Below are 144,179 nucleotides of genomic sequence, written 5' to 3'. Positions count from 1 at the left end.
AAGTGCTCGGACCAAGGAACAGGGACAGAATTAAGAAGTGGACACTGCATGGCATGGTCCCTGATCCAATCAGACTGAGCCCTGGCATCCCCCCTTGTCATGACCGAATCAGATCATGCCTCCTAGCATCACCTCATTACAAGAGCCAATCAGATCATGCCTCATTACCCTCTGCATATAAAAACCTGCTCCACCTCCCAGCTCAGTAACACAGATTTGGGTCAGACTCCTGTCTCCTCGTTCAGCTGCCTTGCAGTAAACTTTTCTCTCTACGAAAACCTGGTGCTTTGGTGTTTGGCTTTCCCTTGCATGCAGATAAACTGACCCACTTTGGTTCAGGTGGGAAGTTGAACTGAAAAAATGCCACCGTCTCTTTCCAATTCTAAGGTACTGTCAAGGTCAAATAAAATATAGAGACAAATTTATTTGGGAGGAAAGAATTCCAATTCAGAGCATACATGCAGACTGGGTGGTCTTCAGTATGTCCAAAGAACAAAGAGAAGGCTAGAGGTTTTATTTTGTAAAAAGCAAATGTTATATATTTTTCTTTGAGATAATTAATTGGCACTAGGAAGGTCTGGGGTAGCTTGCAGAGTTTGACTGGTGAGTGACAGCAATGGGTAAAACAAGGCAGGTTGTTTCAGCAGCCATTGAGTAAAACTGGTTTCGGGGTACAGCATACAATTTCAGCAGCTAGGCTTGCAGAGAATTACATTCTTGAAGCAATCCTATGTGTCCTGAGTGCTTCCCCATCCCAACCCCCCCCCCCAGCTTCTCAACTCTGTTTTAGTAGGGCACGAGAAGAATGCCCCAGTTCGTATGATCAACTTTCACAATACCATTGTCCTTCCTGCCAGATTACAAGATGTTCATGTAGAAGGCTCTGGCATTAGCTCACGTATGACCTAGAAAAACCTTAGCACCTTTGTCACTAGAGGGAAAACAAGTGCTGAATCAGGGACATAAGGTAAAAGGCGTGTATGTCACCTTTTCTCTGAAACCTTCAGATAGCCCAGGGCTAGTGACTCCCAATTGTTGATCCAAAGAAAAATCTTGTACACATAGTCTTATCAGAAAGAAAACAAGAGCAGAAGTGAGAGAGCAAGAGAAAAGAGAATAAATGCACTTATAGAAGACACAAGCAACACAAAGCTGAATTTCTTATTCCTGAAACCTCTATCATCACAGTCAGACAACCCGTTCATAATTGGGTAATCCACAGAATTACACTATAATACCATCTAGTTATCACTACCTAAGCTGAGCATTCTACTTCCAGCTAGGCTGAGAGGTTTAGGGTTAGTCACTGACCAGCAAAACTCAACTGGTTGCCATTATTTGATCATGAAATCAAGCAAAATCCCCAAAGGAGAATTATGTTTAGTAATCATTTATATTTAAATTATGCTATCTACATTCCAAACCAGTTTGCTGATTAAAATATCAAGACTAAGATCTTCCTTGTTGAACACAGGTTAAATGTGGCTCTGGGTTACTTTTTTTATTCTTTTTTATTTTTTTTTTTTTTATTTTAGCCTCAGTTTCTACATCTGTAATCTGGGTTACTTTTGTTAACCAAACTTCCACAGTGTCTGCTTAGATTACTTCCCAGCTTCTTAGGAAAGCTGTCAGCTGACAATGTTACAAACTATAGATCTGATGTCAACAGATCACTGGTTTTACAAATTTCCAGGGCATTTACAAAAATCTCAAACAAGATAAAGTCATAAAATTTCATGTTAATTCACTTACACTGAATAACTGAGTTGTTCAGATAGTATTGGTAGGGACAGGGAGTGCAGGGGCCATTCAAAATAAAATAATAAATGTGTGTCATGCCTGCAGAAGACCAAAGATTCTTGCTGTAGGTACGATTTTGAAGAAAGTCTAAGAACTACATTTTGTGATGCTTCCAGATGATAAATTTGTCACTACAGTACCCAATCATAGGGTGTCGTGCCTGCTTCCCACTGCTAGTGCTGGCTGAGGTGGAAACACTAAATGTCAAAGAGGAAAGTACACAATTGGTTGTACTCTTTCAGAACTTGACCTTTGGCCTTACAGACTTGAATTTGAATACTCAAACAAGGCACCTTCCAGGTGTTTGGGAAAATTAACCTCCCTGAGCCTTCCAGCATTATTACAAAAACTAGTGGAGATAATGTCTGTAAAATATAATACTGTGTCTGTTTTGGATAAATAATCTTTATTATTTTATGTCAAGACTATTAAAACATCAAAGAGGAATATAACTGTATGCTGTCATCTTTACAGATGTCGTTAGACAGTACATATTTGGATCCCTGGTAATCTGGTTACGATTGGAGCCAGTGATTTATAAGGGGCAAAAGGTTCCTATCACATTACCTGTTCTCTGCGTCATTGGGCTTCCGAAAATAGGAACGGTGGATCTCTGAGCAGAAATAGATGTCTGAAATAGCTGTTAAACTGTGTGAGAGTCAGAGCTGTCAGTACGAGGTGAATTAACCTGCAACAGAGCTGTAGCAGGAAAGAGCCAGAAAGCGTGACTGTATTTAGCAATGGAGCTGATGTCACGTGTGATATTTCTTCCCACTTCAGGGGAGACAACTTGGTAGGGAAATAAGCAACAGAGCTACTGTACCAAGAAGACTAAATTTCCCCACACGGCCCTCCCTTTACTAGGTGCACAGAAACACATCTACTTTCTCAGAGGCTAATTCCCTAATTGGTAACATAGGGATTATATCTTTACTACCTCACAAGGATTATTGTAAAACCAAAAGTATTTTGCAAATCCTAAAGTTATAGGCGAATATCCTACCTCTGTTCGCTTGTTTGCATTGCTACCAGTACTACACCCATACGCAGGCACCAATATCACTCATCCAGCCTCCAACACACCTCCTACCCTAACTCCCTGTTTACATTGTGACCTCCCTAGAAACTGTTCTCCAAACGACAGCCAGAATGTCCTTTTTAAAACATAAATCAAGAGATAGCAAACGCCATGTACCTCTTTCCAGGAGTATTCAATGACCTTATGAAATATTCTTGACAAATAAGTTAGACCTGAATGGGACCAGCCCTGGCCACACCTCCGTCACATCCAGTTCCTCTCTGGCCCTCAGTGACCAGGCTCAGCTTCCTGGGTCTAACTCAAGGTCGTGGAGATTTGATTATAGCTTTTCTTTTAGAAGAAAGTTTGGCTCCTAGATTTAGGTCTGTGATGATCCTTATCGAGTTAATTTTTATATATGGTATGTGGTAAGATTTGAGATCCTTTTTTTATATGAATATCAATTGTTTTCACATCATTTATTATGAAGATTATCCTTTCTCCATGGAATGGCTTTGGCGCTTTTATCCAAAATTGATCCACCAACCATCAATTGTCAACTTTTCTTTACAGCATTATTATTGTTCTGAATTTAATTTACTTTATGTCTCATGTTTAAAATAAATATTTTAGTTTTAGCTCCTCCTAATATTGAAGGAAATATTTAGGAATATTTTAATGCAATTATAGCAAGCTGCGATGGCATCACTATATTCTAGCCTGGGCAACAGAGACAGGCCCCATCTATAAAAAAAAAGAAGAAATATTATAATTCCACCATTTTTATATACTTACCTAACAATACTCATATTTACTCTTTTCCTTTCCCACACAAAGCTATTTTAAAAGTGCAAATCCTTCCAACCATTGTAAGAAGAACGAAAGTGTAGTGACATTATTGGTGTCATTGAACCAATCATAGCATAATTAATGAAAGTACATTGTCCAACTTGGGAAGTAATGGCTGAGTATGTTATGAATGAACTAGAGGAGGTACCCAAAAAATTAATTGGCCATAATTATATATATGGGGTCTATTCTTGGACTCTGTCCTATTGATATATGTATATATATGTGTATGTGTGTGTATATATATATATATATATATATGTATATGTATGCTGATACCATACTGTCTTGATTACTGAAGCTTTATAGTAAATCTTGAAATCTGATAATGTTAAGTCTTTAAATTTTTTTTTTTAAAAAAAGGATTATTTTCAAAAAGAGGACTATTATAGGTCCTCTTTATTTCCATTTAAATCAACTTGTCAATCTCTATTTAAAAATTTACTCTCACCTCATCACTTTCCATCCCATTGGTGATTTGAATTCTCTGCATAGCACTTAATAATTATTTTTTTATCACCTATCTCCTTTCACTAGAATATAAGCTTCCCAAGGGCAGAGGAATTATCCATTGTTTCTTTTTTTCCTTTATCATATTCTAGCTCCTTGAATAATACCATTCACATAATAGGTTTTCAATAAAGATTTGTCAAATGAATGAATTCATTAGTCTAAGGTGTTTTGTTTTTTTTTTCCTGTCATGACAATCTCTGTTGTATATGAAATCTCTCCTTTGCCATTGAAGAATTCTGAGTTTGACCAACCTTCCATAATGTCTTCCTGAATTAGAGGAATTTTCATTACCACCACCATTTCCCTCTGTGCCTACAGAGATTGAAAACAGCCAAAAAGTAGTGGAAGGAGCATTGGCCTGAATTTAAAATGCCAAAATGTCTGACTCTACTCTGCCACTAACTAGGAATGTGACCTTGGAAAAGTCACGGAACTTCTCCAAACCTCCCTCAATTTTCATCTGTAATTTGAGGGTGATAATTGTATCTACTCCATCTGTACATTATGAGATTTCAATGAGATAATAGATGTACGTGATATTAAACATATTGCCTTGGCCGGGCGCGGTGGCTCACGCCTGTAATCCTAGCACTCTGGGAGGCCGAGGCAGGCAGATTGCTCTAGGTCAGGAGTTCGAAACCAGCCTGAGCAAGAGCAAGACCCCCGTCTCTACTATAAATAGAAAGAGATTAATTGGCCAACTAATATATATAGAAAAAATTAGCCAGGCATGGCGGCACATGCCTGTAGTCCCAGCTACTCGGGAGGCTGATGCAGAAGGATTGCTTGAGCCCAGGAGTTTGAGGTTGCTGTGAGCTAGGTTGATGCAGCACTCACTCTAGCCTGGGCAACAAAGTGAGACTCTGTCTCAAAAAAAAAACAAAAACAAAAACAAAAACACATTGCCTGTTATACAATAAGTGGCCACTAAATGTTATTGTTATCATTATCATTATTTAGATGATTAAATCTTTTAGAAGCTTCTTTAGGGTTGTTTCAGGGCAGACTGAAAGCTAGGGAAAAAATGAGGATAGTAAACAAAAAAAATAATGTCAGTTGAAACTTTTCTAGAAGTAGGAATTAGGAAATCAGCAGTAACTCTTGGGCTTGGCTGCCCTTGGTATAACTTCATACCACTTCCTGGTCACCAGTGAAACTGCTCAGCTGACCTTTCCCTGTTACAAGCATCACTCTTCACCAGCAAGCCTCTTTCCGGAACATAGGCTTCTGATCTTTGCCAGCAAATGCTTTCCATTCCCCCAAACCTTCAGCATCTCACCCAAGCTGGCCTCATGCAGTTACCACCGGACCTGGCTCCCTAAACGTCAAAGAGAAGTATCGAGCCAACTGTTCATTGCAGTATTTCGGCCATAGTTCTTTAAAATCTGCTATGTGTGAAGTTGGTGGCTTTCTGCATTGATGCTGTTAGACATAAGAGAAGATCGGGCAAGGAGGAAAGCAAGGCTGGGGCAGCTGAGTGAGGGAACAGCCTGCCCTAGGTGTGAGTGCATCTGCTTGTGCCTGTGAGTGTGAGAGAGAAAGAGGGGGGGAGAGAAATCACAAGGGAAAGCACTTGCATTGGCAGTGGCTAGAACTGCAGAGGACACTTGGACCATCTCTTTCTTGAGGGCCACATCAGGGACTCAAGTCTTCCTGTGTCCACTTAGGGTAGGGTTGGAACCCAAAGCAGCAGGGTGGGGTAGACATGCTGACTAGATAAATTTGTCCATTCTTGGCTGAAGCCTTGGCCTCAGCTAGGGGCCAGGCGCACAGAGCACAGGGTAGGCTGGCCAGCTGGAAAGCATTCAAGGTACATGAGAACCAGGACCGTCTCTCCCAGGTTCAGTGACCTATGTTGACCCTCACTATTTGAAAGGCCCAAATAGGAAATGAGTCTCTTCCCCTCTTATAGGGGGAAACTTCAGAACTGTTCGAAGGAACCACAACTCTCGCAACTGAGCACCAAGTAGGGCAAGCTCAGGGCAGGCGAGTGGACGAGAGGGGGCAAGGTCCCTGGCACGCAGTGGCTGCAGCAATCCCAGCCCATGCTCAGCCTTCTAGGAAGAACACCGTGCACTGCAGGGCGGGGGCCACGGTCCCCTCCACACCAGCACACGGGGCCTGCGGGACGCAGGGAGACAGAACTGTCTTAGATTATTTCAAATAGGCAATTGGCACAAGATTTAATACTCAACCTTTCACATATAGAAGTAGACTTGTCCCTCTTAGGCCTGGCTGTAGGGGGGAAATATCCCACCCACCCACCTACTGTGTACAAGTGCACACACACTTACACACGCACACACATACTATACTAATATTCTGAAGAAGAGTTCGTAGACACACTCTGTATCTAAGAATACCAGAATCTGCCCCAGGAAACATTTAGAAAAAGCCAGTTTCCCTAGAAGATACCTGACACCGGAGAGAACATTGATCTGAGAGCTTCTCATTGCTTCCAACAAAACCAAGTGGGACTTCCCTAAGAGAGGACAGTTTCCACCTTGACCCAGTTTTCTGAGTCCAGCTAAGAAGAAAGTACAGCTAATTTAGCTAAGAAGCTAAACACAGTTATATGACCTTTCTAGAGGTTGTTTTGTGCAAGAAGTTCTCAAAACCACAAAACAGTTGATTCTTCATTTTTTTTTTATTTTTTGAGTTTTCTTTTTTTTTTCCAGAATACTATGGGGGTACAAACGTTTTGGTTGCATGAATTATCTTTGTACAGTTTGAGTCAAAGTTATAAGTGTGGCCATCACCCAGATAGTGTGCATTGTACCTATTAGGCATGAATTTACCCATCCCCTTCTCCCTGCTTTCTAAACAACAAAAAAAATGTTCATGTCTTCACCCACATTTATCACCATCCTTTTTTATCTACTTCTCCCACAGTCACTTTGACCACCTCTGTTGTTTTTCTACAGATGGGTTTAGAGAGCAGAGGGATCTATTTTCAGCACATACTTAGTCCTGTACTCCCCTCCTTCCGTGCATTGCCCCCTCCGTGGCGGGTCTGCTCGGGCTTCTTTTGGGGCAACTGAGCATTAGGTCTGTGCTTTTTGTCATGGCGTCCTCTACATTTTACCCATGACCTATTACTTTATGTAGATGATGGAATAGAGTTTCCAAATCAAAGAATGGGAGTTAAAGTCAAAATAAAACAGCACAAACAGTACCAGCCATAGGCAGACTACTAATTAAGAAAACCTTCCGTAACAAAGGGGTCTAAGTGGGTTGCTCGGAACTCTTAAGTACATTTTCTCATGGTAACCCTGCTATGCACAGCATGTAATGCAGCTGAAACAATATAATTAGTGTCTTATTTTGCATAAAGGAGACTTTGTGCATGGGAAGATACCCACTGGCTCTTGTTCATCATGACCCTTTCTCCCGATTCCCGCAACGGCAGGCGCAGCTGGGTGTTAATTGTTTTGTGGGACAAAGGAATGAATAAGTAGGTGATTTTACTCATTTATAAAATATTAATTAAACACCTACCATAGCTAGGAGCTTTGCTAGGTGCTGGAGATATAGATATAGTCCTTGTCCTTAAGGAGCTCACAGTTGAGTGGAGAAGAGAGACAAGTAAACGAATGATTAGAGTATCATGGGATGTTGCATTAAATGACGGTAAAAAAGAAAACGTGAAGATGGGTGAGATCCCAAGTGAGAGTGAGTAGAGTGAGATAAACACAAAAGAAAAGGCATGGAATACCAATGTTCAGAGGGCTGATGGAGGAAGAGGAGTCAGTCTGCCAGAGAAACTGGGAAGAAGGTTTCAGGGAGGTCATAAGATAAAATAGTTTCGCAGGCTTCATATAAGGAGAATACTTCCAGAAGTGAGCTGTAATAGTGCCTCATCTATGTAGTCCTCCAATTCTGCTCCCAGACCTCCCCCCGAACCCAGTGTATCCACCTGCACATCCCATAAGTATTTTATAAAACAGTCAACAGTGAGGACATTTGGACAAATATAAGAGAATAGATTTTAAAACCCTTATTCATAAGATCTAGATTCTAGAACAGAAACCTAAGGCATAAAGGCTATCAGAGAGGCTTCTTGGGGAAGATGAGATATAATATTTGCTTGAGGGAAGTTGTAAAAGATAAAATGAGAGAAGAGGTCCCAGCTTTGGAGAGAAAAGTGATAGGATTGAAGTCTTGCACGTGTCTGTCCGCTAGCCAAAGCTTGACTGGTCAGATGACATATAAATTAATTGTGGCTAAGAACCTAAGTGGGCAAACATTTGAGCACTAATCATCCAAAAAGCTTCCATTAAATTAGATAGAATGATAATTAAAAGACAATTTTATGAAGCACGAATAAGCCAGCTCTCAGGGCAAGATGCTTAGGACAATAGGAACAATTTTATCTCTCTTCAAACCATTTATTTTGATTTAGAAGGATAAAATCTAAAGAATGCATAAGAATCCCCCACTTCCCATGCATTGGTGCATGAGATAACCTGGAAACCAGCAAGAACATCACTGAACCAGATGGTTTCTCCTCCAGTGGGTGAGAGTCTAAATTTTTTAATTGAGAAAATTAAAGTACAGCAGGTGCTGCTGACATTTCAAGCAATAAGCATCTTTGTAAAAGGCATTTAGTAGGTAGGGAATTAAAAGACATGAATCGCAACTCTGCAGATGTTCAGCAAATCTCTTCCAATGCGAGGGACTTCAATGTTAACTTTTTTTATTTGCTTTGGTAAAAAATATGATTGCTTCTCAGGGGTTCATATTAACAACATTTTATGTGATGCCAAATGATGGAACACTGTGTCATAGAGAAAATTGTATTTTGGCCCATGGTTTGATAATGTAGTCTGTTTTCTTTGGGAAGAAAAGGTCTGTAGCATCTACCCACCTGAATCCTTGCTCCTGGCTCTGTGAAGTGGTAAACCTCTGAGGTTGCCTTAGAAACTTGGCTAAAATTTCTTGATTTCCTTTGGAACATCTGCGAAAATGGTATCTAGAGTATCCGAACTTTCTTTCCTGGGTATAATTCAGGAGGCAATGAATGATTTGTATGTCAAAGAGTTAGGTTTTCTATGGTGTTAAGACAGGTTCTGGCTATTGACACTAGATTGGCATTACCACCAAAGGTCACGTTCTCTACCCACCACCATGTGTCATTTCTCCATGGGGGTCAGAGGCACCCGAATAAATGTAGTTTTCCTCCAATCATTGAATATGCTCAGAGCACACAGAGAACTTATCTAATGCTCTTGCCAGAGTGGGCAATCTTTCATCTCACAACTAGTACCTAAGATGCTGATACTGTATATAAACCAGAACGAATTCATTAGCTAGAATGCCAGAGTAGACTCTTTGCTAAAAACATTGGAGAATGGGCTGCCGTTCTGTGGTCCACTTGGTCCTGTGGCCCCGTGCGCTCGCCCACTGCAATCTTGCACACACAGACATAGCCTCGAGTGCTGCCATCACCCCCGTGAAGACTGGAATAACAGGTGGAACAGGCCTGGATGATCCAGAAATTCTAGAAGGAAGAACTGAGAAATATGTGGATACTCCATTTGGCAAGCCATCTGATGCCTTAATTTGGGGGAAGATAAAAAATGTCAATCGTATCCCCCTTGCAAAGCACAGGTGGCAGCCCACCATTGTGCCTTCCAAAATCAACCACCAGGTGAACATCTGGGCTTAGAAGGAAGAGGGTTGTACACATGTCATAGTGACCATGGCCTGCAGCTTCCTGAGGGAGGAGATTCAGCCTGGTGATGTGGTTATTACCCATCAATTCATTGACAGGGCCACCATGAGGCCTCAGACCTTCTCTGATGGAAGTCATTCCTGTGCTAGAGGAGTGTGCCATGTTCCCAGGGCTGAGCCATTTAGCCCCAAAATGAGAGAGGTTCTCATCGAGACTGCTAAGAAGCCAGGACTCCGGTGCCACTCAAAGAGGACAATAGTCACAATTGAAAGACCTTGTTTTAGCTTCTGGGCAGGAAGCTTCACGTTTTGCATCTGGGGGGCAGATGTCATCAACATGACCACAGTTCCAGAGGTGGTTCTTGCCGAGGAGACAGGAATCTGCTATACAAGTATTGCCGTTGCAACAGATTACGATTGCTGGAAGGAGCACGAGGAAGAAGTTTCAGTAGACTGGGTCTTCAAGACCCTTAAAGAAAATGCCGAGAAACCCAAAAGTTTACTTTTGACTACCAAACCTCAGATAGGGTCCATGGAATGGTCAGAAACCTTCCATAAAACATGAAGAATATGGCCTGGTTTTTTGTTTTATTACCGAGACTTTAAAATAGCATGGCTGTGCAGAAGAAAAGAAGACTTTCTAACTCCAGTTGCTTTAAGAATTCCACATGAAAAAAACATGCAACTGATCTGCCCTTGGTTGGGGACAAACAGGTGGTAAGATAAGACATTGTAGGTATAAGATTCTTCTATAAGACTTGAACTGCTTCAGAACACAGAAGAAAAGCACATGACCAGCAAACATGTGGGGAAAAAATTTACATTTTAGAAATAAAAACCAAGAAGATACCATTCTTCTCTCCCTTTATTAAATTTGCAACAATAAAGGGTTAGGGGTAACATCCAGTTTCCTGTGTTGCCAAGGAAAATGAGGAAGAAATGGAACTTTGGTTATTTATTGATATGACTGTAAATTGGTACAGTATTTCTGGAGGGCAGTGTGGTAAAATGCATCAAATGGCTTAAAAATACTTATGTCCTTTGTGCTGGGTACTCCTAGGAATTTCTCTTTAAAAAATTGTCAGATACAAAGAAGTTTACATAAAAAAGAATGGATAATGGTATTATAATGGCAAATATTTAAAATAATCTGAATACTCAACAATTGGAGGTGATTTTGGTTATGACTAGATTGTGAATCAGCCAACTAGAAATCCTTTTCATATAATATTTCAATGTCCTAGAGAAATGGTTGCTCTATAATATGAAATTAAAAAAGGAATACGTAAGCATTTTACAGTAATGATTTTTTTAAATGCTGTGTAAAAAGACTAGAAAGAAATATGTATAATCTTGCTATTGTATTTGGGGGAGGGATACTGGATAATTTTTTATTTTCTTTGAATCTGTGTATCTTCACATTTTCTACAATGAATATAATCAAATAGTAAAGTTGTTATAAAAATATAAATTTTACAAAAAGAACATTGAAAATGGGATTGGGGTTGGGAAATCATCCATTAGTTGAGATCCTACTCAAAGTAAGGCATTGTAGGAGACATAAAAAATTAAAGCTTAAGCTGCTTTTAGTTTTGGTTAAGGGGTTTATGTTCAGAATTTCTATTTTTTTATTTCAGAATATTATGGGGGTACAAACATTTTGGTTACATATAATGCCTTAGCTTTGCCCAAGCCAGGGCTACAAGCATGCCCTTCCCCCATACAGGGCACTCTGCATCCACTAGTTTTGAGTTTACACACCCTCCCACCACCCTCTTACCTGACCAGCACCCAGTGAATATTACTACCGTGGAGCACCTTAGTGTTGATCCGTTAGTACCAATCTGATGGCGAGTACATGTGGTGCTTGCTTTTCCATTCTTCTGATACCTCACTTCAAAGGATGGTCTCTAGCTCTATCCAGGATAATATAAGAGGTGCTAGTTCACCAGTATTTTTTGTAGTTGAGTAATATCCCATGTTATACATATACCACATTTTATTAATCCACCCATGTATTGATGAGCACTTGGGTTGTTTCCACATCTTTGCAATTATGAATTGTGCCGCCATAAACATAAGCCCATAGGCAGAATTTGATGTTCTAAAAACAAACATCACTTGCTTACCAAATGCCAAGGACAACATGGCAAAAGCTCCTATGCTATGTACCAGATCTCTTCTTCAGCCCCAGAGACTTGGAGTCAAGCTCAGTTCTGTAGTCCCCCAGCTCAGACTAACAACAAGATACTGAGAGTTGTGGGTAGCTAAATTTAACTTACTCTATGCCAGACACTGTGCTAAGAATTATGGCAGGAGATAGACACATAGTCTCTGCACTCAAGGGATTTGCAAGCTAATGAAGTAAATCACATTATTCTACTTTGTGAAAATAAACCAAGACTTATCCAAATTATTAATACAATGCTTCTCTTTCATGATCCAAAGATAATTTCCATAAATGCATCCTGAGATGCTTGATTGAAATGCATATCTTCCGAGCCCCATCTCAAACTTCTGATTCACAATATCTGACTGATGAGACTTGGACTCTACAATTTAACGAACTCTTTGAGTGACTCTTATACCTATTAAACTTTGAGAATCACTAAAACATCAGCCCATGAGAGTAAACAGCATACAGAAATCTCCTGCTGCCCCTTTTTTGATGGGAAGAGAAGTCAACATAGCATTTTTCACTATCAGTGCCTGAGTCAGCCAGAGGCATTATGCTGATGAGGCCACAGATGAAAAGAAAGAAGAATTTAGGAAAAGGAACATGTAGCATTCAAGATGCCCAAATGGCCTTGAGGTAGTCAAGAGCTCTCACTAACTACCAGGCCAGGGCAGGAGTGACTCACAGCGTATTCCTAAAAGGCACAGGAGAGAAGGAAAGCCTCACAGCTCAGAGGACCCCTTCTAGGTCCTTCTGAACACTTCTGCTGAGTCCATTAACCTTTTCCTCTGATGTCACTCACCTCTAGCGTCAAGTTCAGGTGAAAGAGCGTGTGCCCTCGCACCTCTGTCCTGTACTTGGAGGAATTGTGCACCTGCCTCCCTGTCTGCCTGGCAACCCCAGGGCTGGCCCCAACCACAATTATGACACACATGCACACACAGGCACACACACCAATGTTTGCACTCTCTGAAATAGTCACTTCATTTCCACACCAGTTCTACACCCCGCCTGCCTTCCCCCAGCTTCTCTTCTCTAGACTTGTGTCCAAAAGACTTTGGGGTCAGAAGAATTGTGCTCTACCATTTGCTAGCTAAGTGACCTGGAGTTTTTCCCTCAACTTCCTTGCTCCATTTCCTTGTGTGCAAAATGCACATGATCATAATAATACTCATAAGAGCATTTCGAGGGCCACACGATGCAATGGATGTGGGAGTAGAGCCCTGCAGACCTATGAAATGCAACTGACACTGCACTGGAGAAGAAACTCTTATGTTCTGAAGGATGCTGATTGCGTGAGAGTGACACCCAGGTCGAGGGAGGACACAGGCCTGAGAAGCCACCACTGTGGAATGACCACAAAAGCCTCCACCAGAAGCGATGTTGAATAAGGATCCACCAGTGGCTCTTGTGGGTAGTTTGGGGTACATTCAAAGAGGTAGGTACTTAAAAATGGAAGGAAGATAGCAAAAAACATAGATAGAGGAAACAGCAATGCAAAAGGCTGAGCAGGCAAAATCTGCTAAGGGGAAAGGAGGAGGCAGCAGGGGGAGTGACAGGCAGTATCAGAACAGCCACCGCAGGGAAACCCTGGAGTGGAAATCTACAGATGCCTGCTGCTGAGGCAGGGCAAGAAAACCCAGTTATTCAAGCTACACTGAACCCTAAAAGGCCCCTAAACAGCAGCTGTTGTGATGTTTCCTTTCCTTCATGACAGCTGCGCAATGAAGCTTCTATTTTCCTCAATTCACTGTCACCTGAGGAGACCCCAATAGACCTCTGCCTTCTAGCCTAACCCTCAAATGGTAAATTCTGTGATTTGAAATCATGGTCATTTTGTTTGGCCCAGAACCCTTGAGACATTTACTAATGGTAATTCCAAAAACATAAAAATAAATAAAACAGACACACTTCCTTGAAATCAAAACAAGCAATATTCCTGTATTGCTTGATTTGAAAAGTGACATTCATGCAGTTAAGAAGACACACAAAAAAATAATATTAGTAAATTCTTTGTCTTTCAGATCTCCCTGCAGAAACTCTATACCTGTCACTGACTCAAAATAATGTATGTGAATAAGCAGGATCTCCTAAGAGGGGAGCCATGGATTGGGATTGGAGAATCTTTGAACTTCATGAAATTGTAGAGAAACCGTTGAAATTTACATCTAGTTTTTTCTTCATGGAGTTCATCAAATTCTCAGAAACATCTTAGGAGTTGGACATTCCTAAACACTTTCTTTCTAGGACACTTTGACCTCTGGATATATTTTACAAATTTAATCTTCTTTCATTGGTCATTCCCATAGCCTGACTTTCAATCCTAAATAATGCCACTCCTTTCTTACCCCCTCCCCCAGCTACTCTTTCCATTCTCTTTTAATGCACCTCTCCATCTTTATTGATTTATTTTCTTCTCCTTTTTCTTCTTAAATTTCTAACTCCCTCTCCAATTTCCCTCTCTCTCCTACCTTTAACAGCACCCCAGTGACCTCCATATTTAGTATCTCTCAAAGCTAATGAAGGCACAACTGTTCCATTTAAAATATTTCATCTAAGTCTTAGTCTTCTCCACTTCACACCATATTCTTTTACATCTATCCCTACACTTCCCCTCTAGCAAATGCCTGGAGAGTCACACAGTGTTGGAATCACTGTGATATTAACATTGTCCTTAGCGTAGGAAGATGACATCACCAATCCACTGTCAGTGAGACACATGACTTTGAGCAATTTCTCTGCAATAGGAGCAAGTGGGCACTGATTTCTTTCCACCCTCCAGCTCAGCACCCCTGAGAATGATTTCAAGAACTGTCTAAGCTGACATCTGGGTTACATCAAGTAGACCCAGAATAGGAAGAAATCAACTTTACTATCTCATGAGATTTTGATCCAGGGCAACAAGAGTCTCAGGCGGCCTGTGCCCCAAACTAGGAGTAATCAGAATATTTTAACTGAAGTTTATTCTGTTTGTGGTTAGATTTGATTATACTTCTCTATTTTGAAAGAATCGGGTACAAGGTAGCACAGTCCTTAATGATAAAGTCACCAGTTAGCAAGTTTGGGATGGGTACGTTACATCATCTCTTAAGCCTCTCCACCATCCTTAGGAAACTAATATTCGACAGAGATTAAGTAACTTGAAAAAGCCACATACCTAGTAAGTAATAAACCCAGTATTTGAATCTGCTTTTCTTTCCATTACACTACTCTGACACATGTATTACAGCTTCAATCCCTCTCTTCTTGGATGCTGATAAAATGAGCTTCAGCTGGTAGCAGGGAAGAGCCCCACAGCGGCTTAAGTGACTCAGAGGTCCTCCTCTGGCCGACCTTCCCATTTGTCACTTTCCCACACCAAGTCTGAGACACTTTCAGCAACTGGAGATCCTATGACTAATGCCTGTCCTCAGAGTTTTAAGTGCACATCTTCATAACATGCTACCTTATCCCTGGCAAGGAAGTAGGATCTATTTTTGCCTGCCTTTCCTGAGCACTTATCTGCTCTAACTACTTTGATCAGCTGGTACAAGAAGTAGCTGAAACTAACGAGGAACCTTTTGTTTCCTTTCTGTCTTGCCTGGATAGTGATCTTTTCTTGATTGGAGCCAGGTGTGCCATCCTTGTGCTCCAAGATCAAGCGAGGGCTGGTAAATGTTGGTCTTGTACTATGTTCTGGTTGCAGTTTCTATGTGCCCCCCTTCCTTACCTAGATAACACACAAGATGGACATTGTCTCTGTGTTAATGATAAGGATGGGATGATACCCACAATGACAATAATAGTAGATAACTTAATATTAGCTGCTTATGACATACCAGCTGCTATGCTATGCCAATTGCTGAAATGGGATTTCAGAAGAGGTCTTCTGACTTCAGAAACCACACATTGAGTCACTACTCTATATTGTTCCCAAAATTCCGAGTGGGGAAATTTGAAAAAGGAGCTCCTTCTAAATGTAGGTCAGTTTCCCTGATTTGAAGATTAAAGAGAACTCTAAATTAATTCTATAAATATTTGTTGGATGTCCGCTACATCCTAGCTATTCTGCTAAGTTGTGAGGAGATTCGTAGGTATACTTTAAAAAAAAAAACCTTAAATCTACTTCAAGAGACAGACATACAAGGAAAAAAGTTTCCAAAATTAATTGAAAGGGGAAATGATGCAATAAAAGCATGAACAAAGTGTAATAAAAGCCCAGAAGAAGAAACTAGGAGACTCTGGACTGGATTCTTTCAGAGGCTGGTATCAAGCTGGTCTTGAAAAGGTGAAGTATATTTCTATATATGGACAAGAACAGAAAAGATTTTTCCCACTCAGAGGATTCACTCAAATTATTAATAATCATAGCCACTATTTTTGGATACCTACCATGTACCCAACACTATTCAAGGTACATTATTTATTGATTTATCTAACCCTGATAGCAATCTCAAAGGTGTATATTAGTTTCTCTATTTCACACATCAAAAAGTAAATTTCTTAAAGGTTAAGTAGCTTGGCTATGTGCCTGAGCTGGCTGAGGGGTCTTGTCTCAAAACACATCTTACCTGACATTGCCTCCATGTCATATTTGTGATGTGCTTCACAGATGTAGATGCCACCCTTGTCTGATACGAGAACCACATTAGTCATCTGTTGTTTATTTAAATAAGATTTTCTCCACAGTCTATTAAAAAAGGCATAGAAACAAGAAGCAGCTCAGCCCTAATTAAGGCATAATGAGAAAATAATAATAATTTATCAGTACTAATATAATACATTCTAGTGTGTACTGAGCTTTACTATCTGCCAGATAATGTTCCAAGTGCTTTCCAAGTATTAATACAAAACTACTCTATAGAGTGATTACTAGTAATATTATTATTCCCAGTTCACAGAGATGAGAACATCAATATATATCTAGTGTATAAGTTATAGGCTGATCTCCTATCTCATCTACTTTATGAGATTTTTCTTTTTCTTTTTTTGGTGAAGGGGAAACATTTTATCTGAAGCCTATTTTATTTGTCATATCTAACCTTTGCTTCTGTCCCAGATGCTTCCTTCATGAACACCCCTCTTCCCTTTAATGGAAGCTGCAAATCTGTCCACCTCTGAACCATGTCTATTAGTATCCTCAGGCAAATGAATCCCACTGAAGTTCAGACCAGGCTCTTATGACTGAGAATTCTGAGGGTCCCTAAGTTCCTTTTGGTGTAAAGGGCAATGGCTTGACTTGCACAGAATGGCTGCCAGGCTGGCTCAGAACACATTTGAATGCTTAAAATACCAGTGCAGTCAAAGGCCAGCCAGCCAGATGAAGGCTGACTGGCAGGAAGAGCAGACATTCCACAGAAAGTGCTGTCTGTCTTCAACCCTCAGCTCTCATCCAGGGTTGACCTCAGAGCCTGGAGCGAACAGCCAAGAACTTCAAAAGCTTTGTGTGCTGCAAGAAAAAATGAGAAAAGGAAGAGAGCTGATGGGGCACTCTTTCCTCCCTGAACCTCCAGCCCGGCTAGAGCAAATACACAGCAGGCTAACCGATGTCACTTTCAATGGATAGCCACGAACCTCCCTGAGCCCCTTTGTGGTGCCCTCACATCCTACTACATATCTCTGGGTTTAGTCAATCTTTCTCTCCCAGGCAAGAATTTCATACATTCTCCTCCCACCTCCAACAACTCCTCATCTCATTTTCAGCTAACAACCCTGCTTCTTATTTCACATAGAAATTGCAAACAATCAAAAAAGAATTTCCACGTGCTCCCATCTCCTGGTCTTCCAGCAGATCTACCTATCACTGCTGTCTTATCTCCTGCTGCAATGCATGAACTGAAGTCAACCCCTATATCTGTGCTCTAGGTTCCATCCCCTTGCACCTTGTCAAGGATTTTCTGCCTCCAGTGCTTCATATCTTTCCTACATAATGAATTTTCCTGTCTGCATACAAACATACTGTCATTTATTCCATTTGAAAACTCATCTCTCAGCCCCACTTCTGCCTCCAGCTACTGTCCTATTTCTCAACAATCATCAGGAGTTATCTATACTTGTCGTTTTCCATTCATTCTTTCCATTCTCTCTTGAACCCACTCCAATCAGACTTTCCCTCCCAGCACACCTTAAGAACTGCTCTTGCCAAAGTCTTGGAGCCCTTTTCTCTCCCCATACCCCACACACACATACAGCCATATCCAGGGGTTAATTCTCATACTCAATCTTACTTGATCTAACAGCAGCTTTGACCCTGAGGATCATAGTTCCCTTCCTGAAGTACTTTTTCTTTTCCTGGAATATAATTCTTTCTTGATCGTCTACCTACTTTCTTGGCTGCTTCTTCTCAATATTCTTCACTGGTTCCTATTTATATGCCTGCCATCTAAGTGTTTCCAGGACCAGGGCTTAGTCTTCAGATCTTAGCATCTACACTCACTCCCTTAGTGATCTTCCTCCAGGCTCACACATTTAAATACCACATCTATGCTGAAGATTCCCTACTTTATATCTCTAATCTAATCTCTCCTCTGAACAACAGCCTTATAAATACAACTGCCAATCAGTATCTTCCCTGGGATTTTTAGTAGGCATTTCAAATAAGTGTTTCATGCCAAAAAAGACCTCTTAACTTCCCATCCTATTCCCAAGCCTGCTTGTCCTAGAGTCTTTTCCATTTCTGTCAATGATAACTACATTCTTCTGGTTGGTTAAGCCAAAAACTTGGAGTAACCCTTCTCCTCTCTCATTTGATTGGCAACAAATCATCTCAGTTCCTCTCTCAAATTATAGCCAGAACATAACCACATCTCACTGCTTCCACTGCTACCAGCTTGGTTCTGGCCACCATCATCTCTTCACTGCATTGTTACAGAGCCTTCTTCTCTTCCATCCTTGTTTACTTATAGTCTATTCTCTAATCAGCCACCAGATCTTCTAAAACGTAAGTCAGATCACATCACTCCATGTTCTTCATGTCACTCAGAGTAAAAGCCGAAGTCTTCACCATTTGCAGTGGGACATGGAGACAGTCTGAGTTTTTTCTGTAGGATGGCCCAACATGGAAGAATAGCACTCGTAGGTCATCTCCCAGTCATTCAGGTCAAAACCTTGGACTCACCCTTGACTCACTCCTCCCTTTCTTCCACACTCAATCTCTACTGCATCTGCATATTCTGTCAAGTCTACCTTCAAAACACTCTATATCTGACCCCTTCTCATCATCCTCATAGCTACCATCTTAGTCCTTGGACTAAGGACTAAGTCCTTGGACTATGTCCTTGGACTAAGCACCATCATAGCTTAGAAATACTATTGGAATAGCATTATAGTTGGTCTCCCTGCTATCACACTTGCACCTTTCAGAGTAACCTTGATAAAAAATAAGGCACATCACAACACTCCTCTCTTCATAATCCCCCAGTGGTCTCCCATTTCAGAGAAATATCCAAGTTCTTTACTCTAGATCAAGTGGCCTCTAAATTTGGGAATACAGAAATAACCATAATACGAGTGATTTCAGGGGAGCAGTGAGAATGAAAATCTTATGGGTTGAAGAGTTAATTAGAGGTGATAAAGTGGAGATAGGATAAACTATTTCAAGAAATGTAGCTGTGAACAGAAGGAAAAAACAAGATAGTAGATGAAGGTGGCTCAGGCCTGACAGGGAATTTTTTCATAAGATGGAATAGGTGTGAACATACTTTTATGTCTAGGATAGTTAGAAAAGGAGAGGTTGAATATAGGAGAGAGAGAGATATTGAATGGTCCCAGAGGAAGCAGAAGGGGTTGAGAACTTGGAGGCTTAGTTGAAAAACACAGCTTCACACAGCAGGAGGGTGTGCACTCTAATGAGACAGAAAAGGAGGAAGGGATTGATGCAGATGCAGACAAGAATCCAAAGGTAATAAAGAGATTGATAGGATTGGAAAGTCTCACTAATATTGATCATACTCATGAGTAAGCTAATGCATTTTAAAATCAATACTAAATTCTTAACAAACAAATACTATTACATTAAAACAGAACTCAATTTTGGATGGATTTTCTTTTTTTTTTTTAGGAAAAAAAACAGTTTTCAATATTGTAGCCATGGAACACATAACTCTATTTTGGTATCAGGCCTTCATTACAATAAGGAATATCAATGTTTCCAAAATGGTGGTTTACAAAACCCCAAGGGCTCGAAAATGAGCTCCAGTGGATTTGTTTTATTGAAAACAGCAATGTCATTTGTTCGCATTGCTATTTTAAAAGATTAATCAATAAAATAATCGTTTAAAGTTTTTCATCACAACATACAACATTAAGAATGCCTGAGTGACATTAAAAGAGATTATATTGCAGTGATTGGAATTCAGAGGAGCATGCTGATCACTCAGTCAGTTCAGCACTCAGCTGAACAAGGCAGCTTTCACTATTATATAGATTTATACTTATCCATTCATAGTCATGTATTATTTGCCATAATTAATGTCTACTCATAATTAACCATCACAAACACAGGCAGCTTAAGTCATGTTACTATTAAAATATAACAAGTTAATAAACAGTTTAAGGAATTATAAGAATTTGCAAGTTTGCCCCAAGATGCTATTCACCATGTACAACATGTACATATGTATATGTACATGTATATGTATATGGTGTAGATGGTGAATATGTTATATATATCTGTTCAAAATCCTCTTGTACTCCCTATCTTGGCAAATGGTACACTACCCATTCAGTCTTATGATGCAGAAACCTTTGAATCTTTGTATTCTTTATTCTCTCTCAATCTTCCAGTCAATCCATCAGTCACATCACTAAGACCCATAGATGCTTCCTCCTTAGGATCTCTTGAGTATAATCCCCAAGCCCCTGCCAGCTCAGCACAGCTCTCAGCACTTCTTGATGGTGTCACTACTATCTCTGCCCAGTTGCAGCTTCCTGTGTAACCTTCTACCAACCTGTAGCCATATGGCTGCTACTACACTGATTCCAATCCTTCCAGAGCTCCCTAGAGCTTTCAAGGTGAAGTTCAAACTACAAGTAAGATTAACCCACAAGGCTCTGAAGGGTATGACTACCACCCGGCTCTGATCTTATTCCTCCTTACTTTATCCCACCTCTGTCTAATCACAAACCTATTCATGTTTCAATTAAGACAACAATGAATGCCTTATATAGTTCAACGGCATGACTGAGTGCTATTTCCTTTACTGGAATTCCTTCCTTCTCCCTTGTCTAACTAATTCCTCCTATTATTCAAAGCAGAATTCTGATTTTGATATATACTTTTAGGGGTTTGTTTTTGGTTTTGTGTCAGCAGAAATAGGTTTGCCCTAATATAATTCTACTCGTCTCTCTGATCACCCTTCATTTAACAGTTCATAACAAAAAATTGGGAAACAATTAAATCCTTCTCAGAAGAGAGAACTGTGAGCCAAAGAATTGGCCAGGATAAAAGGACCTAAGGCCAGATAGAGATTGGACCATATAGCCACCTTCAAAAGGGAAATGTACTAGAAGCATTGAATATCCTACTCTGATATAACATGGATTTTTCTTTATGCCTATACGAAGGTTGGCTATATTTGAATAATGCAGCATATGAATTAATCAAAATTTATTCCTGAAGAGGAAGTAAATGTAAATTTTATACACTTTTTAAAAATAATTATAACACCACAAAATATGCAAGAGTCAAACAATAACAGACACAAATTAATCTTGATTTGGCAATGCAGAAGTCACTAGAAAACTCATAACCACCAGATTGTAGATGCTCAAAACATATGTTGAACAGAATTCCCTGGATGATAGAATGGCATATAGGTACTTTATCTGTCACCAACTTTCTGAGACACTTCTGTCCCATTGCAAAATGGAAATAAAAATCCTTGTTTAGACTGTATGTTCTTATAGCAACTTTTAATTTATTTCTATTTTAATTCAGGCTACTTAGTTTTGGAGGTTAAGGACTGCATGGCTTAACCCTCTATTTTTTGGCACTGACTTGTGAAGGAGAAATACAAGACACTTCTTTTCCCAACTTTCAAGGTCTTTTTTCAAATTCTGCCTCCTCCACAGGGCTTTCTGGGCAGTGGTACCCTGACAAACGTGTGACAAGCTCTCCGGGTGCGTGCACAAAGGAGGAACTCTGATGTATAGTGGTTGCCAATTTTCATGGTATGAGTACTCTTACCATGCAATTCCAAACTACCAATGGTTTAACAAACAGCTCCCATGGTAAAGCAAATATTATTCAATGATAACTTGTTACAGCATGGTAAGGAACATTTCACTCAAGACCATCATAGTAGGTACAGGGACCACTACAAGGGGTTCTTGCAGTGGGGGGAGACACGAGGCTCAACTCCGAACACAGCACGGGCAAGTGAGCATTTGTAGCCAAGGAGCAGAGTGAGGCTCAGTGGATGGAAAATTACTAAGAGGAAACATCAGGGGTAAGGAGGATTCTGGCTAAACCGACCTAACAGGATTCTTGCTAAAGACAGGCCAGGCTGATCAAACATCAGCTGGGGGATGGTGGAGAATGAGAAACTTGATCAGATACGTAGGGGGGGGGGTTTCAACTAAACTGACTTAGCAGAGCTCTTTGCTAAAATTGGATTTTACAAGGGATATACAGAAATGGGCCTAGGGGAAGTTTCAGAAGCCTGACTAAGTTTGGCCAAGCAAAGAATCTTTGTTATGATATTGCTGTCTATTTAACAATTAGCTCATGCCAGCTCCACCGTACCCCTGCTCTCAGGTAACACTGGTCCATGGAGGCCTCTCAATTTTCTAAGCTCCTGATACACTCCTGGCCTGCACCTGTTTCACAGCAACCCCCATGCCACACTTACCAGTCACCACCTGATACTCTGACAGTGCTGAGACTTGCCTGAGCCCTGCTCCTGGAAAACAGCAAAGGTTAAGAAATTCCCCTATTCTTTCTTTTTTTCTGTCATGAGAGGTTTAATAATTTTTTCTAAATTTTAAAATATTAATTAATGGGGTACAAGTGTTTTTGTTACAAGGATATCATGTATAATACTTAAGTCAGGGCTTTTGGTGTGCCCATCATCAGAATAGTGTTCATTGCACCCAAGAGGTAAGTGATTATCCCACAACCACCCTCCCACCCTCTCCCCTTCTTGGTTTCTCATGTCCTCGATATCACTTTGTGCCCGTGTGTGCCCATCCATTAGCTCCCGCTGATTAGTAGGAGCATATGGTGCTTGGTTTTCCATTTCTGAGATACTTCACTTAGGATAGCAGTGTTCAGTTCACTCCATGTTGCTGCAAATGACATTTTTGGTTCCTTTTTATGTCTGAGTACTACTCCATAGTATATATACATATACCGCATTTTCTTTATCTACTTCACTCACGAATTGAAGGGCACTCAGGTTGATGCTACGTCTTTACAACTGTGAATTATGCTGCAATAAACATTCAAGTACAGGTGTCTTTTCAGTAAAATGAATTCAGTTCCTTTGTGTAGATATCAACCAGTGGGATTACTGGATTGAATGGTAGGTCTACATTTATTTATTTCATTTTTATTTATTTTATTTATTTATTACATTTATTTCTTTAAGGAATCTCCATACTGTTTTCATAGAGTTGTACTAATTTGCAGTCACACCAATAGCATATAAATGTTCCTTTCTCTCTGCATCCATGCCAGCATCTATTGTTTTGAACTTTTTAATAATGGCCATTCTGATAGGATAAGGTGTTATTTCATTGTAGTTTTAATTTGCATTTCCCTGATGATTAGTGATGTTGAGCATTTTTTCATATATTTGATAGTCATTTCTCTATTTTCTTTCAAAAAGCTTCTATTTATGTCTTTCACCCACTTTTTGATGGGGTTGTTTTTTTCTTGCTAATTTATTTGAGTTCTTTGTAAGTTTTGTATATCAGTCTTTTGACAGATGTATAGTTTGTGAATATTTTCTCCCATTCTGTAGATTGTCTATTCAGTCTGTTGATTATTTCCTTTGCCACACATAAGTTTTCTAATTTAATTAAGTCCCATTTATTTGTTTTTGTTGTTGCTATATTTGCCTTTGGGCTCTTAGTCATAAATTCTTTGCCTAGGCTGTTATCTAAAAGTGTTTTTCCTACATTTTCTTCTAGAATGCTTATGGTTTCATGCCTTCCATGTAAGTCTAATCCATCTTGAATTAATTTTTGTATATGGCAAGACATGGGTATCCTTTTTCATTCTTCTGTGTGTGTTTATTCAATTTTCCCAGCACCACTAGTTGAATAGGGTTTCTTTTTCCCAGCATATGTTGTTGTCTGCTTTGTCAAAGATCAGTTGGTTGTAGATAGATGGTTTTATATCTGTGTTCTCTATTCTGTTCCATTGGTCTATGTCTCTATTTTTATACCAGTGTAATGCTGTTTTGGTTACTATAGCCTTGTAATATAATTTGAAGTCAGGTAATGTGATACTTCCAGATTCATTCTTTTCACTTAAGATTGCTTTGGCTATTTGGGCTTTTTATTGGTTCCAAATGAAGTTTAGGATTATTTTTTCTAGATCTGTGAAATATGACATTAGTATTTTAATGGGGATTCTATTGAATCTGTAAGTCATTTGGGGCAGTATGGACATTGATTCTACCAATCCATGAGCAGCAGAGGTTTTTCCATTTGTTTGTGTCATCTGCAATTTCTTTCAGCAGGGTTTCATAATTCTCCTTGTAGAGATCTTTATCCTCCTTGCTTAAGTATTAAATATATTCCTAAGTATTTTATATTCTTGGTAGCTATTATGAATGGTATTGAGGTCCTTGATTTGACTCTCCATTTGTTTCTTATTAGTATATAGAAATGATACTGATTGTGTACATTGATTTTGTAACCTAAGACTTTGCTGAATTTACTTATCAATTCCAGGATTCTTTGGATGGAGTATTTAGGGTTTCCTACATACAAGATCATATCATCAGCAAACAGGAATAGTTTGATATCTTTGTTCCTGATTTGGATGCCCTTTATTTGCTTCTCTTGTCTGATTGCTCTAGCTAGGATTTCCAGTACTATGTTAACTGGAAGTGGTGACAGTGGGCACCCTTGTCTTGTTCTAGTTCTTAGGGGGAATGTTTCAACTTTTCCCCTTTCAGTATGATGTTGGCTGTGTGTTTTTCAAATACGGCTTTTACAATCTTGATGTATGTTTTTTCTATGCATAGTTTGTTGAGGCTTTTTATCATGAAAGAGTGCTGGATTTTGTCAAATGCTTTTTCTGAATCTATTGGGATGGTCGTATAGCCTTTGTTTTTGTTTCTGTGGTGAATCATGCTTCTTGGTTTGTGTATGTTAAACTATGCTTGCATCCCTGGGATGAAACCCACTTAATCATGTGAATTATCTTTTTGATGTGCTGTTGAATTAAGTTCAAAGTATTTCTTGAAGATTTTTGCATCTATGTTCATAAAGGATATTGGTCTGTACTTTTCTATTTTTGTTGTGTCTTTTCCAGGCTTTGGTATCAGGATGATACTGGCTTCATAGAATGAGTTAGGGAAGATTCCCTCCTTCTCAGTTCTATAACATAGTTTTTGTAGGATAGGTACCAGTTCTTCTTTGCAGGTTGGGTAGAATTTGGCTGTGGATTTATCTGGTCCAGAATTTTTTTGCTGGGAGATTTTTTTGTTACTGCTTCAATCTCAGTGCTCATTATTCATCTGTTCAGGGTTTCTATTTCTTCCTGATTCAGGCTCAGGAGGTTGTGTGTTTCCAGGAATTTGTCCATCTCCTCTAGGTTTTCTAGTTTATTTGCATAGAGGTTTTCATAGTATTCATGGATAGTATTTTGTATTGCTGCAATATTGGGTATAATGTCTCCTTTTTCATTTCTGATTGAGTTTATTTGAGTCCTTTCTCTTCTATTTCTGATTAATCCATCTACTGGTCTATTGATTTATTTATCTTTTCAAAGAACCAACTTTTTATTTCGTCAATTCTTTGTATTATTTTTGGGGGGATTCTATTTCATTTAGTTCTGCTCTGAGCTTTGTTATTTATTTTCTCCTACTGGTTTTGGGTTGGTTTGTTCTCCTTTTTCTAGATCCTTGAGATCTGACATTAGGTTTTTAATTTGTGATAATTCTGTCTTTTCAATTGTAGGCATTTATGGCCAGGAACTTTTCTCCTTTGGGCTGCTTTTACTGTATCCCATAGAATTTAAAATCTTGTGTCCCCTATGTCATTCAATTCCAGGAATCTTATTATTTCCATCTTAATTTCATAATTGACCCAAAGATTATTCAGCAGCAGGTTGTTTAATTTCCATGACTTTGTGTAGATTTGAATGTTTCTCTTGAAATTGATTTCTAGTTTTATGCCACTGTAATCTGAGAAGACACATGGTATGATCTTGATTTTTTTTCTTTTTTAATTTGCTAAAACTTGATTTGTGGCCTAAGAGATGATAAGTCTTAGAGAATGTCCCATGTGCTGATGATAAAAAAATGTATATTCAGTGGTTTTGGGGTAGAATGTTCTATAAATGTCTATTAGGTCCATTTATTCTAGAGTCCTGTTTAAGTTCAGTGTTTCTTTATTCATTTTCTACTTTGATGATCTGTCCAGTTCTGTCAGTAGAGTGTTGAAGTGCCTGGTTTATTTCTTTGCTTAGATCTAGAAGAGTTTGCTTAATGAAACTGGGAGCTCCTGTGTTGGGTGCATATATATTTAGGATTGTTGTGTCTTCTTGTTCAATTTTCCCTTAACCATTACTTAACAAGCAACTTTGTCTTTTTAAAATTATTGTTAATGTAAAGCCTATTTTATCTGATATTAGAGTGGCTACACCTGTTCATTTTTGGTTTCCATTTGCATGGAATATTTTTTCCATCCCATTACATTGAGTCTGTGTGAGTTCTCATGGCTTTAGATGTGTTTTTTAGAAACAGCAAATACTTTGGTTGTATTTTGTCATCCATTCAGCCAGTCTATGTCTTTTTCAGACCATTCACGTTGAGTGTTAGTATTGATATATTGGATGCTATTCTGTTCAACACGTTGGATGATACCTTATTGTTTTGTTTCTACTCTTAGGCTATTGTTTTATAGGAGCCATGAGCTATAACTTTTGGATATTTTTACACTGGTTGCTTTCTATTGTGTTGTTGCACATATAATGTACTTTTGAGCATTTCCTGTAGGGTGGGTTTAATAATGACAAATTCCCTTAGTGTTTCCACGTCTAGAAAACACTTTATTTCTCACTCATATGTAAAACTTAGTTTAACAGAATACAAAATTTTCGGCTGGCAGTTATTCTGTTTAAGGAGACTAAAGATAGGACTCATTCTTTTTAGGCTTGTGAAGTTTCTCTTGAGAAGTCTCCTGTTAGTCTAGATGGGTTTTCCTTTGTAAGTTACTTGATGTTTTCACCTCATGGCTCATAGGAGTTCCTCCTCATGTTGACTCTGACCAGTTTGATAACTATATGCCTTGGTGATTCCCTTTTTGCAATGAATTTCTCAGGTGTTCATTGAGCTTCTTATATCTGGATGTCTAAATCTCTAGCAAGAACAGGGAAGTGTTCCTTAATTGTTCCCTCAAATAGGTTTCCAGTCCTCGTGCTTTTTTTCTTCTTCACCCCCAGGGATGCCTGTGGTTCTTATATTTGACCATTTTACATAATCCCATATTTCTCATAGACTTTGTTCCTCCTGATTCTTTGTTTTTTATTTGTGAATGACTGGATTAATTCAAAAGAGTTGTCTTCAAGCACTGAAATTCTCTGTTCTGTTTGGTATAATCTATTCTTAAAACTTTCCACAGTGTTTTGTATTTGCCTAAATGCAATTTTCATTCCCAGAAGTTCTATTTGTCTTTTAAATATATATCTATCTCTTTAGCAAATTCATTTCTTGAATTGTTTTTCTGTTTTCTTTGAGTTGGCTTTCCATTTTTTCTTGGAGTTCACTGAGCTTCCTTCCAATTCATATTTGGAATTCTTTATCTGTTATTTCAGTATTTCAATTTTTGTTAGGATCCATTGCTGGAGAGCTGGTGTGCTCCTTTGGGGCTGTCCTTTCACTCTTATTTTTCATACTTTAAGAGTTCCTATGGTGATTCCTTTTCATCTGGAGCAAGAATTTCTTCTTGTTTGGGGATTTTCTTTTGATTAGATGGCACTTTTTCCCCCCCTTCACTCTTATGGATGAATCTGTAGCATATGTTGGGTATGGACCTTTGACTTTGCTTGTGGGTACTTTGAGGGAGGTCTAAGTTCTGGATGGATATTTTCATTATAGATATCCTTAGTGTGGTGGTTTTCTCAATTGCTAGTTATCTGTAGGCAGTAGCGGTGGTGCACCATGTTTCTGGGCAGATTCCCCATCTCTTGTTGATAAGGGAAGATGGTGGTCTTTGAAATCCCCAGTGTGAATTATGGTGTGATCCCCAGTTTAATCTCTGAGACAGTATATGGTGCTTGTGGGTAAGAATCAGCCATGCCCTGTGTGATTGAGTCAGTAAATGCTATAAAGAGCTGTGCAAGCTTTCCTCCCTGCCAGTAGGGTTGCTGGAAAGAGCCAGCTGTAGTGTTGTTTCTTGGGACCTGCAGTCAGCTCTAGCCCCTCAGGAGAAGCATGCAAATGCCCTAGGTGATGGGCAGGGCCCTGGAGCTCCCAGCAGATTCCTTATTACCCACCACAGTGGAGATGGGTGGAGGAGTCAGGCTGGGTGGTGCTGGGTTGCATGAGCCAGTGTTCAGGCTTCACAAAGGCACGCACAAGTGCTGTCTCAACAGGGGTCAAGGGTCAGCTCCCAGGCCACTGGGGAAAGCCACTAAGGAAGGACTGAAGCATCCCCACCAAGCTGGAAAGTCTGCTCATGGGGGAGTGGCCATCTAGGATTCACAAACTGGCTGTTGGGAGTTAGTTTTGCTCTTCTCCCTCCTCCCCTATCCTGAGGTCTCCTTTCAGCATCTGGCTGCAAACAGCAGCCCAAACTAGCTGAGCTCACCAGCAATGGTCCCTAGGGCTAGGAGTTTCCCTGCCCGGGACTCCTCCTTGAGCCAAGAGCACAGCTTTCCTGTGGGGAAGGGAGGCTCCATGAGTGCACTCTGGTGCAGACCCACACTGCACTCCCCTTTCAGTACTGCCTGAGTGGGCTTTCTCGCCTCTCAAGATCAGTGAGCTATAAATCTCCCCTCTGTGCCCCTGAGCAATACAATTGAGTCCTGAGAGTATAAGATCCAGCCTCCAGGCTTGTGCCTTGGTTCCCCAAGTTCAATCCTTGACCATGCCAGGGAGAAGTGTGCTGGTCCCAACTTGCCTGAGGAGTGCTCAAGTAGGCTTACTGTCCCTCCACTGAGGGTGTGCTCTGCTCTGCTGGAGCAGCCAGGCGAGCAACATCAGGGAGCTGACAGTCTAAGTACCCCTTAGTCCACTGCAGGTCTTTCGGAGGAAAGTTGTGAGCCCCACTGTCTGTGGAAGCCTTGGTGTAGTGGATGGGGGGAAGCAGCAGAGGGGAAGCAGCCACTCCTGAGAGCCCCACCTCAATCGTCCCTTGGGGCACCTGCACTGATTCACGTGGGAACTGCCATTCAACATCAGCGGGCAAGGAAAGGGGGGAAGAGAAAAAGGGCCTGAATGGAGGAGAGCTGGCACTCTGGTCCTCTTTGTCCCTCTCCCTGGAAGGCAGCCCACCCTGAATGTCCAAGCTCCGGGCTCATACAGCTCCTCTGGGACCCACCGGCCCCTGTAGCCACCGCAGTCTGGGCAGGAGTTGGGAAACATTTGTGTGGGGACCAGTGACACAAAAACTGAGGGGCTAAAGCTCCCTGGGGAAGACAGAGGCACACAATGGGTGGAGAAGCAATAGGGCACCTGTCGTCTCAGCTCAAGTCTATGGTGACAGGGAGCAACCCTGAGGGGTTGTTCTCAAGAACCTCCCAGTTCACTGGCAGCCACAGCTTTGGGCTCAGGAGGGCAGCAAAGCTTTCCAGCAGCTCAGGAGCCTGCTGACCACCAGAGGTGCAGAGGTGCGAGGGGAGGGGAAACGATCCCCTCAACTACCCTTTCCACAGGACTCCAGGTTTCTCAGGGGTTGGTCTCTGCCCAAATTTTGCTCCTTGTTCTGTTCCACAACCTCTTCCTATGGAAATCTGCAGTAGGTTCTGGCACTTTCCCCTCTGAATTACACCTGAGCAATGTTTTTTGCTTTTTGGGTTGTTTTTCATCTAAAACTTTTCCTCCTTTCTGAGATGATCTGGTGACCAATGTCTCCAGTCAGCAATCTTGCCCCAACGCCCCATCCTTCTATCCACAGGAACCTCCAACCCCTACTCTTTCGTGTTCCCAAAAATGGCTAACTGTGAAGGACTACTCTGCCCTCCATTGTTCTGAATATTCCAAAATAAGACCCTTCCTCCTGACTCTTTCATGAGTCATGAGGACTCTTTCATGAGTTTTATATGCCGCTATAAAACTCCAGATTTCCTTTCTTTTCTTTGTGACATTACTCATTAATGAACATTCTCCCTATTTCCATAGCCTGAATTAAATCACCTCCTTTATTGTATGGTGCATTTTCTTTGTTGCCAGTCTACTATTATCCCGAATCTGCATGGACTCAGTTAACTCTCTATCACTTAGGCTGCTCGTCAGGGGCAGGAAACCCAGATGGCTCCACAATAGCCCCAGTTGTGATTTGAGGCCCCACCCCCAATTGGGGGTACCTCTAGAGCACTGTTTATCCTGACAAAAGGGAAGTCTCGCAGGTGGGAGAGTGTGAGCCACTCCAGACCTGAACTGAAATCCATGTGCACAAGTCTGCTTGCCCACGTTCTAAGATCTGTCCCCACTTAGGTACATTCCACTGGCCTCCCAACACCTCTGCTAGATGCCATTACCATGAACTCACACGCTCACCTCCTGAGGCATTATCTGGGCTAGCTGCCAGCCAGTCAGCCCCTCTGCTGCCCTGCCCCAGTCTTGCCCTCCTGCCGACCAACAATGGCCCTGCCCTGTGGACATTGCTTGGGGCAGGCTCTTTGGGGGCCCCCAGAGAAGAGCCAAGGCCGCCTCACTCCCAGGCCATGCTCTGGAGGTGTCACATTTTCCCATCCCTGACCAGGGACATGCCATCAGCTCCTTAACTGGGCTTTTGAAACAGACTAAACCTTACTTCTTGACCCTGTGCTTTGGAGCTATGTGATTTTGGATGAATCCTTTAAGTTCTCTCAGGTTTTTTTCTATTAAAAATTACTTTAAAAAACAATAATAATAACAAACACTTTGTGCGGTGGTTGTAAGGACAAAGGTCAACAAGTTTAAAACGCTTTGTAAATGATAAAAGTCCTATACGTGTTAGTTGCTGTTGTTGATAGTGAACCAAAATAGATGGGTCTAGAAGACCTGCCCGAGGAGTCGGGTCATTTTATTCACACGCTGTACTCAGAGAGCCCACGGCCGGCCAGGTGACTGCAGCAGAGCCTCCCGCTCAGCTGAGGACCGTGGCCTGCAGCATGCACGGGACTCTCCCGAGGTCCCACCCCGGACACACCAAAGGGCACCTGCATTTGGACACATCCCAGGTGATTTGCCTGCACATTTAAGTTTGAGGGGCAGCTGCTATAGACAGTAGCAGAGGCCATCTTGTGTGCAGAGGAGGGGCTCCTAAATTGTTTGAGGGGTCACAACACAAGCTGCCTTCAAAAAGGGACATGGAAGCAGGGGCCTTAAGACGCACACCCAGTCGCCCGCAATGTCAGCAGGGACAGAATCAGTGCTGCAGCCCCTGCCCTCCACTCTGGGAGTCCTCCCTCCTGCTTCCCTCCTCCTCCTCTGCCTCTGGAGCCACACCCCAAGCCCTGGCTCCGGGCCTGGCACTCTCAGGCACTCCTGGCACACAAGGGTGAGGAGAAAACCCCTCTGGCCCAGTGAATTCCTCCTTCTCAGAGTGGCTCCCACCCCTGGTGGGGAGCCAGCGAGTCTTTTGCAAAGATGATTCTATATATGTGTCACTTGGATGGAGGGATGACTGATGGCCTGACGAATCGTATGCTAAACTCTGGCTTTCAGGCACTAAATATAGACTGTGCACACGCTGGAAGAGCTAAATTTAGCGGCGCTGGCTGGAGGGCAGGGCGGGGGCTGCGGGGGCGCTCCCAGGTCAGGCGGGAAGCAGCCGGCCCTGCTGCAGCCGCTGCAGCTCGGATCCACTTATGATTCCTGTAGGGGAAGGGATTTCATCCTAGGCCGATTTGATTGTTAGAGGGGTTTGTAGGGAGTCATTTTTCTGCTTAAAAATGTCAAATGCAGATCGGAGAGATGTCTGTTCGGTCTGATCCGTTTCCTCCCATTCGGGTTCTAGCCCGGTACTGTCTTCCTCGGGCTGAGTTCAGGTCTCCTGGCGGGTCACTTCTAATTCTGTCCCACGGCTGCCCCAGATCCTCTTCGTTTAGTTAGATGAGAAGGTTCTAATTATTTAGACTGAAGGTCAGAATGAGGGTGGGTCACTAACGCCGCCAAACTGCAATGCCCCCAAAGTTCCCTTTCCGGTTAACAATCCCCACAGCCCGGTGTCCTTTGGGGAAAGACACTGGCCGCTCACCTTTGTTCAGGTGGGGCCAAAGGAAGGAGAAACAAGAGCCTTTGGCTGCCTGCGCCTCCCCCCAGCAGTGTGAGCAGGCAGCACGAGCGCAGCACTTGGCCAGCTTTTCCTGGGGGACAGGGGACAGTCAAGACAGGGCGGCACAGTGTCAGAACATCCGCCACTAGCACCCCCACTGCCACTGTGGACAGAGAAGCCACAGTAAGCATCCATTTGCCATTTTCCCCCTCATTGTCAGGTGTGCTCCTCTCCTGGGGTAAGACAGAGATAGCTCATCTGCATTTTGATTGCTGTCTTCCGGTAATGACAACTGAAAATAGGCTCTGAGCTCCCTCTGCAATCACTTTCCATTAATTAGACTTAATTATGTGGCCCAAGCACAGAAATGACAGCTCCTTGCTTGGCCATGAATAAATCATGTTTGATTTATTCCACTGTGTTTTCCTGTTTTCCCTTGTTTCTCCCCGCTTCCCCCAAACTCAAGAGGAATTAGAGGAGCACCGTGGTGGATTTACCATGTCACCTAGGATGTCAAACCGAGAGCCACGTGGCTGCCGTCTCTCCCTCACCTTCCTTCCCCCCAGTGCTGAGGGAGATATGGGCTGGTCTCACCTTCAAAAAAGGGAGTAAAGAGAGCGTTGGGCCCACTGATTGTTTAAATGTTCTCACCCCCATCAGTTTGGGGGTAACACTCCAAGTGATTGTGATTTAGGGGACTCCCAGACCACGCTTTGAAAAGCACAGCTGGCTCCCTGCTGGGAAGTAAGGGCAGACGCAGCCTTGAGTTCCTGGAGAGAACTTTCCAAGGAGTCTTGACCATGCTAACACTTAGCATTTCTACTAACTCATGATTATAACCAAAGTCGTTTAAAAAGTCAGACATTTTTGTCTACTTCACGATGGACACTGAATATGTTAATATCAAATGGCTCAGGGACACATGACGGGCAGTTCCTGAGGACCAGGAAGAAGGCAGAGGAGAGAGCTACCCTGTTTCATGGCCCCGTGGGTGAGCATTGATCAACCTACCTGAGGCCTACCTCTCCCCACCTGTTTGGGATTCCTGTTCCACATCCCTGGAGACTCGAGGCACTAAAGGTTGCAGTATCTGTGTAAGTTATCAGAGTTATCAGGCCACAGAATCCCTCTGAGAAGCCAGTCAGCCAAAATCAGGCTGGGGTACCGGCTGACACTTCAGTGACCTCTGCAAATGTCTCACATCTTAGGATGAGGGTCCCGATCCTGGGAATCCCAGGTATTTAATAAGATAACAGCAGATTTTCTTCTTTTTGTACCATCAACTGATAAATATAAATAACTCTCCACAAACAAAACTCACCTATTTCCAACTCCAAAGGCATTTTCTCTTTTGATTTATCCTTAATTAAGAGGGATTTTACTAAGGGTCCTTTCAGTGGGGGTTGGGCAGTGGCTAGCAGACTCTGGGGATCACCTGAGTCTACAGGCTGTGCCCCTTTGACTGTTTCCATTCATTGCTTAATTTTACAGCTGTGAAGGAACAGCAGTTAAGTCTTAGGAAACTGATAAACTGTCTGTAGAAATACAAATATATTGTCTGGTATAAATTTGATTGATTTCCATCCTGCAAAAAAAGAGTTAACTCCAGACATTTGATTTTATTGCATTATAGGCTATTAACTAGTTTTGTATCTTTTAGCAAATTGGTTTCAGCATTCCTGATTATGTGTGTGTGTGTGTCTGTGTGTATATTCTTCAAATTCTCCTTGAATTCATCTTAGCATCTTACTCATTCCCTAATTAATTAATGGGTTAAAGAAAATTTTTGACATTTATTCATGTACATTTGTATGTGAGTCATGATTTTATCTTTTTGAAAATTGTACTTTAGCATAACTTTTTGACTTAATGTTGACAGCTATTATATCATGTTAATCATTCCCTATATCAACTTTGGCTTCTATTTTTTTAAAGAAAAGTAGGAAAGGAAGAAAAAATTATCTACCCATATTAGACTTAATTATGTGCTCCAGAATGTTGGTACAGAACTCTTCTGTTGTTTCCTAACTCAGTATAAGTAAAGAAAGAAGATACTCAGATGTTTTCATATTTATTTCTCAGTTATTCTTATTTATGTTGTTTAATTTATATCTCACAGTGTTGTTGTGATATGACTGTTATTGCTATCATCATTATTATAGATACTTATTCTATGCCTGCCACTACTTTATGCTCTTATAAACATATTTCTTCATTACAGCAAACTTATGAGATAGGTACTATTATCACCCCCATTTCCCAGATGAAGAAACTGAGGCATTGGGAGGTTAAGTATCTTACCCAAGATCACACAGTAAAAGTGGTAGATTCTGGACTCAGGCCCAGGCAGTTCAACTCCAGAGCCCTGTGCTCATAAGCCCTATTTCACAGCCAAGAAAACTGATGGTGAGTGAAGTTGCTTGCCCAATAACACAAGGCATGTAAGTGGCAGTGCCAAGATCTATATACTCAGGTCTGTCTGATCTTAAAGGCAAGACTTCTTTACCAGATCAAAAACAGAGTAAATATCTTGAAGTTGGATAGGCACTGAAATGTACTCACAGCCTTTGCCCTATTGAAAACCCATCTGGATTTACAGAAATCAGACAAAATAATCTTGCTCCTCCAAAGCACAAAATCAGCTGAAAGGAAGGAGGTGTTAGGTATTCGAACCTATAGAAAAAACATATAACACTTTGCCTCTTCCTCAAGGTGTTCAGGTACCATGTTCGGCTGGATTCTTTATCTGAGCTCTTGTCCTATTTCTTGCTATCAGCCTGAAAGCCCCAGAGGGAAGCACATGCCCTGAAGGACCTAGCCCAGTTCCTTATGCAGAGTTAGCCGAAATAAATATTGTGGGATGGCAGCTACTCGTTTAGGTGGGCAGACTGGTGCCATATGCAGGTGCCCACTCAGCTGAGATCCTGAGTACCCCCAAACACGTTGACTCCAGCAGAGATGTCTGCCCATCACCCCACTGGTGTCAAGGAGACCTGAAATATACGAGGTGCTGGGGTGAGTGGCTGGAGGTCATGGTTTAGGAGAGCCCAGGATGGGGAGGAGTCTGGCTGAGATTATAAAGGAGGAAGAATTGGGGAGAGGGGAGGAAGGAGTGGATTGAGCAGACAGAAAAGGAGACGCCCATATAGAAAAATTGCCCAGCTAATCAGTTACAGGGGCCCGCTGCTTTAATTCCTCCCCTCCCCTAACACACACACACACAGCAGTTCCCTCTCCCCTCTGTCTCCCCAGCAACCTCCCACACTTCATACCTCACCCATTGTCACAAACAGGCCCCAATAAGGCAGCTTTCCCCACCGTGCCCAGCCCTGCCCCCTGAGCATTGCCAAATAGGGCTCTGTGCCCCAGCACCACCCCTAGAAACTGGGAAGCTCCTTCCCCCGCCCTGCGGCTGGCTCTCCGACTGCCTCTGCATTGCAGTTTGCAGTCGCTGCGCCTCTGTGTGCTGGGGCTCCGCGGCTCTCCAAGCTCTCATCTGCACTGCACTGCGGGCCGCCCCCGCACGTCTTCCCACTCCCTGCTCCTCTGCGCTGCTTCCCGCAGCTTACATAAGCTGCGTGCACACACGCAGCGAATTCATCTTCTCCATCACTGAAACTCCCGGGGAGACAGTGAAAGCTGAAAGGCTACTAGGTTGTCTTCCCCTCCAGAGATGTTAAACAGTCATGTCTTGAAACAACAAATCCAGCGCAGCAAACACCCTGTGACAGGTCAGAAGGACAGCCCGATCTAACCAGGGCCAGCCAACTCCTCTTCCTAAGGAAATAGGGACACTGGGCAGGAGGCTCTGAGTCAGTGCTTTGACCTCTGTGCAGGGCAGAGCCTCACCAACTCACAACCTGCTGTGACAACCACCGGCCAGGTGAAGCCAGCCAAAACCCTCAAACCTAGTTTGCCAAGCAAAGCAAAGGACAAACTGGTTTGTGCTGAATCTTCTCAATGACTTCACTTCATAAACCGACTGACCTTGGAGGTGATTGCTTCCCACCTGGCTTTACTAGAATGTTCTACCCTGAAAACATTAAGTGCTTTCCCTGGAACAATAGGCTGGTCCCAATTTCCTGGTGCCATTGGAGAATGCATGGCACCGACTTTCCTCTCGCCTCTGACCAGCTGGAGCAGCCACCCTCTTCCTCTCCTAGGAGCCTCTCAGGTCTCACTCCAGGAAGCCCAGGCCCTACAAAGGCTGCCCTTCCCCTTCACGGGGGCTCTCCTTGCCCTACAGAGCAAAGGCCATCAACCCAGTTCACCATCCGTCTGCCTTTGTTAGATGCAATCGAGCCACAGAATGTCTTTCTAGCGAGGGTGAAGCATTTTATCGGTCTGAGGCATCACCCCCTGAGATGGGACGAAGGAACTCCTTCTGATCAACACAGCCAGGCCTGGGCTGGGAAAGCCGGCGTCATCACTCTCTGCCCAGGGCTAACTTATAAGATTCCTATCTGCTGTGATCAAGCCCCCAGCCCAGCAGGATCAAATTTTCAAAAATTTGTTTTCAGTATAGGAATAGAAGAGATGTGAATTCAGAGACAGGAGCTGATATAGAAAATCAGGACCAGGGTGGGGTGACCTACCACCCAGTTTGCCCTGGATTAAAGGGGGGGGGGACAGGGAACTTTTAGCTGGGAAGGGCCTGGGCAGATAGGGACAAGTTGGTCACCCTGGGTAGGGGTAGGGGGGCTGTTGGCAAAGCAATTTTTTTTTTTGGTGACTTGGGTTCTGGACTAAGAAGTTTACTTCCCAAAGTATACAAGAGAGTATTTACTCCCTGAGAAGTGGCAAGGAAGAGGACAACTCTTTGTGAACATTTTAGAAACCTGATAAGCAGAACTTGTTGGGGAATGTAAGCAGGATAGCATTCCGGGAAAAGATGTCAAGAAATCTAATGGGCTAATAATGTCCAGGACATTTAATCTTCAGCTATGTCTTGTTTATGCCAGTTGGAGTGGCATGAGCCGTGAAAAAGGACTCCACATCCAGGATGGCAACCCCACGCTCCACCCCAGCGATGCCCATGTCCCACCTGAACCTCAGAATAGTAACCACCGTCTTCTGCAAGGCACTCACTGGGCACTGGGCCTGGGTCTCTTGGAGCAGTCAGCTGCAACATAACGGAAAGAGCCCTGGCCTGGAAGTCAGGACACCTGTGTTCTATTTTCATCTTGGTTCCCCTCTGACTGGATGACCTTAGACAAGCACTAACCTTCCCTGAGCTATAAAATGTGGAGAGCAGTTCCCACCCCTCTTCCTCCCTCTATCGTTAAAATAGGCAGAGTGGGCTTCCAGTGCCTCTTTAAGTTCTTAGATCCTAAACAATTCCCAGGAAGTCTTAAGTCCTAGTTTCCCAGGAAAACTCACTTTTTGCCTCAGCTTTGGGGTCATTAGCTCCACTCTAGATAAATGCTTGATATTTTGAGCATCTTCTTCTTGTGCGTCTTCATCTTTTCTAATTGAGCATCTCGAACTCTGAGATTAAATCTCTTTCAAGCCTAAATTCACACACCCTTAGCAATCAGTCAGTGAGATGCTCAGATGTCCAAAGCAGAGGTGAGGTGGAGGCCAATCTTCACCACAGGCTAAAAGCCTATGGCAAGGTGAGAACACCTGTAGATCAAGGTGAGGACACCTATAAATCAACTCACCTTAGAAGGTGTGAATTTCTAAGAGGATCGGCACTTGAACTTGGGCAGGGAGTCTAATGACTTGGGTGCCAGTGCTATCTCTGCAAATCAGTAGGTGAGTTCTCTAAACTTCACCTCTATTGTCATTAAAGCTGGGTGGGGCAGGAGAGCATGGGTGGATGCAGGGAATAGAAAATATTCGGCCCACTTTAAGGGGTTATGAGGATTGAATGAGATATGCCAATCCTTTGTAAACTATAAAATGTAATGGCATTTGTCTTAGTCTGCTTAGCGTTGCTATACCAGAATACGTGAGGCTGGGGAATTTATGAAGGAAAGAGGTTTATTTAGCTCCCAGTTCTGCACGCTGGGAAGTACAAGCAGCCTGGCGCCAACCTCTGCTCAGCTTTGGAGAGAGCTTTTGTGCTATGTCACAACATGACAAAAGAGGTCAAAGGGGAGGCAGACACCTTGAAGATGCAAAACCCAAGGGGCCTCCTAGCTTTATAACAACCCACTCTCTCTGGAACATTCCAGTGAGAGCAAACCCAGTCTCCGGAGAGTGAGAACTCACTCACTACCATGAGAACAGCAGACAGCCTTTCCCAGGGATCCTCCCCCATGGCCCTGACACCTCCCACTGGGCCCCTCCTCCAACACTGGCTTCAAACTGCAACCTGAGTGTCGGTGGGGACAGACTCAACCCAGAGCAATGTTTAAATGTGAAAGATCAAAGTGAAGGATTTTTTTTTATTGTGGTCTGATATATATAAAAAAATTTGTAATTTTAACCATTTTTAGGTATACAATTCAGTGGCATTAATTACATTCATCATATTATGCCACCATTACCCTATCCTTTTCCGTAACTTTTTCATCACCTCCAGCAGAAACTCTGTACCTTTTAAGCAATAATTCCCCATTCTTCCTCCCGTCAGGCCCTGGTAACCTCTAATCTACTTTCTCTCTCTCTGAATTTGCCTCTTCTTGATATTTCATATAAGTGGAATTATATAATATTTGTCTTATTGTATCTGGCTTATTTCACTTAGTATAACATTTTCAAGGTTCATCCATGTTGTAGCATGTATTAGAACTTCATTTTTTGTGATTATATATATATATAATATAATAATATTCCATTGTAGTTTATGGACCACATTTTGTCTATTCATCTATTGTTGGATATTTGAGTTTTTTCCACCTTTTGGCTATTGTGAATAATGCTGCAATAAATATGGGCATACAAGTATCTGTTTGAGTTCTTGTTTTCAATCCTTTTTCAGAGCAGAATTGTTTAGTCATACTATAATTCTATGTTTAGCTCTTTGATGAACCACCAAACTGTTTTCCACAAGGGCTCCATCATTTTGCATTCGCAAAAGCAATGTGCAAGAATTCTAGTTTTCCCACATCCTCACTAACACTTGTTGTTTTCTGTTTCTGTTTTGTTTTTCTTCATAGCCATTCTAGTAGATGTGAAGTGGTATAAAGATTTTTAAGGCACATTATAGTAATATAACCCTCAGACAAAAGCCATCAATCAATACATGTGTGTGAATTGAGTATCAACTATACACAGATTGCTTCATTTGCAAAATGTTTCTTGAGCGAGGCACAGTTGCATATATATGTGGTTCAAGTGAAAGATGAGAAAGCTGGAAATAAAAAATGGATGTGAAATTAAATAGGGAAGTTTGGTCCAACCAATTGAGCAGCAGAAAGACCATTTGCCAAGTGGTTATGGATGCAAAGAAAGACTTCTGGGATTCATTGCCCAAGCTAATACCTGACCTTTGCTTAAGGTTGCTAGTGGATGAAGGTTGCGTCACAGTCTTTATTTATCTGGCTAGCAACATATGAAATGCTATTATCGTGATTTTTTGCGGGCGTGCACTTGAGATATACCAGATATATACAATACCATGATGAAATTCTGCCTCTGGAAACTGCCCAAAGACCACTCCTGTATCTCTTTCCATGAAAGTTCCCTGGGCTGTCCAGATTAGGTTTTTTTTAATTTGGATGATGGAGGTTATATTCATTGTAGTTTGAGATACTTATCGCAGAGACCAATTGTCTTTCTTTCCTTCTTCTCAGTTTCTTCCTCTGTGTCCTGATGTTTTAGTGCACTTTCATTTTTCTTCTGTCAAGAAAAGGATATGAAACTACCTTTCAGGCTCACAACTCACCAGCTGCATTTGAGTGTTTATTCTCAGATTAATTAATGGCCAGACGGAGAAGCTGGACTAGGCAAGAGGATAAAGTATGAGAAGTTACAGCCATTTGAGGTCCAAAATGAATCTGAAGTATCTCTGGAGCTATAATTTACATCAAAGAGAAAACAGACTATAATTAAAAGAAATAAAAAAATGGGCTATTATCCACAACATTGTGTTTACTATATAAAGGAGGAACACAAGCATTCTAGGGAAAAAAGTAAATGTGAACACTTTAAGAATAGACATCATATTTTATATGCCTCCAGGACAGGACTAGTATTTGTTCTTTTATATCTGCTCCTTACTTTTAGCTGCATTTCCCACCCTTCCTTGCAGCTGAGCTTGCCTATATGACTACCTTCTGGGCACTGCATGTGCAACTTCTGCAAATTGTCTTTCCAAGGAAGAAACATGCCTTTTCTTCCCTTTTCTCATTCCTGCTGGATGGAATGTAGATGCAAACTTGAGGATGGAAGATGGAAAGAACCTGGGCTCCACGGATCTCCTACCAGCCTTGGCCTGGTTAACTACTGGTTTTGTTGCTAGGCAAAAGAGAAAAAAATCTATCTAGTTTAAGCCACTGTTATTCTTTATTTGGGGTCATTTGCAGCTAAACCTACTCCTTAGTGATATACCTTTTCAAACTCTGGACGAATACTTTGCAGTCAATAAACAGTTGCAATTATTACAATTATAATCAACTAAGCTAATGTTGGAAGTGTTGCGTTTCTCACGTTTTTGGGAGGTTCTGTGTTTTGGAGTCTGTTTACATATACACACACACATAAATAGAGAGGACTGGAACATGATTCATTTTAATATGGTGATGGACACACACATATTTTATATGCACATATATATATAATTTCTAGATAGATAAAATACCATTCAGAGGAGGGTACAGTGAACTAGAGTACAAATCAAATATAGGCACCATCATTGGATGGGAGAAGTACAAATTGGTACAATGTTTTGGAAGCAACTTGCCAATATGTACCATAACCTTCTCTTTTATACAGTAATTTCAATTTTAGGGATTTATTCTAAGGATAGAATGTGGACAAAGAATCCAGAGTTTTCATTGTAGCACCAGGTAGAAACTTTCTGAACCTAAGAGTTCGAACAATAAACACATGTGTCCTGAATTGTCAGAGTTGGCAGCTAACTGGAGTTCTTTTTGCCAGAGTTAATTTTCATTGAGGAAGGGCTTCTACGAGGTTGGACGCCAAGGGATAGAGATGAGGAGGGGCAGACAAAGAGGCATCTGCCTCCCCCCAGGCCCACAGCTCAGCCTGCTGCCCCACAGGAGAGAGGATCACCCAGGGGCCAAAGAAGCTGTTTCTGTAAAGGAGACAGGGAGGCCTGAAAACTCTGCCCAGTATTCAGGGAAGGAAGTAGGAAGTAGGAAGAAGGAAGTAGGAAGTAGGAAGACGAGGCATGGAGCCTTCTTCACTTGGAGAAGAATCTTGCTTGGGTGCAAGGCAGGTGGATGGAGACATGCTTTGGCAACCTGAGGGGTCTGCAGCTTTGGGAGGAGGAGGAGGAGACCTGGCCTGGGGACAGGAGCCATCAGCACCCTGGTGGGCGCCAGCCACTGCAGCTGCGGGGAGGTGCTGCCCTCCAGCGGCTGTCGCTCACCTGGGCTCCCAGGGAGCTCTGAAATGCGGTGTGCGGTTAAAGATATATGCAGATGGGCACACGAGCCAGTGGAATAACCTAAATGTACAATGGTAGAGAAAATTAAGGTAAATTATGGTTTATCTCATAACCTGGGAGCCTAATACGGTATCCTCCCTGTCCTTTTAAGCTTTCCCCATACTCCAGGGCCTGAAAGCCTGGACACCACGTTTCCCAGATTTCCTTGGTGCAAGAGCCTGTTTGAATATTAAGGGACAGCACTTTGTGAGTTTTCAATGCAGGAGAAAAGGGTGAGCCATTGTTTCCTGAAGGATTCGGGCCAGGTGCTGCTGGCAGCTGAGCTGAGCTGTAGTGGCATCACTGCAATATTTTTGTGTTTCCAGACCTAGCGCCTTCCCGACCATTACTCCCTTCCAATGGGAGACATGTGAAAAGGTTGTAAAAGCCTGACATTCTCTGTATTAAAGTCCTTCTTAGCAAAAACAGGGTGGCTTCTCTTTTCCTAATGGCATAACCTATTGGTTAAGCACCTGAGCTCTGGCATCACTCAGCCTTGGTTCAACCCCAAGATACGCATTTAATTGTGGCAAAAAACTGAACAAGTTCCCCCACCAGCCTTTGCCCAGTTTCTTCATCTGTAAAATGGGTTAATGAATAAAAGTGCCTACCTCATAGGACTGTCACATGGGTTAAATTACATTTTATATATATAAGCATCTATAAACATTAGATATCGTCATTAAATATTGTACAATTGAGTAGAATATTATTAAGTACAAAAGGGAAGAAAAATGCATATACAGTAGAGTTTACAAATAATTCTGCTTTCCCTGTGTTTTTTGTATTTTTAAAATAATCTACAATAAGTATGTATGTACTACTCTATAAAAAGAATAACATGTAATATTATTAAAATAGCCTACAGGGAAGTCACTTAAATATACATTTAAACCACGGCATCACTCAAAAATTCAGTGCCCCATGCAAAGAAACACATTCAAATAATATTGTCCCCATGGCATCTCATATTCACCATCTTTTTTTAGTTCTTTTCCTACCATCCCAAGAGAAAATACACATTGTGATAACTCCAGGTCTGGGAACAGTAAACCCGCAGTGCAGGAAATTTGCAAAAGGTGAATTTTGCTGGGAGCAAATGTGTTTGTGGAATTATTCTGGGGAGACTGTTTCATCTTCCTACAAATGGGGAGTGCGGTTCTTTGGCAGCTGTGGTTTGATATTCCATTCTGGAGAGGTTTCAGGGGTATCTTTGTTTATGTTTTAGCTAGCCCTTTAATTCTCTTCATTTACTCTGACAGTCAGCTTTTGAAGACTAGGGTAGTCATACTTTCAGGTTTACACCTCCTTTTGTCACAGCATAATTCTTAATAGTGTCCCCTTTTGCTTTCAAAAGTGTCTTGATTTAAATAATGATATATGTATGTGTACCCTATGCAAGACCTATTCAAATAACAGTGAGCCTTTGAATTTTAACAAAGATCTGTACACAGCATAACATTTCTCCTTAAATTAACCATCCAAAAACAGCATCTTGAGTGTTTTTTGTTTGTTTGATGAGCTACCTGAACCCGCCATACCTTATATTTTTCCTTTCTCCAATTAAGGTACTTCCTTCAAAAATGAGTATTTTATCTAAGCAAATAATAGTTTCCTTTATACTTGTATTTATAGCTATATAGCATGCCCACCTGCTAAGAGATTCATAGCATGTATGTTACTGAGCAATGGGCTCATAGCTCGTTCGATGAGCATGGAAGCCAACACTACGCCACTGGGTTTAGAGAATAGAAAAGCTTTACTGCGAAGTCAGCTGATAAGGAGACAGGAGGCACGGCTCAAATCTGTCCCCTCAGTCTGGGGTTTGGGGCAAGTTTTATGGGTTAGGGAGGACAGGTTGGTATGCAGTAGCACTATCAGGGCAAGTTTTGATTTGAAGTACTTCAAACAAGACTATTTGTGGTAAGGCGTGGGGAGGGGTCTTGTCACCAGACATCCCTAGACAACAGACTCCTCACTTTTGAAATTGTTCTGGGTGCTTGGGTTCTAGCCATGTCTCAATCTTTTAGTTCTGTAGGGGCAGGGGGCAAGACTTTAAGTTCAAGGTGTTATTTGAGGTCAAAGTTTTCTTTTCTGTGCATGCTCTGGCTGCATAAACTTGTAACTTCTTAGCTCTGTGCCTGCAAAATAACTGGACATTCTGTCATCAACAGAATGTAGCCCCAGATGAGACTGGCCCAGTGGTTACACTTATATCAGATGTAACTCCACGGTCAGTCTTATTCTTCTCTACATCATCAGAGATTCATGCAGCAGCAATTTGTAGAAATTCAACAAATCTTCACTGGACTGAACTAAATTGCTGCGAGTTACTAACAAAGAGATGATAGAGTAATTCATTATTTTGGGTTTACCTATTAATCATTTTCACAGATGTTTCCCAATGAGCATCTCGAGAATGAATGTCTTTGCAGGAATTTTTAGCTTTTTAATTTCCTTCTTGTGACTTCATTGCACTTGGAATAAGGGCAGCAAACAGCAGAGGTATCATCAATCAAATGAGTCACTGGGCTGCATGCTAGTAGAAATAAACAAAAGATCGTTGATACAGAGATGTTGCCTTTGAGCTTATTAATGTAGGATAGAAGATAAAATATATATGTGTCATGTTTTTTTATTTGTTGATGCATAATCTCAATAACCTGTAATATGCATCTGCATTCCTTTCCTGTTATCTGTGCCTTCTCTCTGCACCTCTCTACATGAGCGTGTGGCCCTTCTAGTTTCAAGACAGAGTACTCATTTATTTAAGGAAGGCAACATCAGTGCTGATCTAGTGTAAAGGTGTTGGAGCCCAATCCTAAGAAGCCCTGCTAACACTCATGGAAAGCTCAACAAGACAAGCCCTGCCTAAGGAGTGTTCGGCGAGTGCTGTAGGAGCTTAAAGGGAAGGGAAATGGGCCTCAGAGTCACAGGAGTGGCCTCGTGGAGGACATGAGGCATGAACTAGGTCTTGGACATTGAGACCAGCGGAGGATGGCTCTTCAGGGCAGAACCACAATATGCAGATAAAGCTCTAGGCCCCTTCCAGAAATTCTAGAACCCCTAATGGGGCACAAAAGCAGCAGGATAATCCCATAGCTCAGAAGTAGAGGACAGAGTCACATGGATAGGATTCAGGGAGGTCTCAGTGGTGGCCCCTGGGGGACAGTGGATGCCCGTGTGAAGCAGGTGATGATGATGTCTTGTCGGAGTGCATCAGCAATACTCTCATCTCCTGAAACGTAGATTCAACTCCAGGGTGGGAACGGCAGGGAGGAGAGGAGACTCCAAAGTGATTGAGAATATATTGCCCAATCCCAGTGAAACCGCTTGAAACTAACATTAAGTAGAGGTTTGGAAAGCAAAATCATCTCTTGTACACTTTTGGCTGTGGACTGAGATATGAACCTGCTGTATGCGTCTCTATGACGATCTCAAAAAATGGCAAGTTTGCCAACTGTGCATGCTGCTGACTTGGGAAGGGAGCCGGGGAGGCACCTGTCTGCAGGGCCTGTCATCATTCCTGTGGCTCGGGGGACTTATCTTAGTCTGGCTTGCAGGGTAGGGCAGGGAGGTGGGTGGGGAGGCACAGGCGGCTTCAAGTCACGAACAGAGCAACATCAGTCTGGACACTTTCCTGTTGCCAAAATGAACCTGATACAACTTTGCCCAATCCAATGCGAGCTGCAAATTGGGCAGTAAATTTCGGCAGAGCAGCAGCTTTACCTGTCAGGTTGTTAATGTACCATATGCCTCAGTTCCTCCTGAACCAGATGAACAATTTTCCCTGCGGTGCTTAATTTGACATTTCTGTTCCCAATCTAAGCATAAAAGGGGAGGTGTTAGAGCCGATAAAATGAAAAAGGACAGTGGGGCATCAGGCATTCCAGAAATCAGCATGCATGAGCCCTCTGATTCATATAGCCCATTGGGTTATATTAATATAATCATATACTTATCGGCATTGGGTGTATAATCATACATTGTCAAAGATAAGTATGCATTCTTTGTTTTTGAGCAAAGTTTGCACTAATGCATTCTGTAATACATAGAACTTGTAATGTGCCTGTCTTTCTTGCCAAACTCCAGTTGGTTAGCTAATTTCCTGCGTGAAGAGACCCTGCCATGGGGAAGGAAAAGGCCGGCCAGTGGGATGAAACAGCAGCAGGACTGACCTGCTGTCAACACATAGTGTGAACATCAGCTGGGAAAATGGGCAGACTGTGTCGTCGTACATCCTTTTTTCTCAATCCTCTTGAAAGAGAGCTGGCCAATCTAGCTCAAATCACCCATGAATCATTTTGCAGACATCTCCTGGGGGGAGATAAAAATCTCACTAAAATCAAAATTGTTGAGTGGCGTTTATGATTTGTCCCTTTTGCCAATTTCCCAGGGTCATAATGGAACCTACCTGCGACAGCTACCGGCCACTGACTCACTGAGAGTGAAGCCAAGGGGTTTCCATTACACTGAGGAGGACAGACATTGACAATGTCAACTCACATTCTTTGTTTTATTGTTTTTTCTTTTTCTTGTGGTGGTGGATGAGATTGTAGACTAGAAAGGAGGTCAGTTACTGAAAGAGCCTTCCAGGGTTGCCTCAAAGAAACAAATCAGTAGTAAATGTCTTATATTAGCTATAATACAATTTTACCTTAATTTCTCTTTTTATTTCTTCAAATTAATCAGTAATAAGACCTTAAATCTCTGGTTATAACATTTAATATGTTTAGAGTGAGGCATGAAATTACATATGATTCCAATTCTATTTTTAAGAAACCATAGAGGCATGGGGGAAACAAAATAGAAATAGTAACAACTCTATGGTATGGTAAGATATATTACATTAATATTATGGATAGTAAGATTATAATGATTTTTATTTTTTTTTTTACTTTTGTGTGTTCTCTAGGCTTTCTACTATCATAATTTTATCTTTTATGTCTTGAGAGGGGGAGAAATTTATAAGTACTTGAGAGAAAAATGTACTTTAAAACCATATGCTAGGCTGAATGCTGTGGCTCATACCTGTAATCCTAGCACTCTGGGAGGCCGAGGTGGGAGGATCCCTTGAGGCCAGGAGTTCAAGACCAGCCTGAGCAAGAGTGAGACTGTGTCTCTACGAAAAATAAAAAAAATTAGCCAGATGTGGCGGCTCACGCCTGTAGTCCCAGCTACTTGGGAGGCTAAGGCAAGAGGATCATTTGAACCCAGGAGATGAGGTTGCAGTGAGCTATGATGATGCCACTGCACTCTAGCCCAGGTGACAGAGTGAGACCCTGACTCAAAAAAAAAAAGAAAGAAAGAAAAAAAAAAAAACATATGCTGTTTAATAACTGTGGCACATTGGCATACACAGAACTGACTGAGAATATGATAAATGGGAACTAAGATTCAAAAAAATATGTGGTTTATACCAGACAAATAATTGGGTTTAATCCAGTTGAATCAATTATGATAGCAAATGGAATGTGCCTGGGTTCTACCCATTCTCTGCTAAGATTCTTATGCTCATATTATCAATTTTTTTCTCGGCTCATGGGTTTGTGCTTAGATCAAATTCTGTCGCTGGTCTGAGGGAACAGTGGCGAAAGGGATGACCTGCAAGAGGACCTCCATTGTGGAGGTGACAACACTCCTCCCACTAACGTCGACTTGAATCCAGTGATTTGCAACAATGCCAATGAGCCTGAGGGAGGGGTGAGGTCAGAAAAATTGAGAGAAAGACAAAAAGACATCCACAGCATCCACAGTTGGAACTGAGATATGTAATGCAGAAATTGCTGAAGGACTCCTTTGTTTTGGGGTTGTGGGGAAAAGGCTGTCACTGAAGTCAAGCTGCAGGGAAATATTACAGGGCCACAAGACAGAATCTGAAATTGTTTTTTTTTAAAAAAAGGACTCTGGACTCCGTGTGACGACTAGACTCAGCAGCAGGGGCCCAGAGTGGGAGAGGAGTCTCGGTTTCTACATTCTTACTGACAGCTGGCGCTTGGAACTCGTTCTCACTCAGCTACCCTGGTATACACCTGTGAGGCTGGGACAGAAAGAGCTGAGGGACTCCACTGAAAGATGAGTCTCTCTTTAACACCTCAGAGCCCCGGCAACTCTCTTGGGGGCCCTTCCCTTTCCCAGCTAAGCTGACCTGGAAGGAGGGCACATTCTCATTCTTACCTCCAAGAGCATCATGGGTCCCGGTCACTTGCCAGGCGTCCGCACCCTGCAGTGACGGGGACAAGCAGGGAAAAGCCAGCACTGGGCTCAGAGCACTTCTCAGAACACGCGGGGCTGGCAGCTCTGCTGGCAGTGAGAGCAGTCGAGCTTCTGCAGCGACAGAGGCCACAGCAAGACACAGGCAGGACTTCCAGGGGTGGTTGTAAAAGCTCTCTGGAGGAGTTGCAGGAACACCTGGGAACGGGGCTGTTACAAGAGGTTCAGGTGCTGCATTAGCAGGAGGGGGTCAAGAGCCAGCATCAGTTAGTGCCACTGGGACAATATTAAAACTGAAAGCTGACGGCGGTGGAACACTAGAGAATACGGCACCAGGAGAAGGAGGATTCATTCACTGGTTTTTATCCCTCTAATTTGACATAATTTGACACGGAGAAAATACAAGTTCCCAGCCACAGAAAGAGAAACCAGCTTCAACCAACTGTCTCATGGCTGAAATGTGCAGCTCTGAGGGAAAATGACATTTTGTAGTTGCTCTGTGGATATTCCCGAAGACCTATGTGTGTGAGCGTGTGGGGGTGTGTGTGTACGTGTAAGGATGCTTGTGTGTTTCCCCATGTCCCAAGACACATTCCGCGCCATTGCAAACAAACCAAAACATTAATATGCCTTAAAAGTGAATTTCAAACAGTGCAAATGCCAAGCCACAACACACTTCAGCTAAGCCAAATAGTTAATCTAAAAAGCAAGCGATGCAGGCTTTGAGAACCTCTGCTGCCGATTCTGAAAGGGAACTAATATTCTTGGAGGGTCCACTGTGAAGCAGGCACCTGACGGACATCCGTCTCCCTCACATCACGCACAGCTGGTCTGGAGACAGATTAGTTGTCCTCCTTTCTATCGCTGCCTCCAAACCGCTGTTTCTGCGTCCCCCTGCCCTTCTCTACACAGAGACTCTGAAGACTATAAGAGAACACTACCAGGTACCACACACCTCTCCCCGTTGCAGTCCTCTCCTGACTCAAAGGATCCCAACCTGCATTACCCGAGTATTTTAGCATCCGATGCGTGTCTCTCTATCATTATTCCTGCTATAATCCTTGCTGATTTCAATATTCACATGAACTATTTCTTTTTCAGATATTGGCCTGATCTCCTCCCTTATTTTCTGCCCTGCTCCAGCCTCTCACTCCTGTGGCCTTACGTTGCTGTGGGCAAAGCACGCATGCGTGGCATCCACGTCCTTGGCTCCCTGCCAGCACACCCCATCTTCTTCCTCCTAGTACCCCGACTCAGACAATTCTTCAACCCCACCATGACCCCAAATAGATCGACTTCACCACCTTTACACTGACTCTCACCCCTAATGTCCTCACTCACCTCCTTCCCCAGCTTAGAGTCTATGATGCAACATTTTTACTAAACCCCTTGCAAACACCGAAAATGCCTTTGCTTCTCTCTCCCTCCTTCAGTCTGCCTACATTTGTCTAGTCCACTAGCTCGGCCACTCTCCTGGATGTCCACTTCTTGCTTTCTTCTCCCTCTGCAAGCTAACAATATCTTTCCCTCCTTCCCACTCTCAACCAATGACCTTGACAATCATAATATCAATCAGAAGCAAGCTTCCGCATGCTCCGACCACCCAACCTGCTAATCCACCTGCAGCTCTCCTTATAAACTCTGCCTTTTTGACATTTACAATAGATCAACCATCCATATTCCTATCTACGGGCTCTTATTTACTGGTTTTGGTAAGTATACGGAGAAACCCAAACCTCACACATTGTTTAATGGAGATATAAACTGATACAGTCACTTTGGAAAAAAATTTTTCACTTTCTTAATAAGTTGAACACAAACTTATTGTGGAATTCTACGACCTAACAATTCCACTCCTAGTATCTACTCTGGAAGAGTGAAAACATATATCCACACAAAGACTTACAGATGAATATTCACAGAAGCATTATTCACATTAACCATAATGTAAGACAATCCAAATGTCCATCAATAGGTGAATAGATAAACAAAATATGGTATATTCATGCAATGGGATGCCATTCAGAAACGCAAAGGAATAGACTACTGCTACATCCTGTAACACTGATGAACTTCACAAATGTAATGCTCGGTAGACAAGGCAAGATTCAAAAGACCGCATATTGTTCAATGCCATTTGCATGAAATGTCCAGGAAAAGCAAATCTATGGAGACAGAAAGCAGATTAGTGGTTACCTAGGCCTGGGAGTGGGAGCAGTAACTAAATGTAAATGGGAATGAGGGATTTTTTGGAGGGAGGGGAGGATGGAAATGTGCTAAAACTGCACAACTCTGTAAGGTTGCTGGAAACATTACTTGCACATTTAACATGGGTGAATTTTATGATATGTAAGGTATGCCTCAACAAAGCTGTTTAAAATATGGACACAAAAATAAATCCTGACTATGATCATATTTTTTCCCACCTCTTCTACTAACCACCCAGCCACTACAGTCTCTTGTCTGGATTATTTTAATAGCCTAACTGGAATCTCTATTTCCACTCTTGACCTCTTAGAATCTATTCTTCATACAGTTAACAGAAAGGATCCTTTTAAAATATAGAACAAATTGCACCACGGCTTTGCTCAAATGTATCTCATGGTCCCTTATTCTACTCCAAATAAAATCCAAAGTCCTCTCATGAGCAACAAGGCCCTGCGTGCTCTGCTCTGTCAGCTCCCTGACTGCCCTCTTGTGACTCTCTTTCCTGTCACCAGCCCCAGCCACCCAGGCCTCCTTGCTGCTCTTCAACACATCATTCAAACTCCTGCCTCAGGGCCTTTGCACACTCTTCCCCCTTCCTGTCCCCCTCGTCCCCCGGCTAGCATGTTCTTCCTTGAGATATCTTCATGGCCACTCTCTCACTTCATTCAGGCCTGGATTTTAACAGAGAAGACATCCCTGACCAAATTCTGTTTAAAACAGAACACTACTCCTCCCTCTCCCCCACCCCCATCATCCCTATCCTACCTACTCTGCTTCATCTTTCTTTACGGATATTCATCCCAACCTGAAACGTTTTGACTGACGTGTGTGTGTGTGTGTGTGTGTGTGTGTGTGTGTGTGTGCACGCGGTTCACTACTGCCACTCGGTCTAGAAAGGAGGTTCCATGAGGACAGAAATCTTGTCTCTTATCTATTTTGTTCATCGCTGTATCTCATTTGATTCCCACAAGCACTAAGTAAATTAGGTGTTTTTATTTACAGAGGAAGACGATGACCCTTGGGGAGACTTAGAATTTATCAAAGGTCACACCGACAAGGATTATCCAAGCTGGAATTGAAGGCCAAGGCTGTCTGAGCCCAATGCCACGGAGTCATACTCACTACACCAAGTCCTGTAACACTGTGCTACGAAAAGCAATTAAGTCAGATGCCACTGAGCAACGTTGTGTGTATTCTATTCCTCTTGAATCAGAGTCTATGGTCTGAATGATTTGAAGTCCTTGATTCTTTGTAGTCAGCAAGTTCTATGTAGTATAAAAGTAAGAGATGTAGTTGCAATACGTTGGCTTCCTCATGTTGGTTCCATCCTGTAAAGAAGACAACCCCCGTTGCCCTATAATGTGAAATAAACACATTTCAGAAAAATTAAAAATTCCAAGCACTTGCATAGATCCAATTTAACATCAGGATTAGAAGGGTAGGAATATTTAAGATGGATGGTACCCATACATCACAGTCTCTTTCTCCCTCCAGAGCACAATATATTACACATCTTCATTGCAATGCGAATGATTTATTCCTGTAATCAGCGGATAGCTACACCTTTTAAAATTGTGTTTTTGCCCAAAAGCTGTACACCCAAAATGCAATCAAGAAAAGAATAAAATACATATTTACTTTTAAGCTCATCTCAATGTCAAGAAACTCTGTTTTTACAGTTTCTTTTCTTCTATCTCTTCATTTATAGTTTAGAAATCTTCCCAACGTACATCTGTACTTATGGACACAGTTGTGACCCTAGGACACTTTGAGTATATTGGTGCCAGGGAGAAAGAAAAGAACAATAAAGAAAGATAGCTCCCAGGGCAATGGCAGCATGATCTGCTGCTCCAAAACACATTTGAGAAATTATTACTAAGCTCCTTTGGTGTGCCTATCTTTTTGCTAAGTTCCAAACATACAGAGATGGTGCTATATAGAAGATGGTGCTGTCTCCAACCATCATCCCAATTACTCAGAAAGACAAACAACACTGGGTATTGTGGCTTACGCCTGTAATCCCAGCACTTTGGGAGGCCACGGTGGGAGGATCACTTCAGGCCAGATGTTCAAGACCAGGCTGGGCAACATAGGGAGACCTTGTCTCTACAAAATAAAAATTTTTTTAGTGTGTTATGGGGGTACAAGTGTTTACAGCCAACCCACAGAATGGGAGAAAATTGTTGCAAGCTACACATCTGATAAAGGGCTGATAACTAGAATCTATTTAGAACTCAGGAAAATCAGCAAGAAAACATCAAACAACCCTATCAAAAAATGGGCAAAGGACATGAACAGAAACTTCTCAAAAGAAGACAGAATAATGGCCAACAAACATACGAAAAAATGCTCAACATCTCTAATCATCAGGGAAATGCAAATCAAAACCACAATGAGATATCACTTAACTACAAAATAAATTTTTAAAAACATTAAGTGTGGTGCTGTGCACATCTCTAGTCCCAGCCACTCAGGAAGCTGAGGCAGGAGGATCACTTGAGCCGAGGAGTTCGAGGCTGCAGTGAGCTATGATAACGCCACTGCACTCCAGCTCTGGCAACAGAGGGAGACAAGAATATCCTCCCTAGTCTCCTCTCCTGAGTTCCAAAAGGTAAGGGATGAGAGGATGCAGCTGAGGCTGAAAGTCATCACTATGGTTACCACTGGAGGTGAGAGTAAGTATCCTACACTCAGCCAATCCCAACGCCACGTGGGAGCTCAGCACAAACATAACATGATGCTTAAAAAAATGCATCATGACAGTAATTATTGCTGATGGAGAGAAAAACTGATTCTGTATTTCAGGCTTGCTGCTGCATACCAATTTAGGGCAGCCAATGAAAAGAAAAACACCTTTCTGTCCTTAATCTACAGGTATCTTTAAAAAAAAAAAAAAAAAAGCTTAAAGTTCCTTGCAGAAAATTCATATGGAATCTCTATAGCTCCTCTCCCAAGACATCTCAGACTCGGTCTGCTGTGAAGGCTGCTGGCAACAGTAGACAGGACCACAGACTCCAAGCCCAGACATCACTGGTGCATTCTCCTTCCACAAGAGGATGCGAGAAACACTATGCACATAAAGCAATGAATCACATTTAGTTTATAGTAGCTGAAGTTAGAAATCTTCCTATTTTCCCATTACTTTTGTGGATAACTTCCTGTCTGTCCACAGGCCCTTGATTTGGCTGTGCTAATTGTGGACGGTTTTCCTCCCCATCATTACACTCTGACTTCTTTCTGCGCCATGTTGAGGTCATCAGAGCTTCAAACACAGCATGTTTACCAGTGTCTCAAGAGGAAACATAACACAAGAGTTAACTGTAGTTTTACGTGTAAATTAGTAAAATCTACGCCATCCAATTTCTGAGAAAGCTGAGAACCCAGCTGGAGGAAGAGATCTCACATGGATTAGAAAGGGCGTGTCCACCGTCTCCACTGTCCAAGCCACCCAGGGCTCTACTTTGTGCAGAGTGGACACTCCATAAAGGTCTGTGGGTGTCTTTTGTTGACAGATCTTATTTACACTCTTTCTAAATACTCAGTGCAGAATAGTTGAAGAACATGAAAGAACTGGACTAGAGTCAGGAATTCTGGCAGAGTTTTGATTTTTCTTGTTGGTTTTTTTTTTTTTTTTACCTTGGCTCTTTGGCCTGGCATAAATTGTTTACATCTTTGGTCTTCATTTGTAAACATTGTAACGATTCCCACCCTTCCTACCTCATCCCACCTGCCTTTTGCTATGAAGCTGTAGTGAATTAATGCATGTAAAAACGTTCTTAAAAAGGACATCTGGCATTGTTTCCTATTTGGCGGGGGCATCAAGATAATGTACCAGCAGGGCGTACTGGGATCTTTTCATTTTTATGCAATATTCCTTTGCTTGCTGATCTTGCTTTCTAGCATTTGGCAAGATAGATGGAGAAACACTTCATTGGTTAGAAGGAAAAAAATTTTCCAACCCTAATTTGTCATCTTTATCAAATAATGCTATTCATTATTGGGATCACACAGGTGATTGTGATTAATATTATATCAACTGCACAAAATTAATTTTTCAAAGTGAATGTGACTGGAAATCAGCTATCCTCCTCCTTTTCTAAACACCCTAAGTCTTCCACTTTTAAAACCTTTAAAAGTCAGCTAGCTCCCTTTCAATTTTGTCAAATTAAACTCTCCTGCGTTCTTAATGAATTCCAGTCTTAAACATGATGAAAAGGAGAATAAACTAGGCAATGAATTCCACGAAAACTTTTTTCCTTTCAACATTTTAACTGAAGTGTAATACTCATATCAAAAATATGCCTATTGTAAGTTAATAGGCGAATTTCCACAAAGTGAGCATGCTTGTGTAGCCAGCACCCAGAACAAGAAACAAAACCCCAACTGCACTAAGCAAGTCACCTGTGAATTTAATGTTCATCTCCAATGTCTTCTTTACTAAATATTACACATCTATTACATGGAAAGTAAATTTGTATAGCATGTTCACAATTGTGTAAATATAAATTCTAATCCAGACAAAACAGTTTCTTTAGCAAGTATCAAAGAATTATTGTTCTCAACAAGGTGTAGCCAATCTACTGTTAGCTTTCTCTACTGTTGTCAATTGAAATATTTAAATAATTCTGATTCCTCAAGACCCAAGACAACTTCTCCCAAATACGCCACAAAATTTGAATACCATAATGAAGTAATAAGTTATGGAATCCCAATCAGTGGAGAAAAATCATCATAAAAGTGATGAAAACAATCACGACACTACACTAATAATCAATCTGCCTATTCTGTTTGCAATAAAAAATAAAACAATAGGGCCTACATTCAGCCTAGGTGTAGAGTTAATGGCGTGGATGTAGAAATAACCCCGTTTTCCTCTCAACCTATCTGATATGCACATGCCTCAAGGCCTGACAGTACAGCTGTTTCCTAAAGTTGCCCTGAGCTACAAAATGAAACTTTTTCCCAAATTGAGCTGCAGTAGCGGTGTCATTAAGTGTAGGAAAGAAGGTCTGTGCTGCAGGTTTCTCTGGTCCTGACTGTGTGTCTTGGGCCTGCAGCCCACCTCGATGGCCTGCTCGTCTGTGGCGTGACTCCTAGGAGGCACCGGGAAGTTCAGCCCCAGTTGAACAGCTCCAGAGAGTCATCTGGATGTCCACGACTGGTCGTGACTTGCATTTCCCACTGCTGCAGGCACAGGCATGTGATTCTGTGAAGGGCCTGGCCATGGGAAATGGCTCTAAATGAACTATATTAATCGAGCTATGAGATAAGTTACTGGAATACCACTGACATCCTAATGCAACTCACGTCGGCCCCCCAAATTTTCAATTCTTCAAAATGCCTGCAAGAAAAAATTAATTCTTCATCCCCAGGAACCTTTCCCTACTTCAGCTTTTCATTCATCTGTCGCTGCTCTTCCATTGTTTGTTCCCACCCAGTTGCATCTTCACTCTCCCGGCCATACTCCCTGCTCCCCGAGTGCATATTTGCTGAGTGTTTGCGTTATGCCGGGCGCTCTGTCATGCCCACAGCCATGAGTGGGGCAAAAACTCCTTCATGGATTTTATGGTCTAATGGGAGAGGCAAACTGATTATATAATCAACAAAAACATCTCGGCCTCTTCCACTGCCCCATCTTTTTGCTTACATCACTTTTTCCATTTGCTTTGGCTTTTCAGTTCTACTCACCCTCCATGGCCCGGGCAAAGTCTCTTTATCCATGGCACAAGCCTCACTGACCAAGCCAGTCAGCCCACACTGGCCTGCTCCTTCTCCGAGGACTACAGCAGAGCTGCTGGGTGATCTAAGGTCAGGCTCATGTCACCAGCTTACAGGCAGTCTTACAAGGCAGACCCTGGTGACAGATCACAGCTCTCCCCACTGAGCCGAGAAGTAACCTCGAGACCTCACCCCACGCAGAGGTCTGGTGGCCACTACCAATCAATCTGAGTTGATTTTTTGACAGAAATGTACTCTCATCCTCAGTCCAGTCCACTTACTAAGCAATTAGCAATGACCTAGTGACCTCTGCCTTCTACAGTCATCATATCCTCATATATGACTGTTATCTAACTGCAATCTAAATGACTTAAGTGGCAGGGACTGTCCCTTCTGTTGCTCTTAATTGTTCTAATTCAACAACTATATATTGAGCACAGACCCTGGGAAAGCCCTGCAGTAGGTGCTACAGGAAATAGAGTTCTGTTGCCAAGAACTTTCTATCTTTTTTTTGAGGGATGAAAAGTTTGCAAATATCTGCAACTCAGGGCAGAATAAAGGGAATGCCATGAGAAAGGCATTGGAAGTTTAGAAAAGCTACAGATGAGAGCTGGCTGGGAGGACAAGGGGAGGTTTCTTCGAGAGGGTAGTATCTGAGACGGACACTGACCACTGAAGAAGGAAGAAAGAGGAGGCGAGTGTCGCTCTCCAAGCACGAAGAAGAGCTAGAATCTGTCAAGCATGCTAGTTTGGCCCCAAGAACACTTAGTATGTATGGCATCTTAGTATGGCATCTTAATCCTAGTAGGTACTCAATAAGTGCTGGTAGGTAGATACTTGAGGACTGCAGTCCCCGGTCCCCAGGAATGGACTGGCCGCTGCCAGACCACCAGGAACCAGGCCGCTGGTCATCTGGCCAGCAGCGGCAGCGAAGCCCCACCTGCGCCCGCAGCCGCTCCCCAGCGCTCGCATCACCGCCCGCCCGCGTCACATCAGCGGCGGAATCAGACCCTCGCAGGAGCCCCCTGCAAACTGCGCGTGCGTGGGACTGGGCCTGCACGCTCTCCGTGAGAATCCGATGCCTGAAGATCTGAGGTCGAGCCTGGTCAGAGCCGCACCCCTCCCCACCGCCTTTCAGTCCATGAAAAAAAACGTCTTCAACAAAACCGGTCCTGGTGTCAAAAAGGTTGGGGACCGCTGCTCTAGGCTGTCCTGGTTAATTAACAGTCTGGGACCAAGGAGTCTGAGTGTCTCCCGTTCACACTCGCAGACGCACACATGCTCCACAATAGCAGACATTTCCAAAAATGAGACTCCAGTCTCCGGCAGCTCACAGGGACACAAAGCCAGGGGACCTCCACAGATTCCCCTTTGTGATTGTTACCCAAACACATTTGACCATACAACCATTTTTTTAAATGGAGGTTATCACGAGACAAGTATTTTATAGGTGGCTGTATGACTTAGATGAGTTAGATGCAAATTATTAAAAAAAATATATTACTTAAAAAAAATGCAATTTTGCCTAGATGGAGACAGAGGGCTCAACCAGTGAATTGTCAGCTGCCAGGAAATCTGGACGATGCTTGATGTATGTATTGTCTTTTCCAACAACCCTCCAACTTGCTGCATGTACCCCACTGAGTAGGGGTAACAAGAGCTAACATTGCTTGAGCCTGTCTTATGTGTCCGGCTCTGTTTTAAGTGCGTTAGCTCTCACAATAATCCCATGAGGTCAGTGCTATTACTATCCAAATTATGTAAATGAGGCAACCTGAGGCACAGAGAAATTGAGATGTGTCCCTGTGGTCACTTGTATACTGAAGGCAGTATACAAATCTAGGCAGAGCTAAAGTTTCCTAACCACCACAGCAGTTCCTACCCCACAGAGAGACAGAGAGAGACAGAGAGAGAGAGATCGCACCACCACCCCTCGCTCTTTCCTCCACTGCCTCGTTGGGGCTGGTGTGTCCATACTCTCTGCTCCCCAATCCACCTCCTCACCGGCCCAGCCCTCCCGTCCAGCTCTGGTGAAAGGGGAATCAGTCTCCACACAACATCTGCTGACTCTGATTAAGAGCATCTCGGTCTGGCCATGCGGTCTTTTGCTTTCCCATTCTAGAATGTGAAACTTCTTTCCAAATATCTCATTCGGCAATACCACCTCGACTAGAACAACCTCAAGCTTCCGGAGGAAGCAGATTATCTGCACAATCTTAGCCATCACTCCTAGCAACACAGCGTGGCAGGACATCAACATATCACATGTGTTTGGATGCAATTTCTTTTGGTGGGAAGAAACATCCTCTTAGCTGAGAACCCTCTGAATGTCCTCCTCAGCCTCCAAAACCGCAGCTCCAGTTTACTGCCCTGGCCTCCTGACCCTCAGCAGTCTGTCCCAAGCTTCATTAGCTCCCCCCAGGGAAAGAAAAAGGAACACTCTCTCTGCCTCTTCCTTCACCCTCTCTCATCAAACTCCACCTTTCAGTCACGCTTGGACACTCCTGCTCCCCTCGAATGCTTTTCTTTCACTTCATTTCTCTTCTCTCATTACAGATTCATCTCTCTGCTCCTCTTTGCCTCCCACTGCCGGGTGACAAATCCCTTTCAAAATAACTCTGGTGACTCACCCGTTGGATACTGTATTCCGTTTATATGCACCTCCCCCCCGCAAGGGGCATGAAGATTTTCACAGATATTGTCTTATTTTTACCTCATTCTTGTAAAAAGGATTGTCTACCAGAAGGGAATGAAAATGTAGTTTGGGCTTTGGGATCATTGAGTATTAAGGTCGATAACCGGTTTTTCACTTTCCTAGGTTCATCTATCTTCCTCCTCATCCCTCTCTCCTTAGTGCTTGTTATTTTCTTCAGGGTTTATTAGCAAGCATGCTGGAAACTAGACGAAAACCTTACCACGCAGTTGTGTTGATTCCTAACCAGTCCCCCAAGCTGGAGCCCTCAGAGCCTCTCCTGTCCTCTGACCAGTTCACTCCCACGCCCAGCAGGTGACCAGCCATCCCGGCAGTGGGACCCCATTCCTATGACCACAGCCTGACTCCGGCCAGCCTCTCCTCCAACCTGGACCAATGCAGTGGCCACCTGACAGCGCCAGCGCCCCCCCCTTTTCTGCCCTTCTCCGGGTTGTTATTCTCCTCACATCTGAGCATGGTGCTCCCTGGGCCCCTCTGTTTAAAATCCTACCTTTTGTCACAGCACTCAGGCCTTCTCAGTCTGGCCTCAAGCTACCTTCCCTCCCTGATCTCTGCGGTCTGCAACCCACCCATCCTGGAAACAAGCGCTTTCCCTACCCTTGCCTTGATTTCTCTGCCTCTGTGTTTTCATTCGTGTGAGGCCTTCCAGCAGGAGTGCCTGCCTTGGCCTCTCTTCCCGGAAAGCTCATCGTGGAAAGGTTTAGAGGTACACATTTTATATCACCTCTTCTGCAAAGATTTTCCTATTTCCAGGGTGGACTTAAGTAACCTCTCTTCTGCATTCCTATAGCTTTTTATGACTGCTAGAATAAAGAGTAAGATAGTATTTATCAACAAAAATGTAGTGGAAACCTATTATGTCCCAGGCACTAGGTATATGGACATCAAGGTCTCAGTCCTTACCCCAACTGCTAAGTAAGACAGAAAATACAGACAAACAAAATGGTATTGCAAGGTGACATGAGCAGTAGTGGAGGTGGTAAGCCCAGGGGATGAGCAGGTACATGGTCGGGGGGAGGTGAGCTCACCTGGCATCATCAGAAAAGTCCCCCAGAGTGGGCAAGCCCTGAGCTGGCCCTTTTGAAACATCCAAGTGGGAAGGCTTTGATTGGTGATTGGGAAGGTGGTGGTCGTGGACTTTGTGACAGCAGACCAGATCCTGTGCCCATGTCCTCTGCACATACTCAACAAATATTCAGGGCATTGAATTAATTAGAAAAGCCTTGGTCTGTGGATCTCTGGAGCCCCACTGAGACCAAGTTTATTATTCCTCACCTTGCCTCCTTCTTCCTATGGGTGGTTGGCTCCAATTTTGTTCCCACAGATCTGACCTTACCTTAGGTTAATTACAAATGATGCAATAATAAGGTGAGCCCCGTATGTGTTCCTATCCCAGTTCTGGCTCCCTGCAGCCAAGAACATTGCGGAAGGGGGTCGTTGGCCCATGGCGTTTGGCAGGTACTGCTGAGCCACACCACCGGAGTCAGGCAGGCGTATACAGCTGACGTGCTCCCGGGCTAAGCAGGAAAGGCTCATGAAGACAAGGAAAGATGGGTTACACCATGCCATGCCAAGTTCCAACATCACCAGGTCCAGAGCCACCTTCCAGTTGGCTTCTTGATTCCTGCCTTATTCTCTACACTTTGTCTTTTAACTGGCAGTCAGTATCATTTCCTATAACCTTTAAAACAAAGTACATACTCTTTGGTCTGGCAGGCAAGGCCCTTAGGAATATGTCTGTCCTCTGTCTCTCTAACCTCCTCTTTTGTGCCTACTTCCTTCGCTGTCTAACCTTCGCTCTGTTCCTCGGTTGTATTAAACCACTTTCAATTCCTTAGTGCATCAGGATTTCTCTCATCTGCAGGCCTCTCCATGGGCTTGGAATGCCCTGGAACCTCTGGATATCTCTGGCTCATCCTGCAGGTCTCGGGTTAAAAGCTATTTTCAAGGGGAAGACTGTCCTGATTCTCCCTTCAAGCTAAGGTCTTGCCAGGGTTGCTCCTGTGTGTCCAGAGCCCACACCCTCTGCTTTCTCTATGCCCACACATGTCACACCATGTTGAAATCATCTGCGTACTTGTGTGTTTCCCCAGCGTAAGCTCCCTGAAGGTGACACCTGAAGGTTTCACCACTGAATTCCAGCACCCAGCAAAGCACCTGCAATGCATTAGGCACACAGTAAGTCTGCACTGGTTGAGTGAGTAAATGAAAGGAAGCTTCTAGTTCCTGGGGAAATGGAAAGAGGAGAGATTTTACCAGAACATAAGCTCTGAGAAAGCAGGGACAGTGTTCTGCTCCCTGTTTTATCTTCAGGTTCTGGCACATAGTAGGCCCTCAGTAAATAGTGATGGAGTGAATGAATGAAGTAGGTAGGTTAGGTAAGGACATTGTGTAGTCCTGAGTAGTCTCTTCATGTGTTCTTAAGATATGATTTGGTCTTGAGGGAATTGTCTTCTGAAGAGAGGAAGACAGCACGGCACAGTTGTCAAAGCTAGAACTTGGAACCATGCTTCCATGGGTTCAAATCTAAACTCTACCCCTCACTGACCAAGGGACCTTGAGAAAGTTAATTAACCTTCTTATAACTTGGTTGTTTTGTCTCTAATTGAGTTCTGTTATGTGATTAAATGAGTTAATATTTGTAAGGCAAGAAAATAGTTCTGGTTACACAATAAAAATTAATTATCATAAAAAATAAAAGTCTTACAAAATGAAAAGTCAAGCACTGCCCATATCCCTCCACACATCCTATTATTATTATGTAAATCCCTGGGGTCTGGGAGACATTTGGGAAACACAAATACATAGCTCAATCAGGAAACCAGTCCATTCATGCTTTGTGACTTTGTATTTTTCTACCCCTCATAAAGTAAGAGTCCTAGTCTCCATTAAGATCGTCTTTGAAAAATATTGTAAGCAGGTAGCAATGAGCCCACCTTTTACTAAGAGGCAACTTTTTTGATGGTTTCCCCTTTTATTCAGTAGTTGCCTGAGTAGAAGTCAGCGGATTTCAATAAGCTGCCTTCAGCTCTCCTCTGCACACTCTTGCTATTGCTTAGTGTTCCCTCAGGACTAGACAACAGCTAGGACTTTTCACTTAAAACTGCCAAAACAAGGTCAGTTCTTCCTATCAAGAGTCGGATACGATAGGATGTATTTGTTATCAGCTACTTGGATAGTAGAACCAAAGGCATGAAACAAGTCAGCAATGTAATGAGTCCAGGGTGTTGAGTAGCCAAATGAACATTTAATTAAAAGTTTACTGCAAATCATGATCACATCAAGAAATGTTCCATGTGACAGTATTTAGGATACTGAAAGCTTATTGGAATCCTAGCACTCTGGGAGGCCGAGGCGGGCAGATTGCTCGAGGTCAGGAGTTCGAAACCAGCAAGAGCGAGACCCCGTCTCTACTATAAATAGAAATAAATTAATTGGCCATTCTAATATATATAGAAAAAAATCAGCCGGGCATGGTGGCACATGCCTGTAGTCCCAGCTACTCGGGAGGCTGAGGCAGGAGGATTGCTTGAGTCCAGGAGATTGAGGTTGCTGTGAGCTAGGCTGACCTCACGGCACTCACTCTAGCCTGGGCAACAAAGTGAGACTCTGTCTCAAAAAAAAAAAAAAAAAAAAGCTTATTGGTTCATGCAATTAAGAAGGCTGAAGTAAAAAATAAATAAAAATATAAATTCAAAAAATATTTTAAAGCTTATTAGCAGTAAAGCATAACTTATATGATAACTAGAGTAATGACTATTATAGAAGTCACAATAAGGCAGTGAGATTATTGCCCAAGTCAAAAGGTACTGATTTCTACTTGAATAAGATTTCTTTACACCAAATATCTAACTTTTGCAAACCAGACAAATGAAAGAAATGACAAGCCTTGACTTTTTTCCTTTAATAGAAGATCAATTCTCCTATTAAGAGGAAGAAGAATTTTCTTGAGATCAAGTGCAGCCACGTTATGAGTAGTGGACCCTTGAATGGGAAATCAATGCCAGTGGAATCCTTTTCTCCCTCATTCTATACATACAACTCTAGCGTGACGACACGTTGAAACAGATCTTGAATTGTTGCCATTGCCACAGTTATAACCTGTGACTCATGTGTAGAGAACCACTATCATCTGGAACCCAAGAGTGACGAATACAGCTTCCATCTCTGATAAATAGTGGTCAAAATCTCCCCCGCCATGGATACCATCAAAGAGAGGTACAGTTAGGACAGAAGTAGAACATAAATAATATATTACCTTCCCCTATATATAATGAATAAACTATGGAACTATTCTTGATAATAAATATTTATTAATTAGAACGTCTCAATGAACATACAAGACATTAAAAAACAAAAAATACAAGAAAATAATTCGATTCGTGCAGCACTGTCATAAAAGGTGAGTACAACCTAATTACTCCATGAACTTGTAAAGTGAAATGAGCTGGCCGTCGGGTGAGGGGACAAGGTACCGGAAGGCCACTACCCAGTGAGGGTCACATCTGTGTTTGTGGAGTGCTGGGTTCCCGTTGGCTTGGTCTGAAGCAGGTTACTTTTGGTTTGGGACTTGCTGTCCACACTCTTGACCGCTGCTTTCACCCACTTGGCCTGTGGATCAGCACAGACTTTCAGGCCACGTTTGGTAATAAAACTGTAATACGAGGAAAAGACAGACAAAATTAGCCACATTCTCAAAGCCTCGAGGCCAGGAGTTAAGTTCAGACTAGACAGGAAGAGATCTTACTGGAAGAAATAGTCTTTCAGAACTGTGAGATCACAAATGAACACCTTTCTTCTGCTGTCTAGTTTAACAAAAAGGAGAAACATCCACAGGTAACACCCAGGTCCTTTGTTCGCCATAATTCTCAGGCTCCTTTCCCCATCAGTGCTACCAAGTATTGCAAGTAAAGGACATTTGGGGCCATCTAGTTCAATTATTACATATCCTCCTCCTTTTCAAATGGAAACATACTCATCTTATTTTTTGGATAAAAGGTGATTTCTTTATTTTAATTTCTTAGGGTAAAGCTTGCAATTGTGTGTTAGAAAGAGCTTCTACTTCTAAAAATGAGCCCCCAGAAAAAGAATGGTACCCTGTAGGCTGCCCATTGACACATTTCCTTGAGCTACGGCAACTGCTAAAGCATGGCCCTCTGCCCAGCTCCTAAGCCAAGTGTCCCACACTAGCCACCATGCGGGCTAGTCCTGGCCAACCCGGCCCTCGGAACTGGGCATGGCATGCATCTGGTTTCCAGTCAGACTCTTCTACTAAGAAAGGAGGACTTATTTATTTGGCAGCCACGTTTTTGCAGTAATCGTTATTTGGTTGGGCTGCCTGAAGGAAGATGTGATGAATATGGAAAAATAAAGGGGCTGTTGGTTAAGGCTCTCCTTCATGTTGACGCGTCCCTCCTGAGGAGGGCAGCATTTCTGTGTCCTCTGTTTCTGTGCATCCACCCAGCCCCACCGTAGGGGGGACAAACTCACATCACGGCTTTCATGGAGCCCTCCTTGATGGTGTAGGTCTTGATCCTGTTCACAGGCAGTCGTTGGGTGGTTAGACTCACACAGATACTCTTATCCGGGACTTCACTGCCCACACCTGGTGAGGGAGAAAACAAAAGGTGTTCACTGACCCTGCTTTTCTTCATCGTTCCCTTTCCCTTCCATCCCTCTCAATGCCAGTCTGCACATTCTTTGCCCTCTGCCTTTGCCAATTTATCTTTTAATGCCGCCCTGTTTCCCAACCCAGTGGGAGAGGAAAATCCGTGGATTTTTTTTCTGTTTCTCTTACTCCTTAAGAAACCATATTTCTTTCTGTGAAGAATTTAACATGGACGACTCCCAAGCCCCAGAGAATCCTGCTGTGTACCCTAGACCACAAAACCTTTTCCTTACTCCCAGCAATGCCGTGTGTCGGTGGCATGTATTAAACATCGCCTTCACTCAGGCTGCGGAGTTGGGTCCAAGCGGAGATTGTTTTGCCCCATTTCGCACACAAGGAGCTAAGTCCCATCTCCCTCCCCTGGAGCCCCGCTGAACAGGACACCGATCATCTCAGTAACATGCCAGCCCCCGACAGCATGCGGCCTCACTTTGCAGCCTTAATCATTTTTGTTTCGATAAAACATTTTGCGTTTTGCCCACAATTTCAAGGAGTTCCAGTCTTTGCCACCTTTATTCATAGACTCCCGCCCTCAGGGATTCATGATCAGATTATGATATTGTAGTGTAAGTAATAAGTCTACAAATCAATTCCAGCCAGTAGGGAAAGGTGATCTTTTAAGAAATAATCTGCTGGACCCTCAGGTAAGGCTCAGTATATCTAAAGCTCACCTGGGTATATCTTGTAGGTTTATTTGATTGTGTATAAGCTGTTAGCACTTATTATCATATAGTCTCTTACAAATTCAAAAAATTTTTCATAAATGGTAACATTCATCATCGTAATAATAGATTCACAATAATAAGAGAGAACATGCATCCTCCAGGGCCTCCCCACATTGTGACTGAACTCTCAAAGATTTTGAGAATTTATCAAGACCTATATGAAATAGGCAAAATCTACAAATGCATTTATAGTCATCACCACCATAGCTAATATTTATCAAAAAATTACCATTTGTAAGGAAATCTGATGTAATTAAATAAGTAAAAATAAGTAAGTAAACTATAAATAAACAAATCATAAGATTTATTTAACAGAGCGTGTCTGTTGTATTCAATTTATAGATAAACATAGTCCCTGAATCGCTTAAGAAATTTACCCCAAATCATCCAGTTAGGAAGGGTAGGAGCCCAGCTACTAACCAAGTTTTCTCTGTGTTGGAAATCTACAAAGTTCTCTAGAGTTGAAATTATCATTCCATTTTTGCACATGGGAGGTTTGAGGCTTACCTTGAAAAAGCAGTTTACTCCAGTCGAAACCTGAGTCAAACCCAAAAGGTGTGCCCACCCGCCTCTCATCCCTGTCCCTTGTCTCACAGACAGCTTCCCACTTACCTTCTACAACATGCACGGTGAGACAGCAGACGGCAAGGCAGGCCAGGATGAGCAGTCTCATGGCTGAGGTCCTGGTGAGCTGGACAAGGAGAGAGTGAGGTCCTGGCTCCCCGTGAGCCTCTTTTATGCTCCGATAGCCAGCGTGCTTCCTGTGGTGAGAGGGGGCTTTCGGGGTGGGTGTGGGATCACGGAAAGTCTTTGCAATACCAATGCTTCTTTTGCTTTAAAAAAAAAAAGTTCCCTTGCCTCGTTCATACTAACCTTACACGCTGTGGCCTTTTCCCCTCTCCTGTGGTTAACATGTCAATGAAACCAAGTGTATGAACAAAAGAAAACGTGGTTGTCTCCTCTGCCACCAGTCTAAACTCAGATCTTCCACTGCAGACTGCCCCAAGCCTGTTCAATGTCATGGCCCAGCACAGGGACAGTGTGAAGGAAATGAGGTGGGGCGGTCGCCACAGCCCATTGCAGTCATCTCGTATGACACCCACCATGACATGGAGCTTCCACAACCAGGGATAGCCATGATCACCTGAGGCCACCCTCCGACTCCCTAGGGAGGGGAAGAAGAGATGCCACTGTCACCCTGCGATTCTCATTCCTTTGCTTTCTTTTTTTCTCATTTCTCTCCTCTACCCTCATTCATCCTCTATACCCCATTGCTTTACACCCCAGGTACCCAAGAAACATTTAGATAACTGTCTTGAGCATGTCTATGTTTTTTTTATTGTGACTTAATAGATACATTGTTAAAGGCTTTGGAGCTGTCCTATACCAAGTTCATTTTGGAAAATAGAGATAAAATTAACTAATAATCTTGCCATTCTGACAGATTTCATTTTTAATGTTTTTCCAGTGAGTCTTTATTTGTATACATATGCTCAAATAATTTGGGTCATTATAAATACCATTTTAAGATTGATTTAAATATCTCCCCATATTTCTTTAGTCTTCATGTTTGTACTTCAAGTAAATATGTATACATACACATTAAACCACAACCTTATGACTTATTACTGTATGGATCATATCTGTAAGATCAATTTCATTAATATACACTGAATTATTTCCCTTTAATAACCAGGAGTAGGATTACCAGGTAAAATTATGTGATCATCTTTATAGTTCTTATTATTTATTGCCATATAGTCCTCTCAAAATGTAGTTCTAATTTGCAATGCCTCCAGCAGGGTTTGAGTCTGTTGGTGCTATAACCTTTCTGGCAATCAGTTTGTTGTTGTGTTTGTTTATTTTACATAGGTATCTATAAAACATATTTATTAAATATATACATAGTTAAAGATTTTGCTATTGCTCTTAGAAAAATGAAAATAAATTAATACATTTTCATAAAAATTATAGGTTAACCTCTAAGAGATTTTTCACTAATGGCATTTGATTTTCCAGCCAGACATCACTGTAAACTTCAGAATGGCTCTTTAATTATCTCTACCTCACTATACCATCAGTCCTTAAACTCTGGATGCATCTTCTGTTCAAACTGTTTCTCCCCCTATTACTCCTTGACATGGAGTGATGTGTCTTCTTCCACCCAATTTCCAAACACAGATGTGTGGGGTCATCTCAGACTCTTTGCCATCTACCTGTATGTCACTGTCAACCAAGCTGGATGAAGTATTCCTTTTAAGTAGCTCCTCAAGATGCCTCCTCCTTTCTTTTCACACTGCTCATGGTAAGCCATCATCATCCCTTGTTAGGACCATTGTAGTAGACCAACTGGTTTCCCAGTCCCTGGTCTCCTGCCTTCCAGTCTATTCTCCACAGTATTTCCATCATAATCATTCTAAAGCCTTAATCTAATGGTGCCATTTCCCTATTGAGAAACCCTTTGCTAATTCACATTGCCTACAGGATGCATTTCAAATCTCTCATTGCCTTGTATAAGGATGTTCAAGATCTAGCACTGCTTTTCCTATCAGATGCACCTTCCACCTTCAAACACATGCTCCCAAACCTCTGGCCTTAATAAACATGTGTGCAGTCAACCCAATGTCCATCCTCTTTTATGCCCCCAACATGTTGCTTTCTTTACCTGGAATGCCCCTTGCAGCTCCCTACTTATAAACTCCTCCTCTCTATCTAAGTTTTCCTGAATTCTCTAGATAAAATTAAGTTGTATCACCCTTTGTTCTCCCTTAGAGCTTTGTTCTTACCACTGTTAATCTCACTGTATTCTCCTAACCGATTACATTTCTACATCTCCCACTAGATGGCAGGCTCCTTGGGAATAGGGAATTGCCTTTGTCATCTTTGGGTCCCTGACACTAGCAGAAAGCCTGACACTCAACAAATAGCTTTTGAATAAATGATTTATTTTTAAAAGGCCAAAATTAGGGTTGTTGGGCATTAAGTGAAGGTGGGCCATCTAAAAACATAAAGCCATGCTCCATGACATTGATGTGGGCAATGATCTTTTGGGTATGACACCAAAAGCATTGGCAACAAAACCAAAAATAGACAAATAGGATTACAGCAAACTGAAACTGCTTCTACACAACAAAGGAAACAATCAACGGAGTGAACAGATAACCTGTGGAATGGGAGAAAATATTTGTAAACTATACATCCAAAATATATTTTAGATATATATATATCCAAAATATATAAGGAACTCAATATAAAAAAACCTAAATAACACAATTAAAAGATTGGCAAAAGACCTGAATAGACCTTTCTCAAAAGAAGACATACAAATGGCCAGAGATATATGAAAAAATGCTCAACATCACTAATCATCAGGGAAATGTAAATAAAAACCACAATAGGATATCACCTCATACCTGTGACAACGGCTATTATCAAAAAGACAAAGGATAACAAGTGTTGATGAGGATGTGGAGAAAGGTAACTCACACGGTTATTGGAAATGTAAATTAGTACAGGCATTATGGAAAACAGTACGGAATTTCCTAAACATTTGTACCCCCGTAATATGCTGAAATAAAAAAAATAAAACAAGACACAATGAAAATAAATGAGAGCATCTGGATCTGTTAATCTTTTTTGATCTGTGCAATAAAACCTTCATGTTTTCCTGTCATGGAAAAAAATTTTTTTAATTAGACCTACCATATGATCCAGCAATCCTATTACTGGGTATATGGAAATGAAATCAATGTGTCAAAGAGATGTCTGCACGCCCATGTTTATTGCAATATTATTCACAATAGCCAAGATATAGAATTAATCTAAGTGTCCATTAACAGATGAATGGATAAAGAAGATTCGATATGTATACACAATGAAATACTATTCAGCCAAAGAAGGAGGAGAAATCCTATCATTTGCAAGAACATAGACATTGTTACAACCCTGGAAGGTATTGTGTTAAAGTGAAATAAGCCAGGTACAGAAATACAAATATCACATGATCTCACTCATCTGTGGATTCTAAATAGATGGTCTCACAGAAATAGAGTAGAATGGTGGTTACCAGGGCTGGGGAGGTTGGCAGGAGGTTGAGTTTGGCCAGATATTGGTCATAGAATACAAAATTTCAGTTAGACAGGAGGAATAATTTCAAGAGATCTATTGTACAACATGGTGGCTATAGTTAACAAGAACTGTAATCTTGAAAAATGGTAAGAGAGTGGATGTAAATAGTTCTTACCACAAAAATAATTATGTAAAGTAATGCATATGTTAATTAGCTAGATTTAATCATCCCACAATGTATATATACTTTGAAACAGCATGCTGTACGTACAATTTTATCTGTCAATTAAAAATAAGTAAATAATTTTTAAAATTAAAAATTAAAACATAATTTCAGGAAATTGTTCCTGTAGCTTTCTCATGTTTTCAATCAAATACACAATTGGATTGATGGCTGAATTTTTGCTTAGCATATTGCTATGGAATTTCTTAAACTCTCAGAATGAGTTGTTCGCTTTTGGTTCGTCGAAGCATACACTAAGATCTCAGCTACAGAAGACTTAAGTAACAAGCAAGAAAGTAGAAACCTAGTGCAAAGTGGGCATAGTCTGCTAAATGAGTGGACGCTGTTTGACAGCCACCAGTTGAGGGGTATTAGTCATAATGAATTCCTTTCATCCTTGACTCCTCTCTTTTCTTAGGTGCTACACACAATCCGTCAGCAAGTACTATTGGCTCCCTGTCTTCAAAATAGAACCAAAACACTTCTCACCACCCAAACCACCCTACTCCAAGCCACTACCAGCTCCCACCCAGATTAGTGGATTTATGCAATGCCCTTAATTGGTCTTCCTGACACTACCCTTCTCCTGTTGCTTAGTTTACCACACCTGCCAAGGTGATCATTTCAAAATGCAAATCACATCGTGTCATTTCTCTCCTCAACATCCTTCAATGGGTCCCCATTTTTATGAGTTAAATCCCATGTCTTTACAAGGGTTTACAAGTGCCTCTGTGACCCATGCTGTCCTCTCCTGTTCAGTCTCTGATATCTTCTCCTGCTACTCTCTTCCCTCCTACCCTACTGCAGCCATGTGGCCTCTGTTCTTCTCAGCCATGTATGTCAGTCATGCCTCCGAGCCTTTGCATATACCATTCCCTCCATCTGACACTCTCTTTCCTCAGACATAAGCATGACTCACTCCTTCACCTCCTTCAATTCTCTGCTCAAATGCTGCTTCCTCCTTGTGGCTTTCTCTGACCACCCCATTTAAAACTGCACACACAAGCCCAACCTGGTATCATTTGATGTATCTTTGCTGTTCTATTTTCACTCAAAGCACTTAGCACCTTCTAATACAACTTACTTGTTTTGATATGCTTATTGTCTGTCTCCTTCCAGGAATTCTTTGTCTTTTTCATTCTTTTTCATTGCTCTTTCCTCAGAGTCTAGTACAATGCCTAGCACAAAGGAGCTACACAATTCATATATCCAGAATACATTTACGTGTGTATGAGTGTGTAAGTGCATGGGTGTACAAGTATGCCTATGCACATGCAAACATCAACATTTATCCCTGCAGAGCCTACTACTCTGGAACATCAGCACTGCTTAGGAATGTGTAACCACAGAGTGGAATGGTAAAATCCATTTTTAAAGGAAAGCATTCATTATTGAAGGAAGAAGACAGAAGGGTACAACTAAAGAAAACCCAACATGTTTTTCTTTGTTTTGCTTTCTGGTCTGAATATTTTGATTCATCTGAAAAAAATACTTGTATTTCATCATATATAATAAATATACTCCATATAAGGATTTCTTCTTTTGTAGAACATGTGTTTATGCAATTTTCTGATTTTCCTATTAGGTAATTTGTCTTTTTCTTGTTGGTACGTAATTCTTTATGCATTCATCTTACTAATTCTTTGTTGTGGTTGTTACAAATATTTTCTATCAATTTGTAGTGTATCTTTCCATGACCTTTATGAAGTCTTTGATGAACCAAAAAAAACCATAATTTTAATGTAGTTAAATGTATCACTATTTTATTTTATAGTGAATGCTTCTTGTGCCTTAATAAATTCTTCCTTTCCCTAAAGTCAGAAAGATATTTACCCCTATTTTCTACTGAAAGTTTTAAAGAATTGCATTTGACACTTACATTTTTAACCTTCCCAGTGTTCATTTGTGTAGGTAGTATGAGATAAACATCCACAGCAATGTTTTCTCTTTATATAAACAAATGTTTTAGCTCTAGTTTTTGAATGGTTCCACCTTTTCCCATATATCATGAATACAAGTCATATATCATATATATCAAAGTTCTATATGTGTGTGTATCTATTTCAGATTCTCTATTCTGCTTCATTGGTCAAACTGTCTATTCCTCACTAGCACCTTTGTGTCTTAATTATTTATTTCTTTAGTTTTTAATAGGATAAGCTCCCTTTCATTATTCTTTTTTTCAAAAGTATCTTGTGGTAAGCTCACTAGTGATCATGAAAATGGAAGTCAAGACCACAGTGTGACCCCATTTTCTTTCCACTCAAAATGGCCCAATTTAAATACTCTGATAATAGTACTGTGATAACAATGATATGGAGCAACATACATTTCTTGTGGCATTAGAAATTAGTATGACACTTTGAAAAGCAGTTTGGCATTGTCATGTAAAGCTGAACATTTGCATACCATAAAGATCCAGAAATTCTGCTACTAAATATACACCTAGAGAATTTCAAAGGGAAGGAGCAACCACGCCAGCATTTATTGTTTGGAGATTTTTTGATAAAGGCCATTCTCACTGCGGTTAAGTGATATCTCATTGTGGTTTTGATTTGCATTTCCCTGATGACTAGAGATGTTGAGCATTTTTTCATATGTTTGTTCCCCATTCAGTATGATGTTGGCTATGGGTCTGTCATATATGGCTTGTATCATTTTTAGGTATGTCCCTTCTATGCCTATTTTCTTAAGTGTTCGTATCATGAAAGGGTGTTGAATTTTGTCAAAAGCTTTTTCTGCATCTATTGAAAGAATCATGTGGTCTTTGTTTTTGCTTCTGTTTATGTGGTGAATTGCATTTATAGATTTACGTATGTTGAACCATCCCTGCATCCCTGGGATGAAGCCCACTTGGTCGTGGTGGATTATTTTTTTGATAAGCGTCTGGATTCGGTTAGCTAAGATTTTGTTGAAAATTTTTGCATCTATATTCATTAGGGATATTGGTCTGTAGTTTTCTTTTTTTGTTGCATCCTTTCCTGGTTTTGGTATCAGAGTAATATTCGCTTCATAAAAGGTGTCGGGGAGGTTTCCGTTCTTCTCGATGTTGTGGAATAGTTTCTGCAAGATAGGTACTAGTTCTTCTTTGTAAGTGTGGTAAAATTCGGGTGTGAAGCCATCTGGACCAGGACTTTTCTTTTTAGGGAGATTTTTAATTGCTGTTTCTATTTCAGCTGTTGAGATTGGTCTGTTCAGGGAATCTATTTCTTCCTGGTTGAGCCTAGGGAGGCTGTGTGTTTCTAGAAATTTGTCCATTTCCTCCACATTTTCCAGTTTGTGTGCATAAAGATTTTTGTAGTATTCATAAATTGTATCTTGTATCTCTTTGGGATCAGTTGTGATATCTCCTTTTTTATTCCTGATGGAGCTTATTAGAGATTTCTCTTTTCTGCTTTTCGTTAGCTTAGCCAATGGTGTGTCAATTTTGTTTATTTTTTCAAAGAACCAACTTTTTGTTTTATTAATCTCCTGAATAGCTTTCCTGTTTTCAATTTTGTTTAATTATGATTTGATCTTGTTGATTTCACTTCTTCTGCTGGGTTTGGGGTTGGTCTGTTCTTCTTTTTCCAGCTCTTTGAGTCGTTTCATTAGATTATCTATTTGTGATCTTCTTGTCTTTTGGTTATAGGCATTTCTGGAGATAAACTTTCCTCTCAGAACTGCTTTAGCTGTGTCCCAGAGGAGTTGATAACTTGTCTCTCCATTGTCGTTTTCTTCATAGAATTTTTTTATTTCCGTCTTGATTTCTTCATTTATGAAGTAATCATTTAGTAGGAGGTTGTTTAATTTCCACGTTTTTGTGTAGAAATGTGAGTTTCTATTAGGGTTGATTTCTACTTTTATTCCACTGTGATCTGAGAAGGTACATGGTATGATTTCTATTTTTTTAAATTTCTTGAGATTTACTTTGTGTCCTAGGATATGGTCAATCTTAGAGAATGTCCCGTGAGCTGATGAGAAGAAGGTATATTCAGTGGATTTTGGGTAGAATGTTCTGTAAATGTCAGTCAGACCCAATTGTTCTAGAGTTTTGTTTAAGTCCATTATTTCTTTATTAATTTTCTGTTTGGAGGATCTGTCTCATGCCATCAGTGGGGTGTTGAAATCTCCAGTGATTATGGAGTTGCTATTAATCCATTTGCTTAGCTCCAGTAAGGTTTGCTTTATGAATCTGGGTGCACCTAAGTTGGGTGCATATATATTTAAAATTGTTATCTCTTCTTGTTGAAATGTGCCCTTCACCATTATATAATGACCCTCTTTGTCTTTCACTACTTTTGTTGGTTTAAAAACTAAATCGTCTAAAATTAAACTGCCACACCAGCCTTCTTTTGGCTTCTATTTGCTTGGAATATTGATCTCCACCCTTTTATTTTTAGTCTATATGCATCCTTGCAGGTTAGATGTGTTTCCTGAAGACAGCATATACTTGGCCTGTATTTTCTTATCCATTCAGCCAGCCTATGTCTCTTGAGTGGAGAGTTTAAGCCATTCATGTTTATTGAGAGAACTGATAGGTAAGGTAGATTACTGATCATTCTGTTGGGTTGGATGTTGTTGCTATGATTTCTGTCTTGTGCCATTGTAATATCTGGCCTTTAATATCTTTGGGTTTTGGTTGTTTTTATATTCGTGGGTTTTTATTATGATGTTCCGTGCATAACGCTGTTTTAAGTACTTCTTGTAGGGCTGGTCTTGTCTTGGTGAATTCTCTGAGCCTTTGCTTGTCTGAGAATGTTTTTATTTCTCCTTCATATACGAAGCTTAGTTTTGCAGGGAATAATATTCTAGGCTGGGCATTGTTTTGTTTCAAAAGAGTGAGAATGGGGCCCCAGTCTCTCCTTGCTTGTAAAGTCTCATTAGAGAAGTCTGATGTTATTTGAATTGGCTTTCCCTTGTATGTTACTTGCTTCTTTTGTCTTACAGCTCTTAGAAGGGCCTCTTTAGTCGATACTTTGGTGAGTCTGATGACTGCATGTCGTGACGTCTTCCTGTTTGCATTGAATCTCCCAGGGGTCCTCTGAGCTTCTTGAACTTGTATATCAAGATTTTGAGCAAGGCCTGGGAAATTTTCCTCTATTATATCTTCAAAAAGCTTGTCCAACCCTTGAGTGTTGTCTTCTTCCCCTTCTGGTAACCCTATGACCCTCACATTAGGTTTCTTCATATAATCCCACAGCTCTTGTAGGCTTTGCTCTTTTCTCTTGTTTCTCTACTCTATTTCTGTGACTGATTTATTTAATTGGAGGGTGTTATCTTCAAGCTCTGAGATTCTTTCTTCTGTTTGATCTACCCTGTTCTTGAGACTTTCCACTGTATTTTGTAGTTCCTTGAATTGATTCTTCATTTCCAGGAGTTCGGTTACACTTTTCTTCATTGTGTCCATTTGTTTTTCCATATCCTGGAGGCTTTTTGTGGTTTCTTTGTGGTGGTTATTGAGTTGTTGTTTCAGCTCAGTGAGTGTTCTTATGATCCACATACGAAATTCCTCTTCTGTCATATTGGTTGCCTGATTTTGGTTGTTGTCCGTTTCTAGGGGGCTGGTGCTCCTCTTTGGGGGTGTGTTTTCTGTTTGGTTCTTCATATTTCCTGAGTTCTTTCACTGATTTCTTCCCATGTCGATCAGTTGTTGTTTCTTTCCTTTAGGTTATTGTTTGGGTATTCACACCTTGTTTAGTTTCTGAGGTGTTAGGTGGTGTCTGTGGGTGAGATTGGACCACTCTCTGTATATTGAGTCAGTGGGTGCCGTGGAAAGGCTGTGCAGGATGCCATCCCTGTCAGTAGGTGGCGTTTGCTTGGAGGAACAAGCTATGCTGTTGATTTTGTGTTCTGTTATCAGCTCTTGTTCTGGGCGGAGCTGGGTTGGGTAAGCCTGCCCTCAGGCAGTTAGTAGGGGTCAAAGTTCTGTTCTCTGCTTCCAGGCAAAGCTGTCAGGGCGGGGCTGGAATGGTCCCGCTCAGCCAGAAAGTCTGCTTGTGGGGGTGGGGCTGTCTGAGACCCGCAGTCTGGAGGGGGCCTCACTTCTTTCCACCCTCCCCACTCCGCAGCTACTCCTGGGCCTCTGCCAGCAGGCCAGACCACAAGCCACCAGGCCTCCCCGGACTGTGATGCAGGCGGGGAGGTTCCCTGCACAGGAATGCCACCTGGGTTGGGCGCATAGCCTCCTCCTGGGAGGAGGGTTGCCCTCTAGGATGCCGATCTACCCCTGGAGGCACACAGACCTCAGTAGGCTGTTCACGTATAACCCTTCTGTGCCCCGGGCAATGCTAGCCCTCGGTGCAGGGGATCTAGTCTGCAGGTCCGACCTCTGGGTCCCAGAGTTCAAACTGTATCCCCACCAGGGAGAGGAGTTCCGGTCCCAATTCACCCACAGGGAGCCCAAGCTGGGTCTATGTCTCTCAGCCTCTGAGTCGGCACCGTTCTCCTGGGAACCCCGTGCCAGCAGCACCTGGGAGAGTTGGCAGGTAGGGAGCTCACAGTCTGAGTTCCCCTGAGTCAGCTGTAGGGTCCCAAAAGGGAAAGTCCCGTTCCCTGGAGGTGCCTCTGGCTGGTGGCTGTATTGTCTCTCTGGGCAGCCGCGGGTAGGGTCGGCGGAGGGGAGGAGGAGGCAATATGGCGCCTGCCGCGTGGCTTGGGTCTGTGCACACGGAGGTGCCCGGAGGAAGTTTGGAACCTGGTGCCACGTCTGCTACAGGCTCACCGCTGGCTGGCGTAGGCAGTCTCTGGGCTGGTGTCCACAGGTCTCTCCACCTGCTGGGGAGCCCACCAGCAGTCCCAAATGCAGGGGAGGGGAAACAGCAAATCCACCTACCCTTGCCGCTGGTCTCCGGGCTGCTCCGGTGGTCTCAGCCTCCAGTTCTCCTCCGCAGCCTCCTCCCGTGGAGTCTCCCGGGGTCTCAGGTACCCCTCCTTCCAGCCCTCGTCTGCTGTATGCTCATCTTCTTGCTTCTTTTTTCTAATTTCTGCTAGAATCTGTCTTTTCTGCAGAGACACTCTGTCTGGCAGTGTTTCTTGTCTGCCATCTTGCTCCACCCCCCCAGTGCAGACATTCTTAATCAATTTTCTGTCTTGGAGAGTGTCCTCCAAAAGGTGACTCAGGAATCTAGGCCACTTCCACCTTCAGGTAACACTGTCCCCTGCAGCTTGAGAGTCCTTTTCTCCCAGCTGCAGTATAGCGAACGAAAAGGGGCAAGGAAAGGGCAAGGAAAAGGCACACCTATTCTTAACTGCCTAGAAGTGACATATATTCTTTGGTCACATTTCATTGGTGGGAACCACTTACCTGGTCTATCTAGAAAAAAGGGCAGAGTGGGAGATTAGGGAATGGGATTGTGCCTGGAAAATGTAATCTAGACCTGTGCCTAGAACAAAGAGCAAATAAGCTCTAGTATGCCCTGCCATCGCAGTATGATTGTGATCAATCCTATTGTGCACCTGAGGTTCAATTTTTAAAAGTATAAAAATAAAAGAACAATTACTGTGCTTATTTTCTTTGAAACATGCCCACAGTACATCTCTTAAATTATTCTTAGTTTTTCCTAAATTAAAATAGTTTTCTTATATTTTCTGCTAAAAACAGTATGATTACTGTAAAGAAAATTCAGATCTATAGAAAAAATTTTTAAAAAGTAAAATTCACCCAAATCCCACTACCCAAAGATAACCACTTAGCTGCTGTCAATGTATCTTCTTCCAAACATCTCCGTAGATAAATGTGCCCATGTATATATTATTTCACAATCTTTCTACAGCATTCAATGGCTGTAGATTTATTGTACCTTTGCCATGTGCAAGGCTTTGTGCTAAGCACTAAAGGACATTAATGCATTTAATCCTTAAAACAGTATAATGAATTAAGTGGAATTATTGTCTACATTTTATAGATGAGAAAATCGGGACTTAAAGAGGTTAAGTAAGTCACTCTCAATCAGGAAGCTGACTTATGATAGAGGGAAGATTTGAACCCAGGTCTACTAGACTCTAAGCCCAATCTACCGAACTGTCACGTATTCTGATATATTCCTAATCCCCTGCTAAAGGGTCCCTAAATTATTTCCTTTTTTTGTCAACCCACCACACAGCAATAAGTAAATGCATTTCTCTGAACTTTTTATACTTATCTGTGCATCTCTTTACTTTAGCATAAGTTCCCTCCATGAAGTTCACTCAAAATAGTCTCTTACTTTCATACATACTGCTTTCTGTAAAAGCTGTGCAAAGGTAAAAATGAAACTGACTGACAGATTAATGCCACATAGGATAGCTCTCAATGGTTATTGCTTGTCCACTAACCACAAAGCCAAATTTATAATACGAAAGTCAATTTATGGATATTGAGTATAATGTATGAAACTGTGGCCTATAGTAAGGTCATAATAGACTTAATTGACCTAAGTCACAGTCTCACCAACAAGGCATGAAAGCGCCTGTTTTCCCAAATCTTTACCAATACTGGATTTTATAAATCATTTTATAAACCATTGCAAACTTACAGGTTGTAGGTTATACGTTATATTTCATTGTTCAGTTTTAATTGCTGTGACTGTGAGTTAAGTTGCTAACCTTTTATGAATTACTATTTCATAATGTTATCCATTTTTCTTTGGAATATTTGTCCCTTTCATTTTTGCTTTGTGAGAGTATTTTTATCACAACTATTTTCCTATTAAATTTCTCAGCTATAGCAATACTACTAATACATAAAAAGTGAGGTTTCTCAGCATGTACATGTCTACATAACTTGGACTTTCGAAAGGAACTACATATACTTCCTGCAAACCTTGAGAGTATTCTGATATAAAACTTCAGCTTTAAAAAGATAGATAAAATATTTTAGTTTTTTTTATTTCTTGCCTGAGATCTAGACCAAGGGTTTCTATAAGATTGAAAAGTATCCTGTAGCTCTGGCATCTTCAGAGCTACACTCACCAATGAATAAAACACAATTTACATACTCAGCTCTTCAGCTATGTGTCCTTTACTTATTAAGTAGCTGACTTGTCACAAAGAAAACACCACTGAAAAAAGAGGAAAAGAAACTCTATGCCAGAGATCAGCTAATCATTTAGGCCTTTTCGTGTCTCAGTACTCCCATCCTTACATCGGAAATAATATTCATCAGCCTCGTGGTAATATGGTAGAAACTGATAATATTTTGCCTGTATAATACTAAGTAGCCAGATAATATGCAAATCACAAGTTTAATTTGGAACCATGCTCTTACTCTTTTGCCATGTAAATTAGACCACAGAGGCTGTCAGACAATAATACAATTAAGGAAATTGGGTAATTTGTGGATACATTTTTATCTTCAAGTGCAGGTGAATGAAAAGGCAAAGGGAGATGGGAGAGAGAAAGTAATATCTAATAGAAATTGAGCCAGTGGCCTGTGCACACTCCCAGAAGTTTCTAAGCAGAGTTTAGAAGGTATGATACTGCCAGTGGATTCTGTGAAAATAAGTGGACTGCACACTCTGATTTTTGAGTTGCCACCAAAAGTAGCACTCCCATCAGTCTGACATATTATCTGAGATCTCTCCATTAAGATCATTCACTCAGAGCTATTCATTCGTTCAGCAAGAACAGTTTTACTATTTGTAAGATACTGCCTTAGAAACATGGAAAAAGAAAAGAATAAGTCTCATGATCTGGTGAGTGATCTATCTATCTATATAAAATGTTCATTGCAACATGACAAGTGCTATAGTAGCTTGATCGGTTACTTGAAATGAAACATTGAATCTGTAGGAACTATAGATAATTCTGGAACAAATAAGACATGCACTCATTCTCAGGCATTAGCATCAGACTGTGGTTAATACATTGATAATAGAGTGTCACTCAGCAAAGCAGAGAAGATACCCAAGAAGCGCACAGAGAAGCTAAGTTCTGAAGAAAGAATAGTGAGAGGGGCGGATCTATCAGCATTTCTCAAAATGTTTTATATCAAGCACTAGCTCTTGCTAGTTGCTCTATGAAAAACCAGTGGTTGGAGGAAGCGGAGGTGGGTCCTTTCTAATAAACTTGGGAAATGTTCCATATTATTAATTTATTGTGTATATCATCATATTAAAGCCTCTGAGAAGTCCTGCAGTGAAATTTGGCTAATCTAACATTTCCTCAACTTTTTTTTACTATAGAACCCTTTGTCATAGAAGACTTAAGCCAGCTGAAGACACATTTCAGAAACACTAATCTAGAGCGTGGATTCTGCCCAGGGAGGGTGGTGCTAAAGGTATACGTGTGATGGGTGAGGTGCTGAACACAGTGGTGTTCAAACTATGAGCAAGAGGGGTTGGAGATATTTTGATAGTGAATTCAACACAGGTGGAGACAGAGAGCTTGATACTTGGTAGAAACACAAATGGATTACACATTTTTCATTGAAATTCTTCAACCTGAGTACAAATCTTGGCTCTGTGTTACTTTTCTTGGTGGTTATTATTCTGCTTATGATTATTTTCCAACACTAGGAAATGTGGAGTTATACCCCTTTTATTACATAAATTGCTAATAATGAATGATCTAATTTTTATATTTTTTATTTTTACTTGAGATACTATGCAAAAAATTAATTTTTTGCTTCAAAAAAATCAAGAGTTGTATAGAGAAAAGATGAAATAGCTATTTCATTGTCATGGGCTTCAAGTAATTGTATTCAACCCTGTAAAATTATATTTAATCACTTGAGTCACCGGGTTGGTTTAAATTAGCAAATTCTAATATCTAGATATATTTTATCTATAACTGATAGATATTATCTATAATAAGTTCCTATTAATAGCATAGAACAAGAATCAGCACAGTATATCTGCCTCATGATTTTATAAATGAAGTTTTATTGAAACACAGCAATGACCATTTGCTTACATATTGGCTATGGCTGCTTATACATTACAACAGCAAAGTTAATCAGTTATATGGTTTTCAAAGCCTAATATATTTGCCATCTGACCCTTACAGAAAAACTTCACTGACCCCTAGTCAGTCCCTGATTTGTATTTATTATTAAAATCAGTTATGTCCAATAGGATATTAACTATGTAAAATTTATATAGAGAAAAAAAGATTAAGAAGTACACCAAAACATTGGTAACAGAGAATTTCCCAGGAAGTTACCACATTCATAGTCAGGCTGGGAGAGTAAGAATAGCCTTTCCTGTTTCAAGTCCTTGTATCATTTATTAGCTATGTTATTTACTTATTCCTTATTAGTGAAAGTATGTGGTATTAACACTCAGGCGCTTTCTCCTCAGATGGGTTCACAATCTCCTGTGTTCCTTGATAAAAGGTATACAGCCAACAAAAAAAGAACCCAAAGTAATTTCTAAAAATGTCTGTGGTTATCAAAAGGTTAAAAAGCATTGCTCTGTGCTATACATATAGGAGCTACATCAGGGCCAGGAAGCCAAGGGCTCAAGGTAACAGAGGAAATGTTACATGTCGACCACTACACAGAAGTTGCTTAAAAATAGTTTTGGTTACATTGTTCATTGTTCACAGATAAATGGGGAATCTGAACAGACTAGATGATCGACTCAAAGTAACCAACTCTCCAGGGAAGATTAGATTGGGAAGAAGAAAGACGTCTAGTATCTATGATGTCAAGTCAACCACTTTGTCAGGAAATTAAAGTTAGTAAGGAGAAGAATTTTTCTTTCAGAAGACTGCCATTTTTCCAACAAAGTCTGCCATAAACTTAAAATACTTTGTGGTACAGAATTCAAAAGAATGTACAGATTTCTTAAACTGAACCTCAATCAGGCTGAATCTGCCCGCCAAAGATACATGCATCAGCCTGGATCTGTAGCCCGACATCAGTGGCCGAGAGCCATCCTAAGGAGCCTCTCCATGAGAAGCCACATACTCTAGCAGGAACCAAGCATGCATTACCTTAAAAGGTATGTGATATTGGACTGAGTCTGAAAAACTGGGTCCCCAAAGTGGATCATGGAAACAAATCAATCAAATGTTGCCTTGTCAGAAGGCTGCCCTCATCATGCCATATAAAAAAGCAGCCACCCCCCATTACTAAAGTTTCTTATAACCCATTGCATTTTAATTCATAGCTCTTATCATTGTCACTTGACATTTTTATATACTCTGTGTATTGTTCTCACCTACTAAAATATAATGCCCATAAGAGTCTAGATTTTATTTTACTATTGAATCCTTAACAACTATAAGAGCTCAAGAAATATTTATTGATTTAATAAATGAATATAAACTAATTGTCTTGTCATTTTCTTCTTTCTCTGATGAACTAAAAACAGAAGCCCTGTTCAATTTAACCGGGAGCTAGCTACTTTACAGTGATAGCATCCCAGTATGACAAACACTGTAAGGGGGAAAAGGGCCCAGGGATACAGGGGCTAGAATAAACCTTAGAAATTATCTAGTCAATTCACCACCTTTTTTGTGAATGGGAAAACAGCTTAGAGTTACAGGCAATGTCACGAAACAAATGCCTGTTCTGCCCCATCCCTCAGCAAGGCTCAATAAAAGAACAAAGACCACCACCAACAAAAAGTATAATATACTGTATATGAGGGAGAACAATTAACACATATGTTGGTTTGCTTTTCCAACTACACACCACAGAGCTCATTCTGGAAGCGGGAGAAGAGAAACACTGACCTGGTGGGTACTTGCCTGTGCATTAGTCTTCCCCCGCTTCTCTTCTGTGGCCCCTTCTCTGCTAATTCTCTCTCCACCCTGCATCCCGCAGGACAGACTGTAAAGTGGACAAATTATAACTGACAGTGGGGCCTGAGAAATCCACACAATTTGAGCACATCTACTTCCTGCTACTCTGTAAATGACATTACTTGTTTTTGGGTTTTTTTATTTTGTTTTTCCTGAGAGACTCTAGATCTAATCATTACTTGAATAACTTTTTAAAAATTCAGAGTGTTGGTTGGTGTCTTCCTCTAAAGAATTTTGTTCAATATCCAATTGTGTTCAATACAATTTCATTATATGGTATTTTAATATCATTCCAAATAAACCCTAAATGTAAAGTTATATTCATACCAACTTCCCTCTAATACCTGTAAAAGTTTTATATTCTCCTTAGCTACTCAGGCTGAGTGTACAATTCACCTTTCACCCCTTTTTTTTCTTTCTCTCTCTCTTTCATCTTTCTGAATAATCCTTGGTTGTTTCTTATTTGTTTTATTATGGTCAGAACGCTTAACATGAGATCTACTCTCTTAAATTTTTAAGTGCAAAACATAGTATAGTTAACTATGGTATAGGCACAGTGTTTTATGCAGATCTCTAGAACTTACTCATCTTGAATCACTACAACTTTATATCTGCTAAACAGCAACTCCCCAAGTCACCCTCTGCAAAGCCCCTGGCAATCACCATTCTACTTTCTGTTTCTATGAGTTTGACTATTTTAGATACTTTCTATAAGTGGAATCATCCAGTATTTGTCCTTATGTGACGGGCTTATTTTACTTAGCATAATGTCCTCCAAGTTCATCTATGTTATTGCTTATGGCAGGATTTCCCTCTATTTTAAGTCTGGATAATATTCCATCATATGTATATGCTACAATTTCTCTATCCATTCATTCATCAATGGACATTTGTGTTGGCCCCATATTTTACCTATTGTGAATAATGCTGCAATGAGCTCAGGAGTACAAGTATCTCTTCAAGATTCCGATTTCAATTTTTTTGTGTATATATACCCTAACATGGGATTGCTGAATCATATGATAGTTCTAATTTTAATTTTTAATTTTTAACTTTTTAAGGAACCTCTATACTCTTTTCCATAGCAACTGCATGAATTTACATTTCTACCAATAGTGTACAGGGGTTACAATTTCTCTACATCCTCACCAACACTTGTTTTCTTTTTAATTTTTTTAATAATAGCCAGCCTAACAGATATGACATGATATCTCATTGTGGTGTTTATTTACATTTCCCTAACATAATGATATTGAGCACCTTTTTATATACCTGTTGACCATTTGTATGTCTTCTTAGGGAAATGCCTATTCAAGTCCTTTGTTCATTTCTAATAGGGTTTTGGTATTGGGGTTTTTTTCCCAGGTTTTTTGTTGTTGTTGTTGATTTTGCTATTGAGGAGTAGGAGTTTCTCTTGTCTTTATGATCATGATTCTTTTCCTTTGGGTCTCAACCCATAGTCTAAAGTAATGATAGTCATCCCAACCGCACCAGCCTCTACTCTCCCAGAGCCTGTCCTTCCTTTTCCTCTTGTTTCTTCCTCCTTTCTTATTGTCTTTTATATTTTTCCTGCTGTAGGAAATTTCTTGAATCCACGTATATTTATTTCCAATTGGAATAGCCAAATCCATTAATTTCTTATTTATTGTCAAAGCTAAAGATGAAATCATCCTTACACTGGTATAGTTAGTTGATCGTTCTAACATTTAAAAAAAAAAAAAAGTCTTTTGAGTATTTCTCCAGCATCTGAGTTTTCCTCAGACATCCAAAATAAATATACTAAGGGTAATTACATTTATGTAACTGACACGAAAAGGGTCTAATAAATGTGTAAACTTTGCTTGCTTTGCACTTAAAATGCTAGTGGGGAGAACTGCTTGCCTTTGTAGTAAATAATTCCTAGAAGTGGGTGTATCACAAGCAGTTTGCAAACGTTACAGGTGCACTTTAGGCATGTCTTCAGGAACCCCCCAAACACACACCTGAAAAACTGAACGTATAGAAATTAAAGGAAGCGAATAGCAAAATAGAGAATACATTTTTTGCCTCCAATGGGGAAAAGAGTGAATTATTGTGATTTTGTGCTATAATGGAGTTAGCTGTTGGAAAATTTTAATGTAGGGTTTTTCCCCCTTTCCACATTGGTGTCTACGGTGAACATTTGCCACACTGGTGGCAGTCTGGCCTCCTATATCTATAGAATCTCCCATAGGATAGCTTTTTTTTCCCATGGTAGAATCCAAAACTCCATTATCAAACCCAGCACCAGCACGTGACTTAGACTGAACCAGTCAAACCACCTCTACAAGCTTGGATATACAAGAGATCAGCATCGAGGGAGAAGACACGATATATGATCCGTATTTGGGGAGAGAATTTTTATGCTTGTTGGCAAGAGTCATGGAGTTTGTTTGTTTATTGATAATAGATTTTATCTCTAAGAGCAGTTTAGGTTCACAGCAAAATTGAGCAAAGAGTACAGAGATTTCCCACGTACCCACTCACCCCACATATACTCACAGCCTGCCCCACGATTAACATCCCTCGCTAGAGTGGTGCATTTGTTACAATTGATGAAATTGCATTGACACATTGTTATAATCCAAAATCCCTAGTCTACATTAGAGCTCACTATTTATGCTATACATTCTGTGGGTTTTGACAAATGTGCAATGACATGTATTCATTCTTTTAGTATTCATACACCATAGTTTTGCTGCTCTAAAAATCACCCATGCTCCATCTATTCATCCATCCCTCTCACCAAACCTCTGATAACCACTGATCTTTTTACTGCCTCCATAGTTTTGCCTTTTCTAATTGGCTTCTTTTACTTAGTAATATACCTTTAAGGTTCTTCCATGCCTTTTCACAACTTATTCATTCGCCTATTGAAGAACAACTTAATTGCTTCCAAGTTTTGGCAATTATGAACAAAGCTGCAATAAACACACATGTGCAGGTTTTTGTGTGGACATAAGTTTTCAACTCCTTTGGATAAATACCAAGGAATGAAATTGATAGATCATATGATAAAACTATGTTTAGCTTTATGAGGAACTGCTACAATGTCTTCCAAAGTCTGTATCATTTTACATTCCCACCAACAGTGAATGAGTCCATATTTCTCCACATCCTCACCAGCATTTGGTGTTGCCACTGTTTTGGATTTTATCCATTCTAATAGGTGTAGAGTGGTATCTCATTGTTATTTTAATTTGCAACCCTCTAATGAAGTATGACATTGAGGATCTTTTCATAGGCTTATTTTCCATCTGTATACCCTCTTTGGTGAGGTGTCTGTTCAGATTATTGCCCTGGTTGTTTAATCAGGTTGGTTGTTTTCTTATTGCTGAATTATAAGAGTTCCTTGTATGTTTTGGATAACAGTCATTTATCAGCTATGTCTTTTGAAAATATTTTCTCATAGTCTGTGGTCTATCTTCTCATTCTCTTGACAGTATCTCTCACAGAACAGAAGTTTTTAATTTTCATGAAGTCCAACATATCAACTTTTTTTTTCATGGTTAGTGCATTTGGTGTCCTATCTAAAGAGTCATCTCCAAACCTAAAGTTATCTAGATTTTTCTCCTATGTTATCCCCTAGGAGTTTGATTGTTTTACATTTTACATTTTAAGTCTTAATCCATGCTGAGTTAATTTTGCGAGAGGTATTAGGTCTATTTCTAGATTTTTCGTTTTTTGCATATGAATGTCCAATTGTTTCAGAACCATTTGTTGAAAAGAATATCCTTTCTCTAATGAAGTGCCTTTAGTCCTTTGTCAACAATCAGTTGACTATGTTTGTGTGGGTCAATTTCTGGGCTTTCTTTTGTTCCACTGATCTATTTATCTGTTGTTTCACCTATACCACACTGTCTCAATTACTGTGGTCATGGAGTTTTCAGAAGCTGCCATAGCAAAGGTGACCCAAGGGTGTCCAAAATTCAACCTTGTGCCTCTGACGAAGCACTGTGTGGATCCAGCTATAGGCAGTCCTACAATGTGATTTGCAACTTGTTCCTGACTAAAGTATGTTTTGTTGTTTTCAACTAAGAACTCAGACTGAAAGAATGATCTCCACAGACAGCATAGATACAATTTTGATGGGAAGTTGCCAAATGCATTTAGTTCTCTATTATTCCTCTTGAGGAATATGGAAATGAGAAAAGAAATGGGATTTAAAATCAACAGACCAAGGTCTGAGTCGTGGCTTTGCCAATGACTAATTTTATGATGCAAGAAATCATCTGACTTTCCCAAGTCCCTATTCATTTTTCCGAAAATAGAGATAATTTCTGTCTCATAAATTTATTTTAGAGAAATAATTGATATTAATCAAAATAGTTAAAGAGATAATAGTAGGTCCTCAATTAATGCTTTTTATATTTGCTATCTGTCATAAATGGGATGATCTCGTTACTTCAAAGTGCCTAAAAGATATGGTAAGGTTCTCATTAGATTGGATGGACCAGCTTGGGAACAATGGTAACAATAAAGATAATTAAATATGTTTAGGCAATACAAGGACTTTAAGCATGAGTAAGCTGAATTTTTTGAGTAGTAGCAGCTCTACGATTTAAAAATAATAATTGTTTAGTAAGTGCCCCATCCAAGCAAAAGAAGGGATCAGTACACCTTGTGACCAGTGTGGATAAGTTGTATGTTTAGACTAGGCATCATTGAAAGAATTCCTTGTATCTCTTTCATTTAATTAGAAATGGCTTCACTGAGGAAGTGATATTTTCAGAAACAAAGATATAGTTATATGGTTTATTTATTTCTGTTTAAAAATTTTTATATTCTATTTTTCCTTATATGAACACTTTAATGAATATTAATTATATAAAATTATTTTAAAAACAGATCAGCAAAAATGAAGTTATAATCACTTATAATTCTACTGTCTGGAGATAATTATTCCCAGCATTTTGCTATCTTTCTAGAATATTTCCTATGCATTGAGGTATAGATAGCTAGATTCAAAAATTTAGAATTATACAATGATGATAATTTTTTCATCATCAGCATGTCACCTAATGAGTGTTAATACTTTGGGTCTAAGGGGAAAAAAAGAGAATAAACTATATATACTGTTCCTTTGTTTTGTCTTCACATAAAAACATAAGCATATTCCAGGTTTGTAAATATAAAACGATATCATTTTTAATGGCCACAGAGAATTCCCTTAAAAGCATGCAACAAAATTATTCAACTCACCTCCTAATGATGGCCATTTAGGTAATTCCTAGGAAGGAGAAGGGTATTGCCAAGACTGCCACATCCTTTCCCATAGATCTTTCTGCACTGCCCAGTGCTTTCTTTAGGCAAATTCCCAGAAGCACAACTGCTAGTTTAGATAAATGGAATGGTACCCATTGGTTTCCATGGATGAGAATTACTGTACATCAGAATTCACCTCAGTGAAAAGGAGTAAAAACAGGTATAAGGTTGTTTTTGTTAAAGTAGCACAAAATCATGGTAGACATGACTCTACCTACGAAGAGCACTGGCACTATTGCTGAAGCCTGGTTCAGCTTAAGAGAACAACAGTAATGCTGTAGACAAAGTATATGGGGGCAAATCACACCACTGCTATTTTCTTATCAGTTTCATTCTCTCTCTCCCTCTCTCTCTGTCTCTCTCCCCCCACCCACGTATGCACACACACACACACACACACACACAACCCCTAACACACACTCTTGCTGGTGGGTACTGTGCTGAGTGTTAGCTACAGCACATTCATATTAATAGAATCCACAGTGGGTCTATGTGGTTTATTGAAAGTAACCAGAACTGCAGTGCAATTTCGTCAGCATCGGTGGTGATGAATACTTTCAAAACCATTAGCCCTTAGTCTCCGACCGCCATCAGACATTCCACAGAGGCTAAATTTAGTCGCGTGCCCCAAACTTTCTCCAGCTACTGCCTGTCCCCTCTGACGTCAGGGAGCAGGTAAACCAGATTCCTTGTCTCACTTTATCCGTTCCCTCCATATGTTTCTGCAAGTTCCAATGCTAGGCTATTTAAGTAAAAGTTAAAGCAATCTGTCTGTTGTAAAGATTTGCCTTTGATAGGGAGAATTGGAAAAGATAAAGTGAAAGAGAATTGGTTGGGGGATTTAGCCTCATTTGGCATGGGAGTAGGTAAATGCCGGGATTTAATGATTTGCTTTCACTATAAAGCCCTGCACTTAAATTCTCAAATATATATTTGAGCAGGCCTAACACATAAAAGAAAATATTTTTATCATTTTACCTTTTATTGTCAAGAAATTGGCGTGGAAAGGATCGTGCATATAGAATCACCATGGGAAACTACAAGGACAGAATTTCCATTCCAAAGGCCCATGGGAAAAATATTTCTTTTTGATATCCTGTAAAAGGCCATGATTTTTTTTTTATTTGAACATGTACTAAAGTTTTATGATAGGAAAATTTCTACATACAGGTTTATGCCGAAGGAGATAATATGCACAGTCACAGAACTCAACCATGATTGAATTATTCCTGAGAGCTCAAAGGGGTGGTTGAAAAAGCTGAAAGTATTTGGACCAAAAGCAAAGAGAACCTCGGGAAGGCAGACTGATCTTCAACTACTGGAAGGCGATTACTTGTAATTTATATGCTCCACTGGGTCAATGTGAGATAACTAAGAGGAAACTATAAAGAATAATCTAGCAAACCGACTAATCTACTTTACTAGATTCTCACCCTAGAGTTATGATGCAGAAGCTGACATGGCTTGTAGGAGAGACCATAATGTGGAGCCATGTAATCAAGCAGATAAAATCAGGAAGTCTGTTAAAGCTGTAGAACCAAATGTGTAGTTTCAGACACCAGAACACCCAGTGTACACTATTTTTAATTTAATATCATTTTGTTCCTTTGAGAATATCTCCCTGTAAGAAATAATCTACTGCCATGGTTAAGAGCCCAAGCTCTGGAACCAGGCTGCCATGACCATATCTGCATGATCACTTAGTGGCTGTCTGCCCTTCAGCGAGTTACTTCATGCACTTACCCTTTCTGTGCCTCACTTTCCCCATCTATATAAAATGCAGGTAATAATATACTACATGGGGCTGTTGTAAGAATTAAATGAATGAGCACATGCAAAGTGCTTAGAAGAGTCCCTGGCATGCATTAAGCACTCAATACATACTGCCTGACATTATTAATATAGTGTTAATATTATGCAAAACTTTATATACGTGAGAATGAAAGCTCTTAAAAGAATATCTTAGAGTCATATTATGTGAGGAAAATCACCAACTTATTTCAGTAAAGGGAGTTCAAAACACTTGGTTTTACTTAAATGACTAAATAACCGAATGGGAGTTTTTCCTCATTTACCAAGATACTTAATCTTCCTTTTCATTTTTTGTTTTTCAGATTTGGTATTTAAATGCAAAATCCTGACCAGGCATATACTGTCCCTATGATTTGTTGCTTTTTGAAGAGGGAGTTTAGAAGTGGGTGTGGGGCAAGACCCAGCACTGCTGCTCTGCAGAGCATTTTTCTCTACCAAGATCATACCGAATTCCTTTGAGGTCTCCTCCAACCAGGGGCAGATAAAATACAGGATGCCCAGTTACATTTAACTATCAGATAAACAACAATTAATTTTTAGCATAAGTATATCCTAAATGCTGCATGGGACATACTTATACTAAAAATTAGTTGTTTTATCTGCGATTCAAATATAACTGGGCTTCCTGTATTTTTATTTGCTAAATCTGACACCCTACTTGCAGCTCTGAGACCAGAAAGCTATAATTCACCCGGGCAGAGTTCTCAGCTGCTAGTGGCATAGAGAATATCATTTTCCTGTTATATTTTGTCCCCCATGCAAAATCCCCCCTAGTTACCTTTCTAATATAAGCAATTGTAATCGTACTTGTGTATGACTTTTTAGAGCCCATTCATAAGCATGGCAGCATGTTAGGTTGTTTTAATAAAATCCACCTGACAGAAGAAGAAAGCAGAATAAACTAGCTTCATTTATCTTCTATTTTCTCCAGTAAGGGGAATGACTTTCAAACTGACAAGGATAGAGCAAGCACTTAACAGCAAGTTGAAGTTGTGGACAGAAGGTAAACAGCTAGAGAGAAGCTAGACCTTCTGATAAGTTCAGGTCTGGACCAAGACAAATTATGTCAGCCCAGTTTTAATGGCCCAGGCTTGGTCCTATCTATGTCACCCCAGCTGGGACTATTGATTGTCTCCTTTGTAGACACAGTCCCACCTTTGATCACTGTACATACACTATACACACACACACGCGTGCGCACACACACACAGGGAAACTAGTCTGAGTGGAAATGAGGAGATGATCATTAGGATACAGGGGCAGCTCGTGGACTCCACGGGCAGAGGCACGCCCAGGCCCAGGGGACCACCTGAGTGCAGGCCCGGAGCATTTCAGAGACCCCAGGAGGCCTCCTCTCCACCTATGGTTCCTCACAACAGGATGGCCTCCTCCGCCTCACAGCAGGCCACGGGGCACCTCAGGGACACCCTGGTTTCTACCTTCTCTGTTCCGAGTCCCGCCCAGACTGAGACTGGAATCTCTTAGGCTCCATTCAAAATTCCTGGGAGACAGATGTAAACATTGGATAGGATGGTGGACAGGCAGTTTTCAGGAAATCGGAAGGAGAAACAAGCAGACACACAGTACATGTCCAACGAAACTAACTTACCCAAGACTAAACAAACAAAAAATGAGGTCCAAGAAGGGACATTTTGGAACTCAAATTGGGATACTCAGATTCAGCAAGAAACAGCCAGCCACAAAGCAAACTCTTCCTCTCTCCTTCTCTAAAATTGAAGCAATCTGGAGATTTGTTTATTCTAGAAAGAGTCAACAATGACAATACCCTTTCATAATTTTAGTAAGGATAAGGGGAGAGCAAGGGTGCAGAGACAGAGTGGAGGTGATATCAAAAGCTTTAAACCTAAACCCAAGCTCTGATTTTTAGGCACCTCTTCTCAAAAGTTGATCAATGATCCCATCAAGCTAGGAAGAATAGAATTAATTATGATATTTCTCACTTTGCTTAGAATTTCTCATACCACTGTCGAAGTTTCATTGCTTCTTCCCCATTTATTAAGTTATTTCTAAGACATTGTTCTCTCATACCTCAGGGCCTTCTCATATACTGTTCCCCTGCCTGGATCACCCTTCCCTCAAATCAAGCCACGATTAGGATCGTCTACTCCACCTGTGAGTGCAGTTCCCGGCCCTTGGGTAATAAATGAGACTATTAGTTAGTACCCAGGCCAGTGGCTCTTGAAGGAGTTGTCCCTTATCCCAGTTATGTCTTACTTGTGACTTAACCTATCATCTCTTCCCTCGTGCTAAATGGCATCTAAAAGGCCAAAGTTATACATTTTCTCACGGGGCAAACTCCCCGTCGTTATTTACAAGAGATAACTGAGCATTTCTGCTTCTTCTTTGACCCCTTAGAAAAAAATCCAAAACTAAAGTTATTTCCTCTGTGTTCCCCCTACCTGGCAAGCACTCAGCTACTTTAGATAGAGAATAATCCCATATTTTTCTCTCTCTTTTCTTTAATTTGATGATGTATTCAACATTTTTGAATGACCACCAGGTGCCAGGTGTCATGCCGGTGGCAGGTTCAGAGACCCGGAGGACAGTTGATTCCTACACTCAAGGGTCTCCCAAGTGAGGTTTCCAGATCTTCAATGCTTCTTTCCTGGGCCACGTTCAGACCTACAAGAGGCAGCATGCTTTCTCCAGAGCTCCCTCCTGCCTGCCCACCCGCGGAAGGTCAGAGAGCTTTCTGTTGTTTTAGTTAGGGCCCGGTCCAGGCTCGATCTTCCTCTGCTCGGTGCCTGACCGGAAGGCTGGTGGCTTCTTGCCATCAGCCGTCAGCCGGCACAGAGTGTTTGTGGTAGACCACCTGAAGCTGGGGGACGGGGGGCAGGCAGTGGAACGGGGGGAAACAGTTTCTATTTAAGGCAGTAAGAGGAAAACTCTGACTTGCCCCTCGGCCCCCGAGTTTCTCACCCTTTGCTGCTCATAGACTTAAAGTCTTACTCATTAGACTTTCCACGTGTGGCTCTGAGGTTCTCGGGCCCCTCTGCCGAGCTGGAGATTTCCCCTGGGTGTGGGACCCCCACTGCTGCCACCTAACCCGCAGGCTGGGGAAGGGCCAGGGGCATTGTAGTTCAAGGTGTTTTCTGTGCGCTGTACTCTGGGGGCCCACACGGCAAAGGCACACGACTTCCTCCGGTACCTACATGTCCCCACGACAGCTCTTGCTGTCAGGTGGTTTTTGTGTGACATGCTGCGGATGCATCATACAGCTCCACTCTGTGAGAGAGCTTCCTTGTCACCTTCTTGGTGCCAGGCTAGCTAGGATGCTCCTTGAACCCTTAAAAGCATCCTACCAACCCCAAAGGTCACCAAGGGCATGAGGGCCGATCTGAGAGTCGCGGCTATACGTATTCATTGTGTGCTAAGTTCCATCTTTCACATCATAGGCTGTGGGTTCGGTTGACATTGCCTTGCCGGTCATTTGACAATTCACTCATACCACACTCATTTATACAATAGATGTTTTATTGAGCATCTAACAATTCCACACCCAGTGACAGCACTGAGGACAATGGGTGAGTCAAGGAAACAGCTGCCGCTGAGTAATACTGCAGCAATTGAAACCAGCAAAGGTTGTGGGGTGCACAGAGAAGGGGCATCTCTCCCCGTGGGTGGGGGTGGGGTGGAAAAGAAGGCCTCACAGAGGACCGACCGCTCAGACACATCTCCAAGGGTGAACAGGGATTTGCCCGATAAGGAAGGAAGGAAGGGTGCCCCAGCGTTCTAGACCAGGAGAATCCTAATGCCAGAGGATGAAGAGCTCGAATGCCTTTTAAACCCACACATGGGGACTTTAACCTCAGAGTGCTGGGGTGGCGCTGCTGAAGTCTGTAAGCAGAGCGGGAACGAAACCAGACGCTAGGCGAGGGAATCCGGGCGAGGCTGTCGGCCAGCAGCCACACCTGGTGCTCCGGTCTCACCTGTCTCCCCTCAGCACCAGGCACATGACGGCCCTGGAAGAGGACTTGTTCATCTGTCGTTTTCTATGTCCAGGCTCTGCCGCTTCTCTGGGCACTCGTGAAGCATGGGCATCTTAGCAGCCCACCAGGTGCCAGGGGGCATGGAAAAGAAGGTGATGCTCTGCATTTCTCTGCTGGCCTCAGAGGGCCTGTCTGAAATGCCAGGGGAAGGCGTGCTGGAGGGTGAGGGGGCTTGAACTCTGGCCGAGAACGCCAACCCTGCAATGGGAAGACAACAGCTGCGTGCATTATACTGAGGCTCTCCCAGCTGCCAGAACTGCTGGTGTAGGAGCCTCAGGTACTCTAAAGAGAGTGAGTCAAAAAATCTGAAATGAAGTCTTCGCCGCACCGCTCACCCACCGGATCACTTTGGACAGGTTGCTTAAAGGAAGCCTCAGTTTCCCCTCTAAAAAAAAATGGAAAGGATAGTATCAATCCTGCCTACCAGATGTGATTTCAGGATGAAATAAGGCATGAGAGAGTGCTTTGTATGCAGTAAAATATTGTAAAGGTAGGTTTTTGCCGTTGTTAATGGCCATAGTGCTTCTATAGTGTCAGGTAAGTCTTCTCCCATGTGAAAAGGACGTTCTTCTGTCCCTGTCTTCCCTTACTAGCTCCATCCACACCTGGCAGGAAACAACGGGCAGCAGTATGTGTAACATTTGCAAAAGCACACACGGAAAACTATAGTAGTGCCAGAAAAACTACTCTTTCTAATAAAGTTGTTTTTCTTGTGATGAAAGCATCAAGAAGTATGCAGTTATGCATATATTGAACTTTTGTAGAGCTTTCACCAACTTGGTGGAGTACTAACATTATATCCATTTACAGAGGAAAAAACTGAGGCCAGAGAGATTTGGAGACTGCCCCTGATCACACAGCCCATACATGAAACAGTTGTTTGCCACTAAATCTCTCTATTCTAGTAACACTTCAGCAAATAGCCAGCTCTAGGAACTAAATGGGTATCCAATAAATGCCTGATTAAAATATACAGTTGGCAGCTATTACTGCTGTCATTTTTTGTATTTGAAATTTCTGGTGTCTCAATATTACAATGATTCTGTGGCTAAGAATGGCAAAAATTATTCAACTTAAAAGAATGAAAGAATTTTTTTAAATGTATGTTTGGAAAGATCAGTGGTGGAATGAAGTTCTAAGAAGTCATATATCTTTGTCAATATTTCATGCTATTTGTGTATGCACCAAATATTTACTGAGGCCTATAACATGGCAGCCATCATTTCTAAGAACTGAGGCTTCAAGAGTGAACAAAACAAACAAAATCCTTGACTTCATGGACCAAATATCCTGATGGGAAAGAAAGATAATAAACAGAACTATATAAGTAAAATATACTATACTCCAGAAAGTGACACATATTAAAGAGAATAAATGAAGGGTGGAAGGAGAGAATGAAATATTGGGGAAGGGGTAATTGAGGTTTTAGATAGAGTAGATGGAAAAAAGCCTCACTGAGAAGATGACTTGAGCAAAGAACCAAAGGAAAGCTGTCTGGGGGAAGAGCACTCCAGAAACTGCAAGTGCAAAGGCCCTGAGGCAGGAGCGTGTCTGGTAATTCAAGATTCTGTAGTGACCACTGCACAGACCAGATTCCACTTGCTCATGCACCTCACTGAGCTCCTCTGCAACCATGTCTGATGAACCCAAAATGACTAAGATGGAGAAATTCCATAAGCTGAAACTGAGTAAGACAGAAAGGCAAGTGAGAAATCCACTGCCTTCCAAAGAAACGATGGAATAGGAGAAGCAAGAAGGCGAATCGTAATGAGATGGGCACCACCAATACACACTGTGTGTTCCGCAAGTATCGCCTTCTTATTTTACTTCTTTTAACTGTTTAACTTTGTAAGATGCAAAGAGGTTGGATCAAGTTAAAAATGGCTATGTTGCCCCTTTCACATCAAAGAATCCAGGACTACTGAAGATAAAGGCTGTGCCTGCCTCTCCCTCCTGCCTGTCTGGCCAGCAGGGAAGGAAAAGAACTTGCATGTTGGTGAAGGAGGAAATGGAGTGGGAGGACAGTGGAATCTAGAATAAAGCCAAGCTGGACCCAGGTGCCTGCAGGCTGCAAAATGCAGTTTAATCATAGTGCCATTTTTTGTTGTTGTTCAAATGATTTTAATTACAGAAAGGCAAAATTATTTTTTAAATATTCAGGTAGAATGTTTTAAAACCTAAAAAAAAAAAAAAAAAAAAAAAAGTAGTCAGTCCAAAGTAGCTAGTTTGAGAAACCAAAGGAGAAAGTAGTAAAAAACGAAGTCAGAGAGTTGACAGGGAGCAAGACCATTCTGGGCCTTATAGATTGAGGCTTTGGCTTTTACTCTGAGTGAGAAATGAGGATATTGGAAGGATGTATGCAGAGTTATAACACAATCTGACCTAGGCTTCGATAGGTCACTCTTGCTGGGGCCTAAGACAGACACAGGAAGACCATATAGGAGGCCACTGCAATAATCCAGGTGGGATGATGGTGGATTGGACCAAGGGGCTGTTGGGGAAGACTCAAATGCTTCTATTTGGAAAGTAGAACTGACATGGTATTCTGACAAACTTAGTATGGAATGGTAGAGAATGAGGAGATAAAGAATGACACCAAGGCTGTTGAGGTGGGCACCTGGAAGAACGGTGCTGCTATTACCTGAGACAGGAAAATGCAGGAGTTGATGGTTCATGGGAGAATACATTTGGCCATGTTAAGTTTGAGATGCTTGGTAGACATCCAAATGAAAATGTCAGGTAGACAGATATATATAGGTCAGGAGTCCAGAGGAAATATCTGGGCTGGAAATAATTTCAAAGTCATTGGCACATACATGGCATTTAAAGCCATGATTATAAGTGAAATCATGTAGGTAGTAAGAGTTGATCAAAAAGAGAAGAGGTCCAAGGACTGAGCCTTAAGATACTCCAAAGTCTACAGGTTAGGAAGGTAAGGAGAAACCAGCAAGGGAAATTGGGGAGTAGCCAGAAAGATAGAAGGAAAACTAAGCTTCTGTGGTGTCTTGGAAATCAAGACAGGAAAGTGTGTGTAGGAGTGGAGTGTGAGCACCATCGTCAAACGCTGTGGATATGCTGAGAAATGAGAACTCGGAAATGACGGTTGGGTTTAACAACATGGTGCTCACAGAGGATCAGGACGGGGAAAGGTTCAGTGGTGGGAGCAAAAACCTTATTGAAGAGGGTCAAGAAGGCCTAGCAGAAGAACTGAAGACAGCCAGTATCAATGACTCTTTAAGGCTAGTCGTGGCGGCTCACGCCTGCAATCCTAGCACTCTGGGAGGCCGATGTGGGAGGATTGTTTGAGCTCAGGAGTTCAAGACCAGTCTGAGCAAGAATGAGACCCCATTTCTACCAAAAGAAAGAAATTAGCTGGACAACTAAAAATACATAGAAAAATTTAGCCAGGCCTGGTGGCGCATGCCGGTAATCCCAGCTACTCAGGAGGCTGAGGCAGGAGAATCACTTAAGCCCAGGTTTGAGGTTGCCGTGAGCTAGACTGACTCCACAGCACTCTAGCCCAGGCAACAGAGTGAGACTCTGTCTCAAAAACAAAACAAAACCCCAACTCTTTAAAAAGAATAGTTTTACAATGCAGTTGCCTTATAAGTGTCACTAAGAGGCTTGGAGAGAAGAAGGACTGTAGCTAAAGGTGGAATGGGGTCAAAGAGTGTGTTTTGTTTGTATATTTTGATTTTTACATGAGGAAAGTAATAACAGGTTTGTATGCTGATGGGATGATCCAGTGGAAAGTTTAAGGATTAGTGTAATACCCAGTGTATCAGCCACATATATTTGCCATTCTTCTACCAATTTGAATTCATAAATGCAGGTTATATACTCCCGATTCTTCATGCTTTCAATTTCATTACTTTCACCAGGAACTAACCGTATTAGCAAACTGATCTTTGGCTAAACTATTTCCTGGTACAGATAAGAGAAGGAAATAATAAGTAATACCTTGCTACAGTCCATAATAATCATACATTTGGTAAAAATATTATTTCATCAAAAGAGTTTTATAAACAGACATTAAATATAAATTATATACCTTTATGGGGTTTTTGTTTTTTTGTTTTGGGGGGTGGGGGTTTGGAAACAGGGTCTCACTCTATTGCTGGAGCTAGAGAGCAGTAGCGTCGTCATAGCTCACTGCAACCTCAAACTCCTGGGTGCAAACCATCCTCCTGTTTCAGCCTCCTGAGTAGCTGGGACTTCAGGGATGTGCCACCACACTCAGCTAATTTTTCTGGTTTGTTTCTTTCGTTTCTTTCTTTCTTTTTTTTTTAGTAAAGACAAAATCTTGCTATGTTGCTCAGGCTGGTCTCAAACTCCTGGCCTCAAGCAATCCTCCCACGTCAGCCTCCCAAACTGCTAGGATTATAGGCATGAGCCACCGTGCCCAGCCCCTTTTGTTTAAACAATAAGAAAAATCACAAAAGATTTTGAAATTAAAAGCAAACATCTCCAAGCAGAGACTGAGTCTTCTCCCTCCTACTTTCACTGCTACTGATTAGTATTTGATTTAACCGTGGGTGTTTATTCCAAGTTCCAAGGGGAATAGAATCAGTCTCTCCTAAGAGTCAGATATCTGTAGCCCATGATCCCCCTAACGGGAACGGGGCATTGCTTTTGAGGTAATGAAACAGGAATGAGCTCACTACCTCCGCAGTCACTTTCACCCCTTCAGAATTCTTGCTTGCTTATGGTGTTGCCTTAAGCAGTTGCTTCAAGAGAATCTCATCATCAAAGTTGTGGTTTCCTGCCCAAATGCAGCTTAGCTTTATAATAAAATACCCTCAACCCTTCCTTCCTGTTGCTTCTTCCCTCCCTCCAAGCCAAGAGCAGTGAAAACTCTGCTAAGTAGTGACTACGGGGTTTCTCTCTTGGCCTCTTGGTCCCTACTTTCACTCTAGATATAATTACTTGGTAACAAAATTATTCCTAGTTCCTACTACAAAGCTCTTTATCTACTTTCAATTAAACACTTAATATTGTAACAGCTTTCTGCTGCTACCAGATGCCTCAATTTTACTCTTTTGTAGCCTGTTTTAGTTCTTTATTTATTGAAACTATGTATCCTCCCACATTTGATTTTTTTAATAGTCATACGTTTTGAAGAGAACGAAAAGTAGTTTTAAACTACAATTGCCTCAGAAAGGTCATTTGATGTTTGATAGGGCAAATCTTTCTGTTTTTCATTTACAAGTATGCGCGCGCACACACACACACATTGTCATGTGTTTGAGCAAAGCAACTAAGGCTTAAAATGGCTTATATAGTAGCTAATGTTTACCGAGCACTTACTCCACACCTAGTATTCTGTGAAGCACTTGGCATGCATTACCTTATCTGATTCTCCATCTTACTACTGACAAAACTAAGAATTTGGAGAGGTTAAAGCACCTGCCCAAGGTTACACAGCCAATAAATGATTCAGGATTTGAACCCAACTATTCTGACTCCAGAATCCACATACTTAACTATTCATGCAGGAGAGAGTTATCTTACAGGAAAAATATGAGGGCAGTGCTCCTAAAACTTGTCCAGCCAAGTGTCAAGGGCAGAGAGAGACCTCCTCAAAGGAGGGAAGTCTTGGTGGGAAGGGAACTGCAATACATACCAAGTGCAACAGTTCCTTGAAGTCTCATGCCTTACCCTATAATGTATGACAGTTTTGCATTCTGCTTCATAATATATTCATATTGCTTTAATATAAAAGGAATATTTGGCTCCACTAAAGGACACAAAAGATATATAAATATTTATGAAGCAGATGACAAACATTGTACGAATGTCAATTTTCCCTAAATTAATCTAGCATTCAATGTAATTCCAATAAAAATCTCCATGGAGTTTTGAGAAAAAGTTTTCTCATCTAATTTTTAAATTTATATGACACAAAGATATTCACAAATAGCTGAAGCAAGTTGGAAAAAGAAAAACAGAGGGAAGATTTGCCCTATCAAATATTAAGACATAAGACAAAGCTTTGGTAACAAAAAAAAAACACTATGGTACTAATCTAGGGATGACAAATCACAACAATGGAAATTTCAGAATCATGATTCTAAAATATATATATATATATGTATATATATATATATATACACACACACACATATAAACTCTGATCAGATAAAAATAACGTTATTATTCAGTATGCCTTGTTGGAAAACTTTGCTTATCTTCTAGAGAAAATTAAATAAAATTCCTACCTTATACATGTATAAAAATAAACTTGTGATGAATTAAATGTCTAGATTTGAAAAATAAATACATAAAGCAGGGAAGGAAGGAAGGGAGGGAGGAAGGAAGGAAGAAAGGAAGGGAGGGAGGGAGGAAGAAGGAAGGAAGGAAGGAAGGAAGGAAGGAAGGAAGGAAGGAAGGAAGGAAGGAAGGAAGGAAGGAAGGAAGGATTCCCGCCAGCACAGCCCTCCCCTTGAGACGTGTCCCCTCCACACACACACCCACGCACTGCGTAACACGAGTAGTTGGCCACCTGGGGAGATCACACGCGACAGATACAGAGTAGGACTGAGGTGCCCAGCTCACCCCTCCCCTTCCCCTGGGTCACGGGGTAAGGATCACACCAGAAGAAAAAGCGATTTTCACTATTTGCTGCTGGATTACACGTGAAGTAGCAATCACAGCAGCCACATTTCCTGCACCTAACTCAGAGGAGGGACAGGACACGGAGAGATCTGGGAAGACAGAGAATGAGCGCTTGAATAGAGCCCTTCAGAGCCCACGCGTGCAGATTGAAATATGCCCCAATTTTCTGATATGAGGGCTTCACAGGAGAGGATAGGAGAAGAAACCAGGTTTTAGTGACACAGCCTGACACTCCTGTGCTTAAATTAGGAAACTGTTTTGCAACCTCTTGACTTGTATCCATGGCCTGAAGTCTGCACTCACTCTGCTGCTAATTAGCTATGTGGCCATGAATACAGTGACATTGAAAGGACGCTGGACCAGGAGTTAGAAGACCTGCGTGACTGTACCCCTGGAAAATTTGCTCCACATCTCTGGGCACTGATTGCTTTATCTATAAAGTGAGGGAGTTAAAAATAACAATCTCCAACTTTCCATTAAGTTCCAAAATTCAAAGACATTTTCTACACACGGAAAATTAGATGGTTAAGCATGATGTTTTCTAAAACCCTTTCCGGTCCTCACATTTTAAAGTGTCATAAATATATTAGCTGAATCATTTCTTTCTTAGAATAAACATATGGTCCCTAGTATTCCCAGTGGTATCTCTGCAACACACATAAGTTCTGTGGGTTGTACTGAAGCAGGAAATTGTTGTGGTCAGCAGGGACATCTGCTAATCTGTGTGCCACCTTCATGCAAATTATAAACAGCCATCCCCTCGGGCCAGACAACTTAGAAAAGAGTGTCCTTCTGTACAGAAGTATTCACATACATAGAGGGCTGGAGAAGCAGTGTGTAGGCTGAATTTCGGCTTCTTCTTGCCTCCTGAGCTTCATGCCCTTGCACAGTGCACAAACTGCTCAACTGAACATAGCAACCCTGGTGGAGTCCAAAAATCTGAAGGCACTTTTTTCAAGCCAAACTCAAACTTTCTTAGGAAAATGCTGAAAAGTTATAGCCGGCAGCATGCAATCTCTAGGCACTCTGGGCTGGGCAAAGACTGTGCTAACAATTTGAAGGTTTTCATGGTTGCAAAATTGCTGATTTTACCATTGACGCTCTGGAGGGTGAGTATAGCACCATAACCATCACACTACTGCAAAACATCAAAATGCAATCAGCGGTGGTCTTCAATTGCAACATTCCTCTGATTAATTAACCTACAGAGAAAACAAGTTACTGTCTACACTAAGCTTTCCTTTCAAATAGGCTATGAACTCTTTAGGACAGTTGATTTCTTGCCCATTTTTGTACCTCCAGAATCGACTATGATATCTGGCACAAAATTGGTTTTCAATAAACAATTACTCACTAAACTCACCATCTGAAGTTGATTTCATTCAAATACCCTAAGACTAGATATTATGGCCATAAATGAAATGTGATGAAACTGAAGTAGAATTGGGAAAAGTCAGCCTAGAGCACTGATTCTCAATCTGCATGTGCATTTTTTAAAATCACGAGGTGATTCTGACACACGTCTCCCTACCCTGCACCCTTTATGCCCACTTGAGAATGTTTAAAGGGTTGAGATTTTCTAGACACCAATTTTGAAGGTCCTCCACGCAGCTTACACAAACCTAAACAGAGCACAGAGGCATGATTCTCAACACTCGGGGGCAAGGGTTCTTGTTAGAACCACCCGCCACGGCTCTGAGTGAGGATTTGGATGACAACTCGTACAGGACCAGGGCTCTGGGGGGATTTGGATTGTGGCTAATGGCTATTTGCTGGCTCATGCCTTCAGTTGAGGGAAAAGTAAATTTAATAAATGTGTCTTTCTTCACATCTTTAAAAAAAAATCAAAAATATTTTCAATATAAAGAAAAGCACCGAGGATAAAATAACAAATATCAATGTACTTCCTGCTCAGAGTTGACAGATGACATGGAGCCTTATTTGCTTCAGATATTTTGTAAAATAACACAGTGCAGTCTCTTTAGTACCCAGACCCCCATGTTATGTCCCTGAGCAATATCCTGCAGTGGATGTATATGTGTATCGATCATGTTTTATGTTTTACTTCCAATAGTATAGTAGGAGAATTTGAATTTGCCCTATCCTCCCAAAACTTGGTATTGCCAGTCTTATATTTTTGCAAATCTGATTGCTGTGAAACCATATCTCATTGTTTTAACTCGCATTTCTCTGACTACTAAGAATCTTTAGCACTTTTCATACATTTATTGGAGTTCCAAACTTCCTTTTCTGTGAATGGTCTATTAATATGTTTTGCCCACTTTCCTATTAGGTTGTTTTCTTATTGATTCTTAAGAATTCTTTAATATTCTAGATAATCCTATAATTATATTTTCTTAGTCATATAGAAGTAATAAAAAGTTATAAATTGAATTTGTTAAAAATATTCTTATGTTTTCCTTTGTCATTTGTCATTTTGTAACACAAAAAATATTTTCATCACGCCATCAGAATGTTATCTTATATTTTCATCTAAAAGGTTTGCCACATTTAGTCATTTACTCTGTGTGGAATTTTGTTTGAAATACGGTGTGAGGTAAAGATCTAGTTCAATATTTTTCAATACAGAAAGCTAGTTTTCCCTATACATTTATAGCTAAGCCATTTATAGATTTGCAACATATTAACGAGATATAAAACAATTTAGTGGGTTCTAGCTATCATTTTTCAGAAAATGAAATAATATGGAAAATATAAGATTACATTGTATATAGTAATGGTAAATGGTGTTTATAGAACACATATACATGCTGGGACATGGAATAAAATATATTTCTTTCTGCAGATTATGGCCAAAAAATGTTTGGAGTATGCTAAAAAATGTCCATCCTTTTCCCTACTTAATAGTAACATCATTTCTATCCTATATCATGATCATGTGATTGGATTTGTTTCTGGGCTATCCATTCAATCTCTGTGGACTCTGTTTATTATCATGCTAATATCATGGTAGTTTACTTGTATAGCCCGTTAATCTCTCCTCCATGTTATTCTTTAAAATAGTCTTGATTTCTTGACTATTCTTCCAGGCATTATTTGCCAAGATAAAACGAACAAAACTTTAGTCATATTTTGATCAAAACTGCTTTGAATGTATTCATTAGTTTGGTGAGAATTGACGTATTTATAATATTGAATCCTGGTCTAGCTTCCCTGATTTAGGTTTAGTTTTATGTCTTTCAATAGTTCCTGCATAGGTTTTGTTCATATTTAGGCATTCATTTAACAAACACTTACACATACCAAGCCACCATTCTAAGCACTTCAAAAATTACTAATTCATTTTAGCTTTATAATAACCTTATGAGATATAACTATTATTTTCCCCATTCTATTGTCAGTTGCAGATGAGAAAACTTAAACATAGAGAGATCAGCTCATTTTCTCAAGGTCACACATCTAGAAAGTATAGCAGTCAGAATTCGGTCCCAGAGGCCTTGTGCTTATTCAATAAGCCATGCTGTCTCTCCAAATAGTTCATCATTATTTATTTCTAAGTACCTCATGTTTTAATAAAAACAATAACCAAACTGATATATCATCATCATAATCATCATCGTATTTTTTACTGGTTCTTGCTGGCATATGAGACTATTAAATTTTTTTCTATTATGTTTATCTCTTAGTGTTTATTCTAAATCTCTTAGGATTTAGAATATTTATAAATATTCTTCTACATGTAACTGAAAAGAATAAGTATGTCTTGTATGTTGAGTATAAATTTTAATATGTGAGATCTGGGTTGTTATTTGCACTGATATATCTTCTTTATGTATTTTGTCCCAATGTTTTAATTGCATGATCTGGAAGAGATGTGTTGAAATTTCTTACTGTGATTCTAGATTTGTCTGTTTCTGCATGTGCTCTGTGCATGTGTGTATGTGTGTGTTTGTGCATCAATGTTGTTAGATCCACGTGGATTCACAGTTGTTACATCTTTAGGCACTTCCCACCCCAGTTTCATTAAGTAAAATAACTTTCTATACCTTTAAATATTTTTTTTCTCAAATTTCATTTTGTCTGATAGTCAAAATACAGTAGTGTTTAAAACAGTGCTGGCCTCTATAAATTTGGGTTGTGGCTAGATTGCTATTGCTTCCTGGACTTTTATTTTACTGTGTTGTTGGCACATCTTTTCCATTCTTTTTCTTTCAACCTGTCTTTATCCTTATGTTTTAAGTGTGTTTATAAATGGCAAATGGCTAAATCTTTAATCCCCCTTTTTAAAAGATAGGGTTAATCCATTTCCATTTATATTGTGATAACTGATTTGGACTTATTTATAACAAGAGTTGGCAAATTATGGCCCTTGGGACAAATCTAGTCCAGCACCTGCTTCTGTATGTAAACTGTTATTGGAACACAACCACATATAGTCACTTACTTATCAACTAGGGTTGGTTGCTTCTATGCTTCAATAGCAAAGCTGAACAGTTGCAATCGAAATATATGGCCTGCAAAGCCAAAAAAATTTTACTATTCGGCCTTTTACAAAAAGTTTACAGACCACCGATTTGTGCCATCTTACTTTGTCTTTATTTTAGATAGGCTTTTTATCTACTTTTCCCCCTTTATTCTATATTCATTGAATTGATCAAGTCTTATTTATTACCTTACTTTCCTCCCACTAATTTAAAAGTTAGACATTCTATTTCTATTCTTTTGGTGGTCATTCTTAAGTTTTAATATACATATTTTCTGTTTGAAAAATTACTTAATGTCTTTATTGAGCCGTCCATTTGCTCAGGGTTTCTTGGGCATGGCTCCTGGCCATGGTCACTCATACTTGGCTCAGAATAAACCTCTTTAAATTATTTTACGGAGTTTGGATTCTTTTCTATTGACAAGATGGTGCCCATATGTGGGTCTCAGAGAAGACTCAGGACCCCCAAAGGAGTAGCTTGAACTCGGTGCCAGGTACCAGCATGGCTCCCTTCCCTCAACCCTCTGACTCTGAGCTTCTCCTTGGGTGGACCTGGTAAACTGTCCTGTGCTCCGGACCTCTTGTTCTTGGTTGACAGTCCTGGTTTACTCCGAGCTATCAGTTCTTTTCCTAGGAAGTTGTTTGGGATCCTAATTTGAATTGGAGGTGTATTCTAAAGGGTTTTCTCCATTGCCTCTTCCTCCCAAAATTAATCTCAATTGCCTTTTGTGTGTATTTGTGAAAGAAGAAAGCAAACTGTCCTGTTTGTAGATAAATGAGAGATTGAGTTCCTCAGCTCTGAAGAGAAAGGGCATTTTACTCCTCCCAACCAAAAGGTCCCCTGGGTGACTGGGGGCCTAAGTGGAAGTGCCTGGAGTAACTCCCCGCAGCATGAGTGGCCCTAGGGGGACCCCCCTTGCTGTCTCCAATAAGAAACCCATATAAGAGTGGAGTACTCAGAGTTTTGAGCCCTCTTGGAGGTAGTAGACCCTGAAGAGAGAAACTGAGTACGTAAGAGGGTGGGAACCATTCAGCGGTGAAGCACTGTGGAGTCCTACCCACACTCAGCACGCTCCGATCCACGACACTAAACCCTAGACTATAGTTCAGTGTTTCTTTTCAAGAAGAATGGGAAACAAATCCTCTAAAACTAAGGAAAGACAAGGAGAGTAACCCCCTTCAGGCACCCCAGTTGGTTTATGGTGCCTCTACTTACAAGTATTTGTATAAAAGAAAGGTTCAAAGGCATGCCAGGTTTTCTAGGACTCCAGCTGGTCGTGGCCAATTCTTGGGAACAAGTTTTTGCTGATGGGCAAATGACATCAAGAAGAACTCAGAGCTCAAATGGTCCACTTGCCACTATAAAGTTAAAATGTCAAGTCTCTTAAGCTCTGTCTCTCTATTTTCCTTTCTTTCTACTCTGAACCTGCTAACGTTTTCTACTGATGTTAAGATAAACTCAACGTTTATGACATTACTAATTGAAGGCTACCTGGAGGTCTTGAAGCCAGTCCTTGCTAAAATGTCAACATTGAAAATTCATTTTAAACTGAAAGAAAAAAGGGGGAAGGGTAAAAATAGGTTTTTTGGTTTTTTTAATCAAACTGCCATAAAAACTGCTTTACCCAAAACTTTGATCCACAGGTATAATTAGGTTACCTATCAGGGCAACTAAAGTCTAGCCATGTGAACAAGTCCCAGTTTTGTCAGAAGAAATTTGGATCCAGTTGCCTTTTGGAAACTGGCGAGTTTATATTGCTATCTCATCGCTAGAGTTCTGAGATAAAAGCTATTGGAACTTTTTATGTGCATGTGTGTGAGTGCATATGTTTAGATATGTGTTGTGTATGTCCATGTATTATATGTTTGTGCCTACATGGTTCCAAACTGGCTTATAAATAAGGGAACGCTGATAGATTAATTAAACAAACCCAAATGGTTTTATAGTTCACATGAATTATAATTATTGGTAAATGAACTGGGTTATTCAAAAGAAAAAAATTATTGGTAAATATCTTTGTTGAGATATAACATAAATAAAAAATACATATTTAAAGTGTACAATTTAATTAGTTTCACATATATATAACCCCATGAAATTAAAATCAAGAAAACAACCATATCCATTATTCTCAAAAGCTTCCTTATGCATAAACTTCCCTCTCTTCCTTCCTAGCCCCGACATCCCAAACCTACCACTGATTTGCTTTCTGCAAGTATAGATAGTTTGCATTTCCTACAAATCAATATAAATGGACTCATAAAATATGTATTCTTATTTCTGAGTCTTTCCATTGACATTATAACAAACGTGGAATTCATCCATGTTATTGTGTGTAACAATTGTTCATTTCTCTTTTTTGCTGTGTGCTATTCTGTTTTATGGATGTACCACAATTTACTTAACCACTCCTCTGTTGATGGGCACTTGCGTTTTTCCCAGTTTGAGATTATCAGAAATAAAGCTGTTATAAATATTGCATAAGTACTCGTGTAGACATCCATTTCTTTCTCTCTTGGGTAAATACTTAGAAGTGGAATCGCTGTATTATATTGCAGGTGAGTTTTAACTCTTAAGAAATTGCCAAACTGTTTTCCAAAAGATTCCCATCATCAGTTTTTGAGGGTTCTGGTTTTTCTACATTCTTATCAAGACTTGATGTGGTCAAACTTTATAATTTTAGCCACTTTACTAGATAGGTAGTGGTATTTCATTGTGGTATCAATTTGCATTTTCTTAACAGCTACTGATCAGGCATCTTTTTATGTGTTTGTCACCCTTATATCTTCTTTAGTAAAGTGTCTGTTTCCATCTTTTACTCTTTTACCCGTTCGAGAAAGGAGAGGCTTGCTTCATTTTTTTTTTTATTTAACATGCACATTGGCTTGAGAAAATCTAAATTTTAGCAAGTCTTCCATAGCCCTTCCTCCTAACAAAAGTATTTTAAATCTTTTAACTCTAATCCTAAAAGGGCCATCTTCTATGGCATCACTATATTTTAATCCTATCTAGTTTTTAACCATTCCTTCCAAAAATAAAACATTTTGTACATCTATACTTACTTTGGAATTACCAGCATATCATCAGTTTCTTTATTCTCAGTTGTTTCTCACATCCCAATCCTTCCCTGTGATTTTTTTTGTCTGCAAAAGTATATACTTATTGGTTCTTTCACTGAGGTAGGCTATTAAGACGTTGTATCTCTAAAATTTTCATTATTTTGCCTCACATGTGTAACTGATTATGGAATTTCAGGTTGACATAGGCTTCTTCCTAACACTTTGAAGACATTGCCCATGTTATCTGCTAGTGTTTATTGTTACTAAAAAAATCCACTGCCTGTGAATTTTTTGTTGTTATTTTCTAAGTAATTTGTCTCTTCTTTTTGGTAACTTTTAATTATTTTCCTTCTATCTTTGATATTTTCTAGTTCCACTACAATATGTCTGAGTGTAGGATGTTTTTAAATTTATTCTGCTTGGAACTGAATACATTTTTTCAAACTGAAAACTCATCTCTCTTTCATCAGTTTTGTTAAATTCTCAGACATTATCACTGGTATTTTTCTAATTTATTGCCTCTGGTGTATGGTTGGAACTCCTATTAGAAGCATGTTGGACCTTCTCAATCTACCTTCCATGGTTTTACTTTTCTTCTTTCTTTCCTTCCTTCCTTCCTTCCTTCCTTCCTTCCTTCCTTCCTTCCTTCCTTCCTTCCTTCCTTCCTTCCTTTCTTTTTCTTTCTTTCTTAAAACAAGGTCTTGCTCTATGACCCAAGCTACTAGGATGCTGCATTTATCATAGCTCACTGCAACCTCAGACTCCTGGGCTTAAGCAATCCTCCAGCCCCAGCCTTCGAGTATCTGGGACTACAGGTACCCGCCACCACACCTGCCTAATTTTTCTATTTTTTGTAGAGGTGGGGTCTTGCTCTTGCTCTTGCTCAGGCTGGTCTCAAAATCCTGACCTCAGGTGATTCTCCCACCTTGGCCTCCCAGAGTGCTAAGGTTACAAGTGTGAGCCACTGGGCCCAGGCCATGTTTCTTTCTTAACCTCTCTTCTACATTTTCCTCATTTTTCTTCCATGTACAGGATTCTATAATTTTTCTATAATATAATTATATTCTATAATTTTTTCAAAGCTAAATTCCCATTTGCTAACTTTCTTTTCAACTGTGTCTAGTTGATGTTTAATCTGCCTGTTGAGGTTTTTAAATTATTATTATTCTCAGTATTTTTATTTAAATCTTTTTAAAATTGATTTTTTTCCTTTCTTGGTATTTACATTCTTTACTTTGTTTCTTTTAATATTTTAACCATTGTTGTTTTTAAAATAACTCACATGGAGAGTACTCTGTTTCCTTGAGTTCTGGTTTTCTCATTTGCTGTGTTTATCTATCTCTATCTCTCCTCCCCCCTTGGCTGTGAAGCTCCTTCTACAGATTGTAATTTATGTATGTGAGTGAACCTTCTGGCAGAAGTTTTCTTCTGAAGAGGCACCTTCTCTTGCTCTCTCTGATGGAGAGGTCCTCATAGAACAGTGTTGCATTGGCGTTTGCTGGTATCCCACTGGTTACACTATATTTGGATTTGTTGAGGAGATGGGGGTAATTGTTGTTAGTTTTCTTGCTTAGAGTTTGGACACTATACAGGTAGCATAAATTAGAGTTGTACACCTTCTCCCAACAGAATTTTGAAATTCTAATTTCTCTCTCCTTTTTCAATCATAGCCCAGAATATGTGACCTACTCACCTGCTTGTTCCAGCATTAAATTCAAATGCATTTATAAAATGGATAAAATTAATCATGTTGGTTCATGTTTACAAAATAACTGTGTGACTATTGCTCGGAAATATTTTCCAATCAACCTCATGGATGGGCATTTACAATACCTGGCTTTATTCTACTTCAAGTTCTCCCCCCCAAAAAAAAAAAAAAAAAAAGGAAAAAAAAAAAAATACCTGGCTTTGCACAGAGAGGTCAGTTTCAACTTTCCACCTCACAGGAGCCTGAGACTGCCTTTTCTCTCTCTTTACCCATGAAAATCTCAGCACCCACCCCACTCCTAAAGACTGTATTTAGCTTCTGTAGTCACTGTTTAGCTCCAGCTTCTGCTCACTGCTCAGGCTTTGAGTTCAGTCTCAGTTCTAACACCTCCAGATTTCTCTTCCATGCTTTTGAATTAAAAATTAATTATCTCATATTATAGCATTATCTTATATTTTACTCAGTACTTCCATGCATTTGGAGTGAAGGGGATCTGCCTATGTCAGTTCCCTCTGCCATATTGACTGGACATTATCTACACATTGGTTCTTAAATTTAATGTATATATAAATACATAACATTATTATTAACTTGTTATTTTAAAATGACTTCATAAAATGGATAAAATTCATAATGTCGGTTCACATCCATGAAATAAGTATGTGAATATTGCTTATGGTGTGGGTCCTCTCTCTGATTACCAGCTTAGAGTCATCTGATCTTTATGGTGTGGTGAGTTTTGTTTTCTTCACACTTTGTATCCTGTGATATCTCTTCAGAATTTAAGAATTTAAAGATCAAGATTCAAAGCGCTGGTTATGTCTTAATTTCAAACTTGTTCTCAAGGTTAGTTAGTTTATGGCACATATAAAAGGTGATTCTATTTGTACAATATTCAAAATCAAATTTGCACGTAGGCTTCTCTCACTAGCAGAGTGTATCCTGAGGTGCTGGAGGCCACTGGGTTTGGCGTTGTGAGATTGGACTGTGCCTTGTGTACAGATTGACCACTGCAAAAATACGTGTTAGGTTTTCTGGGATCAAGGGACTCCTTGAGTCCTTGGAGTCTGAAAGAAATTAAATACCCAGTGTTTGTGCGTCACACATAAGCAATGACAGTGCCAAATGTCCACCGTTCTAGTGCAACAGTCAGTCGGCAAGCAAAAGGAAGTAGCGAGAAGGGAAACAGGTCTCATCCAGCTGTTGGGAAGCAACTAAGTTGTATCCTCCCAGAGGAGGGGCTTTGTGGCTCTCCCTGACGACCAAATCACTTCCCTCCTGCAACCCTGAGGTCACAAGGGGCCCCTCTGTCCCTCTCTGTCCCTCTGACTTCCAGATCCAGGAAAAAGCCTCAAACTCCACAGCCTCTGTAATTTCAAAACTCTCCCCACAGTTTCAGCAGATTCTTAGAGACTTTTGCTTTCTTGTTGTAGTTTCTGCCTCCACCTCTCCCTGTTTCTGTTTCAACTTCACATCAGAGCTGACAAGACGCTCAGCACCTCAGATTTCAGCAAAAATGCCATTTCCATCAAGAACTGGGGAGGTCAGTAATTTACTGATTTATGGGGGACTGGAGGATGAAGGGCTGGGGTCGCATCACACAGCCCACAGTCCCCCATCAAGTCACTCTGGCTCCCCTTCCTCTCTTGGTACCCCTCTCTTGAAGCAAAACACATTATACTCTTTTTCTCTCATGTAGAAGTTAGAGAGCAGGGGTTATTGCTTGAGCATGTCCCAAAGTCTCACCCTTTAATCCAAGCAATTTATCAATGCATTTCTTCCCCCAAAATGTAGCCCTTTCTCTAAAAGTAATCTTGGTGAATAAAGTATTTTCTTCACCTCATTACACCCATATCTGGGATTGAGACAGAGATAGTGTCTAAATGTACACTGGAAAAGTTCTCAATAGAAAGTGATGAGCTCAACCACTTACACTCAGCTCCATGCAAATTTGCCTGTAATTCATCCACTTCCCCCTTTTGGGTATTAACATGAAAGAGAGGACAAAGAAAGAGGAGATTTTCCATATCATTTTGTATGGCAAATTAGGAAGTGGACTATTTTATGAATAAACATGTTTCTTTTAGGCAAATATGCTGGATATTAGCAACACAGTTTTGGGCCTTCCTGAATATGGAGGGGAAAATCCTGTATCATTCATCCAACCCCCTTGAATGAAAGCCCTGCCCATAAGGGGCTCAGAAATGTCACAGAAGAGAATGAGGGGGAGGTAGGAGAGAACATGGTGACATTTGTAAGGGGCCCCAGGGTTGGGACAGTATAGATGAAAATAGAAGAGGTTGAGTGGGGTGAGAGGGAAACCCACCATGGTATTGGCAGAGCATTATTGCACTTTTCCCCTGCAGGATGACATATATTAACACATGCAAGTACCCATTAACTCGGTCACCCACAGCTGCCTGCAGGGAAAGCCACAGAGTCTTTCATTGCAGCTTCTTACCTCCTGCAGGACAGGCCCCAGCAGTGAGGAAAGAGTGGGCGGAGCTGCGAGCAGGCCCCTGGCCCAGGCCAGCATGGGAAATGTGTGAGTGGAGGGGCTGCGCAGGAGGAAGGGTGGAGGAGGGCGGGGCCACCCACAAGCTCTCCCAGAAGCAAGGTTTTACTTCCAGACCCCAACCGCTCGCCCTGGACCCTTCCCATAGGATGTCCATTTCTCCCATGCCTCCTGTGTAATCACCAAACCTGCTTTGTCTGAGAACCAGAAAATAAAACTGAGCAGCCACAGGAAGTTGCACCTTTTAAGGTGAGTTTATGCACCTATGCTTTCAGCCCGAAGGTTTTGAATTCATTTTAAAGATCATCTCAGATATCACACATATTGAGAAAAAATGAGCTAATGAGAGAAACAAAGCCTAAAGAGAAAGAAGAATGATGAAAAACAAAAGTCCCTAACCCTAGACATGACTGAAGACCATTTTCTTTTCTCTACTACCTTTTTTATCCATCATATCTTTTGTGATTTTCAAAACAACTCTATAAAACAAAGAGTAATTGAAAAACAAAGGGGGAGGTGGCACGTTTATTTTGGGCTATATGGAAAGCAGTAGACTGAAACGCCTTTCTCATTAGAAACAAAGTATCAAGAGTAGACAGGCCGGGCGCTGTGGCTCACGCCTGTAATCCTAGCTCTTGGGAGGCCGAGGCGGGCGGATTGCTCAAGGTCAGGAGTTCAAAACCAGCCTGAGCAAGAGCGAGACCCCGTCTCTACTATAAATAGAAAGAAATTAATTGTCCAACTGATATATATATATAAAAATTAGCCGGGCATGGTGGCGCATGCCTGTAGTCCCAGCTACCCGGGAGGCTGAGGCAGAAGGATCACTCGAGCCCAGGAGTTTGAGGTTGCTGTGAGCTAGGCTGACGCCACGGCACTCACTCTAGCCTGGGCAACAAAGCGAGACTCTGTCTCAAAAAAATAAAATAAAATAAAAAAATAAAAATAAATAAAAAAGCCTCCCCTCCCCTCCCCTCCCCTCCCCTCCCCTCCCCTCCCCTCTCCTCTCCTCTCCTCTAAAAAAAAAAAAAAAATTAAAAGACAGGACTACTGAGTTAGATGGGAAACATGAGGAGGAAGAGAACAGAAGATGGGTCATACCCTAGAACAGCAGTCCCCAACCTTTTTGGCACCAGGGACTGGTTTCATGAAGGCAATTTTTCCATGTGGTGGGGGTGAGGGGAGGTGGAGCTCAGGCGAGGATGCGAGTGATGGGGAATGGCTGCAAATACCAGTGAGGCTTCACTCTGCTGCCGCCCATCTGCTGTGCTGCCTGGTTCCTAACAGGCCATGGACCAGTACTGGTCTGAGGCCCAGGGGTTGGGGACCGCAGCCCGAGAAGATAAACGCTTGATTTAAAGGAAGGTGGTCAAGACAGTGAGCTGTTAGGGAAGGGACAACCTGGCTCTGGGAGCAGACAAAGAGCCTGGAAACAGGCCCGTTTAATCTATGGCCCACTGGGCACTGCAGATCAGTGGGGAAAGATGGACAATTTAATAAACGATTCTGGAACTATTGCTCAGCCATATAGAGGGAAATGAAATAAGGTCCGTGAAAGGATGGCCTTCTTATTATTATAAACTAGCTAACAGAGAAAGATAATCACACAGAAAGAGGAATAAACTCACGGCACATAATTGCCACTTTAAAAAGAAAGCACAGCTCAACTGCCCTTTGTTTTGTTTGATTAAACACCTGGGACTCAACTCATCTTTAAGATTAACCACCTGCAGTGTCTCTAAGAGTTCGTTTTCACAGTCCTGAAGAGCCCCAAGCACACAATGGGAGTGCAAACTCCCTGCTCCAGCTCTCAACAGGCCCCATGTCAAGGACCCTGATAAGAGGGCATCACAGAGAAAAAAAGTTTAAAAAAGCAGACACAGCAGTTTCACAGCCATTTTTGTTACCAGTTAGCAGCAATCACTACTTTCTTTCTTTCTGCTCCCAAATAAAAACCCTGAACCCCTTACCCTCTCTGTGCTGATACTTCTCCTCTCTTTCTCTTGTGCCATGCCCTTCCCACCTTTGGGAAGTAAAATAAACTTTCTTTCTTTAAAACTATTCCAATCTTTGTGTGAGAATTCTTTTTCCAACCTTGACATAGCCCCCCCCCCCAATAGTCCCTATCTTAGGACAATAAAAATTCCAGACAGATTAAAGACTTAAATGTGAAAAAACAAAAGTAAAAAACTTGTAGACGAAAATATAGAAGATCTTTATAACTAAAACAAAACACAAAAACTGAAACCCTAAATAAAAATATTGGTAAATTTAATTACATTAAAAGTAACAACTTCTGTGCATGTAAAGATACATAAAGAAGGCAAAACACAAGCCATCATTTAAAGGAATACTTGCTCACATATAAGAAACAACAGATTCGCATCCAGTGTCAACCGAAATAAAAGACTGAGGCAAAAATCTTAATCCGTGAAGGTTTATTAAGCCAAAGTTGAGGATGTGCCTGGGGGAAAAAAACTTGAACCACAAAGCAAGCAAATTCTGAAGGGGAATCCAGAAGTTATCAGCATTTAAAGGCACACAGAAAGAAAAAAGACAAGGAGGGAGCCTAGTGAGACAATGGTTACATTATTGTGAGACCCAGGAAAATGTACACTTTACATGAGATAAGAGTAATGTTAGAAGAAAAAAAGGCAGTGAAGAAAATATCTATTATGTAGATGTCCCTGGGTAAGTGGAAAATGTCTGATCCTGTCTTGTCTCTGTTCTGTTACCTGTAAAGATAAATTTGTAATTCATTATTAGTGTGGAATTGAATAGACTTCAGTTTTAGGAGCCAGACATAGCCTGTGGACCTAAAGTTACAATTTGCATGTCCTTGTTTATGGGTGGCCAGCAAAGATTTCCTTAGTGAATGATCTGTGGAGACAGTTCCTCACAAGTGCTTAAGGCCTTTACCTTCTCTTTTGCTTAAGGAGTTTAGGGGTGGCCCTGAGATTTTTATTTTCTTTTACTTCAGAAAAAATATTTCCTACTCTCTACAATTAGTAAGAAAAAGATCAAGAAAAAAAGAAACTTGAAAATGGACAAAAACTGTGAGCAGATATTTTATAAAAGAGGAAACCCAAAGAGTCCATAAATTAAATGGAAACATGCTTAACTTCAACCTCATTAGTAATTAAAGGAAAACAGATTCAAAGTAAATGAAATATTAAGTCTTTCCTTCCAGACTGGTAAAAATAAGAAAGTGGAAGAATACCAATCATTGGCAAATATATGAAGGAAAGGAGAACTCTCATTTCCTGCTTCTGGGTGCATAAATTTATACAAATACTTTGGAAAGCAGTTTGGCATAACCTACAAAAGCTAAATATGCACATGGCCAATGACTCAGAATTTTTCTTCCAGGTTTAGACCTAGAGAAACCTTTGAACATATGTTCTAGGGTTGTATTCAAGAATGTTCATAATAAACACAAATTATGTATATAATATTCATAATAAAAAAAATACATTGTTCCATTCTATCGAAGGGAGACCAGATTCTTTTGTAACTAAAATAGTGGCATTATTATTTGCAAATATCTTTCTTAATAGCTATAAAATGCCAATGCCTTTTTATAGCTATATGTGATATGTTTCCAAAAGGGCCTATTAAAGCCTAAACCTGGCTGGGGATGGGCAAGATGGTGGACTAGAAGTAGCCTGCATGTGCAGCTGTCTAGGAGAAGATCAAAAGTTGCAGGTGGATGCCTACCTATGGCTGGCTCTTCTTGAAAAGAACATTGTGAAACTCTGGAGAACCAGTGGGGGACATTTACAGCAGTGGTCCCCAACCTTTTTGGCACCAGGACTGGTTTCATAGAAGACAATTTTTCCACAGACCAGGAATGGGGGAGGAAATAGTTTAAATGTAATTCAAGTACATCATATTCATTGTGCAAACACACCTCTCTGCTAATGATTATCCTTATTTGCAGCCTCTTCCCAGCACTAGCGTCACCATCTCAGCTTCACCTCAGATCATCAGGCATGAGATTGTCATAAGGAGTACACAACCTAGATTCCTCGCACACGCAGTTTACAGTAGGGTCTGTGCTCCTATGGGAATCTAATGCCACTGCTGATCTGAGAAGAGACAGAGCTTATGCAGTGGTGTGAGCAATGGGGAGTGACCACAAACACAGATGAAGCCAGAAATTGTGAATGACACAAACAAATGGAGAAACATATCCTGCTCATGGATCAGTAAAATCAACATTGTTAAAATGTCCATACTACCCAAAGTGACTTACATAGTCAGTGTAATCCCCATCAAAATACCAAGGTCATATTTCACAGATCTGGAAAAAATAATTCTACACTTCCTTTGCAATGAAAATGATCCAAATAGCCAAAAGGATCCAAAAGTATCCAGAATAGCCAAAGCAATCCTAAGCAAAAAGCACATTACCAGACTTCACACTACACTACAAGGCTATAGTAACCCAAACAGCATGGTATTAGTATAAAAATAGAGACATAGACCAATGGAACAGAATAGAGAACCCAGATATAAAACCATCTACCTACAACTAACTGATCTTCAACAAAGCAGACAAGAACATACACTGCAGAAAAGAATCCCTATTCAATAAATGATGCTGAGAAAACTGGATAGCCACATGCAGAATGAAATAGGACTTCTATCTCTCACCGCTTACAAAAATTAATTCAAGATGGATAAAAGACAATTGTAAGGCATGAAACCCTAAAAATTCTAGAAGAAAATGTAGGAAAAACTTTTCTAGATATCTGCCTAGTCAAGGAATTTATGACTAAGACACCAAAGGCAATTACAGCAACAACAAAAATAAATAAATGAGACTTGATTAAATTCAAAAGCTTCTGCACAGCAAAGGAAATAATCAACATAGTAAATACACAACCTACAGAATGGGATAAAATATTTGTGAACTATACATCTGATAAAGTACTAATATCCAGATCAGTTGCCAAATCATTTCAAAGGGAAAGAAGGATTTCAGATAAAGGAAAAGAAGGAAAAGGGATAGCTCAGGTATAGTTTGTGGGGGAAAAGTGCAGAGCATGCCAGAGATTTCATAGGAAGAAGTTATGGAGCAGAACAGGAAGAAAAACTACACATCAAGTAAAAGGCTAATATCCAGAATCCACAAAGAATTCGAACAAGTCAGCAAGAAAAGACAAACAACTCCATTAAAAAGTAGGCAAAATACATGAACAGAAGTTTTTCAAAAGAAGATAGACAAATGGACAACAAACATGAAAAAATGTTCAACTTCACTAATCATCAGGGAAATACAAACTAAAACCACAGTAAGATATCACTTTACCCCTGTCTGAATGGCTATTATTAAAAATACAATAAACAACAGATGCTGATGTGAATGCAAAGAGAAAGGAACACTTATACCCTGTGCTTGGGACTGCACATTAGTACAACCTCTGAGGAAAACAGTATGGAGATTCCTTGAGAAATGTATAGAGACTTACTATTCAACCCAGCAATCCCACTACTAGGTATTTACCTAAAGGAAAAGAAGTCATTCTATTAAAAATACACCCGCACTTAAACAGTTATTGCAACACAATTCACAATCACAAAGATGAGGAATCAACCTAAGTGCCCATCAATTCATGAATGGATTAATAAAATGTGGTGTATATATCATGGAGCACTACTCAGAGATAAAAAGAAATGAGTTAATGTCTTTTGCAGCAATTTGTATGGAACTGGAGACCATTATCCTAAGTGAAGTATCTCAGGAATAGGAAAACAAAAACCACACGTACTCTCTAATAATTTGGAACTAATCAATGGGCACACATGGGCATAGAGAGAAGTAAAAGTCATTGGAAATCAAAAAGGGGAGAGGCGTAGGAGGGTAGGGGTAAAAACCTGCCTATCTGATACAATGAACACTATTTGGGTGATGGGCACACTAATACCCCTGACTTAAGCATCGTAAAAGCTATCCATGTAACAAAAACATTTGTACCCCCTTAATATTTTGAAATGAAAAAAAAAAGGCTAAACCTTTTTCACATTCATCTTCATAATGACCCTGAAGACAGACTGAGAAATGGAGATCATAGGTTATAAATGGAGAAAATGAGGCCCAGGAAGTCAGTAAAGTTTTCCTTTGAGTTTAAGATTTAGAAGCAGCTATGGGGAAAAAAATGCAAGACCCCAGACTTGTTTTGAATGAAAGTTGAGTTTCTAAGAATGTTAGTGGTAATTTTACCATCAGTGCAACTTCAACACTGTGTGCATTTGACCACGAATAAGAATTCATCCTTTCTGCTTTTAAAAATTTCTCCCTCCAGTAGGGAACGGGCATGTGGGTGGCACTGTTGTGAATGTGTGTGGTGTCTTTTGCTCCTCCATTGGATAGGTACACTTGAGTTGCCCTCTGAGTCCAGTGCATCCTCAAGAACAGGTAACTCTCCTCCCACCAAAATGAAAACTTCCCAGTAGGAAGGCTTTAGCAACACCAAGTGAGACTCAGACATATCTGGTTTGACTCCTCACATCTCTGAGCCTTACTTTCTTCTACAATGAACTGGAGCAAATTAGAGGCAGACAATGAGCCAAGCATGGTGCCAGGTACATAGTAGGGACTTGGCAAGAGCTAGCGCTCTCTCCCCAGACTCTCACCCCATCTGTGACTGGCCCATTCCACTCCCTGCAAGAGGGTCTGGCCCATCTAATATCTGACCATGGCCACAATTCTAAACTCAAATTTCCAGCCCAGCCAAGGAGGATATAAAGTCATGAGGTTTAAGCTTCAGGGCTCTTCCTCACAGGGGCCCATTTAGATGGCTTAGAGTTTTGCTGAGAGTTGTAGAATACTATATTTGGATATGGGAAGACAGGTTACACACAGAAAGCATTTCTAGGGAAGACCTCTAGGAAATTGCCCAAACACTTGCCTCACAGGGGAAAGATCCCAGTAATATGTTGTGATGTCTTTCTCATTCTACATAACTTCTTTTCTCATTCTACATAACTATTTATCTTCATATCTTTAAAAGAGAATATTATAGCAGCCTTTATAATAGTAAACACTGGATGTAACCCATATGTCCATCAACAGTAGAACATGGATGAGGAGTAAGACTGGGGAGAAGTTTTGGAAAGCATCTAACTCACTCTAATCTTCTGTTTGTTAACTTACATAGTTGTTCCCTTTGTTACTATTATTTAAACGGTACCCTTATAATTAGGATTTTTTTTTTTTTTTTGAGACAGAGTCTCGCTTTGTTGCCCAGGCTAGAGTGCCATGGCGTCAGCCTGGCTCACAGCAACCTCAAACCCCTGGGCTCAAGCAATCCTCCTGCCTCAGCCTCCTGAGTAGCTGGGACTACAGGCATGCGCCACCATGCCCGGCTAATTTTTTCTATATATATTAGTTGGCCAATTAATTTGTTTCTATTTATAGTAGAGACTGGGTCTCGCTCTTGCTCAGGGTAGTTTCGAACTCCTGACCTTGAGCAATCCGCCCGCCTCGGCCTCCCAGAGTGCTAGGATTACAGGCGTGAGCCACCGCGCCTGGCCATAATTAGGATTTTTAAAAAAAAAGATAGATAACCAAGGTGGAACTACACACTTTACAAGCCAGTTTTTAAGCTTGCTGGCTGGTAGTGGCTGCACAATGCTGCCTCTTCTCACTATTACTCTGTCAAATGCTTCTGACCCCAAAATACAAATTTTTAATGGATGACCTTTTAAAAATTGGATCCCAGCTTAGAAAAGTTAGTAAGAGGAGTAGGGAAATAAGCATATGCATATTCACAATGTCTTTATCTGAGATTTTCATGAATTTAATCTCAATATGCCCATCACAGAGTCAGACAGCAAAGGAAAATAGGAACATAAATTTCAATTCTGACTCCATTAAACTAAGAGTTAGATTGAGTTTTGACTTTCAGATTTGGGGATAGCTGGTCCATTTCATGTTTGATCAACCCTTCCTCTATAATAAATTAAAACCTCAAAACTACTTTTAGTACTCTCGCAACCATTATTCAGACTTGAGCTATTATCTCTAGTAATTGAAAGAAAGATGTTACCTTCATTTTTGCGCAAGGAAAAGAGACATTTTAAAGACAATTTACAATAAAGCCTCACAAAATCAGATTACTAATCATTATATGTATACTCTGTAATACCCAGAGGTCTACTATATTGAATATTATGTTAACTACCCCCTACTCATTATATAAAAGCAAACCAATGTTATCAACTAGTAGCCTCAATAAGCTTGTTTTAATGAGTAAAGATAATATTGCTACCAAGAACTTTGAAGTATGTTTTCTTAGGCCATGAATTATCAGCCTCAGCCAGCTGACTTCAAATTGCACCTTGATATATTCTAGAGAGAATGTGTGGACTTATTAAAAAGTTTTACCATGCTTCCAAAAACTCAAAGAAAATGTCTTACGTCATTCATCAAGTTTGGACTGCAATCATTTTAGAAGTATATAAGAAGTTATTTTTTCCAATGGTAAAACAAAAAAATGTGCATGATGAAAATTTTGGAAAAGATAGAAAAAAAATAAAGATAGTTTAAATTTCCCATAGTTTCTCAGGAAAATCAGCAAGGAAAAATCAAACAACCCTATCAAAAAGTGGGCAAAGGACATGAACAGAAATTTTTCAAAAGAAGACAGAATAACAGTCAACAAACATGAAAAAATGCTCAACATCTCTAATCATCAGGGAAATGCAAATCAAAACTGCAATGATATCACTTATCTCCAGTAAGAATGGACTTTATCAAAAAGTCCCCAAACAATAAATGTTGTTGTGGATGCGGAGAGATAGGAACACTCATACGCTGCTGGTAGGACTGTAAACTAGTCCAACCTCTGTGGAAAGCAATATGGAGATAACCTCAAAGCGATACAAGTAGATCTACCATTTGATCCAGCAATTCCACTACTGGGCATCTACCCAAAAGATCCAATGACACTCTACAAAAAAGACATCTGCACTTGAATGTTTATAGCAGCAGAATTCACAATTGCAAAGTTGTGGAAACAACCGAAGTGCCCATCAATACATGAGTGGATTAATAAAATGTGGTATATGTATACCATGGAGTACTATTCAGCTTTAAGAAACAATGGTGATATAGCACCTCTTGTATATTCCTGGATAGAGTTGAACCCATTTTACTAAGTAAAGTATCTCAAGAATGGAAAAACAAGCACCAGATGTACTCCCCATCAAATTGGTATTACCAGATCAACTGTTAAGTGGACACATAGGAATAACATTTATCGTGTGTTGGGCAGGTGGGAGGGGGGAGGAGGGGATGGGCATAGACAAACATAATGAGTGAGATGTGCAACATTTGGGGGAAGGTCACGCTTGAAGCTCTGACTCAAGGGGCAGGGGGCGCAAGGGTAATATATGTAACCTTAACATTTGTACCCCCATAATGAGTAAAGTAAATATGCTGAAATTTTAAAAAAAGAAAAGAAATTTCTCATAGTTCCACCACCTAGAAATTGCCACTAGTCATGTTTTGAGGCATTTCCTTTCATAATTTTTCTTCCCAAGAACATACACATATGTTTACGTATTTGAGACCCTACAGTTTCTTATCTCTATTCATTTGTTTTCTCTTAGCTTTACACTGTAAGCACTTTCCCATGCCATTAAGTGTTCTTTGATAAGCATATAATATTATAAGTCATATAATATTCTCCATATGAGTGTGATATAACTTAAAGAAAATTTTCTCTTTTTAGGGACATCTTGGTGGTATTGCCAGTCTTTGTATATCAAGAACAGCCTCTATTGGTTTTTTCTTTTCTAATATTTTATGTTTATCTCTTGTGGTTGATAATATCAACTTTTAAACATCATTAAGCTTTTGAAAAATGTGTCATTGATCTCATTTTGTAATGCTAGAAATCAATTTGTGCATTCATTCATTCAGTGAATATCTATCATGTGCCTATTAGATACTATGAATTGTTTTAGGTGTTGGAGTTAAAACCTAGAACAAAATAGATAGTCCTTGTCTTCATGAGCTTGTCTTATAGCATAAGAGATGGAAAATAGATAGATAATGTCATGGAGTGTTAAAGATAACAGAGAAAAATAAAGCAGGACAAGGGGAAGAGAGAGCGCTTACAAGGAGGTGATGGTAGTGGTTTTATTGTATATAGGGAGGGCTGTCAGGAAAAGCGAAAAGCTGAAATGTGAATGGAGACATGATGAAGTGAGACCATAGGGAAACCCAGGAGAAGAGAATTCCAGGAAGAGCAAACAGCAAATGCAAGGGCACTGAGGCAGGATGGGAACATGCTCTGTGTGCTTGAAGAGCAACAAGGAGGCCGATATGGCTGTGGTCAGTGGCAAGGACTAGAGTGCTAGATATGCGGGCGGACAGGTGACCAGGACAGATCAGGGAGGGCCTCAGAGGCCGTTGGAAGAATCACTCTGCCGTTGTGTAGCCAGTAGATCCTGGGTGGGGTGAGAGGCAATAGAAACAGGAAGATTCATTGGCAGGTAACCAAAATAAAGTAGGTAAAATATCGTGGTAGCATAGACTATGGATATGTTGGTGAAAATGGATAAAATGGGTCCAATTTTGGAGATATTTTGAATTTAAAAGCTGTTATATTTGTTGATAGATTAGATGAAGGTGTGAGAGAAAGAGAGGAGACAAGGACAGATTTGGTCTGACGACATGAAAGAAATCAGTTATTATTTACCAGGAAGAGGAAACCTAAAGCAGAGTTAAGTTTCGTAGGGGTTTGGGGGAGCAGAAGTTGTTTTTTTATTGCTAAGCTTGATTGGCCTTTAAAAAACTCAAAGGAAGATGTTGAATTACAGATTGAGTCAGAGATCAGAGGAAAGGCCCAGGCACAAAATGTAATTGGGGACATCATCAGCACTTAGATTATATTTAAAGCCATGAAATCAGATGAGGTCCTCAAAAGACTGAAAATGAACAGCACCAAAGGAGACTGAATAACAAACAGCCTCCGGAGAAGTAAGAACAAGAGAGGAAAAAGAAAAGAGAAAAAAAAAAGAAAGAAGAGAGACTGATGCCCCAGAGACCAGGAAGGCAGCATTTCTAGAACAAGGCTGAGAAGAACTGTGTCCAATCTCCCTGATTAAATGGCACTTGACCGTTGGATTTGTGACACAGAGCTTAGTGGTAGGTAAAATGACCATACTGTCTATTGCCCAAATCAAAACATTTTTGAGAGTGAAGACGCAAGCTATTGATAATTAATATATGACAGGACAACATGCATAAGCCAGAATTGATCTGAACAAGATAAGACAAATTGTCACCCTAGGAATTGGTGACCTTGACAACAGCAGGTTGGCTTTTTGTTTTGGTTTGGTTTTTGAGTGATGAAAAGAAGAGAAAGTTGATTGTAATGTGTTCAAGAGAAAAAGCGAGAAAAGGAAGTGGAGACAGCTAGTAGAGGTAACCCTTTTGAGGAGTTTAGCCACAAAGGGGAGCAGAGAAATGGGCCAATAAATAGTTCAAGGGACATGTATGTTCAAGAGAGATTTCTGCTGGGATGGGGTACAGTACCGCATATGTATACGCTGATTGGAAAGTCCGGAAAGGAAAGATGCAAGAGACAGGAGCAGCAGAGCTGGAGTGGGGCCTTGGACTGGGCAGGAGGGGCTGGGCCCAGCGCCCTGGAGGACGGCTTGGCTTGAGCAGGAGCAGAGATGTTTCCCTCCCACGAGGAAAGGTAGACTGAGAGACATGGGGTGGAAGCAGGTGGAAGTTCTCTTCTGATTGTTTGCATTTTCTTGGTTACTCTAGGAAGCCAAACAGCAGATCCCGCCAAATAGAAAGCAGACCTCTTTATCACAGACTCAGAACAAGACAAGGTAAGTCATCGCTTCCACTCTGGCTCTTTTTACTCCTTTGGGCCAAGTGCTCGCATCACCCTATAACACCAACAGAAAGAATCACGGGCAACAAGGTCCCCTACACCTCATGCCAGGGGTGGGGGGGTGGTTAGGAGAGAGACCCCCACCAGTCAGGGCACCGTGGGGACAGTGGGAGGCACTAGGGTAGAATGTGCAGAGGCCACTGACAAAGACAAACGTTGGGGAAATAGGATCATGTATTTGTTGCAAAAAGAGAGCAATAGGGAGTGATATCCTTGACTAGACCAAAGGGGGTACGTGCAGTGCTCTAAAGCTGTTACAGCAAGGCTTCCTGTGCAAAAGGCCATCTCCAGTGCCCTGTGCTGGGCCCTGAGGAGTCTGAGTGTGAGACACAGCCCTGGCCCCCAGGAGGCCACCGGCAGTGAAGGAAATAGAAAGAAAGCACTAAATTATTTGATTTTTTTTTTTTTTTTTTTTTTTTTTTGCAAATGGGTAGGATTTATTTCATAAGCAAAGGGGGTGCCCCGGGCAGAGATCGGGTTTCTGAGATGGACAAATCTACACACAGCGCTCCTCAAGCCCTTCCCCCTCTCTGTACACAACCGCCCTCAGATTGGCCTCTGTGGGGCACACACTGCAGCCAGTCCCTCTTAAAACTCTCTAACGCATGACAGGAAATGGCAATTTCCCCCAAGTACCCTCTATTTTTGTGTGACTCTGAAGTCCCTTAGCATTTGACAGTACTTTTATTTTTAACATAAGTACAGAGCCATTTGCTCACAACCGCTATCACAAAATCCATTTACTCCTGACTGAGGCCAGACCCACCTCAGCAGTCCACCCGATTGAAGTCAGAACCCCACCTCAGAGTCACTGGCCACTGCTGACATCCAAAAAGTACGGGCATTTGTGATACCACAAATCCCTAAGCAGCGGCTGAACTTTCCAGAATGCTGGGAGCCGTTGGCCTGTGCTTTGACTTCAGTGTCAACAATCTCCTTTAGTTTCTTTCTTGACATTTAACCTCCCATGGCCAGCCCCCTTCCTTCCTTTCTTCCTTTCAGGTAATTCAACCCCCAGAAACCTTCTGGACGCAGCCGATGACTGCTAAATGATGCTGAAACTCTGAGGCCATGTGTACACTCCAGTAAAACGCCAACCCATCGGTAAACTGCAAATGAGCCCTCAGATAGACCACCGGAAATTGAGTCCCAGAAATCCATGACTCTGCCTACGGAGAATCCGACAGAAGACGATGTTTAACAGCAGTGACAACTACAGGACAGGTGGAATCTGAGGATAAGTGGCGTGAGGCTTCCCAGGTGTCTGAGGTAAAGTGGCAGGAGTTCTCGCACTTTCTCAGCTTCTTAAACTAGACCTGAGAAGTCCCCTGAAAACAAACAGTGCCGCGGTTTCCCACGGCAGGGGTAGAAGGAGTGTAATATCAAAAACCTGCTGACCTAATAGTCTATTTTCGTTTCTTAGTAATATCTGTGATCAACCACATTAAAAACTTTCCATGGCCCATCCTGAGCTCTGGACCACCTGGTGGTAGAGAGGGGACAGCCCTCCTAGGTCCACATCTGGAATCTACCATATTATCACCGGTCTTGTTACACTCAACAGACATCCTCAGTTTTCTGTGCCTCCTGTTCCCCATCCTTAAAACAAAGTAAAAGTAGAGTGTTCTCCATCCAGGGGCAGAAGGATCACACAAGGTAACATATGTGTGTGCTCTGGGCCTGGCGCTGAGGCAGCACAGAATAAGTGTAGCTAGTATTATTATTGCTCATCTGTGCCAACATTGATTCCACATGGCTACCTCGAACTCCTTACACTCAAAATTCCACTTGGTTTTGCCATTAGACCTGGTACATTCACAACTGACTGAGTTGGCTTTACTCAGAATTATGTTCATGTTCAAACATTGTCTTGTGAAATAAAAAAAGCTTTGTTCAAATTAATAGAGTTCCTGATACCAGCTGAAGGATGCGACAGAGCCCTTATGAGGAAGGAGACCCTTCTTAAAGTCCTTCAGATTGCCCCAGCTCTTGAAAGTAGAAGAAGAGAACTGCTCCGCCCTTCCGCTCTAGGTCGTGGAACGTAGATGCCAGCTCCAACTCTGCCATTGGCTTCTGTACCATGATGCTTTCCTTGTTGCCCAGCTGTAGCTTCCAGAACCACGTTTGGAGACTCAGGAAGACCATAAGTAAGAACTCAGCCTTTGGATCATCTAAGACACAGGATTAAATCCCAGCTCTCCCAGTCGGTAGCCCAGCAAATTTAGATAAATTTCTTAATCTCATAACACTCCATTTCCCCTGTTAAAGATGATACTAGAACCCACTCGATAGAACGCTATGGGAATGTTGAGAGGTAGCTACAAAGTTCTAAACCAAAGGCCTAGTTCCAGACAATCCCTCTGGACAGGGCGACTTCCTCTCTCTGGGTCTCAGTTTCTGCATCTGTAAAATAAAGGACTTGGATCAGATTATCTAAATTCCCTCTAGCCCTCAAGTACCTGATGCTGGATTCTCAGATCCTAGCATGTTCAACATCTATTATTTTACTGATGTTGTTCCCTCCTCCCTGAATGCCCTCTTTCCATTTCTTCCATCAGTTTCTAGCTGTCGATATCCTCTCATATTACAAGACAAAGAAAGAATTCTCGTTCTTCAGCATCTGTCTCAAGGGGATGAGAAATCAGTGTGCTGGTTTGACGCCGCCATTCTGGGCAAATCTCAGACCACCTCTGACTCCTGGCTCCTTCTCTGTGAAGAAGAAGTAATGCCATCCACCCTGCATTCCTCGCAGTCTCACTGTAAGGACTGGCATATTATTCTATTCATAATCTTTGCGGTTGATGGTTATAGACAAGGCATCACTAATTGCTGTCCCCTCCCTGAGCTCTCTCTCCTCCTCTCCTGTGACTCGTCCTGTGTTATGCCTCGTGCTATGACTCCAGTCCCAGCCCGGAAGCCACCTGGAGGGCAGGGGCTGCGGCTGACTCCTCAGGCCGGCTCCTCACAGCCGCTACCTCAGCCCCGGCACACGGTGGGTGCTCGGGGAACATTTATTTAACGTATCCACGCGTTCCACAAATGATTATTATACCAAAGCTGGGTTTTGAGATACAATGGTGAGCAGGACAAAGAGATGAGTGAAAGGCATTAAACAGATTAATGTTTGATTAATTAACAGGTTAATTATAGCAATAAGTGCTAAGAAGGGAATGACGGCTGTTCATAGTGTGGATGTGCCTGAGACATTTAATTTAATATGAGGGGTCAGAGAAGGCTCCTGGAAGACGGAACAGGGAAGCTGTGATCGAAACAACCATATCTGAGTTAATGTTCAACAAAATTAAAGTGAAGAAGAAAATCTGAGTAAAGACATTTGACTCCCCCTGTGGGGTCCTCAGGGCCGCTGAGAGTATGCAGTTTGTTCCTGCAGCCTGTGGCCTGAGGCAACCCCCACGCGTGCAGTTCCCCGGTGACCTTCACGGTCCTCAGCCCCTTGGACACATCCCGACAGGCTGCGCTGGGCTCCTCACCCAGCCCCACGCGAACCCGCGCCGCCGCCTCCCAGCAAAGCCCCCCTGCCCCTAGGTGACGCTCCTCCTCCGGTTCCTCCAGCCCACACTTCCGCCGCCTCGTTTCCTCAGCCACCAGCTCCGCACTTCACACATCACCCCCTCGGCGGCAAGTTTGGACCTTCACCCCCCGCCACCCCTTTTTTAGCGCCCCCGCCACGTGTCCGAGTCCCGCCCCCAGCCCCGGGCGGACGCCTGTGAGGGAAGTGGCCTTCCACTCCACTGCAGCGGTTTCTCCATCTGGGCTGTCTGAGACGATGGTATTTCCTGAGCACGCCCACCCCGGTCCCACCTCATCACAGAGCTGGGAAATCTGTCTCTTTCTTCCTCAGCAGGACTGGGAGGCAGGGCAGGGAACCCGGACCCAGCAGACCACACGGGGTCACACGGTGGAGACCACGCAGCCCTCTGATGTCCAGGAACTGCTGTGAAAACAGTCGTGGCCTCACCCTCCTTCTGACCAGAATAGCGCTGGAGTTGTGGACTTCCCCTTGCGGCCACCCAGCTCCACTGCAGACTGCTTGCAGGAGGACCCTGGGCTATTTTAAACACTCAAATCACCTTACTCACTAGGTCTCAAACAATGTAAAACTAATGAGATTGTCCTCCCGAGACAAAATAAAAGTCTTGGGGCTGTGTTTCTAGAAATTCTAGATAAGCATCGTGTAGCAGAAATGAGAATTTAAATTATACTCACCCAAAACAATACGTACCTGATTGGATCAGTGGAATAAAAATATTATGGAAACTTCGATATTAAGTGGAATTTATAGCAACTAATACATGGTTACAAAAATGTAGTGAATTCTCAACGAGTTCCTACTGTTTAGTGAATTAACAATAAAAGGAAAGTTTTATGAAAAAAAAAATACCCATCTAGGAGCACTTCTCCGAAGAAGAGAAACCCACGAAAATGGTAACTAGCTTCCCTGAGAGTCCTCCAACATACATCTATCCACCTGAGACCCTGGGGACACACATATTCTTCAAATGGCTTTGCTGGTCTAGAACCCAAAGAAGGGAAGATTATAGAGTGAGGGGCCAGTGTGGGCCTCCCCTAAGTGGGGGCAAAGAAGAAAGTAAAGGGGAGATGGCTGCTGAGCCCCACCCTTGGAATAAAGGCAGATGGTAGAATTCCAGAAAAGCCACTAGTTAACATATCAGAGAGGAATAAGCAGACATTGACTAAGAATTTAGTGAGATTCCAGAGGTCACCCACTCCATGAAGGTCCATGGGCTGTACAAGGGAGTCAGCCTCTTGAAAGGATAAAACAAAATGGCCTGGAGATAAAAGAGCCTGAAGCATTTATGAGTTTCCTGCCCACTATTTTACTGCCCAGATCAGGAACCAGCTCTGTGTTAAGACTCCTTCAATGTTATATACGTAGTGAGTGCTAGAAAGTATAGGTATTATCTGAACATCTGGCATGAGAATCCCCTTACAGATGGAGCCATCTTTGGAGAATCATTGGGGAGGAAGGCGAAACCCCAAGTGTATGCGTAGATAGAGTAAACAAGCCAAAAATATAAGCAGGAAACAGAGGGAGAGAGAGGATGGCCAAATAACAGGGCAGACTGTCCAAAGGACCTTTAATAACAAGGTGTTTCATAATAAACTTAAAGTTTTTTGTGTTTCTTGAGGTGAATGCCACACTTTTTTTCCTTTTCTCCAAGCTTTCAGTAAAGTCTGCCAGACCTACAAATCCTCCGTGTGTGTGTGTGCACACGCGTGCAAGCATGTGTAAAGAACAGAGCTGACCAGCGTGGAACAGTAACTGTACACAAAGAATGGCCTAGAAACTAAACTATCAATGGCAGCAAAAGCTCAGAACTAGAGATAATTATGAAATATAAGCCCCTTTGTGAAACTGCAGAAATCTTAGAAAAGGCTTTGGACTGTCACATAAAATGGTGCTCAAGTGAATCTGATCTGAACCTTAACAGATAAGCAATCGTAGAAAACATCTGGGTTGCATACATGTTATGTGCACACTCAGAAGCCATGTGTTCACATGTTCTGGAAGCAACAACTGCCACTTTTTTTATTGTTTAGAGCAGCCACCTAAAAACTCCTTTGTATTGCTCAAGATTTAAGAAGCAAATGAGAACTATGATATCATCTTGGGAAATGTTTTCTCAGCCAGATTGACAGGCAAACTGCATCCTCTCAGCCCCTTTGACCCCGTGACCCGCAAAGCCGATGTACACAGTGCTGTCTGGCCCTGCTAGGGGTGCCTGTTAGAGCCCATGAAAGCCTCCAGTGATATGGAATGATCGCCGATATCCCTCCCAGTCCGCTGTGTCCTTTCTGGGGCTTCCGCTCTGTGGCAGCACCCAGGAAACCTGGTTGTCACAATTCCTTCTGGGTGGAAACTTAGATGAGACCTCTTGGAGTTGCCTGGGGAGGGAGTTCAGGGTAGCACAAATCAGTGTCACATGCATAGCCTTCTGCCCCAGTAACCTTCTCTGTGCCCTAAAACAAGGCCAACAACTACATATCAAAGTGTGGCCATGACTTCTATTGAGGCCATTTGACCCCAGAGTGAAGGAATTTCTAGCCATAAATGGGTCTAAGCCCTCATGGGCTATATGGTATAGCCCTATTCGCTTATAGGCTGTCTTATTTCTGTTTTATAGGAAGTTATTGCACATAGACTAATTTATGTGCACAGACTAATTGCCAGAATCGAAAGAATAGACATTCAGCATTGCTAATGCAGCAGAGCAGAGTGCCCAACAGCATGGCTTTGGAGTCAGACCAGAAGTCTGGAATTCACTTTCTAATACTCTGGACTCCCCAAGAGCTGGGAATCAAGAGGATTAGGCGGCAGGAAAAAGAACCTCCCAGGCCTCTGGCTTCTCTGACTGGAATAAGTTGCCAACGTTGCACCATCTGCCTAGGAAGCCCATTGTCGTAAAGCCACGGGCCCAGGCCAGGATGTGGAGGTCCAAGCTGACAAAGCCCGCACCTCACTGGCTTAATTTGCTGAAACAAATGTGAGTGATCACAGGCAAGAATAGCAACAACCCAGGCCTTCCAGCTACACACCAATATGCCAAGCTTTCATCTGGGTCTGAGTCCAAACGCAGCCTCCTCCCTCAGCCAGAGGGGCTCAGTGGAAACAAAGAATCACAGGGCTTTGCAGCTGGAAAGGGTCACAGTGTTAACCTCCTCCAGTCCTTTTGTCTTGCAGATTAGGGAACTGAGGAGAAGCCTCTCAGGTGAGGTGCCCGAGATTGCATTCTAAGAAAGACAGAAGCAGAACTAAGACCCAGGTCTTTGGATTCAAGCCTAATGGTCACCGTTCTGTAACATTGTACTGCCTCAAAGTCGGGAAGCCTCTCTCGAATGCCAGATAACATAGTTAACAAGAAATTGTGTTTCACATGAACTTTCCTCAGCCTGAAAGGGAATCCTTCTGGTTGTCACTGTTCTTTCTGATACTAATTGCCAGTGACTTTCTGATACTAATTGCCAGTGACCAGTTGTGAGCATTTTCCCGATGGGCCAGGTATTGTGCCAGGCACTTTGTGAGCACTATTTCGCTTAACCCTCATAATAATCTGATTAGGTAGGTGCCATTACTATCCACATTTTGCTGAAAAGAAACCTGAGACATCAAAATGTAACTTGCCCACAACTACACTGCTACAACTACACAGTTGAAGGACACAACATTCAAATCCAGATTATCTACCTTCAGGACCGAGTACTTAGTCACTCTTATATTGACAATCGGCTAACAAAGAATGTAGCACGAATGTAACCAAGATGCGTAAAAATGGCTAACTACAGGATAGTGAACCTTTCATTTCTTTATTTATGATTTGTTTTGTCCCCTGGGACACTCAACGTCTAAAATTCCAGGCCTCTAAACACAGTCACAGTCACTCTGGGAGGAAGTTGGGCAGTCCCTGACACCATTGCAATTTCTTCAAGCCTCCAGCCCAAGATTTTGGTGAAGTTCTGAGATTCTAATGTCTTGAAACCTCTGTCCCAACCTGCTTCCATATAGTTCCTGGTGGGGGTTCAGGGTACACCATGGAGCCAGGATGAAATTAGCATCTGCTCCCCTCCTACTCTCTCTCGTATACTCTGCTAATGAGAACTTTAAGGACGGAGATGTGAGCAATCCTAACTGCTCTCTTAGGGTAAGCAGGAGGCATCAGAAAAAAAGGAGAGAGAAACACAGACCAGGCCTGTGTAAGACTTAGCAATGGGATGGGATCCGGGATATAGAAGGAATGTTGGTGTGTACATTGCTTGGTTTAAATCTTATTGGTTTATTTAAGGATATAATAAAGATATGACTATAAACATGCCATGTTATCTATAAGGGACCTGGGGGGAATCTGTTTCAGATACTAGCCTTTCTAGGAATCCATCCTCAGATCTGCCTCATGTCTCAGAAGAAGTAACTACTTTGTGACCCAAGAATGGGTCCATGTTTCCCAAGCAACTCCCGCATTTATTTAGTAATGCCAGAGCTACCTCTAATAGTAATAGCAGAGAGAGTCTGTTAGTCCACAATTAGAATCAGAAAGAAGAAAAGACTCAACCTACTAAGATCAGCTTCTTTCCAAAAACAAAATTTGTTTGGGGGAGAGAGAAGAGGAAGGAGAGAGAATGAGGGCACTGGGCTCTTGAAGTGGGGGTAGGGGTGGGGACACAGTACCCTTGGAGGAGACCTGGGGCTCCAGTGACAAACTCTGCTGATGATTCCGTGTTGTCCAGGATTCTCGCATGGTGTGGGACAGATAGAGGACTTGGGATTGGCAGGGGTGGGAGTTGATAGGAGGGAAAATGGATATACAGTGTAAGTAGCATGGCATAATTTTCATTTCAGGCACCAAAAAGCAAAACCCTTTCATTCCCTGCTTTCTGCCAGGCTTTTCATATACACAATCTCATTTAGCCCTCGTGGCATCCTGAGAGGAGGGTCCTTTAAGAGCTGCTTTGAAGGGTTTAACAGGATTACCAGCAGGGAGAGCAAGTGAAGGCTAAAATCCAGCCCAGACTCACCTTGCCAGCCTAAGAGCCCACAGGCCACTGGGATCCTCTTTTCTGTTTCACACCAAGGTGCTATATGGGCTAGCAGCAGCGGTTTGGGATGCCATTGCCCCATTTTGCAACACTCACAGTTGATGAACCACTTGCACAGGGTCACAGCATTAAGTAAATGGCAGAATCAGTATTCCCAACCAGGGCTGTCTGCTCCCAGCCTGGCTTTTGCTCCACTCTGCTAGACTGCCTCGGTATTTGGGTGAAAAATAAAAAGGTCAAGGAAACCCCTTAGGACTAATGGAGTGGACAACTCAATGTAAGTGCCTAATGAGGACTCTCTGAGCGAGGCTGTAGAAAGTTCTGGAACATTACTAATATATGAAAAGGCACAAAGGCGGGCAGGCATGCACAGTCACTTCAACAGTTGTCTATTAGACAATAGCCAAGAAAGTACCAAGTAAGGATCTAAGCACTCAACAAAGAAAGAAATAAGACAACAACTCTTTAAGAGTTCACTGTTAATACTTAGAGGCAATCAAGTGAAAAACTGAAAATCAAGTAGAACAACGGGAAATTAATCAAAAAGACTAGCAATTGTTTATGTTAGAAAGGACAAGGAAACTCCATAGAGCCAGGGTAGAACTTGAACTTGACCTTGTACGTTAAGAAAAGTCTCCATTGGTGGCAATTCCTTAAGAAGTTGAAAACCCATGAGGGCAAAGACCCTGTAACCTTTGCAGCCAAAGACCCTGTAACCAGCTGTCACTTCGCTGAGCAATTTATGGTTAAAGCCGGGGAAGAAATGACTGTGCCCCGCCTTGGTCTCTGCTGTGCTTTCCAGATGAAAAAGCCCGTGTCACAGGCTTCCTGCCCACAATCTCTGTTCTGCAGAAGCTGAAGGTGTCACAGAACAGAGAGAAAAAAAAAATAGCCCCAGAGGAATAAAAGAGACTCTTGTACTAACTTGACATAGCTGGTTTGTCAGGCACTGCAGCTCACTTTCTTGAAAGTCTTAGTTAACAGAAACAAGGCAGCTCTTCCTCTAAGGTCACTGGGAACAGCTGTGGGGGTGCGAGAAGGAGCCAGAGCAGCTCCTCACCGGGTGATGTTCCAGAAGGTTCTTTCTGCAGGGATCACTTGCCTGGAAGTTCACAACCCCGCTGCACTCTCAAACCAAGTGTGGGTCTCAAAGAGGATGGCTCAACCCCTTCTCAAAGTCCTTCCATACCCCTGTCCTAGGGAGAAGAAGAAAGCAGACGTGAGCGAAAGTGTACTCTGCTAGACACACTTTCTGTTTCTGTCCTTGCACCACCATATTGAGGAAGGGTTTGTTTATCCTGTCTAAAAGATAATAAACTGAGGCTCAGGCAGTTTATACAACTTGACTGAGGTCACATAACCCCTAAGGAGCAAAGCCAACAATTTAACCTGACTTTCAAAGATGAAATTCTTTCAGTTTAATCAAGGCAGTTTAGTGAGGTGGTGAAGAGTGTAGACTTGGGCATCTGACTACCAGGATTCGAAGCCCAGATCTGGTACTAACTCTTTGAGAGACCCTGGAAAGTTCAGTAAACATCTCTTTGGCTCAGTTTTGTCATTTGTAAAATGAGGATAATAATGGTGAGGATTGTGTGTATTAATAGATACAATGCACATAGAATTGTGCCTGGCACGTAGGAAGTGTTCTGTAATAAGGGTGATGACTCTATGTAAGAAAAAAGTTAAGGGCATTCTGAAAATTGAGAGAGGAAGAAGGAAATAGGAAGGGTGGGTGGTAAGAATTAAGGAAAGGAGGAGAAAGGAGAAGGGAGTGTCAACTGAAGAATCACAAGATTCATAAATTGGGAAAGGAGAGCTTTATTACAGCCTGGGGCTGGCCGTCCTGACACACTGGGAAGTATACGCTCTGCCACAGACCAGGAGCTGACACTCTTGGGGAAGGAAGAGCGAGACAGAATTTATGCTGCATAGATAGGCTAAGTATACATACGCAACAAATTACAGGAGGAGCTATGAATATTCACAAAGGGCTGGCGCACACATACATAGTAAGCAAATGTGCATGTTACATACATTCCGTGTTCGCTTTGGGATGGAGACTTCACATTTAAATGCATTACAGTTAGGTCCTAGATGTCACAGGTGAAGCAGAGGACACAAAGGCATTCTGTGTGTAGCCTCTGTAAACCAGAACCACTCCATCCTCAGTGGTCTCTTATAAGGAAGGAATGCTGGTCAGTTGCTTTGTCAAAGCAGCAAAAAAAATGGGAGTCCTGCAAGTCTATTAAAAGGACTGGTGTACTTTCAGTCCTTATGAAAGAAAATCTAATGGCAATTATCAAGGGAGGGGGATATAATAAGATGTGTCTGACACCCCATCTTGTCATAGCCAGGAACTCAGTTTTTAAGGTTTCTCTGGGGTACCCTTGGCCAAAAGTGGATCTGTTCAGTCTGTTGAGGTGCCTAGGATTTTATTTTTATTTCTTAAAAGCAATGTTAGGAAAATCATTGATTTGTATTTCAGCCATCCCTGGGATCTTTAAACTTATTTGTACTTCCTTCCTCATTCTAGGAAACAGACCACAGCCACACTCAGCCTTCAAGGCTGCTGGAACCTTGTCAACAAATACACTAGGTAGATGGATGGGTGGATAGAGAGACAGATTGATTTCCAATGACAAATGTTCGCTCATGAGTGGAGATTTTGCTACAAAAAAAGGACGCTAAAATTGAACATTTATAACTCCTTTGCTCCATTTGTCCCCATGGTTCAACAAAGAGGGAGGTTCTGGCCTGTGCCTCACCTTCAAAGTCTGCAGAGCTGTGTGTACCTGTCATACAGTGGAACTTCTGATTAGTGAGCTGCCAACCCCACACTCCCAGCATCCATGGGCCACAGTCCAAGGGAGGAGGATCCCTTACAAACCACCGGGAACAGTGGCCATGGCTCCCAAGGGAACATTTAGCTCAAATCCAACTACTCAAAGAATATCGAATAATATAATGACAATTATGATGTGAAATGACCCTTCCTGGCGGGGACCCATCCCATAATGACACAATGGAAAGAAACTGAGGTGTGGGGCCAGGGGTCTAGGGTTGAAGCCCTGGCTCCATTGCCATGCAGCCTTGTGACACTGAACAAGTCACTTCACCTTTCTCAGTGCCAACTGTAAACTGGGGATAATAATTTTATTTCCTATTGTTATATGATAAAGAATTTGTCTGGTCTTTGCCGGTACAGAGTGTTCTAAACTTTTGGAATTTCCTGCGTGATGGGAATGTCTTAGTTATGTATGGTGGGCCCCTGGACCACATCTTAGTTTATGTGAAGGAGATGACTTATGTTGGGTGCTGGTCATGCCAGAAAGGTCAACCATATGGTTAGAGGGTTAAGGCCTCAAACTAGGTGTTATCAGCCCAGTCCCTCGGCCTCTGGGTAGGGGATGGATCAGGAAATTGAATTCAATTACATGGCCAATGAATCAATCAATCATATCTACCTAATGAAACCTGAGTAAAGACCCTGGACACGGAGGCTCAGGTGAGCTCCCTGGCTGGTAATGCACATCAGCACCTAGAGGTTGCATCCTGACCCCCCGGGGAAAGGGCAATGGAAGCTCAGCATCTGAAACCCCATCAGACCTCACCCTGTATGTTTCTTCATTTCACTGGTCCTGATTTGTGTCCTTCATAATAAAACTATAATTGTAATTATAATACGTTCCTGAGTTCTGTGAGCCATTCTAGCAAACATCAAACCTGAAGGGGGGTTGTAGGGATCTTCCAATTTGTAGTCAGCTGTTTAGATGAGCAGGTGGCCTGGGGCCAAGAGAAAGCCAAACTAGTGTCTGGCATCTGAAATGGGGGCAGTCTTGTTGGGGGCTATATCCTTAACTTGTGTCTATGCTAATTCCAGGTAGTTAACATCACAATTATATTGGAGTATATGTACCCACAAAGACCATTTTAGGAATAAAATACAATCATATATGAAAAAATACTTTGTGAATCATGAAGAGTTAAATAAATATTACTTACAGAATTTTTAAAGAGGCTATGGTATTGATGAAAGATCAATAGGGAAATTTCATAAAGTTATTTTTCCAATAATTCTGATGGATTCTGTTGCTCCACGTATACTCTCTTACTTTACTCCATATAGCTAAACTTAATTATTATTTCAACAAAATTCAATGGAAACATAATGTACACAAGACTCTGTGCTAGATATAGATCTAGTGGGAAGAAGTGAGAAGAATATCAAGTTGAAAACGAAATCGTAACTATCCTCACAAAAGATACAATGTAACAGAGAAAATGAGAATACAAATACAAAAAGAAAACATAAAGTATGTGCAACAAGAGAGGGATGGTTAAACTAAGAGGAAGGATTACTTCTGAAGGAATTGAAGAAAACTTGCAGAGGAAATGGCATTTGAAACAGGCCTTAAGAGATGCATAGGATGGGGGGGGTGCGGAGAAAGGACATTCCATTCTAAGGGAACAAAGAAACAAAGGAACAAAGGCAGAAACCATGAGCATACCTGGACAGATACATTCATGAAAGTGAGTGATGTCACAGCAGGGCAGAAAGATAAATTGGAGCCAGGTTACAGAGAGCCATGAATACCAAGTGAAAGAATGGGCAATATCCTGTAGGCAAAAGGGAACTTGTGAACAACTTGGCATAATCTGATATGGTAATTTTATGTTTTAATTTTTCTATTAAAAGGCAATTTGGTTGAAAAGTTTGAGAAGCACTGATCAGCTCCCTCATTTTACATATGAACAAACAAGGGGCTAGAGATCATATGATAAGCCTAAATTCATACAAGCAAATAATGGTCAAACCAGAAAGAAGGCAGGATTACAAACTTCTAGCCTAGAGCCCTTTCCACAAATATATTATCTCTCTCTTAAAGCAACAATTTTAAATTCAAATCAACAATTGAATGGCCTGCACTTGAGACTCAAGAGGATGCCCCTAGCTTCTCTTCTGGAGACATTTACTCAGAAGCAACAGCGCAGGGAGCAATAGCACAAATGCACAAAGGCCCTGAGCTTGCATCTGCTGCCCACTGGGAAGAGTCAAGTTCTTGGTGCAAAACCGACTAGTGAAAAATGAGCCCACAGCATTCCCCTCATTAACACAAGCCAGCTGCGGAGTTAAATGATGCTTGCACAGAGATGCAGCGCCTGCACAATCTCAACTAAAATTAGCAACAGGACTGTTCAATGGAAAAGATACGTGAAAGTTTCCTGAAACAGCTGGATCGTGTGACAGGTGAAATCAAACACCACACTCCTCTGTGGCCAGGCAGAGGAAGCATGTGAACAGTTTGCTAAGAGAAAGCCAAGTGAACCTACCCATTCTTTAATGCTGTACCTCTACTGGCTTTTCTCCTATCCTCCCTCAGTTTCTCTACGACGCTTGACTAAATTCATCAGTCCTACAGCATTAGAAAATTCCTTGAGAGTCTTTGATTTGTTTCAGTCTGTGAAGGTCAAATGACCCCAGGTTACCTTCTCCACCAGCTCCTGCTGTACTTCTGCCTGCATGGGACTCCCCGGACAAAAAGGAAAAGCTGCTCTGATTCACGGAGGTGCTGAGGCGACGGTTTCTGGGTTTTATTAACTATCAAAGTCATATAATTTTAAAATTCCAGAAATAAAAGCACATTTAGGGTTTATCCATAACTGCATCAAAATAAAGGAAAGGTCCAGTCTTACAGCCCACTTTAAAGCACAGAGATGCAGCCCCAGCATACAGAGTGTCGCTAAGTTGCCCACCTTGCCCTAGGAGGAATAGCGTGCTCACTTGCGCAGTGAGCCTTGCACCCCAGTGGGGCTGGGGAGTATCCTGCTGGACAATATCAGTTCAACCCCCTTTCTCTTTGCTGATACAAGCCCTTCCACCCATCCCTCCACGCCACTACTTGTTTTGTAGGTTGTTTCCCTAGGTCCTCTCTAAGCCTATATGGACAGGTTACCCAATGTATGACATACTGCTGAGGTTGTAGGTAGCTATTTCATTGCTGGGCCCAACCAGGTATCTTTTGCTGCTTCATCTCAAGTCCCACTCTAAGTAGCCTAGAGTACCAATTAAGAGTAGCCTAGAGCAGAATTGGAGCCAATTAAGAGTAGCCTAGAGAAGCAATTAATAAAAATGTTCCCTTATCTTTGCTTGTTTATAATTTCTCACCCATTCTTAAAAGGTAGGCAAGTACCCGTAATAATTTATTTTCTTGGGGGTTTCTTATTAGAATTTTTCTATTTTTTTTATTTCAGCTAATGGTTGTTATTTCCTGGACATATACTTCATACACCATTCACTCTTTGTTCAACAAATTATTGAAATATTCATTGTGGCACCTACTGTTTTAGATAAGAGGGGTCTAACAATTAACAAAGTCTTTACCCTCATAGAACCTAAATTTGGTGGAGAAGAAAAGCAAGAAACAAATTTAAGACAGCACAAACACACAGATATAATTCATCAAGTTCTATGTAGAAAAAAATAAAAACAGGGTCCGGGGACAGAGTGCACATCTCAGTGTTACTTGATTTAGAGTGGTCAGTGATGGTCTCTTTAAGGGGTGACACAACTGCAACCAAATGAAGTAAGGGAGCAAGCCTTCTCTGGTTAGGTGTATTTCTCTATATATGACTTGTATCTCCAAGGGGACTGCGGTATTTTGAAATGAGACCCAAATCCTTTATGTTAATATAATAACCTTAGCATGGGCACTGAGTATCTAGCTACCTACACATTGTAAGTACTCAAAAAATATTTATGTCTTTGAATAAATAGTTTGGCAAAAAAAAAAAAATCATGTTCTATAGCAGCTAATTCAAATCCTAATATTATGCCCACCAAACTTCAATACCTCCTGCCTTTTCAATGCTGTATTCTGCTGATGGAAGAGACAGACATGATGGAGGTGAAATGGCAAGATGCTCTTATGTAATTACCTGTCTGCAAACCTAAGCAAGGTTGGTTGAAGACCACATGGGTGCGGACTCTGATACAACCACTGGACATGAGGAAGGGAAAGGGGTCATATCAGGAATCACTATTTTGCCCCATCGAAATTGGAATTCAAAATCAATTTGATTAAGAAGTGCACAGATACATAGATAAAGAAGCAACATGCTTGCATGTTCATAGTGGATGAACAGAAACAGCACCCACATGTCCAACCCCCATCTCAACGAAGTGCTCTAGCAGAGACTACCATTTCTGACAGAAACTGTTGCTTCAGAAAAGAGGAGACTAAAAGAAATGTTCTCCAGATTTAGTTATGTCAGCAGTAACGAGTCACAGCAGCCAGATATGAAACCTTGTGGCTGTTGACAATTCTGCCTTGCCAGTTCAGTCTTTCTCTCTGGAAGGAATCCTGTCCTCGTTGTCCCTGAGGGATGACCCTCCAGCCTGGTGTGTACAGCCATAAAGCACTCCCTTTTTCCCAGAGAAGCAGCCTAATTTCTCTGTTGGACAACCTTCTGATTAGAAATTTAGGAAATTCAGCTAAGAAATCTTCTTAATTGAATACAAAGGCATCCAGCAGGGTAAAATCAGATTCTTTTGTGTTAGATATTTCAATAGGAAGAGAAGGATTTATATTCAATACCTGGCCCATAAAATTTTAATTGAAAATATATCTACTGGAAATGTTAAATAAACGATCTATCTGGATTTATTGTTTCTCTGATGCCTCTGAAATTACCTTTCTCAGAAATATAAAGAACTGAAATGTTGTACTTAATTTTGCCTTAGCCAAGGCACTAAATATGGATTCTGGTTTTGCAAGAAATATATCAAAAAGAATAAATGTAGACTTTTAAAGGCAAGTTGTATGCTATTTTCTATTCTTTTCAAGCCAATCATTAAAATGTGGGAATGTGGGAATTTGGAGTTAAAAGACACAATGAGTGAAGGAAATTGTCACCAGGCATATGGTATTTGGTGTGAAATTAAGCAGAAGCTAGAGAAAGATCTAAATCATGTTTCTCTTCCCCAAGCCTACGGAAATGTTAAAAGTACATTGGCGCCAACAAGGATGTTGACTTTTTTTTCTGTAAATGTTTAATTTCTTCTGGAAACCACAGAAACTAAAGTGATTTAAAATGTGACTTTCATGAACAGGGATATTTTCCACAATCTAATCTCCAAAATTCACTAAAGCAGGAAAAGACCCACCTGGTTAGTAAAAAGTCTGAATGACAAAATGTGTTGTTTAAAATATATATATAGTTTCATTATTTTCACATACATATAAAAATATGTGAGGTTGATAAAGTATAATCTACCAAGTTCTCAGATAAATTGCTCTAATGAATAAATAAAGATGATTTGCAATTAGCAAATCATTATTAGCATGCTAACAGCTTAAAAATATTTTTCTCTTAAAATCATCATTCATCACTCCAAATCTTGTTTTCCCTAATAATTCCTTATATTATGCAATAAGTTAAAAAAAATTGTGATTCCTGCTCTGAAGACCTCACATTTATAATCACTACCTTTTCAACTCTCTTCTTCCTGATCTTCATACATGCAATGAGAAGATAAAAAGCAGAAGAATCCAACCTACTCAACTTCATTCCTTCAAGACAGGTGGTCACATGGAGAACTTTCTAACTCAATAAATGAGATCAAGAAAAGAAAATAATTAGCATATAAAATACATGATATCACTAACTCTGGTAGCATAATAAAACCAAGTAATAACATTTTCCCTCCAACTTTTTAGAACATTCTTGACCTCATTTGAATAATTTAACACTGCAGGAATTTCAACATTTATGGCCCCAAACCTAAATTTTCCACAATCACTGGCCAAGGGATATCTGTGACTTTTCAACACTAAATATAGAAATAAAATTTATGATACCATTTGGCTTATTTTTCAATATGTCATTTGTACTAAACTTTAAAACCACTCCAAATTCCTCTTAATTTTTTATGAGTAGCATTTAGTGCCTGAAAGTATTGTCTTAGGTACTTATATAGATGACCTGTATTTTAGAACTATTCTAGCAGAGCTTATTTGCATCTTTTCTCTTGCTACTTTTGGGATGCTTTCCTGTCTTGGAACTTTGAAGGTCTGATTATAATGTCTTGAAGTATTCTAATTTGGATTGAATTTGATTGGTGACTTTTGGCCTTTCTGTACCTGCATATTTATCTCTTTCTTCAAGTTTGGAAAGTTTTCTGCTATTATTTCCTTGAAAATGCTTTCTACTCCTTGCTCTTGTTAAACTCTATCTTGAACATCAATAATTCTTAAATTTGGTCTTGGAGGTAATTTTCTATATCTTGTAGGCAATCTTTGTTTCTTTTCATTCTTTTTCCTCTTTTCTCTGTGACTTTGTATTTTCAGATAGCCTATCTTTGAGCTCACTGATTTTTTCCTCTGCTTGATCCATTCTGCCGTTCAATCTTCTAATGAATTTTTCAGTTCCGCAAATGTATTTCTCAGGTCCAAGAATTTTGTTTAATTTTTTTATTATTTTAATCTTTTTGTTAAATTTATCTAATACATTTCTATATTGTTTTCAGTGTTCCCTTGGAGATCACTGAGTTTCCTTAAAACTGCTATTTTGAATTCTTGGTCAGAGAGCTCATGTACTGCCATCTCATCTGGGTCAGAAGCTGGTTCCTTGCTTTGTTTATTTAAGGAGGTCATGGGTCTCTGTTTGCTTTTGTTTCTTGTGGCCTATGTCTGTGCAGTGAAGAATTATTTATTCCAGTCTTCTGTATGTGCCTCGTTTAGGTTTTTATTGAATACGCTTTTTGGGGGGACTCTTTGTAATTTACCTGCTAATTTCTCTTTTATCCCTCTCTAGATTGCTGCCTCTTTTTCAGCACATTAAGCCCTGGTTTGCCTTAACTCTGGTCAAAGATCAGAATGCTGCCTGTCCTGAATGGGGGGGGTCCCAAAGTGATTATTCCAGCAATATGGAAGGCTGGCGAGAGGTCTGTGCACAGGCTACTTGTGAAATGAACATCCATCCTACCTTGTGGTGCTGCTGAACAGCCGCTCTGATCTGCCATCTCCTTTGGCCAAGTGGCAGAGCAAATTTTCCAGGGCTGGAGATGGTAGTCCCGTCTCCTCCCTTTGTCTGTGCCTGTCCTCAGGGACAGTTCTCCCTCAGACACTGCCAATGCTTGCTTTGGAAATGGGCCACCTGCCAGGGAACCCAAAATGGTGGGGAAGCTGGTTGTTCACCCTGATCACAGTTTTCCAGTGTAAAAACTGTGAGTTTAGGGGAAATTTTCCACATGCTTAATGCTGGGCAGACTGGGGGAGGAGTGACATGGATATGGAAGTTCAATTCTCTTACCATCTGCTCAGAGTTTTTTTACTTCTCTATAGCCCTGGAAACTGTCTCTTCTTCATATGTGAGTTCCGGGGTATTGCTGGTTATGATCTTGGCACCGTATATTTGCTTTTGGTTTTCTGTGGGAGAGGGGGAGCCAGCTTGCTTGTACACCACCATTTTGGAACCAGAAGTCCCAATCACCTTTTAAAGGCCCCACCTCTGGATACTACCATCTTGGGGATTAAATTTCAACATGAGCTTTGGAGGAGACAAACATTCAAACCATAGCAGCTGTGATTCAGGAATCCAAATGCCAGGCTCTAGAATCATCCCAGCAACTGCCCCTTTATGCTCTCAAAGCTGGCAACCAAATCTGGAAGTGCTGAGTCCTGCTGCTGCTTCCATCTCAACAGTCTCTCCAGGGAGGGTGGGCACTGGCACAATGTGGCAGAAAAACTTCCAGGCAGAGTGGAGGCATGAGAGGTGGTACATCCAGACCAGGTAGGAGGCTTTTTTGCAGTGGTCCATGGGACAGATGACGGCATCTCGGTGCTGGTGATGCAGATATTTTATAAACGGACCAGTTCCAGTGAGGTTTTGGAGGTAGGTAAAAACTGCAAAATCATTTCAATAATCGAAGCCCAAAACTCTACCCTTGCAAATGGCCACTGTGACTCAGAACTAGTTGACAGACAAGACATCTTCCACACAAGAAGTACTCTAATGGAGAACTTGGAAACTTGAGACCTGGGAGTCTTTCTTTCACATCTGGCAGCTAGAGACAATCCTAGGGCAGTGTTGCTAGACTCTTAACTGAGGCCAATTGGCTAGAGTCAAGATACACGGATTCTAACCCACTTTTGCCTCCTATTCACTCCAGGACTTTCTCTGGTCCTCTGTCTAACATAGCCTCACCCCCACCCACCCCCACCCATCTTCCCCTCTTCCTGATCCTGACCCCTCACTCTACTCTATTTTTCTTCTTAGCACTTAACACTATCCAATAATACACGTTTATTTGTGTGCCTCTTTCTCTGTTCTTATTTTCTCTCACCACTACTAAAATGTAAGCTTCATGAGGCCAAGAATGTCCCTTTTTCACGCTGATTCCTAGTCCCTAGAACCAGTGTGTAGAGACAATGGAGATCAGAACAAGAAGGCCTATGTAATAGCAGAGAAGGAAGGGGAGCCACATGGACTGAGCGCCCACCCCTGCTCTGCTTCAGGCACCCGCAGGGCCCTCTACAGACACCGTTCCCTCCATCCTGCAACACCGCAAACCTGCTGGTCGTCCTGCACCCTTTTAAGGGTGAGGGAAAGTAGGTTCTGAGAGGAGGTAAAGTGCTCAGCACGACAAAGCTAGGAAATACTGAGGCTAGTTTCAAATTCAGGTTTGTCTGGCTGCAAAGTCCATGAACTTTTCACTAAGCATTATAAACTGTAAAGTGCTACTTGAATGTATGAATTATTTATTACTATTTCATGCTTAAATTCTACTAGAGCTATTTGAAAAGATAGTTTTAAGAATTAAGCAG

At 41.3% G+C, this 144,179-nt stretch overlaps 2 protein-coding genes, 1 non-coding gene and 1 pseudogene across 3 annotated transcripts; 3 read left to right on the top strand and 1 right to left on the bottom strand.

Annotated features, from left to right (window-relative positions):
- The first annotated feature begins 9,530 nt into the window (after positions 1-9,530).
- On the top strand, positions 9,531-10,459 carry LOC105881884 (S-methyl-5'-thioadenosine phosphorylase-like; annotated as a pseudogene).
- A 52,849-nt stretch (positions 10,460-63,308) lies between these two features.
- On the bottom strand, positions 63,309-127,724 carry XCL1 (X-C motif chemokine ligand 1). The gene is made up of 5 exons (XM_076000366.1): positions 127,603-127,724; positions 66,284-66,575; positions 66,023-66,171; positions 64,508-64,622; positions 63,309-63,671 (listed from the first exon to the last, which is right to left on the bottom strand). The coding sequence occupies exons 2-5, from the start codon at positions 66,514-66,516 to the stop codon at positions 63,503-63,505; spliced, it is 666 nt and encodes a 221-aa protein (XP_075856481.1). The 5' UTR covers positions 66,517-66,575; positions 127,603-127,724; the 3' UTR covers positions 63,309-63,502.
- Positions 87,408-87,477, top strand: LOC142869839 (small nucleolar RNA SNORD56). Its single transcript, XR_012918391.1, has one exon. It is a non-coding gene; the product is annotated as a small nucleolar RNA SNORD56 (small nucleolar RNA).
- Positions 95,109-95,258, top strand: LOC109730368 (thymosin beta-4-like). Its single transcript, XM_075993184.1, has one exon. The coding sequence runs from the start codon at positions 95,148-95,150 to the stop codon at positions 95,256-95,258; it is 111 nt and encodes a 36-aa protein (XP_075849299.1). The 5' UTR covers positions 95,109-95,147.
- Positions 127,725-144,179: the final 16,455 nt, after the last annotated feature.

The sequence above is a fragment of the Microcebus murinus genome, chromosome 2 (assembly GCF_040939455.1).
Source record: "Microcebus murinus isolate Inina chromosome 2, M.murinus_Inina_mat1.0, whole genome shotgun sequence".
NCBI lineage: Eukaryota > Metazoa > Chordata > Mammalia > Primates > Cheirogaleidae > Microcebus > Microcebus murinus.
Note: the sequence above shows the minus strand (reverse complement) of the source record. Positions and strands in the feature narration are given on the sequence as shown.

What these genes read in the sequence shown, in the direction of transcription:
- LOC109730368 (XM_075993184.1), top strand. Translation starts at nt 95,148, where the DNA reads ATGTCTGATGAACCCAAAATGACTAAGATGGAGAAATTCCATAAGCTG.
- XCL1 (XM_076000366.1), bottom strand. Translation starts at nt 66,516, where the DNA reads ATGGTGGGTGTCATACGAGATGACTGCAATGGGCTGTGGCGACCGCCC. An exon ending in CACCGTGCATGTTGTAGAAG is followed by an intron (nt 64,623 to 66,022) that starts GTAAGTGGGAAG and finishes CTCCCTCACCAG; the next exon opens with GTGTGGGCAGTGAAGTCCCG. An exon ending in GGCTCCATGAAAGCCGTGAT is followed by an intron (nt 63,672 to 64,507) that starts GTGAGTTTGTCC and finishes CTCGTATTACAG; the next exon opens with TTTTATTACCAAACGTGGCC.